Source organism: Carcharodon carcharias, chromosome 17, assembly GCF_017639515.1.
Source record: "Carcharodon carcharias isolate sCarCar2 chromosome 17, sCarCar2.pri, whole genome shotgun sequence".
Taxonomy (NCBI): Eukaryota; Metazoa; Chordata; class Chondrichthyes; order Lamniformes; family Lamnidae; genus Carcharodon; species Carcharodon carcharias.
In genome coordinates this window covers 119348090-119492268 of record NC_054483.1, presented here as the reverse complement: position 1 = coordinate 119492268, position 144179 = coordinate 119348090, and the positions used below count along the sequence as shown (strand labels likewise).

The 144179-nt window shown below is 44.7% G+C and overlaps 1 long non-coding RNA gene across 1 annotated transcript; it reads right to left on the bottom strand.

Annotated features, from left to right (window-relative positions):
• Window positions 1–23607: 23607 nt before the first annotated feature.
• LOC121289751 lies at window positions 23608–117593 on the bottom strand. The gene is made up of 3 exons (XR_005945638.1): window positions 117582–117593; window positions 113794–113874; window positions 23608–23659 (listed from the first exon to the last, which is right to left on the bottom strand). It is a non-coding gene; the product is annotated as an uncharacterized LOC121289751 (long non-coding RNA).
• Window positions 117594–144179: the final 26586 nt, after the last annotated feature.

The following is a 144179-nucleotide window of genomic DNA, read 5'->3' as shown; positions in this document are numbered from 1 at the left end:
GATTTAGAGTCAGTCTGGGTAGAAATAAGAAATAACAAGGGAAAGAAGTCCCTGGTGGGAGTAGTCTATAGGTCCCCAAACAATAGTTCAGCAGCAAGGCACAGTATAAACCAGGAAATACTGGGAGCATGTAAGAAAGGCACGGCAATAATCATGGGTGATTTTAATGTGCATATAGACTGGGCTAAACAAATTGATAAGGGTAGCCTCAAGGGATAGTTCATAGAGTGTTTTAGAGATCATTTCTTGCAGCAATATGTTGTGGAACCAACCAGCGAACAGGCTATTCTGGGTTTGGTTTTGTGTAATGAGATGGGATTAATTAATGATCTCATAGTAAAGGATCCTCTAGGGAAGTGTGGTCAAAGCATGCTAGAATTTCAAGCTCTTTTTGAGAGCGAGAAACTTGAGTCCCACACTAGTATTCTGGAGTTAAAATGAAGGTAACTACATAGGTGTGAGGGCAGATTTGGCCCTAGTGGACTGGGCAGGAAGACTTCAAGGTAGGGCAGTTGATGAACAGTGGCAAATATCTAAGGAGATATTCAATTCCTCCCAAGTAAAATATATTCCAAAGAGGAAGAAAGATGGTAAGAGAGGGAAAAAGCAACCATGGCTAAGCAAGGTAGTTAAAGATAACATAAAGGCAAAAACTAGGGCACACCAAATTGCAAAGGTCAATGGCAGGCTGGAAGATTGGGAAACTTCTAAAGATCAACAAAGGATTACTAAAAAATAAAAGGTGCAAAGGTAAATTATGAAAGAAAACTGGCACAAAATGTAAAAACTGATAGCAAAAGCTTCTACAGGTATATAAAAGGAAAGAGAATAGCTAAAGTGAATAAACAAAACAAAAACAGAATTACCTGGAAAAACTCAGCAGGTCTGGCAGCATCGGCGGAGAAGAAAAGAGTTGACGTTTTGAGTCCTCATGACCCTTCAACAGAACTAGGTGAATCCAAGGAAGGGGTGAAATATAAGCTTATTTAAGGTGTGTGTGTGTGAGGGGGAGGGGGGGGTGTGGTTTGGGTGGGGGGAGAGAAGTGGAGGTGGGTGGTGTGGTTGTAGGGACAAACAAGCAGTGATAGAAGCAGATCATCAAAAGATGTCACAGACAACAGAACAAAAGAACACATAGGTGTTGAAGTTGGTGATATTATCTAAATGAATGTGCTAATTAAGAATGGATGATAGGGCATTCAAGGTATAGCTCTAGTGGGGGTGGGGAGAGCATAAAAGATTTAAAAATATTTAAAAATAATGGAAATAGGTGGGAAAAGAAAAATCTATATAATTTATTGGAAAAAACAAAAGGAAGGGGGAAGAAACAGAAAGGGGGTGGGGATGGAGGAGGGAGATCAAGACCTAAAGTTGTTAAATTCAATATTCAGTCCGGAAGGCTGTAAAGTGCCTAGTCGGAAGATGAGGTGCTGTTCCTCCAGTTTGCGTTGGGCTTCACTGGAACAATGCAGCAAGCCAAGGACAGACATGTGGGCAAGAGAGCAGGGTGGAATGTTAAAATGGCAAGCGACAGGGAGGTTTGGGTCATTCTTGCGGACAGACCGCAGGTGTTCAGCAAAGCGGTCGCCCAGTTTACGTTTGGTCTCTCCAATGTAGAGGAGACCACATTGGGAGCAACGAATGCAGTAGACTAAGTTGGGGGAAATGCAAGTGAAATGCTGCTTCACTTGAAAGGAGTGTTTGGCCCCTTGGACGGTGAGGAGAGAGGAAGTGAAGGGGCAGGTGTTACATCTTTTGCATGGGCATGGGGTGGTGCCATAGGAGGGGGTTGAGGAATAGGGGGTGATGGAGGAGTGGACCAGGGTGTCCCGGAGGGAACGATCCCTACGGAATGCCGCCAGAGGGGGTGAAGGGAAGATGTGTTTGGTGGTGGCATCATGCTGGAGTTGACGGAAATGGCGGAGGATGATCCTTTGAATGCAGAGGCTGGTGGGGTGATAGGTGAGGACAAGGGGGACCCTATCATGTTTCTGGGAGGGAGGAGAAGGCGTGAGGGTGGATGCGCGGGAGATGGGCCGGACACGGTTGAGGGCCCTGTCAACGACCATGGGTGGAAAACCTCGGTTAAGGAAGAAGGAGGACATGTCAGAGGAACTGTCTTTGAAGGTAACATCATGGGAACAGATGCGACGGAGGCGAAGGAACTGAGAGAGTGGGATGGAGTCCTTACAGGAAGCGGGATGTGAGGAGCTGTAGTCGAGGTAGCTGTGGGAGGTTTGTAATGGATATTGGTGGACAGTCTATCACCAGAGATTGAGACAGAGAGGTCAAGGAAGGGAAGGGAAGTGTCAGAGATGGACCAAGTGAAAATGATGGAAGGGTGGAGATTGGATGTTCATCCCTTGGGGGATTAGACTGGGGAGTTAATAGTGGGGAACGCAGAAATGTCATAAACGCTTAATCAATATTTTGCCTCAGTTTTCACAGTGGAGGACATTAGTACCATCCCAATAGTAGCAGGTAGTGCAGAGGGTGTAGAGAAGGAGGAACTTAGAACAATCACCATCACTAGAGAAAAAGTATTGAGCAAACTACTGGGGTTAAAGGGTGACAAGTCCCCAGGACCTGATGGCCTACATCCCAGGGTCTTAAAGGAAGTGGCAGTGGAGATAGTGGATGCATTGGCTATAATATTCCAAAATTCCCTGGATTCTGGAAAGGTTCCGGTGGGTTGGAAAAATGCTAATATAATGCCCTTATTCAAAAAAAGGGGGAGACAGAAAGTTGGAAACTATAGACCAGTTAGTTTAATGTCTGTCATTGGGAAATTGTTGGAATCCATTATTAAGGAAGTAGCAATGGGGCATTTGGAAAATCAAAATGCAATCCATCAGCATCAGCATGGTTTTATGAAGAGTAAATCGTGTTTGACTAATTTGCTAGAGTTCATTGAAGATGTGACAAGCAAAGTGGATAATGAGGATCCTGTAGATGTAGTATATCTGGACTTCCAGAAGGCCTTTGATAAGGTGCCACACAAAAGATTAATACACAAGATAAGATCACACGGAGTTAAGGGTAATATATTAGCTTGGATAGAGGATTGGCTAACCAACAGAAAGCAGAGAGTCGGGATAAATGGGTCTTTTTCTGGATGGCAAGCTGTAACTAGTGGGGTGTCACAGGGTTCGGTCCTTGGGCCCCAACTATTTACAATCTATATTAATGACTGGGATTCAGGGATAGAAGGGAGTATAGCTAAATTTGCAGATGACACCAAAATAGGTGGGAAAGTAAGTTGCAATGAAGAAAAAAGAAATTTACAAATGGATATGGACAGGTTAGGTGAATGGGCCAAAATTTGGCAGATGGAGTTTAACGTGGGTAAGTGTGAGGTTATCCATTTCGGTCAGAAGAATAAAAAGGCGACTTATTACTTAAATGGAGAGAAACTTCAGAATGTTTCAGTGCAGAGGGATCTGTGTGTCCTCGTGCATGAATCGCTGAAAGCTAGTATGCAGGTCCAGCAGGTAATAAGGAAGGCAAATGGAATTTTGGCATTTATTGCTAAAGGAATAGAGTATAAAAATAGGGAAGTGTTGTTGCAACTGTACAAGGCATTGGTGAGACCGCACCTGGAGCACTGTGCACAGTTTTGGTCCCCTTATTTGAGGAAGGATGTAGTTGTATTGAAGGCGGTTCAGAGGAGGTTCACTAGATTGATTCCAGAGGTGCAGGGCTTGTCTTATGAGGAGAGATTGAGCAGTTTAGGCCTATACTCACTAGAGTTTAGAAGGATGAGAGGAGATCTAATTGAGGTATATAAGATGCTAAAGGGGAGAGACAAAGTAGACGTGGAGCGGATGTTTCCCCTTGTGAGGCATTCTAGAATGGGAGACCATAGTTTTAGGCTAAGGGGTGGTAGATTTAAATCAGAGATGAGGAGGAATTACTTTTCTCAAAGGGTTGTGAATCTTGTGGAATTCACTACCTCAGAGTGTAGTGGATGCCGGGACGCTGAATAAATTTAAGGAGGAGATAGACAGATTTTTAATTAGTTACGGGTTGAAAGGTTATGGGTAGAGGGTGGGAAACTGGAGTTGAGGCCGAAACGAGATCAGCCATGATCATATTGAATGGCGGGGCAGGATCAAGGGGCTGAATTGCCGACTCCTGTTTCTAGTTCTTATATTCACTCATGGGCAGTGAATTCCAGACCCTAACCACTCGCTGTACAAAAAAACTTATTCTCATGTCGACATTGCTTCTTCTGCCAATTACCTTAGATCTGTGCCCTCTGCTTCGCAATCCTTCCACCAGTGTGAACAGTTTCTCCCTATCTACTCTGTCCAGACCGCTCAAGATTTTGAATAATTCTATCAAATCTGCTCTCAACCTTCTGTTCTCCAAGGAGAACGGTCCCAACTTCTCCAATCTCTCTAAATAACTGAAGTTCCTCATCCCTGGAACCATTCTTGTGAACCTTTTCTGCATGGTCTCTAATGCCTTCACATCCTTCCTAAAGTCATGCCCGGAACTGGACACAATACTCCAGCTGAGGCTGAACCAGTGTTGTATAAAGGTGTAACATATTACTTCCTTGCTTTTGTACTCTATACCCCTGAGTGCTGTATGTTTTATTAACTGCTCTCAACCTGTTGTGCCACCTTCAATGATTTATGCACATATACACGCAGATCCCTTTGTTCCTGCAACCCCATTAGAATAGTATCCTTTATTTTATATTGTCTATCTGTGTTCTTCTAAACCAAATGAACCACTTCACATTTCTCGGCACTAAATTTAACCCACCACTTGTCAACCCATTCCACCAACCTCTCTATGTCCTTATGAAGTTCCACACCATACTCCTCATGGTTCCGAATACTTCCAAGTTTCATATCGTCCACAAATTTTGAAAATGTGCCCTGTACGCATAGGTCTAGGTCATTGACATATATATCAAGAAGAACAGGGATCCTAACACCGACTCCACTACAAACCTTCCTCCAGTCCAGAAAACAACCATTCACACTACTCCTTGTTTCCTGTCACTGGCCAAAATTATGGCCAGTGCCTCTGCAATGCCACTCTCACTTATTTTGGTATCTTTGGATGTTTCTCATCTGGTCCTGGTACCTTATCAATTTTAAGTTCAGACCACCTATCGAATACCTCCTCCTTAGCAATTTTCAAGTGCCTGAAATACTTCCACTTTCACCATGACCTTTAATACCTCAGCTATGCCCACTGCCTCCTCCATGCTCCAATTCCCCTTTTAAGTCCCTAATTTTGCCACGCTTTTACTATTTATATTCCTATAGAAAACTTATTGAATTCTCTTTTATGTTAGCTGCTCATCTCTTCTACTACAGTACTCTGTCTTTGCTTCTCTTATTTGCTTTTTCAGTTCGCCTAGCTCTGAACCTACTACATTTGGCCTGGTTCCCAATTGTATTATCCATCTGACACCTGTCATAAGCACAATTTTTCTGTTTCATCTTAATTCCTATCTCTTTCATCATCCAAGGAGTTCTAGGTTTGTTTGCCCAATCTTTCCCCTTCATGGAAATATACCTTCACTGCTCAAACTATCTCTTCTTTAAAAGCAGCCTGTTGTTCATCACAGTTTTGCCTGCTAATCTTTGATTCCAATTTATCTTGGCCAAGTACATTCTTATCAGATTGAATTTGACTTTCCCCCTGTTAATTATTCTTATTCTGGATTGTTCCTTGTCCTTCCCATAGACAACCTAAACCTTACGATACAATAATCACTGTCCCCCAAATCCTCCCCTACTGACACTTGACCCACCTCGTTTCCAAAAGGCAGGTCCAGCAATGCTTCATTTCTCATTGGGCTGGAAATATACCACTGTAGAACATTCTCTTGAACATACGCTAGGAACTCTTTTCCCTCTCTGCCCTTTACACTACTCCTCTCCCAGTCTATATTCAGATAATTAAAGTCATGAGCCAGCTCCATGATATTTGAATCCTCAAGCAGCTCGACAGGTTTGTAGTAGTCTTCCCTTAGCAGCCACAGCCTCCAAAATCTACCCTTTACACAACCATGGGGAATGGCTTAACCTGTGGTTTTGTTCCTCTAAGTCAATGAACCTCCTCCTGAATACACGTTTATTGTACCCACTTCAATTAGTGATAATTATGGTGGGACCTGCTGCTGAGAGGTGCTACCACCTATGGTTCTGGCATATCTATTACAAGAGGAGAAGATACACGTACACCTTTGGTATGTCACTAGCTCCTTCAATTCTACCAGAAATGCTGCACTTAGTTCACAGCTCCATCGGCCCACAGAACATTATTTATACAGTTTTGGCAGAAGGTCCTCGATCTGAAATAATAACTCTGCTTCTCCTGCAATGATGATGCCTGACCTGCTGAGCAGTTCCAGAATTTTCTGGTTCCATCTCAGATTTCCAGCATGTGCAACATTTTGTTTTTGTATTATGTAGGGACCGCTTAATTTGGTCAGCAACATTCCTGCAAGAACTCTTGAAAAGCCACTCAGTAATGTGTCACTTTTACAGCTTCCAGAAAGCACACAATGTATAATTACACAATCCTGCAAGCGAAGTAAAATATAAAGACAATTGGTGATAATTTTTTAAAATTCATTTCAGGATGTGGGCGTTGCTGGCTGGGCCAGCATTTATTGCCCATCCCTAATTGCCCTTGAGAAGGTGGTGGTGAGCTGCCTTCTTGAACCGCTGCAGTCCATGTGGTGTAGTTACACCCACAGTGCTGTTAGGGAGGGAGTGCCAGGATTTTGACCCAGCGACAGTGAAGGAATAGCAATGTATTTCCAGGATGGTGGTGAGTGGCTTGGAGGGGAACTTACAGGTGGTGGTGTTCCCATGTAACTGCTGCTCTTGGCCTTCTAGACGGTAGAGGTCATGAGTTTGGAAGCCTGTACTCTCCCAATTGTCTGTCAGTTTGTCAGAAGAACCACAGAAATCCGGCAAAACAGGTGAGCGGTATTTGTACCATCCAAGAGTTTCTGCGGCTCTTCTGTCAAAGGATGTGATAGACAAACAGGCAAAGGCGAAAGGTTAAAAGCTAATGTTATGTGATTCAATAACAGAAGAAAAAAGCTTTATTTTTGATCATTCATCTTCATGATTTTAGGAAGGCTTGCCTCACATCTGCTGCTAAATTAACACAAAACTTCACAAGGCAGTGGTGTGGGTTCATGACAGCAATTGTTCACATCTTGTCAACAACTTGATGGCAAAGGTGTAAGGTTGTCTCAGTTGGACTCTCCCTTTGAGTCAGATAAACGTTCAGCTAAGCCCCACTGCACCCTCAAACGCACAAAGTACCAGTCATATTTGCCTACAAAGCAACAGTTACCAGCCTTTAGAAGTAATCCATTAGCAGCAAACTGCTACTGAACATCCTGAGGATGTGAAAGGACCTTTATAAATGCAGCTTTCTACTTAGACTAACCAATCCTCTACCCGTGATAATATGTCAATAAGTTAATAAATTCCTGATGTCAACAGTCTTCATGTTTGTCACTTACACACTAGATTCCAATTGAGAGATTTACTAGTTTCTTCTAACAGTTTAAACTGCATCAGGCTATCCAGGATATCTCAAGGATTGCTGTCAGCAAGTGACTGCATTTATACCATACCTTTCTTAAATCAGAAGTCTAGAGCTAAATACCTACCATCTCTAGCAACACTGTAAGGTAGAGTTGCCTGAGATTAATTTTCTATTTTATGGGCGTAATTTGTATACAGTACAACAACTGATCTGTTACTGAATTAACAGGTGTAAATAACTTAAACAAAGTCAATGTTCAGAGTATGATTTGAGAGTGGATACAATGATCCTTAGTGGCAAGTGCTGAATGATTAGGTTTTTCATTAACAGATGGAGTGCCACCAGCACAGCTGTTTGCATAAGTTTTGTAGAACTGTCTGTTGTTGCCATATAATTGATCTTGTCCTCATGAGCTTAGTAGGGGAGGTTATGTTCTCTTATCATTTCTTGGCAATCTCCTGTTAGAGATAAGATAATATTATTACAATATTACCATTCCCTTCTGAAAATTCCCATCTTCACGCTCTCAAAAATCCATCTCTTGAATTCTGGACCGTCTCTAACAAACCATCACTCTCCAATTTTGTTATGTTCATTCATGTTATGTGGGCATCACTGGCAAAGCCAGCATTTATTGCACACCCCAATTGACCTTGAAAAGGTGTTGGTGAACTGTCTTTTTGGATACAACTGAGTGGATTTCAGGCTATTTTAGAGGACAGTTAAGAGTTAACCATATTGCTCTGTGTCCGGAGTCACACATATGACAGACTGGGTAAGGATGAGAGATCTCCATCCCTAAGTAGCATTAGTGAACCAGATGCTTCTTTTTAAACAACCATCCAGCAGTAGCATGATCATCATGACTAATTTTAGCTTTTTACTCCAGATTTATTGAATTGAATTTAAATTCCCCAGCTACCAAGGTGAGATTTGAACTCATGTCCCTAGATCATTAGTCCAAGCTATTGAAATAGTAGTCTAGTAACATAACCACTAGGCTACAACTCCCTCAAATATGTTGCGACTACTTACTTCCACATTCACCTTTCCTATCATTCTCTGTTTAGATACATTTAGTCTTACCCACAGAGAGAGTTGCCAATAACATCTCTGAGTCTGGGTGTGCAGCAGACTATTGTCCCTTATCCTCTTTGATTTTCCCATGGTATTTGATGTGGTCAGTCTCTCCATCCATCTCCACCATCTCACTTCCATTGTCCCCCTTCGTGCAGACTTTTTGCTCGTTTCCACTCCTCACTGCCCCAATGCAGCCAACATATACCCTGCAGTGATGTTTCCTCTTCCCTCTGAATGGTTCCCTCCACGGTACTTACATTCTTTCCCTACCTTACAATAGTGAGTACACTTCATTGGCTGGATTTACATGTTGCACCTCAGTGACAAATCTGTAAACAAGTGGTCAACTTTTATATGTGATGCTGGTGAGGTTGTGGGCAGGGGAGGGGTAGGTCAAGGGGGAGTGGCTGATGATGTCTAGCTCAGCTTTCCACCGCCACCTTTGTTTGCATGACTACCAAGGTGCTGTTTGAAGCTGCCCATCCATTCAGTGCATTGAAATTCACATTTGTAAAGGCTAGCAACAGCCCCACTCCATTCTACATGCCGTTTGTCCTCTGCTCTATCCACATCTGATTCTCCCCTCCTTCTGATCCAGAGCCCTGAGCTGTCCTGCAGTCTGGGTCTCTTTTCCGAATCTCACTTTTTGAATTAATAAATCTAATGTCAAAGACCCATTTGAATCTGTACCACAGGTTGTACTGTGTAAAATAAATAGCTGATATGGACCTGTTTGCAGATGTATATATTTGTGACCTTGTAAAACATTGTTGTGATAAATATACCATGCAAGAAAGGCAATCTGTTTGAATGGCTAACAGTACAGTATGCAACAAGTACTGCAACCAAGGGAAGCATGTTTCCTTTGTGTTTTATGGTATCCTACCACATGACAATGGAAAAGTAACTCATCTCTTTTTCACATTTTATTCTTCAATTCACACCATCACAATCTCTCAAGCTTTAATTGTGACCCGTAAGCCTCTTCATTTGAAAACAGACTGTAGAGGAGGCCCAAATATGTTTGCGTAAAATAAAAGATCGTCCCTTCTTCAGAAAGCTGTTGAGGTGAGGACAATTGAAGAGTTAAAAACTGAGATTATAGACTTTTGTTGGGCAAGGCCATTGAGGCATAGGGAACCAAGGATGAAGTTAAGTTACAGATCAGCCATGATCCAGTTGAATGATGGAGTAGGGGTGAGGGGCTGGATGGCTTGTTTCTATGTTCCACCTATAATGCAGCCTTTGAGGTGGGTTGTTAATGCACTTCTTTCATTTTTACTGTAACCTTCAACTCACTCATTTTGCCAACTCCACACAGCACCACATTACTGACTCTACTCCATTTGATTACAATTTTTCACAGCTGCTCCTTATTTTATTCTAATGCAACTTTTTAAGCTTCCCGGCATTTAGTATTTATGGGGCAGGATTTTTCACTCGGTGGGTGTGCGCCTGACCCGCTCGAGCGTGAAATGACACGCTATGACATCAGCCGAGCGTGCCGACATCAATGTGCACCCGTGTGATAATTCGCTAGGCTTGCGCACGAGGGAGACAGAGGCCTGCCCACCCTTAATTAATAGGCCAGTTAAGGCCCTTGACACACCAATTGCCTCTGGTTTACGTAGCCTGTGTGAATTTTCAGCTACCGCACAGGCAAGACAGGCAGCTGGACAGGCCACAGTTTGCTTAAGCTCATCCATGGGCAGGATAAGAAGGGTCAGAGGCATTGTCAATATGAGTCGTGAGGAGTTTCAGAGATCATGTGCTGCTAGTTGATTTTGTGAACTGGACAGAGCTGCATTCTGAGTATTTCTAGGCTTCACTTCAGGACTCATTGTTGTCTCCCAGGCCCCCGGAGGATTCAGACCGTGTGGACCCTTCCAGGTATCAGACAGCCTTCCCTTACCCTGGTAATGGGGATTGTGGTCTCCGCTGGAGGCACCTCCTCTGAGGAGGAAGAGAGGGGCAGAAGGGAGAGGAGGCCAGGTGTCCCTATTCAGCCTCCAGGGGAGGGACCCGTGTGAGGAGAGACGCAGGCACAAGGGGCGCAGGGTCAGCTGGCAGTCCAAGGCGGACGATGCCACTATCCTGCTACCAGGGTTCACAGGCGGCGATGCAACTACCTCAATATGTCTGAGGTGCAATGCCAAAGGAGGCTCCGCCTCTCAAGGGAGACTGTGACCTCCATTTATCTGAGAATTGGGCCTGAGATCAGCTCTGACTGTGTGAGTGGACACCCCATGCCAGAGGCTCTGAAGGTCAATGTGACCCTCAACTTCTATGCCTCTGGCTCTTTCCAAGGCTCATTGTGTAAAGTCTCCCAATCAGCTGTCCATAGTTGCGCCAAGCTGGTGACAGAAGCTCTGTTCAGGCGGGTACTGACCTTTATTCTTTACCATATGGACAAGACCAGACACAGTGAGCCAGAGGCTTCACGGCCATTGCTGGCTTCCCCCGTGTCCAGGGTGCTATAGACTGTACACATGTGGCCATCAAGATGCCAGCAGGTGAGCCCGGTTCCTTCGTCAACAGGAAGGGCTTCCATTCCATGAACGTGCAGATAGTGTGTGACCACAGGATGCTGATTCTACAAGTCTGTGCAAGGTACCCAGGCAGCTCCCACAACACCTACACCCTCAGACACTCCCAGGTGCCAGGGCTCTTCAGTGCTCCAGCCCGGCTGGATGGATGGCTGCTGGGTGACAAGGGCTATCCCCTCAGAAGGTGGCTCATGACGCCTCTCCACCATCCAAGAACAGAAGCTGAGCAGTGGTACAATAGGAGCCTCCACAAGGGCAGCAGTGGAGAGAACCATAGCTCTTCTCAAGATGTGCTTCCGATGCCTGGACCATTCAGGGGGAACACTACAATACCCTCAGAGCAGGTGTCACTGATGGTGGTTGCATGCTGCACCCTCCACAATCTGGCACTGGCAAGGGGGGACCCACTGGAGGAAGAGGATGTTGATGCAGCTGCACAGGCCACAGATGATGAGTCCAGTAGTGAGTCCGAGGAGGAGGACAGTGAGGAGAACGCTGAGGGCATAAACGCCGACCTGGGTAACCTCCAGGGAGGCAGCGACACCTGGGACGCTTTGATCCAATTTTCATTCAGCTAGGCTACTAAATAACAACCACTACCACCGGCGAGGGCTACAGGCTCCATACTCGATCCCAGAGAGGATCATTTCCTTGGCCACCAACATACACTCTGTGTCTGTGCAATAAAGTTTCAGGAGACACTTGTCCAACATTACATAAGGCCTACTCTCAAATACAGAACAAATGAAGCATTCAGAGACCAATAGCACAAAATAACATCTCATTTAATTGTGAATATGAAATATAGATGAAATGAACATTAACCAGTGTTTTTAATCACACGATAAAAACACTTAAAACAAAATGGGGGAACAAAATATCAACCATGATAAGTCCATGTTGTGCTTAAGGTTTACATTTGTAACTCTTTCGAATACAAACACGTTTCCATCTGTTTCAGATGAAGTTACATTGTTTCATAGTTTGCCATTGTGAGATTTGAACTCTTGATCTTGGGGTTACAAACCCAGTACCATAACCACTTGGCTATTTAGGCCAAGCCTATGTTTACATTTGTAGATGCTCCCCTGTCGCTGGCAGCAGCATTGGAGACAGCTGCTCACTCTGCTGTCTTGTTGGCCTTGATGACCTCGGTGGTCGTCCTCTGGCCAGTGGAACCTGTGATGGCCCCTGGGAGGGAGTGGCCAGTGCCAGGGCTGGCATCTCCCCAGTCGCTGCAGCCTCATCAGATGCCACGGTCACTGGCAGAGGGGCAGAGGAGCTGCTGCCCCCATCTGGAGTGCCCTTAGAGGAGCCCGCAGAGGTGACAGGTAGCTTGTGCACCAACATGAGGTTGCTTTGAATCTCCCTGCAACCCCATTGATGGACAGGCACCTAGGTGGGACACTGGGAGCCCAATCCATCTGCTACACTGACACTGACCAGCTGAGGTCATTGCCAATATATAAGGCTTGCAGGGTCGAGTGCAGCCCCAGGTACCCCTGATTGTGTCCCTGGAGCAGCCTCTCCATGAGAGAGAGTCACCACGCTCTCCATGGAGGAGGCATTGCGCTCAGCCATAAGGGTGAGCGCAGTGGTCATGCTCCACAGGGACTCCTGCCAAATGGACACCATGGCACGCATTCCCTCATGGATCTCCGCCAGATCCTCCAACACATTCCACTGGACATCCAGCATCTGCTGCCTAATGGACAACTCCAGAGGCTCATCATCATTCCTCTGACTGAGCATCGTCCTGATCTCCAGCCGTCCTCTGACTGCCGGCGCCCTGGGCACTCTCTGCCTCCTCCTGCACCTCAAGCGAGTGTGAAGTGCCCTCACCAATGTGCACTGAGATATTAGATGGCAATGTTATGCCCACCGAGGTGCTGGTATCTGCGCTGGTGCCTGCTTGACGTGCATGCTGAGCATGGTGGTCCTCTTCAGTCAGGGGTGGGCCTTCAGGATCCTCATAGCAACCGCCTGCTGATGAGCCTAAAAGGGAGAAGAAGGACATGTCATTAGTTTAAGTCACAGCACTGTCACTGTGTATGCCAGGCACCCTGGTAAGATGACAGAGCTCTGCATCATGGTGTATTCATCTTTCGATTATCAGTGGGGACTCCAGTTTCAAGGCTCACATCAATATGGAGACACCATTGCAATGTTTGCAATAGCCAACATTCTCATCTCAGTGCAGCGCACTCTTACCTTCATTTGGCATCCCAACCTCACCGCGGCCAGTTGGCCAAGGTATATGCCACTTCTGGAGTTCCAATACCTTTTGCTCATAGCGCATCAGGATTAAAGGCTGTGGGGGGGTCCCCTCCCTGTCTGCAACCTCTCAATATTGTTATGGGACGTCTTTTCCTGAAAGGACAGAGGAGGATTGATTAGTCCCCTCTCTACCTGCAGCACCATTGCAGCCTGGCCAAACCCACCTGAGGAACACCTCCCGGGGCTCAGCCGATTCGTGACCCTGGAGCCGCAAGGCACTCAGTCCAAGCAGCCAGGGCTCACCCTCTTGGCCAGCTCCAGCGTCACTGACAGTTGCCACTCACACTCATCAGAGAAAAACTTTTGAATTGGCCATGGGGTTGCCATTGAACCCGGTGGACATCATGCTCCAGCTCCCACCCGCCCCTTCTCAGAACTTCCCCAGCCACCTCAACTGGCCCACCAGTGTGAAATCGCGGTGCCCTGCCAATCGCAGGTGCCGATCGGCTTCCCAACCACACCCACCCACCCCCGCAAGGGCAAAATTCTACCCATGGTTTTATTTAGCGTGTAATGTACCTTTAAGAATAATACTTGTTAGGGAAGATCTGTAGTAATCAATAGGCGAGTAGCGCGGGCTACTTCAGCAGTCAGTTTAGAGACAGAGTCGGAATTGAAAGCACACGCGTAGTTGCTGGTGAGTATATTGTAAATAAACTTAATTCACCCAAAAAGTGTTGGCAATTCAACTCTATCACTGATAGTACAACTCAGCCACCCTACAATAAACTGGGAACAGTTAGAAAGAAACTGGCACTGTACCTCACCCAGTGATTGTAAGTAGCAAGCTCTGTTAGAATTGAAGAAGTTAACCTCTCTCAAAATGCTACAATTTGGGAGAATTAATCCTTCTGAATCAGCCATAGACGATTGGTCTCGATACATAGAACACCTTACATTCTTTTTTCAAGCAATTGCGATTACAGGGGAAGAGAAGAGGCGAACAATCCTCTTGAGTACTTGTGGGAGAAAAACCTACGGTTTGATTTGAAGTTTGATGGCATCCAGTGCCCCAGATTCAAAAAATTTTGATGAATTGGTAGACCCCATGAAGGGTCGTTTTCAACCCAAGCCCTCAGACCCGATGCAGAGGTTCATGGTTAATTTGCAAAATAGGGCCCCAGGTGAGACAACTACATGCTATGTGGCAAATTTGAAGCAGCTAACGGAACACTGAGAGTTCGGTACGACTCTAAATGACATGCTCAGGAGATCATTTAATGTGTGGTGTGAAAGAAGACACTATTCAGAAAAGATTATTGCCTGGATTGAATCTGGATTTCAAGAAGGTGCTGGAGATAGTTCTGGCCATGGAAAGCACAGTAAGAGATTCACAAGCAACACAGGGTGTGCAAAATGGCACCTTCTTCCACAATGGGTGGGAAACCTCAGCTGAAAGTGGAGTGAGAAAGTAAGACTCTGCCAAGAAGCTGGAAATAGTCCCCACTAGCCAAAAAATAAAGAAAAATAACTTAGCAGCAAAATCAAAGAATAAATTCAATAGAGGTAGAATCAATGCAGAAGGGGCTGAAACAACAAATTCTGACATTTACACATTGTTTAATCTGAAGGTTGGAAAGACAGGAGCAATATTTGTTACAGTGAAAGTAAATGGTAAACCTGTTAGTATGGGAGTGAACACAAGAGCTTCCACTACAGTAACTGGGGAACATACTTTCAGATATTTGAATAATGGTGAACATCAATTAAGTTTAGAACAAACAGCTGCCAAGCTAAAAACATATATGGGTGAAGATATTCAAGAAAAAGGCATAAGCAGAGTAACTGTACATTATGGAAGCCAATCGACACAGCTACCCAAGATGGTGGTAGCAGGTAAAGAGCCAAGTCTCCTGGGGTGAAATCGGTTAAAGGAGATTAAGTTAGAATGGGTTGAAATTTTCCAGTTGAGAGCAAGTGGCCTACCAGAGCTATTTAGAAAGCACGCCACTGCCTTCAAGGACAAACTGGGGAAACCCCAGGGCCTGCAGGCCAAGATTTATCTGGATCCTGAAGCAACCCCTCGCTTCATGAAGGCGATTCCGGTGCCACACACACAGAGAAAAAGTCAATGCTGAGCTGAACAGGCTAGAGAACCTGGGTGTTATACAAGCTGTTCAGTTCTCAGGATGGGCAGCGCCCATAGTCCCCATCCTTAAATCTGACCAAAGCGTTCAAATTTCTGGGGACTACAAACTTACGGTTAACATCAAGTAGCTAAAATAGACAGGTACCCCATTCCAAAATTTGAAGACCTGTATACCAAGCTGGCAGAAGGGACAACGTATACAAAGCTTGACATGAGTTACACTCATCAACAACTAGAATTAGATAATGCCTCCTGGGAATTTGTCACAATTAATACCCACAAAGAGTTGTATCAATATACACAATTCCTTTTCAGTGTCTCCTCAGCTTGTGCTATCTTTCAGAGAACAATGGAAAGCTTACTGCAGGGACTGCCCCAGGTTGCAGTCTATTTAGAAGATGTATTGGTGACAGGATTCACAGAAAAAGAGCATTTGGCAAACTTAGAACAAGTCTTAAAACATTTCATGCAAGCTGGAGTGCATCTAGAGAAAAGTGCACATTCCAAGCGAGGGAGATAATCTTTTTGGGTCACCAGGTAAATTCACAGGGCCTCCACCTGGTCGAGAAGAAAGTGAGAGCCATAGGAGAGGCACCTGCACCAAAGAACGCCTCAGAGCTCAGATCATTCCTAGGAATTATCAAATATTATGGACAGTTCTTACCCGATTTGCCTACAGTGCTGGGCGCTTGGCCTAAGTAGCCAAGTGGTTATGGTACTGGGTTTGTAACCCTAAGATCAAGAGTTCAAATCTTACAACGGCAAACTATGAAACAATGTAACTTCATCTGAAACAGATGGAAACGTGTTTGTACTCAAAAGACTTACAGTGCTGGGCCCCTTGCATTCTCTACTCAAAAAGAACCAACGTTGGTCTTGGAAGGCGCCCTAGAAAGAAGCTTTCCTAAAGGTGAAGCAACTGTTGCACTTGTCCAATCTATTAGTGCACTATGACCAGACGAAAGAATTGGTACTGACATGTGATGTGATGTGATGCATCTCCCTATGGGTTGGAGCAGTGCACTCCCATCGGATGGACAACGGCACGGAGCGGTCAGCAAGTTATGTATCAAGGACGCTCACCACAGCGGAAAAAGGATACTTGCAGATGGACAAAGGCCTGTCCATCATCTTTGGTGTCAAGAAATTTCACCAGTATGTACACGGCCACCATTTTACAATTGTTTCAGACCACAAGCCATTGTTAGGTTTGTTTAGTGAGGAGAAGGTTATGCCACCTATAACCTCAGCAAGAATGCAATGATGGGCCTTAATTTTGGCAGCATACGAATACACTTTCGTACGTAGGCCTGGTAATCAAATCGCAAACGCCAACACCCTTAGTTGTTTGCCTTTACAATAAAATGATGAGTATGTCCCAATTCCCCAGGAACTTGTTTTATTATTAAATTTCCTGGATTCCTTGCCAATATGTGCTCGACAGATCAGAGACTGGACTATTCGGGACTCAGTCCTATCTCAAGTATGAAAACAAGTGCTACATAGTTGGTTTCAGGAGCCCATATCTGATTAAATGAAACCGCACTTCAACAGAAGATATGAAATAACCAACCAGGATGGCATCTTATTGTGGGGTGCATGAGTAATTGTTCCTCCAAAGGGAAGGGAGCCACTTTTAATTGGACTACACAGTGCCCATCCAGGAATTTCCCAAATGAAGACCATAACCTGCAGCTATCTATGGTGACCTGGGGTGGAAGGTGAAATAGAGAGCTTAGTAAAGCGCTGTGTGCAATGTCAGCAACTGAAAATGTTGCCAGTGACAGCTCCTTTACGCCCATAGGAGTGGCCAGGTAGACCCCGCGTGCAGTTACACATTGACCAAGTTGGACCTTTCCTGGGAACAATGTTTCTGCTCATTGTTGATACCCATTCAAAAAGGTCAAAGACACAATGAGGTGAAATCACCAATGTTGGGCGTTACAATGGAGAAACTACATCAGAGTTTTGTCATTCACGGACTATCAGAAGTAGTCATTTCTGATAACAGCATGGCATTTACGAGTGTTGAGTTTCAACGGTTTATCAGCCCCGACGGCATCACTCACATGAAAACGTCTTCAAATGGACTGGCCGAAAGGCGGTTGAAACGTTCAGGACAGGCCTGAAAAAGCCAACTGATGATTCCTTGGCAACCAAGCTAGCCCTGCCTTCTCTTTTATTACGGAACTACCCCTCACACAACAACAGGTGTCACACCTGCAGAGTTATTGATGAAACATCGTCTCAGGACGAGATTGAGCTTAATAATGCCGAATTTAGAGGGGAAGGTGGAAAGGAGTCAGGGAAGCCAGAAAACTAGACATTTCTGGCATTGTCGCAAGAGGAAATTTACTGTGGGAGAGCCAGTATACCTGTAGAAATTCAGGGAAGGACCAAAGTAGTTACCAAGTGACTGGACCTCTATCTTACCACGTGGAGGTAGGAAGCCAGATCATATGGAAACACGTGGACCATTTAAGGAAGAAAGAGACAAATCACCAAGATTTGGTTCCACCAATGATCATGACCAGGTCTCCGTTTCCTGTTGAGGATACTCAACCCAGGACTGACATGTCTGACGTTCCTGTAAGAGTTGAGGATACAGAACTGCGAGTGCCCACCGAAGCACCTGATGTTCAGGCTCCTCTGGAAAAGGAGGTTCCTGACAAAGAGTCTAAAGTTGTGGAGCTGAGACATTCCGTACCAGGACCACCTGAAAGACTGAACTTGTAAATTCCTTACCCAGTGTAAATATTATGTTGTCTTAAAAATATGTAATTGTAAATATATGTATAGCCCAGTTAAAGGAGGAGGAATGTAATAATTATGGTTTTATTTAGTGTGTACTGTACCTTTAAGAATAATACATGTTAGGGAAGATCACAATCTGCAGTAACCATCAGGAGAATAGTGCGGGCTACCTCAGCAGTCAGTGTAGGGAGTTGAAAGCAGATATGTAGCTGCTGCTGGGTATATTGTAATTAAACTTAATGTTTCCACCCAAGAAGTGTCTGCACTTCAACTCCATCACTCAGTAGAACAACTTGGCCACCCTATAACACAGCATGTTTCCTTTCTGCTTTAATGCAGCTCTCCTCTGTTGCACAATCTAATGATACCTTGTGATCTGTCTGAACTTGGTAAAGGGACAAAAGGCTGAAGCAAGAATAAAGGCAGTCCATACAAATATTGTGAGGCAGCGAGCTAAAGTGAAAAAGATAAGTCAATTCTACATCATACACTTGAAAGGATGTTATAAATCACCTCACAAAAACAATGTAGCCTTTCCTTGGATTTAAGCTTAGTCATCATTGTGCTGATTAATAGGATTTTAAAGGATGAGACACTTCAGGCTCCTGTGATAACTGTTTGTGAAACAAAGGACTATATTCTCAAGATCAAATATCATTTATACTCCTCCTTCTACTTTCATACTTGATTTCCTTTCCATTGCAATCTTTCTCTTTTCCCCTTTTCTTTCAGGCAGTGCATTCCAGATCAAAATAACTCGCTGCATAAAACAATCTCCTCTTCCCTCTCGTTCCTTTGCCAATTATCCTCTGTCAGTGGAATCACTTTCTCCCTCTGTGCTCCATCAAAACCCCTCACCAGTTCAAACCCCTCTGTCAGATCTCCCCTTAACCTTCTCTGCTCTAATAACCAATCCCAGTTTCTCTCATCTCTCCTTGTTGTATTGTTTATTCGATTTTTCATTTTCTGTCTTCGTTCCTGATGCAGATGAATGCAGCAGGACTTTAATGCACTGTGATAAAACTCAAACCAGCTTTTGTTTCGATTTATGTCACAGTGATACCCCATCATCAGCTCATATAAAAAAGCTCTATTTATTTCTATTCTTCATATTAACTTTTTGGGTTATTATAATTCCAGAAGTTGTATTTAAAAACAAATGCTGTGGACTAACCGGTGGTTTATTAAGATTAAGAAGGGACAAAAAGGGCCTTCAGCTCTGAAATATCCTCAATAAATCTTGACCTCCCAATCTTTTACTCCTCCTTTAGCCTTACCTTTTTGACTGAGCATTTGATTATCTGTCCGAATATCTCTGTGCGACAAGGTGTCAAATTTTGTTTGATAAAGTTCCTATGAAATGCCTACGATCATTTTACTGCGTTAAAAGTGCTATATAAATGAAAGGTTTTTGTTGTTAGAACAAGTGATACAGATAGGGATGGATTTGAACATAAGTGCAAGAATTTTGATATCTAAGGGTTCGGGGACCGGAGGCCAGTGTAGGTTAGTGAGCACTGGGGAGTGGGCTGAATAGAATTGATATGTGTTAGGATGGGTGAGTTATTTTGAGGTTTGGATGAGTTAAAGTTTACATGGGGAGGAAGGTGGAAGGCCGACCATGAGAGCATTAAAATAGTCACATTGGAAGGTAACTAAAGCGTGGATGAGGGTCTCCATCAGATTAACTTCACCAAAGCAGCTATTTTAAAATTGGACCTTCATGTCATTAACTGGGGCACCAGAGTGGCTACAGATATATACCAATATTCTACATTAAATCACAATCACACCTTCTAGACACTCATTACACATTACCTGTAACTACAGGGCTGACAGCATTTTCTATTTTGGATCTGTTTTACACTGACCAATAAATGATTGAAACCAATAGTTCAATCAATTGATTGAGACCCAATAGTTACCAGAACAACCTTAAGCATCCTCCTAAACAAGGCGACCACATTCATGCACTTTCTGACCACACAAATGCTGAAGACTTGTCTGTGCCATTTCCAGAGCTGCCTGCGGCACATTCCTCCCACTGGTATAAAAATTTGCATTGGGTTCCTAGATAATTCAAGGGATGGTAATTTGAAAGCCTTAATACTTCAACTGACCACCCTGGCTGTCCGCTTCCAGGACTGGTTGTGAGGGGGAAGAGCGAGGCAAGTTCAGGGCTGCATTTTCAGAGCCCTGCTCAAGTCTTAACAAAGGCAGTGAAATCAGTCCCATTGATACATACATGAAGTTGTTGGCCCACAATGAAAGTGCATTAGAACGGGTGGTAGAAGCGGGTTCAGTAGTAACTTTCAAAAGCTAGAGAATGAGAGACCTGAGAAGAAGGAAATCTCAAGAAGAAAAAAGTCACAGAGAAAAGACACGGGGCAAGATCAGAGCAATAGAACTAACTGGATAATTTTGAGATTCTAATTGTCATCACTGACATAAATGATAGGTAAATGTATGTTTTATCCAGCTTGCTGAGGGCCTCTATAAAAATGATTGTTTCTTTATAAAAATTCTTCATGAAATCCAGTTATAGCCTTTAAACTTGTACCACTTACGAAAACTCTCTTCACAAACTGAACATCCGAATTAGAAAAATACTCAATAGAAAAGGCAGTTTAATTCCACTAAGGAACTGGACTAACAGAAACATTAATGACAAATATTCTTGCATTGGATCATTGCTGCCTCATCCCTCTTCCATTAGCCTAAGTTTCAGTTTCAAGTTAGTTTCATGAATAAATCCATCAACCTTTCTTCCATGACAGTGATTGAGGAGCTCAACCCTGCCACTTTATTCATTATTATGATTAAATACAAATCACTTGTACTAAAAAGCTGGCTGAATAGAAGAACTAGATATGTAGAATAATAGAACCCATCAATATGCAGCAAGCCAGAAACACACAAGGGGGATCAGTTAATGTCACAAATTTCAAGATTGAAGCTTGGAATTTTTATGACTGCAGTCTGAAGTAGTTTCTATGTAACTCCCTACAACATAGACAATAATACAAAATGACCCAAAGAGGATGTTGTTTATCAGAAAAGCTGGGAGAAGAATGGATATAAATAATTTAATATCCCAATGCTGTCAATTAAGTATTGTCTACACCTGTATACAGATTTGGTTGTTCTAAGAAGGAACGAAGGAACAGGAGGAGGTCATTCTACCTCCTGAGCCTGATCCACCGTTCAGTTAGAACATGACTGATGTACCTTAAATCCATCTACCTGCCTTTGGTCTCTGACCTTTTAATGGATAAAGCTGAATAGCAGAGTAACAAAAGATACAGCAAAGGATAACCTCTCCTTAAAGGTATTAAAGATTGGCAGACTTTCCAATGATGACTGACTAACAACTGATTGACTGCATATATATTGGAGAATGCAACTGATGTGACTTTGGGACTGATTTTCTTCCCTCCCCACCCATTTGTGAGAACAAGTCAGGTGGGTGTTGTGTTTTTATAATGATTTAAAGACACGATTCACTCATAAGGGATGGTGTAAACCTGCTTTGGGTTCATTTACTGAGACACGGCATGTAAGAACATATATACATGGATAGAAAGCTTGCAGACATCAGCAGCAGAGCTGTTAGGTCTTGACCTCCCTCCTCCATCCCCCCACCCCCCCCACCCACCCCCCCCCCCCCCAACCCGTGTTTCTTCCTCCTTCCTTTTGATTTTTTCCAATGAATTATATAGATTTTTCTTTTTCCCTCCTATTTCCATTATTTTTAAATATTTTTAAATCTTTTATGCTCCCCCCACCCCCACTAGAGCTGTACCTTGAGTGCCCTACCATCCATTCTTAATTAGCACATTCATTTAGATAATATCACCAACTTCGACACTTAGGTGTTCTTTTGTTCTGCCGTCTGTGACATCTTTTGATGATCTGCTTCTATCACTGCTTTTGCCTACAACCACACCCCCCCTCCACTTCTCTCCCCCCACCCAACCACCCGCACCCCCCCCCCCCCCCCCCACCCCCCCCCCACCCCAACCACCTTAAACCAGCTTATATTTCAACCCTTCCTGGGATTCATCTAGTTCTGTCGAAGGGTCATGAGGACTCGAAATGTCAACTCTTTTCTTCTCCGCCGATGCTGCCAGACCTGCTGAGTTTTTCCAGGTAATTCTGTTTTTGTTCTGAGCAGCAGAGCTGTGTCTGCTGTGCTCTGCTCACAAGCCACAGTGAAACTGAGACTGGATCACATGACACACTTCCCTTCTTGTGATGGCATGCTGCCATCCTTAAAGGCATATTGCAGCAGGCATTTTCTACCTGATGTTTTCTAAGTCTGCTTGTTCATTTCATTACTTTTTGCCCAATATTCCCCAGACCCTGGTCTAGAGTACGTCTTTCAGGACTTCCCAAAGCATGTTACAGCAATTGTATTACTTTTGAAGTGTAGTCGCTATTATAAGTTAGGAAACATGAAAACATGACAACTTATTTTCACACAGCAAGTTCCAGCAAACAGCTATGTGATAAAGACCAATTAATCTGTTTTTGTGATGTTGGTTGAGGAATAAAATATTTGCAAGGACACCAGGGATAACTCCCATGCTCTTCTTCAAATAATGCATTTTGGGCCTTTTGCATCCACCTGGGAGGTCAGACAAACATCTTTTAATATCTCATCCAAAAGGTGGCACCTTCAACAGTGCAGCATTCCCTCAGTGCTGCACTGAGGTGTCATTCTGGATCATGCACTCAAGTTTCTGGAGTGGAATTTGAACCCACAAAATTTTCTCTCAAAGGAGAGAGTTTTGTAATAACTGTAAAGCACTTTTTATTCTTACTGAAAGGAAAAAGAATCACAGCTAGAATAATCAGTGCCATCGCTCAGTGCAGAGAAAGCACACAATAAAAACACACTAGAGGTTAGCCAACTTATTATTTTCAATTGTATTGCTAGTGATTTTTGTTTTGTGCTTATCAGAATGGCGTCTGCATTGTTGGAGAATGGAAAATATCTTTAGTATTTTTTAATAGTATATCTAGTAAGTGCTGTGTGGAGCCATGAAGGTGGAAGTAAATGACACTAAGTATTTGTTTACTAATATGTAGAATTGAATACATAAGAGGACACAATATATACAAGTAATTTGATTCCAGCAATCATCATTCTTAAAGAAGATGAACAGATATACAAACTGGCAGATATTGGTTGGATAAAAGATTGATATCCCATTAAACAGGCAGATAGAGGAGAAAAAAAGCTTTCTCTAGTGATTTACATTCCCTTGGCTATAATTTCTCTGTCGTGCTTCTGCATCTCCATATTCAGTCAATGCAATTACCTCTCATATCGGGAACTGAAAATGCGTGAAACACAAAGCAGATCTGTCAGCATCTGAAAGCAAAACCAGATTAACATTTTGAGTGGGTGCCTTCCTGAGAGCTCGGATCATACAATCATACTGCACAGAAGGAGGCCATTCAGCCAATTCGTGCCTGTGCTGACTCTTTGAAAGAGTTATCCAGTGAATCCCACTCCAGCAGCTTTTTCCCCCTACAGCCCCGCAAACTTTGAGTTGAGAAACCCACACAGAAGTTTAATCCATCTTGCTTTTTCTGATGTTGACTGACCAGTCTTTTCTATTTCAGATTCCCAACACTTGCGATTTTTCTCTCTTTGTTTTTGGCTCAGTGTTCCTTTTGCTTGTTTCCTTCAATGAAACTCACTTCTGAGGTAACAGCTTCTAATTTATTGAAGTGAATGTTGTTTACATTCATTTACAATCTGCACTGCATAAGTGTTGTAATCCATCAACACCTGGCACTGGAGGATATGTACCCTTCCCCACAACTGTCAACTCCTCTACATTTTTAAGGCCATTGGCAAAAGAATCAAAGGCAACATGAGGAAAACATTTTTTTACAATGCAATTTGTCGTGATAAGACCATAAGACATAGAAGCAGAAATTAGGCCATTCGGCCCATCGGGTCTGCTCCGCCATTCAATCATGGCTGATAAGTTTCTCAACCCCATTCTCCCACCTTCTCCCCGTAACCTTTGATCCCCTTATCAATCAAGAACCTATCTATCTTGGTCTTAAATACACTCAATGACCTGGCCTCCACAGCCTTCTGTGGCAATGAATTCCATAGATTCACCACTCTCTGGCTAAAGAAGTTTCTCCTCATCTCTGTTCTAAAAGGTCTTCCCTTTACTCTGAGGCTGTGCCCTTGGTTCCTAGTCTCTCCTACTAATGGAAACACCTTCCCCACTTCCACTCTATCCAGGCCTTTCAGTATTCTGTAAGTCTCAATCAGATCCCCCTCATCCTTCTAAACTCCATCAAGTATAGACGTTCCTCATAAGTTAAGCCTTTCATTCTTGGGATCATTTTCGTGAACCTCCTCTGGACCCTCTCCAGGGCCAGCACATCCTTCCTGAGATACAGGGTCCAAAATTGCTCACAATATTCTAAATGTGGTCTGACCAGAGCCTTATAAAGCTTCAGCAGCACATCCCTGCTTTTATATTCTAGTCCTCTCGAAATAAATGCCCTCCTAACTACCAACTCAACCTGCAAGGTTAACCTTAAGAGAATCCTGGACTAGGACTCCCAAGTCCCTTTGCACTCCAGATTTCTGAATTCTCTCCCCATTTAGAAAATAGTCTATGCCTCTATTCTTCCAAGCAAAGTGCATGACCTCACATTTCCCCACATTGAATTCCATCTGCCACTTCTTTGCCCATTCTCCTAACCTGTTCAAATCCTTCTGCAGCCTCCCCGCCTCCTCAATACTACCTGTCCCTCCATCTATCTTTGTATCATCTGCAAACTTAGCCAGGATGCCCTCAGTTCCTTCATCTGGATCATTTATGTATAAAGTGAAAAGTTGTGGTCCCAACACTGACCCCTGCGAAACTCCACTAGTCACCGGCCGCCATCCTTATCCCCACTCTCTGCCTCCTGCCAGACAGCCAATCTTCTATCCATGCTAGTACCTTGCCTCTAACACCATGGGCTCTTATCTTACTGAGCAGCATCCTGTGCGGCACCTTGTCAAAGGCCTTCTGGAAGTCCAAGTAGATAACATCCATTGGCTCTCCTTTGTTTAACCTACTCGTTACCTCCTCAAAGGATTCTAACAGATTTGTCAGGCATGACCTCCCCTTGATGAAATCATGCTGACTTTGCCCGATTTTATCATGCACTTCCAAGTATTCTGAAATTTCATCCTTAATAATGGACTCTAAAATCTTACCAACGACCGAGGTCAGGCTATTCGGCCTGTAATTTCCCGTCTTTTGCCTCACTCCCTTCTTAAACAGGGGGGTTACATTAGTGATTTTCCAGTCCTCTGGGACCCTCCCTGATTCCAGTGATTCCTGAAAGATCACCACTAACTCCTCCACTATCTCTTCAGCTATTTCCTTCAGAACTCTGGGGTCTAATCCATCTGGTCCAGGTGATTTATCCACCTTCAGACCTTTCCGTTTTCCTAGCACCTTCTCCTTGGTAATGGCCACCATACTCACCTCTGCCCCCCGAATCTCTTGAACTTTGGGGGTGTCACTCGTGTCTTCCACTGTGAAGACTGACGCAAAGTACCTATTCAGTTCCTCCGCCATTTCTTTGTTCCCCACTACTACTTCTCCAGCGTTATTTTCCAGCGGCTCAATGTCCACTTTTGCCTCTCTCTTACCTTTTATATATCTAAAAAATCTCTTGCAATCTTATTTTATATTACTGGCTAGTTTACCCTCATATTTAATCTTCTCCCTCCTTATTTCTTTTTTAGTTGTCCTCTGTTGGTCTTTGTAGGCTTCCCAATCCCCTGGTTGCCCACTGCTCTTCGCCGCATTGTATGCTTTCTCTTTAGCTTTTATGCTGTCCCTGACTTCCCTTGTCAGCCATGGTTGCCTTGTCCTCCCTTTAGTATGCTTCTTCTTCCTAGGGATGAATTTTTGCTGTGTCTCCCAAGTTACTACCAGAAACTCCTGCCATTGCTGTTCCACTGTCTTTCCTGCTAGGCTCATCTCCCAGTCAATTCTGGCCAGCTCCTCCCTCAGGCCTCTGTAGTTGCCTTTATTCAACTGTAATACTGATACATCTGATTCCAGCTTTTTCCTCTCAAATTGCAGGGTGAATTCTATCATATTATGGTCCCTTCCTCCTAAGGGTTCCTTCACCTTAAGCTCCCTTATCAAATCTGCCTCATTACACATCACTAACTCTAGAATTGCCTGTGATCTGGAACGCACTGCCTGAACGGGTAGCAGCAGCAGATTCTGTAATAACTTTCAAAAAGGAATTGCACAAACAATTGAAGTGAAAATGTATGCAGGACTCTGCAGAAGGAGCAGGGGAGTTACACTTTTTGGACAAAAGCAAAATACTGCAAATGCTGGAAATCTGAAACAAAAACAGAAAATGCTGGAAAACCTGAGCAGGTCTGACAGTATCTGTGGAAAGAGAAACAGAGTTAACATTTTGAGTCCATATGACCCTTTTTCAGACGCTAATTGAACAGCTCTTTCAAAGAACTAATATAGGCACAATGGGCTGAATGATTTCCCTTTGAGCAGTACCATTCTCATGATTCTATGATTATACTGTGAAGTGAGATAATAAGACAAACCAAGCTCGTGACAGAGGAGTGCAATGCAAATGGTATAGCACTCCTTTAAAATCAATGGTTTGATTTGCTATGGAACATTCCAGAAACAGCGCAGTTGTCATAGAAACATAGAAAATAGGAGGGTTAGGTCATTCGGCCCTTCGAGCCTGCTCCGGCATTCAGTATGATCATGGCTGATCCTCTACCTCAACGCCAAGTGAGATTCTATGTGCCCTTGCGCTCGCTATCCTGGAGGATTACAGTGTGGAAATGTGATGTGGCAGCTCATCTGTGACCTTATGGCAGAGCTGCAGGAACTACACATTAATACACAAACCATAAAGTTAATTAATTAAACTATCCACTGGGGAGCTGGTGAGATCTGATTGGTCACCCATTTTACATCCCACCATATTGAAATGTACTTAAACTGGGCAGGGTGTCAAACAGGCTGGCAATCCAATCATGTCAGTTTCCCGTCCTTGTGGAATGTGCAGGGTTAAGTTGAAATTTACCCCAACGAGTGTGGTACACATGACATAATTTGGTGCATAGCAAATACATAGTAGCAAATATTAGCAATAGTAAGGTAACTTCAGAGCTCTCCCAATACAGATGAGATAGATAGTTCAGAAATCTCAGCTAGGACAACAGTCAAACTGCTTCCATTAACCACGATATCTCTGCAAGGAAGATGGCAGTAAATCAGGCAGAGTTTATTATTCCTGACCGCTACCCAATGGGCTTGTGCTGAAAATTGCATATCTATCGATAGAAGCAAGATTGTCTCTGATATTCCCTACTCGGTAGATGTTCTCTGTTAAGCCTCACACAGGGGGAATGGGCAGGTTTTGAAGGGTATCTACAAACTGTGACCCAGCATGAGGAAGGAATGAAACTGGGAAGAAACAGAGAGAGAAATAGAATCAAAGAATGATACATCATGGAGAGAAGCCACTTAGCATATCATGTCGATGCACCAGAAATGCCAAATGGACATGAGAATGAATAATACTCCTGAAACCCACCCAGTTTTCCATTGCTGCTGCTTTCATGATGATAAAAATAGTCCCTGGCAGTGGTCTGGTTGACCCGACCATTCTTCCTGTGTGAGCCTTGACAGAGAACATCTACCAAGTAGGGAATATGGGATCGAATCTTGCCCCTGTTGATATGCAATTTCCAGCACAAGTCCATTGGATAGTAAACCCTGCCTGATTTATTGCCGTCTTCCTAATGCAGAGGTATCGTGGTTAATGGAAGCAGCGTGACCGTTGTCCTGGCTGAGATGTCAGAACAGACTGTGGATCAATCTATCTAGCATTTTGATAAAAGCAAAATACTGTGGATGCTGGAAATCTGAAACAAAAACAGAAAATGCTGGAAAAACTCAGCAGGTCTAGCAGTACCTGTGGAGAGAGAAACAGAGTTAACGTTTCGAGTCCTTGTGACTCTTCTTCATACAGACTCGAAACGTTAAATCTGTTTCTCTCCACAGATGCTAGTAGACCTGTTGAGTTTTTCCAGCATTTTCTGTTTTTGTATGTAGCATTTTGTCCTTACTCCCCACACTGAACCCGGAGAAAGAAATTTCACACAACTGAACCGCAGCCCCAAAATGGCATCAGCTCTGAACACCTGAACTTATAGTGTGATTCATCACAATGCCTTGCTGGTACTGAACCAAAAGTTAACTGCAACGTTGATGTAGATCAATGTATGTTAGAGTGAAAATAGGCACAGGGCTGCACAGTTGATTGTATTGTATTACTTAAAATTGATCTTATTGGGACACATTTTCTGTTTCTAATATAGAAACTGGCCCAGGTCTCTGAAATTTTGAAGGCCAATTTTAAAAATGGTTCCACAATTGTCCTAAAATCATCTGCTTACGACATCAATCATTGACGAATATTTCAATTTAACTGATATTATGATTGCAATAAGCCACATCGATATTCATATGAAGCAAAAAGGCATCTACTGCTCTTAGTCAAGCTCGCCAATATTCTTCTACTGTGGTAGAACTGTCACGTCTATGGTGTCATGCAAGTTCCACTTGCCACACAAATATGCCTGTAACAGCAGCCAATTATCCAGCCTCAGAGTCATTAACACATGTTTGCAACAAGTTCCCCAGCCTCTGTTCGAGAGTTCTGGCCAGAGGAAGGTAATGGGGTTAGCTCCAGCAGGCCTCAGAGATACTAGCAAAGGATTGGCATCTTTAAAAAGTTCTCTCTTTTGTTTTGACCTTTCAGCTTATGCAAGTTTTCACTATCTGATCGACTCTGCAGCTTTCTAAATTTAAAAAATGAAAATGCCCTCACCATTACCGTACACTATATGGGCAGAATTCTTTGTCCCACTGGCACACGCCCATCCTGATCGGGAGTAATATAATGCGCGATGATGTCTGGCGAGCATCCCGACGGCATCGCGCACTCGCACGATGTTTCAGTTGGCAGCCACGCGCGAGAGTCAGCAGTGCGCCCGCCGACAATTAAGAGGCCTATTAAGGCCCTTAAGCAAGCAATTAAGTAGAGTTTTTCACTGCCTGTGCAACCTTATAGTTGGTGGGTGGGCAAATAGGTCAGCGGGTCTTCGCATTTTTTGTGAAACCTCATCCGTGGGAAAGATGAGGTTTCCAATAGTAAATGAAAAAGCAATAAAAATAATTTTAAATCATTTTGAACATGTCCCCTCTTCATGTGACTGAGTCACATGTGGGGACATGTTCATATTATTTGTAGAATCTTTAATTTTCATTTTAAAACTCTTCAGTTCCTTGAGGCAACTCTGTGCCTTCAAGAAGCTTTCAGTGAGCGCACCCCTGCGCATGCGCAAACTTTAATGCTTGCTCTCCTCCCGCCCAACAGCACTGAGGCTCCCAGCACACGTTTCACGCCGGCTGGCCGTTAATTGGCTAGCCAGCGTGAAATCGCAGTCGGAGCCCGATCACGGGTAGCGGTCCATTTCACAGCCGTTCCCAGGCACACCCAAGGAAGGGAAAACCCTGCCCTATGCCTCAAGGAAAAATAGGCTTCACCATCATGAAATGGTGCTCCAATGCAACAGAATGATCAATCGAAAGATGATCATTAACAGGTGAATCCATTGAGCAGGAGAAAGACATTTTCCCAAATTGACCTTGGGTATTTCTAAATATTTTGCCTCTGCCGCAGTAGGCCACATAGAGTTGGGGGGGGAGGGGGGTGGTGAGAAGTCAAAGCGCAAGGTCACAGAGTTAGCAGGTTGAGCAAGCCTGATGAACCTAAAGGAGTTCCCTCTTTCCATACGCCAAATCCTTCCACTTAAACCAAAAGCAATAGCTTCAGACCAAAGAGAAAAAAATTTTATGAAAGCTAAGGCAACTAATTTCTTCCATGTAACCACAATGAATTACCATAATTATGTTGTGAAACAATTCATATATTCAAGTTGTAATAACACTGCTGTTTTTCATTTCTCATTTCCCTTCAAGCAAGTGACCTAGGTGATTCCTGAAGCTTGTTTTAATTTGTAGCTGCTAAATTGATCCAACATATACTATTAAACATTATGATTGGAGCGCTTTTTCCAGTGAATTAAGATGGTAATCTGAATATAATAGCATTTTTGAGTGCAAGGGCATATTAGAATTTTTCTGTTATTTAATTTTCTACAACCGTAATTATATTAGTTGCCAATTCAACACCAAACTGTTAATTATTTATTGAGATTAAAAAAATGAACTTAGATTTTCTCTTTGAGTTATGCAGGCTCCCTGGCATGATTCGGGTGAACTGGGAAAAGTTTGGGAGCCACACTGCCAGTCGGCCCTTGTACATCCTCACTACTTGTAGAGCATCTCACCAGAAGTATGACCACTGTGCATCTACGTATCATTGTAACCTACGTAATGGGTCGTTATTTGAAATGATGTGGTAGCAAGACAATCACAATGAATTGCCTCACTATGTTCAAACAGCGTGGGCATTATTTTAGCAAATAAGTTTAGGTGGAAGTCATTTCAGCCATTTGGGTGCCTTAAAACTCTTCTCCAGTTCCATAAACTATCGAGTTTCTGATCCACTGCCACCCCCTCACTACAATAAATAATCTGCCCTTAAACTCAGTAACCTCTGTAAACAACATTTGATAGGTCCCAAATCTTGGCTCTCTATCTTAGGAGCAGAGAATTTGGCAAGGAGCAGCATTCTTGCCTCACATAGCATGTCTCCTGATATGTCTTACATAACAGCATTAAAAGCTGCACTGCAGTCTAGCAATATTTTCCTAATGGATGACCTTTAATTAATTGCTTCTTCACTACTGTACTTCACCTGTACTATTTCTCCTCTTGACTTGTACTGCGCCAAAAGTACATCAGTAAACTGGACAAGAACTTGTGATCCCATAAGCTTCCTTTTTTACTCACTGGCTCTGAGAACCTCACTGTCAGTCCCCAAAGCTGATCCAGTGTAAGGGTCTGTGCTATTCATTCCCCTCCCAGTGTAAGGGTCTGTGCTACTCATTCCCTTCCCTCTCAACAACTGAGAACTGACTGGTGTCAAACTGCAGTATTTAGGGGAACAGTCCCTGAAAAACAGAATAAAACTTGCTTAATCTTTCTTCATCACAAATATTTTTGGTGTTTTCTATTCTATTTGCCCTTTGAATGTTTCTCTTTTGCTCCATCGAGATGCTGTATGTGCCAACTGGAAGAGCTTTCTCCTCACTACACCCTCAATGTGTTCAAGTCAAGGTTCATCACCGCCCGCACTGCCATGGCACTCTATTGTGGGCACAACCACAGGGGAGATGGTGATGCAGTGGTAATATCACTGGACTAGTAATTCAGAGGCCTAGGCCTAGGGTTCAGGGGTACAAAACCCACTGCACCAAATTCCATTAATAAATCTGGAACGATAAAGCTAGTAATGGCAACTATCACTGATAGTTGTAAAAACCTTTCTGGTTCACTATTGTCCTTCTGCCATCCTTACTGGCTTGGCCTAGGTGTGACAACAATATGTTTGAGTTTTAACTGCACCTTGAAATGATAAGCTACCCAGTTCAAGGACAATTAGGGGTGGACAACATCCCATGAAAGAGTAAAAAAAAGCTCTGTTACCATGGTGGGGATACATAAATATACAACAAAGTAAACTGCAATTAACACTAGAAATATTCCAGACAAATTCATAACAGATGATCCCTCTTATCCTTAACTCAGAAAATATAGGCATTTTTAACAAGCTTTTTTTCTTGCACTGCACCATTGAAAGGAAGCTGGCAAGTGACACCAGAACATTGCAATTGTCCTAATGGAATTTGGGGAGTTGTCAACATCGCACACACGTCAGTTTGGCTTTAGTTAGTCAAGATTATCTCTGGTCAGAAGGCTATGCCTTGAAACCTCACCTGAAGTATAAAAATCGAGGCTGCTACTTTAGTACAATCAGTTCATACTTTGATAAGACCTGGTGGCTTACAAGGTTCAATGTCCCTAAACCTTACTGAGTGTTAGATTAAGTTGCTCCTGATTTAGCTCGGAGAGAAGGGCTCAGGGTTATCACTGCCAGAACTTCAGTTGGAAAATGGCTCAGGGTAAGATTGGACTAGCTCCAATCCTCTCACCTCCTCTTCACCCAGTGATTCAATAACCCGTAAATACTTCCTATGTCTCTCGTATACTGGAAGGTAACAGATACCCTCAGGACTGTACTGATGCATTATTAATAATACCTTCAGGAGGGAAGGTGGAAAAGCAGGCAAGCCAAAATAAAAGAAACCTCATTACCTATTGCCCATCATCACCATTAAACTCCCCTGTTAGTCAGCACCTGTAACTGTTTTTCTGTTGCTAATGCTCCACATTTGTTCTGGAATTCAATTCAGGAATTCAAGAATACTTTGTTTTATAATGTTCCTGTGACATGTCTTGGGACATTGGTGGCGGCTGTTCCTCAATTCGGAGGATGATGTCTACTCAGGGCCATGAGCTTCTGCCACGAGTGACTGAAAAGCCGATTCTTGACCCAGAGATCCTTGGGTACAGGGGCAGGACTTCCCATGGTGTACTGGGACTCGGAGCGCAGGATTTGCTTCCTCTTCTTTCCTTCTCTGCCTCATCATTAAGATGTTTGGACTCAAAGCATAATGCAGCTTGATGGACAAATTGTCACCATTTTGAACAATTGGTAGTGAGTTCCTCCTAGTCATTAATGTCAATGCTGCTGTGCTTCAAGGAGAGCTTCAGAGTGTCATTGAAACGTTTTCTTTGTCCCTCCCTGGAACGCTGGCCATTTAAGGGTTGAGAAACTAGGACTTGGTGGGGGAGATAGTTTTTGGCCATTCAGACACAGTGTCCAGTCCATCGTAGTTGAATTTGCAGGTGTTTTGCCCGAATGCTCGTGGAGCTGGCTTCGACAAGGACTTTAGTGTTTGTTTGTTGGTCCTCCCATTGAATGCAGAGGAGGTGGCAGAGATGTTGCTGATGGAATTTCTCTAGCACTCTTGTGTGTCACTGATGCGGAGTTCAGGTCTCGCTGCAGTACAGGAGTGTGTCAACAGCAGCTGCTCTGTACACTAGGACTCTTGTTGGCTTGTGAAGGTCTTTGTTGTCAAACACTCGCAGCCGTAGTTTGTAGAAGGCTGAGCTGGCGCAACTGATCCGGTGTTGGATCTTCTCATCAATGGTGGCCTTTTGAGAGAGGTGGCTGCCAAGGTATGGGAAGTGCTCAACATATTCCAGAGTCTCTCCTTCACCATAAATGGGAGGTGGAATATTTGCCTGACCAGCTCTGGCTTGATGTGTAAGTTTTGTTTCGGCAACATTCAAAGACAGGCCGAGTCTCTTGTATGCAGAATTGAAGCGATCGAGAGTGACTTGCAAATCTGGTACAGAGTGGGCAATTACATTAAAGGTGCTATATAAATATAAATTGTTGTTGGTATTAATTTCTTGTACACAACTGTAAGCAACACTGGAGATAAGTAATGGAGGCATTAAAAGTTGCAGAACAACACATTCATGTGGTAGAACTACAAAAATCATATGAAACAATATTTGCAATCTTTCAGAATGCAAGTATAACAGGCAGCTCTCCTTTGTCCAACTTGTAATTTGTGGGATTCCTTACATTTGTTATTTGACAATGTTGTGTGATACTTTCTCTGCAATCAAATGTACAGGAGCTATAAAATTATCCAAAGAGTTGCTATGACAAGGTGAGATTTGTGCTTCATTAATGCAAAATACTGCTTTCAACCATTTTGTTAAGGTTGGGTATTATCTGTTAGAAAAAATATAAATAAATGAGGATTCCATAAGGAAGAGTATTGCATAACTTCAGAAAATATTTTCCAGAAAGGGGATATTTTCAATTCACAATGAGACAGAGACTCATATTTGTCACAGTCCAAATTGCAGCACATAGAACTACTTTGAATTGCAGTGCTCGTTGTTAGATTGGAAAATGAAGGAGATATTTTGTGCTAATTATCTGTGGAGAAAAAAATTGCACAGCAAAAGGGAAAAGGTCAGGAGGAGGGTGGTGGGACTAGCTGAGAAGCTCTTACAGAGATAAAAACAAAAAAAAACTGCGGATGCTGGGAATCCAAAACAAAAACAAAAACAGAATTACCTGGAAAAACTCAGCAGGTCTGGCAGCATCGGCGGAGAAGAAAAGAGTTGACGTTTCGAGTCCTCATGACCCTTTGACAGAAGAGAGCTGGCATGGACTCGATGAGCTGAAAAGCCTCCTTCTGTGCTGTAACCATCCTATGACTATTCTCATTTTTAAATACTTTTGTTTATTTAACTATTTTTTTAATTTGCAGATACGAAAAACACTGTTTGACTGTGGGTAGGACAACTGGAGGCCAGAGGTCAGAGGTCATGTGCAGAAACTTCAAGGTATACATACAACCATGTTTGTCAGCCCTAGTTCATTCAGATCTTTCTGTACACCCTGGATATAAACAGTAAGGAGTTTAGCTCTGCACAATGGTTCATTGGAAAAGCAGAATTAAAAAGGGTACCTAAAGTTCAGAATAACAAGGCAAAATTGACCAGCTAAACCAGCATGCCAAATGCAACAACTGCCAAATAAAGAAGAGGGTTACTCAGAAAACAAGTCACCCTCTACCATCAAGAAAAGCCATCTCAGAAATCTATGGAGTGAGGTGCAAAATGTCTATGCTTTTAACCTGTCTCAGGCGATGGCATCACTTCTCTGAGCCCAACCATTACTTGACACATCGTGTTTGCTACAGTCCAGTATGGTTGTTCCAAGAGTTTTCTGATCAGCTGCTCTTCCAATAGGTTAGGTTTGAACCGTTCTGGCCTGTGGGGCTAATACTGATCTCGGGCAAAAGTGTAAAACAGATGATGCCAACTCAGCCACACATTGTACATCTTTCCTGATTTTCATTAATATTGATATCAAATTTAGTCAGACTGGAATCAATTTGTCCCCTTTATTGGGCATAAAGCCATTAAGCAAATCGATAAAATGTTAAACAGTTTTCAACATGTCTTCTATAAAACGCCATGATTTTATAATAAAAATGGCTAACAGAATAGATTGTACAGGGGCACCTGGCCAGACTGAATCATTACCAGAGGGAAGCAAAGGCATAAAGCATCAACCAGTCCTGGAATCAAACTGGGCTTTGAATTTCCCTGGCCCTGGTCCAGGAAGAGACAGAGAATTATATTTTATAAATAAGCTATTTGTAAAAGAACTCCTCTCTTAAAAAAAAACATATTTTGTGTGTATCATAATGAGAATGATCCCGTGGTGTAGTGCTGCCAGTGCGTCACTCCAGCACTTCCTATTTAAAGGAAAGTTGTCCAACTCAATGCAACCCACCAAACTTGGTCGAGATCAGGCACGAGGTGGAAAGGGAGAGAGAGAGAGAATTTGTGGAGGAGAGAGAGGGAGAAAGTGTGTGGGGGAGATAGAGAGAGAGAGAGAGAGAGAGAGTGTGTGGGTGAGATAGAGAAAGAGAGAGAGAGAGAGTGTGGGGGAGAAAGAGAGAGAATGTGTGGGGGAGAAAGAGAGAGAGTGTGTGGGGGAGAAAGAGAGAGAGAGTGTGTGGGGGAGAAAGAGAGAGAGAGTGTGTGGGGGAGAAAGAGAGAGAGAGTGTGTGGGGGAGAAAGAGAGAGAGAGTGTGTGGGGGAGAAAGAGAGAGAAAGTGTGTAGGGGAGAAAGAGAGAGTGTGTGTGGGAGAGAAAGAGAGAGAGTGTGTGGGGGAGAAAGAGAGAGAGTGTGTGGGAGAGAAAGAGGGAGAGAGTGTGTGGGGGAGAAAGAGAGAGAGAGTGTGTGGGGGAGAAAGAGAGAGTGTGTGGGGGAGAAAGAGAGAGAGTGTTTGGGGGAGAAAGAGAGAGAGAGTGTGGGGGAGAAAGAGAGAGAGAGTGTATGGGGGAGAAAGAGAGAGAGAGTGTGTGGGGGAGACAGAGTGTGTGGCGGGGAGAGAGAGGGTGTGTGGGGGGGGGGGAGAATGTGTGTGTGGGGGAGAATGTTTGTTGGGGGGGAGAATGTGTGTGGGGGGGGAAAATGTGGGTGGGGGGGGAATGCGTGTTTTATAATGCTGTTGTGAAGCACCATGGGGCATTTTATTATGTTAAAGGCGCTATATAACTCTTTGTTTTTGTTATTAAACAGTACCTACACTTCATTAGTATTGTTTGTGAAGGGCTTTGAGACATCCTGAGAACTCGTGTGCACTTATATGAGTACAAACCTCTCTCTTTTTGACAGATCCAGCTTGGGTAACAACCACTGGACAGGGTCTTCGATTGCTTGCCCGTGTTTAGATATCTGGCGCATGCCAGGCACCCATATGGTGTCCATCGATTTGCCAGGAATTTTCAGTGAATCTATGGTCGGTGCAGGACATCTCTTACCAATTGCGTAAAATTTAAAAGTTGCCATTTAAAAACTTCGGTAGCATTAAATTTTGAGCAGGCTCTCTACTATTTGATAGTGGATGTTGATGGTAACAATTCTCCTTAGGATGGAACTGGGCTTGTGACAAGTGTATGAAATGGAACATTCCAGTGGTGTAGTGCCAAATTTTGAGCTGCAGGTGCTCTAAGAAAATGCGTTCGCTACATCATTTCCAAATCTACTATTACATTGTTTTCCTATGTATTAATTATTTGAGTCCCCAGCGTCCATAAAACCATGCCTTTTAAGTGAAAAATATTAGTGTCAATAGGCATTTTATTTCGAACCATGTGGCAATTTGAATTATTGGTTTTTTGCATAGCTAGAATTATATTGTACAACAGTTTGATTATTTAATTAAAACCTATTAAAAACATGAATTACAGAAAACTTGACTTACTTCTTTAGCACCACTAAAAATGATTAACCGGCCAATAATGTTTCTGGGAACTTATTGGGCACAAATTGGCTGCTGCACTTTTGCTTTCCTATCTCCCTGCCTCCTTATCTCTGTATTCTCCTCCAGACCAACAACACTCCCAAGAAATCTCCTCTAATCCTGGCTTCTTGATCATCCCCCAATTTTAATCACTCCATCTTTGAAGCCTTTAGTTGCCTTAGCCTGAAGCTTTGTAATTACTCTCCCTGCACCTCTTCTTCCTCCTTTAAAATGCCCCTGTTTGACCAAACCTTTGGCCACCTGACCTAATTCTCACCGTGTGGCTGGGTATAATACGTTGTTTTATAATGCTGTTGTGAAGCTCCATGGGGCATTTTATTATGTTAAAGGCACTATATAAATCTTTGTTTTTGTTATTAAACAGTACCTACACTTCATTAGTATTGTTTGTGAAGGGCTTTGAGACATCCTGAGAACTCGTGTGCACTTATATGAGTACAAACCTCTCTCTTTTTGACAGATCCAGCTTGGGTAACTGGCCAGGCAGAATAAAAAGGCCTGAGAATCAGTTCTTGTCCGTGATTTCAGCTGGTGTGTTTCATTTGACTTTGGCTACTGGGGAAGGGAAGTGAGTTCCCAGCAAATACCGGGGTGGAAAATATCAGCCAGAGTCCTACTGCTGATCACCATCCTGTTTGTCACTGTCATGAAGCTATTAATGTATCTAACATTTTGGAAAATATTTTTCTTTTAAAATAGAGGTTTAGTCTGTGGGTGTGTAAAGCCAGCTAGTCTGGATGCTTTGATGTGAACTAGGTTTGATATGTAAAGAGAGATAGCTGCATTTGCATGTTTTGAATAGAGCATTCAAGAAGTGGGGTGAAAACTGATGCCTTTCTAGCAGATACCAAGCAATATATTTATATTACTAATAAAATTGTTACTGTGAATGGGGTTTCATTGTTAAAAAGGTGAATTTCAAAGAGATTGGTGAGACAATGAGAATTGAATTCAATCAGTGATGGTAGGTATAACTTCAGTAGTTTTCGGGTGTACAGAGCAGAGGCAATGTGAGATCAAAAGGCAGCTGTAAGCCTCCAACTAGCTCCACAGGAACCGAAGTGAAAAGAAACTCATTTTGAATGTGTAAGGGGAAAATGCTTTGCCTGGTGTTTGGTTAAGTCTATGGGTTTCTGTTGTCTTAATGGAGCTTAGTTTGGAAATTTGTTAAAAGTTATGATAGTAGTAACTTGTAGCCATGTGTAGCCATTTTTAACCTATGTAAATTAATAAAATGTTTCATTTAGTTTAATGTAAAACCTCAAGAACTGATGGTCTGATTCCTGAATTTACAGTTGTATCTCAAACATAACACTTAAAATTCTAGGTTATGATAGTTGTTCAAGGTTTCCCTCTGGGATGTTTAAATAACTCTTTTACCAACTGCATTGGTCATAACAGCCACATCTTTACACACACTTTTGTTCCCTTTGGGGAACAGTGGGGAAGTGGTGGAAGGATAAGCAGGCTGATTATCAACCTGTTAAACCACATCATGAGCATTCCTTCAGTGGCCAACAAGTCCTGGAGTGAGACTTGAACCTGGAGTTTATGGGTAAGAGGCCAGGGCATAAATTCCTGAGCTATAAGATCACTACCATCCAGTGAGTCTTGCTGGGAAGTGGGTGAAAGGACATTTCAGCTGGCCTCCACAATAGCTAAATGCTTGCTGACAGAATGGATGGAATCTCCAGGACTTAGAAAATTCAAGGGTGTTGGGACCATTTCCAGGGTCCCGACCATGCCCATATAAGCAGTCTGCCTGCCAACATGATCTTGCAGGAGAATTAACAATTAACAATCTCCCTCCACACAGGCTGAATAGTGCATGGGTACAGCAAGGCCAGTGAGCTCAAAGGGAAAGCTGGGCAGAAGCCCAATTGGGAGCGCACTGCTCAGGCAGAGGGAGAGAGAGAAAGAGAGAGAGAGAGAGAGAAAAAGTATGACTCAAAATGGGGGCGCTCCCACGAGAGTCCAAACATCATACAAAAAACAATGGCCCAGAATTGTCAGGACATTAGTCTAGAGGGGGTGCACCTCCACATGAGTGCATTTGGCTGCTGATGCACTGCATATAGCCTTTTGGTTCTTTTCTTTTACAGGCATGTGCAGCATATGCTGGCCCTCTGACTGATCCCACTATGAAGCTGCCTCTGAAGCGTTGCCGGGCTCTGTATACAGCGAGGGCCCCACGCAACAACAGCAAACCTCCTTCCCTTTCCGTCAATTAAGTATCTTCATCTTACCTGCTATCAGCCTCGGGCAGAAGGGTTTTCGATTCTGATGACACTGCCGGCCCCTGGGAAACCTACCTGGCAGTGGGACCACATTGGGGAACTGTTTGGGAAAGGCTTTCCTCTATGTTTCCGGTGCCCTCTGCCTCTGAACCTGCCTTCAAGGAACCAGCAAATTCAATGAGTGGAGTAGGCTTGGATGAGGTGCTGAGGGTAAACATTACTAATGGAACTGTGTCACAACTTTATTCAGCATCTGTGACAACTGAAATGGTTCATAAATGATATTGTTTGAAATTGTGAGCACAGTAGAATTTCTTCCATGAAGCAACCATTTTCCATGTTAATTAATTCATTTCAGTTTTAATTCCATATGCATTGGGGTTTTTTTTAATTCTTTCACACTTTCACAGGGTATGGGCTTGGCTGACTGGGCCAGCATTTATTGCCCATCCCCAATATATTTTGCCAAGATTATTCATTTTGCCAGGTTTATAGCCTAAATTACATACATATCCACCTGCGTTAATAAACCTGTTCTTTCAAAGGATCATAAATTAAAAATCAATAACACTGTAAACTTTTTAAAATTGCAAACTTCAAATGCCCTCATCAACCCAACCTTAGGTTTACAGCCTTGAAATAGCTCCCATGTAACTAATATTTTTTCCTAATATGAAATTCATGAGAATAGTTTTGCTCTATGCCAGTACATGACTCTTTTGTTGGTATTTTTTTTAAACAAACTATACTGTACTGCAAAAATCAATGAATACAGGAAGAAAGAATTTGCCTTTATATAGCACCTTTCACAATCTCTGTCCTAAAGTGTTTTACAGACAATGAAGTATTTTTGAAGTGTAATCACTGTTGTAATGTAGGGAACACAGCAACTAGTTTGTGCACTGCAAGCTTCCGCAAACAGCAATGTTATAATGACTGATTTTGTTGATCGGGTGATCAATATTGGTCAGGACACCAGGGCTAACTCCCCTATTCTTCTTCAACAAAGTGCTTTGAGATTTTTTTACATTCACCTGGGCAGGCAGATGTGGTTTCAGTTTGATGTTTCATCTGAAAGGCAGCACCCCCTTAATACTGCACTGGAGGGTCAGTCTAGATTTTTATGCTCAAGAACTGGAGTGGCATTTGAACCCAGAACCTTCTGACTCAGAGGCAAGAATGCTATTGAGCCACAGCTAACACAACAAGGTTCCACTCGCAACAACGAAACAAATGAAAGATAATTGCAGGAGAAATTCTTCATGGGCGGAACTCAGAACGGACGATAATAAATCGGCAACTTAGATGCCCAACTTCTTTATGGAAAAGAAATTTGGGTGGAGAGTTTAAGGGCCTGGTAATTCACTAGCACCTGTTTAACAATGTTACTCAAAAAAAATTTTACCTCCAATCTGTTATAGTGATCTTGGTTGGGGGATAAATATGCCGAGTTCACCAGGGATAACTCTTCTGTTGTTACTTACAGTGGGCTCTGTACAACTGATGATACATCTGCACTGAAGGTGCAATGTTTACAACATGATCAGTGCAAACTCAAAGTTGATAACTGAGATATGATTCAGTCCTTGGAACACCTGTGGCTGGAACAGACGGTATAAATGTTGACCTTTCAAACCTCTCTGATTGATCTGTGCCAGCAGTAAAAAAAAATCAGTGTTTGCACTCTTTAATAATTGTCACTATTGTGGCAGTTCAATCAAGATGCTAATGTTGGCAACCTCTATTCCCTTAACTCCAGCCTCTCATTGATCCTGTGTAGTAACAGGATTTATGTCACTTTCAGACTTGTACCTCACAGCTAATACGGGTAATATTAATTAGCAATCTTAGTGCAGATAGTCTCTATTCACCAGAGGAGAAAAACAAAAACTAAAATTGGGTTGTCATAATTTGTGCTGCAGCACAGGGGCTCCTGTGATTAACACGTTGCATTGGTCAACAGGATGGCAAAGTTTGTAAGCACTACCATTCATCCTTAAAACCTCCAGTGAAGCACTAATCCCTTCTCTCTTTAATATCATTTTGTAAATTTGGTGCTAAACAAAAGTAGGGATGTTTGGGGGTGAAATTCATGTTGTGCAGAAGAACAAAACGGCGAAAGCATATTAAAATCAGGCTGAATTTCATCCTCTGCCGTCCTTACCAGGGGATAGAACACAGGCCAGATACAGATTAGAGCTGATTTGTTTCTTGGCCCAGTACTAGAATTTCAGCTCCAGTTTCAGAAATGAATCTGCTATCATTTCCCACATTAGCCACTCTACCCCTGCACCCACACTGCCCCCTCCAGCCCCATGCCTTCTCTGAATGCCAATTTGGCATCAAATGGTGATGAGTTATAGTCTGTATTCACTTGGAACTCAGCTAAGATTTTTCCAAACTCATTTGATGAGTTTGTTAGAGCCAGCAGTGAGTGGAAACCCTGCCAACCCTGGCCCCAGAGACAATGTTTTAACCTAGTACTGGAGCCAATGCCCTGTGATAATGCACCTTTAGCATTTTAACTTTTATACCCAAATATAGAAAGTCAAAACTAAAACTGGGAAACTCACTTGTGGGTGTGTTTTTTTTCACAAATCATGCATTGACAACTCTGGGATATAAAATCTATGCATTTACATCGCTCAGTTACAGAGTTCCACCTAAAAGAAATGAGGAAATATCTTCTATCTATGATCCTAGGATCTTGTATAATTTGGATACATGAGGTCAGTGAACACTTTGCCAGGAACATTTTGATGGTTAGGTTAATCACCTCAGGTATTTCTTTCCCATTTTCTTTTCAACCTAAAAAAATTTCTAAAATAAAGTTTATATTATTTAGTGCAGTAAGTACAACAGGAACAGAATCAACCTTAAAATAAAATTCTAAAACTCCTCAAGTTAAGAGTTCAATGTTGATTAAGTTCGAGGGGCAGCAGCACCGCATTCGGGAGTTACGAAATATAAGATTAACAGATCTGTAACATTAAACACAAAATGGACACTGCATGGATAAACATATCATTGCTCAATGCCAAGACTCAGTAAAGCATCTTATCAAGTACCGCACGTTGATGTATGGCCACTTTAAGATTCCCAGGTCTCTCCTTGCTGCATCTATAGATAGAAGGTGCTGAATACATAGTGAAATAATTGTCTTCCAGATTATTCATGGCTGCAGTTTAAAACCCTAAGGAAAAATACATATATTATGAAAATGGATTGTTTGGGTCTTCAGGGAAATGAAGCAATTCAAGCTTACAAGAAGCAGGGGGATTAGCAAGGTGTCCTGGGATTGGTATTTCAGCCGTGGGAACTAGACTTCCACAAGTAATAGAACAAGCTTCACATGTTCGATGTCACAACTATAAAAAGTGACTACATTTAATCTTCAATCTGACGAAGAAAGGTCATGTCTTTACTAAATGGCCTTTTGTATATTTGTAGTAAAAGTAAATGTTCCTGTCAATGCTAAACCCTTCACTCTGAGTATTATAGGAGTTAGTCAATAATTAATCTGAGCTTTTTTGGACACCGCACTGAATTGAAACATATGGCAGAACAGAACCTTAACACTAAAATCAACTCAAATGAAAATGTTCATAATTCTCAGAAAGTTGACGCATTGGGACCAGAAATTAGTCTGGACTTTTGACGACCAGCATGCTCCTGAAGCTAGAGGCCCAAGAATTGGTGGACAAAGAAATCATTGTCAGAACATCTGCCTTAACAGTATTGGCCCTCAGCTAAGTCTAGAGAGATGGGGTCAAATCAGGCCCCCTGTTGAGTTACGGGAGCTCTCTTGCTTCTCTTGATACTATAGCACGGTTTTTCTAAATAAATATTTTTCTCACGGTTTACCCTTCTTGGCGGCTGCTGAGTCCACTGAAGACTCTTCAGCGAATTATGCCCCGATACCAGTGGGATTCTCCTCAAGCATCAAGCGCCTCAATTACTTTTCAAGGGGCTTAATGCCTGTTGGATGGAGGCCTAAGGAGACAGGCCCCACAAATTTAGCAGTGGGACCAATGTTTGTGCTGATTGGGCTCAAATCACCCCTCTGCTAAATAAGCTTGCTTTATGTTCAATTTACACTCTAAAAATGAGCACAATTTGTACCCCTGTATTTTAACACAATAAACAAAACCCAAGTTGAGATTTTCAGCAGCCAACAATATTACTGTTTGAATTTCAGAAGACTGCAATGTTTCTCAATGCACCAATTTTTCCACTGAGTAATTGTGCCCTATTCTTTTGCACAGCTAGAGACTGAATTCCCGAGGCAGGCAGTTTTGTACAGGTTACTAATATAATTACAAAGACATAAGCTTTGATATTTCCCCTGGTAAAAGTTCTCATACATGAGCAATGTGCATGCATTGTGTAGATAATCTTGAGCTCCTCAGCTTGTCTGCTTTCCATCTAAATTTCCATTTAAATTCTGACCTGGTTGCCTGTTTGCAGTGCACATTCTCTCTCTTGTAGGAGCATTGCATGAGTTCAGCACCTTGGCTCTGACTCAACATATAATGTCCCAGTTAACAGGACTAGCCTTTTAACCCAGAGTTAGCCCAGTTAACCCTGTGATCTTTCTGGTCACTGCCCTTACAGTGCAATGGCCTGCCCAATTCAAATGGATGGTAAATTTTAATTGGATTCTCACATAGTCATAGAGTCATAGAGGTCTACAGCACAGAAAAAGACCCTTTGGCCCATCAAGTCAGCGCCAGTCAAACAAGTACCTAACTATTCTAATCCCATTTTCCAGCACTAGGCCCATAGCCTTGTTGCCATGGCATCGCAAGTGCACACCCAAATACTTCTTAAATGTTATGAGGGTTTCTGCCTCTACCACCCTTTCAGGCAGTGAGTTCCAGATTCCCACCACCCTCTGGGTGAAAAAATTCTTCCTCACATCCCCTTTAAACTTCCTGCTCCTTACCTTAAATCTATACCCCTTGGTTATTGATCCCTCCACCAAGGGGAAAAGTTCCTTCCTGTCTACCCTATCTATGCCCCTCATAATTTTACACACCTCAATCATGTTCCCCCTCAACCTCCTCTGCTCAAGGGAAAATAACCCCAGTCTATCCAATCTCTCCTCATAACTAAAACTCTCCAGTCCAGGCAACATCCTGGTAAATCTCCTCTGCACTCTCTCTAGTGCAATCACATCACGTGTTGAAGACAGATCACTCACTCAGTTTCTCTCGCCACAGATGTTGGCGGACATGTTATTTCCAATGCTGTCTACTTTTTATTTCAGATTTTCAGCATCTGCAGTGTTTTATTTTCTTTTAGGGCTTGGAGATGCACAATTTATTTCATTTTGCTGCCACATACGGGAAGCTATAGGAGTTGCTCTCTTTTCTTTCATCCCCCGGGATTTGATTGAAAGGGGCAAAGAACAACAAGGAACAGAAGCCATTGATTCAGCCACTACCAGAGTCGCACTGGTCATTGCCATCAATAGGCCCCCAGCAATATCTACAGGCCCTAAAACAGCCAACTGACAATAACAACAAAGATTCTGCGTCTGACAACTCTTGTTCAGCAAGAACTGTGCCATTTTCTTCAAAGATACTTGCAGTCAGCCTCTACTGCCAGTGAAAGTCACTCTTATAACTTTTAATTCTCCAATTTGTTCCAGACTAGCTCACAAGATAACTTTGGAGAGGCTGTGGCACAGTGGTATTTTCACAGAAAGTCAAGGTAATGATCTGGGGACTGGGATTCGAATCCCACCATGACAGAGTGAAATTTGGCACAGTGGTATTTTCACAGAAAGTCAAGGTAATGATCTGGGGACTGGGATTCGAATCCCACCATGACAGAGTGAAATTTGAATTCAATAAGAATCTGGAATTAAACGGACAATAAATGCTGGCCTAGGCAGCGATGCCCACATCCCATGAATGATTATAGTGCTCTCAGCTCGGAGATAGAAAGCTTGGAGTTCAAGTCACATTCGCAGACCTGGGCACATAATCTAGACAGGCAATTCAGAGTAATACTGAAGGAATGCTACACTGTCGTAGGTGCTAATAAATCAAGACCCTGTCTTCCCTCTCTGGTGTAAAAGAAAAACAGAGGAGAATTCCTGGTGAACATTTACTCTTCAGCTAACCCCTACAAAATGATTGTATGCTTATTATTTCGCTGTTGCTCCGAGACCTTGCTGTGCATTTATTGATTTCTGCATCTGCTACATTTCGATAGCGACAGCCGTTCTAAAAGTACTTCATTGGCTTTAAAGCCCTTTGAAATGTCTTGAGGTCATGAAAGGTACTATATAAATGCAGTTTCTTTCTTAAATAAGCAATCAGCAGATCAGGAGTGCTATTTCCCTTTCCAATGATCAACAGCAGCAGCACAATGGCAGTGTCCAATTTTACTGCACTGCTAGAATTTCTGAAATGCAGGAGGGTAATCGACAGCACTGATAAAGCCATCCATCCCCCAGGTACAGTTCTGTGGCCTTTATGGGCAGAAAGATAGTTATTATCCTCCAAAGCCTCGTCATGCGTGTCAACTTCCACTTACCAGGCGGCAATCACATGTTTTCATTCTAAGTCAATCGGTGCTAAACTTATTTGAAGATGAAGGCAGACCCTGGAAGGATAGTCCCTTCAAGAACAGGGTTATCCTCTTCAGTCCTGACCCATGCAGTAGCCAGGCAAAAGCATAAACGCAAAACATACCATTGGCAGCTTAAACCAGCAATGCAAATGAAACATACCTTATACTCAGCCTTCCAAGTTTCTCCAAGGTCATCGTCTTCTGCCACAGACTTCACAATGTTGCAATTAAGAGGTTTACATGTGGAGTGAGAGAATGAGGAGGGACTAATGTGGAAACATGGTGTGAACAGTCTACAGCCACTGATCATAAACCTCCAGGGCACTTGTGCATCAGCAATATCCAAGGGATATTTAACTACATGGTTAAGGAACTCGTCTGTCCACATGACTCAGAGTTAGAGCAGACACCACCTCCATCACTATTCCATGGACTTCTTCAATATCAACGTCCATGATTTACTCGACTGCTACCATCTTCTCATCTGAGAAGCTCTCATCTCAATATCATTCACAATTGCTATCACACCAATTTCCTGTGATACCATTTTGTTCTGAAGGCTGGATGTTTTGTATTTTTTCCTGTATTGGTTCCCATTGTCAATTACTAACAACTCACTCTTTAAAAAAAAATCTATTTTCAATTCATACATCCAGTTCCTTTTCTGGTTTCCCTCATCAGTGGGAATTCACTCATTGCACAATTCCAGTAATTCCAGCTGAATCAATGCCAGAAACATGAGTGAGAATCAGACTGGCTGTATTCTTCCCTTCAGAGACCCCCAGAGACCAAAGCATCTGTGTTCATTTATTTCTATTCCTGCTCCTTCTATTTGACAATGTTAACCTTTTTGTTAGTATTAACCTGGGCCTAAACGTTAACATTCTCTGAGCAAAGTGGAAGATGTGTGTTCCTGTTACTGGCAGACAAACATTTAACATGTCTTCATGATAGTCTTCTGCTCCTTTAAAGGAGGCAACAAACTTAAAATGAAAAGATGGAACCATATGTTAAATCAAAGTAAATATGTAGCCATCATCAATTATCAGTAACTTCTATCCACATAGAGGACCCGAAATAAATATGGTTCAGAGAAGGCTAAGGGACCACTGCAAGTCACCATCAAAAGGTAGGTTTGTAAAAAAAAGACTTCAATGTGGAGTTGAGAGGGAGCACATTAGTATCAAGGGCCTGGCCACAACTTGTACTGTCTCCCAATCTCCTCTCCCAATGGCCCAATCTCCTGTCCCCTCTGTCCTGAAGCTCCAGTTGCCCTCACTCTCCTGGTCATCTCCCTCCCAATCATCCAACTGCTCCCAGCCGTGTACCCATCCCCCACCCACTCACTATCCCCATTTGCCTTCCCCTTTTAAGCACTTACTTGAACTCAAATGTCTTTGCCAATGAGCTAAGCGCCAGAAGAACCTGTCAGCAGCTCATCGATTCTCACTCAGCTGAGCCTAAAGCCTAATATCAGGTGGACCTACCTGTTCAAGCTCGGGGAATTTCTAGGCCAAGCTCTCTCCAACCTGCTCCTATGTGACTTACTTCCAGCTCCTACAGCTCTGGCATAAAGTTTCCATCATTATGGCGTCACTGAGTGATGCTATCAATTTAATGCTAATTACGTGGAAATGTTGACAGTTTTATACTGTCGACTACCCATTCCGTAGAGAAATCGATGAAGGAAAACCTAATTCATTTCACTTAGAATTGCAAAACTGTCAAAAGAGAGAAGCCATTAGTGTGGGCTGGATTCAAACCCAAGTCCCAGAGGTGAAAGAGCATTTGCTTTGACTCAATCACCCAGTATTCCAAAAAACAATACAGAATTTTTAGGTTTAATCATCAGGTCCGATGATATTGCCAGGGGAACTAGCTGTGAGCAGCTACCATACTTGACATCGTCAGGGAGCTGAACAAACACATACAATTATAACAGCAAGTTTAGTGAAGAAAGCTCGATTGCACCCATTCAATCAGTTCTATCTACGGTCCAGTATACAGTCAACAGGGCTGATCCTGATTAAAATTAAAATATCCAAAAGCAAAAGCGAAAAGACTCTGCCCAGGTGCTACAGTAATTCTTTTTATCATTCTTCCGCAGATCATCTATCATCAACAAAAGCTTGCATTTATATACACCTAAACATAGCAAAACAGCCCATAGTGCATCGCCAGAGCTCCATCAAACATAATTTGATGGGGAAAATAAGATATTAGAAAAGAAAAACTTGCATTTATATAGCAGATTTTCATGACTGCAAGCTACCCCATAGCACTTCACAACCAATTCATTGCTTTAGAAGTGTACTCCCTGTTGTAATGTAGGGAGATGTGGGAGTCAGTTTGCGCTCAGCAAGATCCCACTGTTCTTGCAGTGACTTTTATTGAGGGATAAATATTAGAAAGGACATTGGTGAAAATCTCTCTGCTTTTCCTCTAAAGAGTGCCCGGGGATGTTTTACACAGATGGATAGCTGTGTCTCAATTTAACGTAGCCCCCCAAAGACATCACCTCAGAAGGTGCAAAGGACCATGATGCCTCAACACTTAAATCTTTGGAGTGGAGTTCAAACCCACAACTTATAGACTCAGAGGCAAGAGTGTAACTAACTGAGCTGCAGCTAACATATCATACAACTACACTGACATCAGCCATGGTGACAGCAGTGGAAAACCGTTGGCACATGTGAAAACACACCAGCAATGCCTTCGCAAGATTTTCCAAATTTAGTGGCAAGGAAGGCAGTCCAACAGCAGCATCCCCTACCTAGCCAACATGTCCATCATTGAGGTGGTATTCAATGAAAATCAGCTCGTCTGGGTGGGGCATCGTTCATATGCCTGACACCAGACTCCTGAAGCAACTACTGTACTCAGAACTTAGTCACAGCAGGAGGCCCCCAGGAGAACAGCGGAAACACTTTAGGGGTGTCCTCACAGCTGAAGAGGTCAAACATACCCATCCACTCATGGGAGCCCCTGGCTTGTGACCCACCAAAACGAAGATGATTTATTCAGGAAGGCACTGAACACATCGAGAGAATTCACTGGGAATGTGTAGAGGTGAAGTTGAGGCAACAGATGGAATGCACAAACCTCCAAACAACCCATCTACCCAACCCTTCAAACGCTACCTGCCCCACATGCAGCAGAATCTGCAGGTCATGCATTGGACTTATCAGCCATTTGAGAATCCATTAAACCGGAGGAGAAGAAAGTAATTCTCCACCCTGGGGACTGCCTGAGAAGATTATAGTCTCTTGGGCCACAGTAATGGAAGATTTTTGGCACATGTGAAAATGCACCTCAGTATGCAAGGCTTTTTTTTTGTATGCATCCTCTAGGCATGGAGCCTCACCCATCAAGAGCACATACCAACTTGAAATTATGGGAAGAAAATCCTTATTTGTGGCAGCTGAGAGCAGGGAAGCAAGTGCTAAAAAAAACCCTCGTATCACAACCCCATCACCAAATTGAGGCTTCATGGTAGGCCCCATGAAGACAGAAAACTTGGACAATCTGTCTACCGTTGTCTTAAAGCAGTCCAGCTGATGAGGTTCCCTCTGCAAACCAATGTCAACATCATGCCAAGTAAATAACAGGACAAAAGTAAAAAAGCTTTGAATGCAATCTGCTAGGGAGATGTTAAAGCTTCCCTGAACACTCAACATTGTTTGCATATCTTTCAGTTAGGGCGTCATAAAGAAGAAAAATGGGAGAATGTCAATGGTTTGTATTAAAAAAAGGAAAAGGTGGTAACTTAATTAAGAGATGAGGGAAAGAGACAGGGAGGACGTGTGTGTAATCATACAGCATTGTTTACATAAGTCTGTGCTCTGACAGCTTTGTACTTCGTCTCCTGACAAATGTACTACATTTGTGCTCCTCCTGTTGAACTACAACACTGGAACATTTTCAGACAGGAGTGAATAGAGACAACTCCACAAGGTCTCAGAATTCAACAACAGAAAATTTGGGAAAGGTGCAATGGGTAAGTCACTGCCTGAAGGAAAGAGACAAGCCTTTTGAAGCAGGGCTGGAATAGTCAGGAGAAAGCGCCGGTCATCACATAGCGAGCTGGAAACCAACTAACTTGGATTTATATAGCACCCGCACCATGTCAGAAGATCCCAGAGTACTTCATAGGCAATGAGTGCTTTTGAAGTGTGGTCACTATGGTAATGTTGGGAACATGCCAATTTGCACACTTCCAGCTCTTACAAACAGCAACGTGATAATGATCAGACAATTGGCCAGGAGACCCAGGAGAAATCCCCTGCTCTTAGAAAAAGTTGTAGCAACTTTTACATCAGACAGGTTTAATGTCTCATTTGAAAGATGGGGCAGCATTCTCTCGGTCATGCACTGGAGCGTCAGCCTAGATTATGACTGGCTGTAAAGTACTTCAGGATGTTATGAGGACATGAACAAAGGCAATTTCTTTCTTTCTCAGGCTTACATGACAGAAAATATCAGAGTGTACAGCAGACCTGTCAGCTTCTGCTAAAATTAGTTAATGCTCTGAATGTTGACCCCTTTTCTACAACAGTGTCCAGAGTATCTCTTTAGCTATACCACCTCTGGTGTGGTTCAGATGGAATTTCTTTGACCCTTTTTCTATGCCACTTGATGAGGTATGAGGATGGATCTTCTATTGAAAAAACGTTATGGGGAAAGGTCACTGTCTAAGGCCTTTCAGCCATAATCCACCAAGGGGCTGGAAACTGTGTCGAACCCCTTGGCTGTATGCTGGGCATGGAATGTATATTGTAAATATCAGGACTATTGTACTAAGGCACCTCAGAGTGAAACATGGGGCAGAATTTTCCCCCCATCAGATGGGGGAGCGGGATTCCCTGAGCCAAGAGTGCATCTTTCACGCATGCGCATGAAAGAGCGACTCAACTCCCTGAGGCTAAGTGCAGCCTCAGGGAGGTCGGCTCTACATTTAAAGATAGGGAAAAAAATTCCCTGACATGTCCCCTCATGTGACACTGTCACATGAGTTGAGACATGTCCATAATTTTTTAAAAACACTTTAAATTTTTAAAAACCTACATGAAGCCTTATCCTGCCCGTGGACGAGGTTTGATGCTTTTTCTAATGCCCACCAGGGCTCCCAGCCTGCCCACTGATCTTAAGGTTGGACGGGCAGCTCCATTAATTACTTTAATGACTCTATCAATGGCCTCAATTGGCCATTGACAGGTCAGCGGCCGCACAGCTGATTTCGCTGCGCTCCCACCTTCCTGAAAGTTTAAGTGGGGCACGGTGACGTCGGGAGTTCTGCCCAACATCATCTCGCGTCATTTAACTTGTCAGCAAGTGGGCCCCGCCACCTGCTCACCGATGGGAAAATCCTGGCCACGATGTGTGGAGAAAATTGTACTTTGCAATTTTCAATTTGAAACGTGTGATGTATTTTTGTAAATTTAACGAATAAAGTATATTTTTTTGGAAAAAAATGAAAAAACTGCACATCCATCTGCTTAATACATTCAAGCTACTTAGCTCTGTACATTATATTTTCATAGCTCCAAGCCAGGAATGGAATATGAATAGGTTAAGTAATCAGACGTGAACTTTGGGCTGATTGTAGAATTCACAATGTGTGGTGCTTCATTAAATCAATTAATTCCACTAATGAGCCCCATAACTAGCCCATACCTGGAGGAGTGCTTGATATTGGCATTAAGGTCACAAAAAACAGCCCAATGTCTCATTTCCATATATTGGGTAGAATTTAATTACAGGAACTCGCCTGCCACCTGGAGAATCAGCGAGAGCCCTGTATTACCTCTGTTGAGGAAGGCCAATTATATTAGGCACTTAATAGGCCAGAGTTGGGCCTTCCGTGGGATTAAGGACCCCGGGGATATAAATCCTGCCTCCCAACCCCCTGAAAGCTGCCAACCAGAGGCTGGCTGTTCTCCATTGCCATCAGCATCACCGAGAGAAGTGGCGGCTGCCTGCAAGCACCCATCAGAGGCCCAGGATCGACCAAGGACCCAGGCCACAGGTGAGTGAGGACTGGATGGGGGTCACGGGGAAGGGCAGCTGGCTGTGAGGGGAGGGGAGGGAAAGCAGGGTTCAGAGGCTTTTATTCTCTGTTGTCTACTTGATGGACATCTCTGGGCCCTGGTGCTGGCTTTACATTTGACAGTCTTTTCTCAGCTCAGTACCTGTTCTGGAGCCATTGTGGATAGAGGGCAGGCCAAAGTCAGTAGGTCAATCTGCTGCTCAGTGCCAGTTGTGCACATTGTCTTGGACAGGGCCTGCATGTCCAGTCCAGCTTACAATGACTACTAGCACAGGAAATGTACCTTAATTTTCTATTTCCAGTTTCCCTAGGACAACGTGCACTATAAATCTACTATAATTCATTAATCTGTTTACTGTTCAATAAATCTAGTAGTTTATCTCACAAGCTATGCTCTGCAAACAGATTTATTCTTCTGCCTTTCTAAAGATGAAGCAATCACACTGTAGCACACTAAATATCCAGTAAACTAGTTACAGTGACAAGAGTTTCCTCTCCTGTTCCTGGGCTCACTGCATTTATCAAAACTGGGCACTTAAAGGCACATTCCAATTTACAGGTGGGCTTACCTATCTACTTAAGGCCCAGAGAAATATCTAGCGGTAAAATATCGAAAATGTTAACACTTGCACATGACGGTGGAAATAGGTCTACCTAATATGAAGGAAACAGAACAGACCGTGTGTAATTCGGTGGGGAGACAAAAGAATTAAACAGGTGATGCAAATCGCAGTCACCTGACCTCCAAGAAACAGCGGTGGGGTTGAAAAGAAAGCATTTTAGAATGGGCACCTCTCCCTTCAAACTGTTACACCAAATGAAGCGTAAAAATAAGTTCTTCAAACACCCTCACATGTGGTGTTTCTGTCCACTCAGCCACTCAAATTACAGTAGGACGTCGGCAAATAGTCTGAGGAAACTCAGGGTCAAAGTTTTCCAGATGGCCTACAGCACCTTTTCACAGCCCAATGCCAGCACTCATTCCCCCACCCCCCTCCACACCCCCACCCCCCTCCAGAAAATAAATCTTGCTCTTTCAGTTCCCCTTATATCCTTTTAAGTGTGCCATGCTGACCACTTCATTTTAAAGTCAAACAGACAAGCCACCTTGTCTCAATATCCCTTCTTCTTCTGCCGTTTTTCTTTGCTTATACTGGCCTCCCAACCCAGCCCAACCCAGCCCAGCCAAAAAAAGATTGCACCTCACCCGATTCCAAGCTCCCTGATTATGAGCTTCTCAAAAGTCTCCGTTTGTGTGCAATTATTTTTGACTCTTCTCTTTGTTATTCTGGCTGATGCCAGGCTGACCTCATTGTTTTAACCATCTAGAATAACGCACAGTTTCCATGTCAGTAAAAGCCGACCAGAGGAAAATAAGTTAGGAAAATTGTATTTTTCAGCCACTATTTTCCTGAAGTCCATTTCCCCGAGGGATGGGACGGGGTTTGAGCAAGTAGTTCACTCGTGTTTTACAGTGCTGTTCCCAGGGCATAAGAAATGTGAGTAGGAGTTCACATGGCCCCTCAATCCAGATCAGCCAGTCAATCAGATGATAGCTGATCTACCTCAACTCCAGGGGACTGCGCTATCCCCAAAATTTCATTTGGCTTTTTGCTCACACCTGCTTTTTCATCAATGTTGGCAAATTCAGAAGTCGTATCCCTTTGACTTATACAATATAAAATGTCTTCTATAGTTACAGGCGTATGGTAAAGTTGGACAAGATATCAAAGTTTCTAGTATTTTGATCAGTTGTCTTCACTTCTTTAGTTCTAAATTTCCCCTCCAGTCTTCTCTCATTGTGCTGACTTGTGGGTGTGATGCCACAGGAACTGTCTGTAAGTCCTGAATCTTGCCAGCAAATAGTGTGAACCTAAAATGTCAGAAGGTTATTTAGCTGTGGAGGCATCATAAACAAGCCCCATACGGCCCTCACTCTGCATCCACACAAGCTCACCATGCAGCTGGGATCACTGGATAGGAAACAGGGCTGAAATTCCTCCCTCCTCTGGTACGAGGATTCTGAGCCCAATTCACAGCACCATGTCACCAAACATGGCATAGGCCAAGAATCGAATTACTGATCACAGAATAGTACAGCACAGGAGGTTATTCGGCTCAACGTTCCTGAGGGATAGCCAATTAGTCCCTCTCCACCATTTTTTGCCCATAAACCTGTAAATTTTGCCACTTCAAGTGTTTAACTTATTCCCTTTGGCAAGTTATTACTGAATCTGCTTCCACTGCCCTTTCAGGCAATGCATCCCAGATCACAACAACTTACTGTATTAAAAAAAATTATCCTCATCTCACCTCTGTTCCTTTTGCCAATTCCCTTAAATCTGTGTCCTCTTGTTACCAACATTCCTGCACAGGGATCTATTTCTCCTTATTTACTGCTTCAAAACACTTTACAATTTCAAACACCTCTTATTAAATATTCTACCATTCTATTAAATCTTCTCTGTAACCCCTGGTGCCTCGATATCCTTTCTAAAGTGTAATGTTCAAAATTGGATACAGCACTTCAGCTGAGGTCTAACCAAGGAGCTATAAAGGTCTGGTATAACTTTCTGGCTTTTGCACACCGTGCGCAATTTATAAAATCTTGGATCTGGAATGCCTTTTTAGCAGCCTGATCAACGTGCCCTGCCATCGTCAAAGGTGTGTGTACATAAACCCCAGGGGGGCTGAATTTTTGTGCCCAGGTCGGCAGCTCAAAGTCAAAATAATTCCTGGCTGCGCAAATCGACCTGGGATAAAGCCCCCTGGATGGTCAGATTTTCATCCCAGGGGGAGTGGGGTGAAATATGTGTCAGGCCCACTACCCCCTGAAATGGTTCAGAGGCGGCACAGGGGCTGCAGCTGCAGAGGAGGGCTGGGCAAAAAGGCCTGGCCTTGGCGCTCCGGCACTATGCAAAAATAAAAACAAAAAGCAGCACTCCAACCCTCACCGTTCACTCCCCCACCCACTTCCCACACCTTCCCCACCGAGTTCAGGAGCGGAACTGCCGGATTCAGTCTTCTGGCACCATTTTTTGCTACTGTCCCTATTTGTCCTTGAGAAGGTGGTGGTGAGCCGCCTTCTTGAACCGCTGCAGTCCATGTGGTGTAGGCACACCCACAGTGCTGTTAGGGAGGAAGTTCCAGGATTTTGACCCAGCGACAGTGAAGGCACGGCGATATATTTCCAAGTTAGGATGGTGATTGGCTTGGAGGGAACTTGCAGGTGGTGGTGTTCCCACGTGTCTGCTGCCCATGTCCTTCCAGGTGGCAGAGGTCATGGGTTTGGAAGGTGCTGTCTAAGGAGCCTTGGTAAGCTTCTGCAGTGCATCTTGTAGATGGTACACACTGCTGCTACCACAGCGCATTGGTGGTGGAGAGATTGAATGTTTGTGGATGTGATGCCAATCAAGCAGGCTGCTTTGTCCTGGATGTTGTCGAGCTTCTTGATTGTTGTTGGAGCTGCACTCATCCAGGCAAGTGGGGAGTATTCCATCACACTCCTGACTGGTGCCTTGTAGATGGTGGAACGGCTTTGGGGAGTCGGGAGGTTAATTATTCACCACAGAATTCCCAGCCTCTGACCTGCTCTTGTAGCTGTTGTATTTTTATGGCTAGTCCAGTTCAGTTTCTGGTCAATGGTGAGGCTCCCAGGATGTTGACAGCGGGGGATTCAGTGATGGTAATGTCATTGAATGTCAAGGGGTGATGGTTGAATTCTCTCTTGGTGGAGATGCACATTGCCTGGCACTTGTGCGGCGCAATTGTTACTTGCCATTTGTCAGCCCAAGCTTGAATATTGTCCAGGTCTTGCTACACATGGACACGGACTGCTTCAATATCTGAGGAGTTGTGAATGGTGCCAAACAATCATCAGCGAACATCCCCACTTCTGACCTTATGATGGAGGGAAAGTCATTGATGAAGCAGCTGAAGATGGTTGGGCCGAGGACACTATCCTGAGGAACTCCTATAATGATGTCCTGGGATTGAGATGATTGATCGCCGATGAGGTGAGGAGTTGAGTGGCCCCTTCGCAACCCAAACGGAGCATCAGTGCATAGGTTATTGCTGAGTAAGTGCCGCTTGATAACACGTTGAGGACACCTTCCATCAATTTGCTGATGAATGAGAGTAGACTGATGGTGTGGGAATTGGCCAGGTTGGATTTGTCCTACTATAATACATCAACTCACACTACTCCGAGTGAAATTGCTTCTATTGTGTGTTGACCCATTCCACCAGTCTGTCTAGGTCCTCTTGCTCAATGCACACTATATTTTGATATTTCATGTTGTCTGCAGACTTTGAAATTATGTCCTGTATACCCAACTCCAGGCTACTAATATATATCAAACAAATCTTCCTGCTTTGTATGAATTAGCTTTACCCAGGGCTATGCAGTTGCAAACTGTGCCTCTTGAGGTAGCCAACATTTAAATAAAATCTTCTGTAACATAACTTATATCGGGACAGTTTCCTCTGGATGAACAGTTAGGATGTTTGATGGCAAGTTCACTGAAGATCAGCCCTAACATGGCATTTTCCAGGTTTGTTGTGAAAAACAGTTTGTCAATCATTTGCAAGTTTAAATTACAGTGATGAATCAACCTAGATATTATCTCTGTGACTCAACTAAATGCTCGCAGTAAATTTTGAGAATTAGCTGGTAATCAACACATCAAAGTTGCTCTTCTTTCAGTGTTTTTGTTTTGCTCATTGGACGTGGGCACTGCTGGCTGGGCCAGCATTTATTGCCCTAATTATCCCTAATTGCCCTTGAGAAGGTGGTTGAGCTGCCTTCCTGAACCACTGCAGTCCCTGTGATATTGGTACACCCACAGTGCTGTTAGGGAGGGAGTTCCAGGATTTTAATGTGGCAATATAGTTCCAAGTCAGGATGGTGTGTGGCTTGGAGGGAAGTTTTCAGGTGAAGGTGTTCCCATGTGTCTGCTGCCCTTGTTTTTTTTCAGGTCTAGAGGTTGTGTGTTTGGAAGGTGCTGTCAAAAGAGCCTTGGCGAGTTGTGGCAGTGAATCTTGTAGATGGTACACACTGCTGCCACTGTGCACGGTGGTGGGGGGAGTGAATGTTTCAGCCAATGGGGTGCTGATCAAGTGGGCTGCCTTATCCTAGATGTTGGTGAGCTTCTTGCCTGTTGTTGGAGCTGCAGCCACAAAGGCAATTGGCAAGCATCCTATCACACTTCTGATTTGGGTCTTGTAGATGTTGGACAGATTTTGGGGAGTCGGGAGGCGAGTTGCTCACCAGTATTTATGTGACTGATCAAGTTGTGTTCCTGATCAGTGGTAACCCATATGATGTTGATGGGTTAAGGGATTCAGCAATTCTAATGCCATTGAATGTCAAGGGCAGATGGTTAGTTTCTCTCTTGTTGGAGCGTTATTGCTTTGCACTTGAGCGGTGCAAATGCTATTTTACTTTCTGTCTAAAAGGAAGATAACATTGATGTATTCCAGTGTAGGAAAATATACAATGCTCCATTGCGTAGGATATAACTAAGGACAAAAGCAATCCAAAATAATATGATGCTAAGCAACCATCCGAATGATGAATTGGCATGAGGTAAGCAATTATCCTGCGGAGCACAGATTGGGCACTGGCAACACCAGCCAGATGTAATGCCCCAGAGGCCGGAACCATTCTCATGGTTGGGCTTTATTTAAATGAATGTGGCTAGCCTGCCAGTGCTAAATACAAAATGGTAGGAAGGATTTTTATGGAAATCAGTAAGAGTAATTGTGCTATTCCTGCTCTGAAAAATCTTCCATTGTCTTTGCTCGACTCCCTTTAAAGATGCTTGGTTTGGACGCTTACTGCTTGCAGTCAGAGGGCATTGCACTATAGTTCATAAGTGACATCAAATGCCTGTCTATATCAAAGGAATCTCAAACAACGAGTCTCTGAACAGGCCACCTATTTCCAGACCTGCTCAAAAATGGCAGTGGAAAGATAGCAATGAATAGCAACTTTTATCTAACCACAATCCTAATCCCACAGAGAAAACAAAATCACATGGTAGAGGGGCCAAAATCACACATCTTGTGTTCATATTAATCCTCCCATAGTAAAGCATTTGAAGACAGAGACAATGGTTTAACATCCAGACCACATCCAATCAAATCCACCGAACCTCCAAATGCCTGTCCAGTACAAAGAACGTTCCTCAAAGTAAAGGAAGATCAGCCAAGCAGCTTTTCCAATTCTTATATCAACTTGCCCCTGCATGCCAGTGGGTGTAACATCAACTGCTCCCCACACCCCCACCCCCACCCCCACCCCCACCCCCCTCCCCCCACCCCCAACCGAAACATTGGAACATCATCCAAACCAGAGGAAGCAGAGTAACGAGGGAGGGAAGGAGAGGAAACACTCAATTTTAAAAGTCTCATCCCTGTGTTCAAACCCTCCATGGTAATGCCCCTAGGGCAGCCAGCTCCGGCTGGACATATTCCAGGAGACGTTGATGGAAGTGACATCATGGAAAGGAAACAGCCCAGGGTGAGTGGGTTCAAAGGAAGCACGAGAGGGGAAAACAAATCAACTTTAATTAGGCAAATGGGATGAATTAGCAGCGAGGGTGAATAATGATTAAAGTTTAGAGGGAAAAAAAACCTTTATTCAGTTTTAAGGGGCTTGATGCAAGATCCTATGCCATAGTTTACAGAGATATTAAAAGCTGCTAAAACTGAGGAGAAAGTAATTCTTTTTCTCTCACTTTTCAAATCTGTATTGTTAATGCAATGAAGAGATCAGAACCCCCACTCACATCCATCGCACTCGGACTAATGTTTGCTGCTCAAGCCTCATCCCTCAATAAGATTCAAAGCCCAGCCATTGTAGCTTGCTGAAATCCCAGCCACACACCTCCTGGCTTGCCTTTCAGTTTAGGGTTTGAATTCGATTGGATGGTTCTGTGTTGATGTAATGTCACTGCGTAACAGTGCCTCATGGGAGTTGCAGTTCCCTGGTGGTTGCTGATGAATTATGGGACTGACCTGTATAAAACATCATTTTAAAATCTCCCAGAATGCTTTCTTTGGCCACCGGTAGGTTGGTGTCGATTCCAATAGACTCCTGGCCAATTCCAGGCAGGTTGACAACCCCGATTGCCTCTCCCTGTGACCTCCTACAAACCCAGCTCCAAAAACAGTACATTGCTACAACTCTGACCTCGGCCAGAACGTTTAGCTCGGCGGGCAGACGAGCGTCCGACCTCACCGAGCGCAAAGTGACCCCTGATGATGTCAGCCGAGCGCGCTGACGTCAATGCTCAGTAGCGCGATGGTCCGGTCGGCAGGTAGCTGGCAATGAACCTGCTGACAATGGAAAGGCCTATTAAGGCCATTAAGTTATCAGCTGATGTTAATTTTTCGCTGCCCATTCAACCTAACAGCCGGTGGGGCAGGCGAAAAGGTCAAGCGGCCTTTGCAATTTTTGGAAACCTCATTCATGGACGGGATGAGGTTTCCAAAAGCAAATACAAATAAAATAAAAACTTTACTTTTTATTTAATTAAAAACATGTCCCTGCTCACGTGACATTTTTCTGTTGTTTATTAATCTTGTTCAATATCTTCCTCCTCTGCCTGAGGCAGCCCCGTGCCTCGGGGGATTATTCGGTGCTCTCTTGCACGTATGTGTGAGGCTCACCCTCCTTCCCCCCGCCCACACAGGCAGCGCTCAGCCCACCAGCGTGAAATCGCAGTGCGCTGTCGATCGCGGACGGCACTCGGCTTCCCACCCACCCACCCCGCCAATCCCACACGCCAAGGGCAAAATTCTGACCCTTTTGTGCATCCCTCAGTAATATTCCCGTATTCTGGGCCAGAATTTTACATTGGGCGTGTCGGGGGCGGGGCCTGACACGCCAGAATGTAAAATGACCCGCGATGGCGTCGGGCGTGTGTCCCGATGTCACCGGGCACCATCGCGATATAGAGGTAGGCGGGCGCTATGAGGACAGAGGTGCAGCCGCCATTAATTAACAGGCAAGTTAAGGCCCTTGTGCAGCCCGTGCAATTTTCAGGGCACCACATGGGCGCAACAGGTGGACCACATTTTCAAACACCTCATCCATGGGCACAATAAGACAGGTGAGTGGGCACACTAATGTGAGTTGTTAGTACTTTAGATTATACCTTACTGCTCCTTGCTTGTGTGAACAGGACAACTTCATTTCGCTTCAGAGCTACTTTGACAGAAATAACAAGCTTCAGTTCAGGACTCCAAAGGATTGTGGTCTCCGCTGGAGGCACCTCCTCTGAGGAGGAAGAGAGGGGCAGAAGGGAGAGGGGGTCAGGTGTCCCAATGCAGCCTCCAGGGGGGGTGACCTGTGGGAGGAAAGGCGCAGACACAAGGGGCGCAGGGTCAGCAGATAGTCCCAAGGTGGAAGGGGCTGCAGAAGATGCCACTATCCTGCTGCCAGGGTTTACAGACGGTGATGCAGCTACCTCAATATGTCTGAGGTGCAATGCTGAAGGAGGCTCCACCTCTCAAGGGAGACAGTGACCTCCATTTGTCAGATGATCGGCCCTGAGATCAGCTCCAACTGTGAGAGTGGACACCCCATGCCAGCGGCTCTGAAGATCACAGTAACCCTCAACCTCTATGCCTCCGGCTCTTTCCAAGGGAAGCCCTTCCTGTTGACAAAGGCACCCGGCTGACCCGCTGGCATCTTGATGGCCACATGTGTGCAGTCGATGGCACCCTGGATGCGGGGGAACCCAGCAATCGCTGAAAAGCTTCTGGCTCAGTCAGCCTGGCTGGCCTCGTCCATACGATACTGAATGAAAGTCAAAGCATGTCTGAACAGAGCATCTGTCACCAGATCTTTGTAGAGTCTCCCAATCAGCTGTCCACAGTTGCTTCAAGCTGGTGACAGACGCTCTGCTCAGGCATGCATTGACTTTCATTCACTATCACACGGACGAGGCCAGCCAGACACAGTGAGTCAGAGGCTTCGCGGCCATTGCTGGCTTCCCCCATGTCCAGGGTGCTATAGACTGTACACATGTGGCCATCAAGGCACCAGCAGGTCAGCCCAGAGCCTTCGTCAACAGGAAGGGCTTCCATTCCATGAACGTGCAGATAGTGTGTGATCACAGGATGCTGATTCTACAAGTCTGTGCAAGGTACCCAGGCAGCTCCCACGACACCTACATCCTCAGAAATTCCCAGGTGCCGGGGCTCTTCAGTGCTCCAGCCCGGCTGGATGGATGGCTGCTGGGTGACAAGGGCTATCCCCTCAGAAGGTGGCTCATGACGCCTCTCCACCATCCAAGAACAGAGGCTGAGCAGCGGTACAATAGGAGCCTCCACAAGGGCTGTGGTAGAGAGAACCATCGGTCTTCTCAAGATGTGCTTCCGATGCCTGCATTGTTCAGGGGGCGCACTCCAGTACCCCCTAGATCGTACGTCGCTGATAGTGGTTGCATGCAGTGCTCTCCACAATCTGGCATTGGAAAAGGGGGAAGCAGTGAAGGAAGAAGACATAGACACAGATGCTCCGGCTGCACATGATGAGTCCAATTGTGAGCCCGAGGATGAGCTCGCTCAGGAGAACACTGAGGGGAATAGACGCTGACCTGGACAACCTCCAGGGAGGCAGGGACACCCGGGAGGCTTTGGTGCAACTATCCTTCAGCTAGCTTACCACAGATGGACCTACAACACACGCCAGGGCTGCAGGCTCCATACTCGATACCTGAGAGCAACATCTGCCTGGTTAGGGACATTAACTATGTACCTTGTCAATAAAGCTCAAGACAAACAAGTCACTCATAACATCATGGGTTCCCCTTCACCTGCAGAAGTAATGATGAACCCCGAGGCTTGTTGAACACAAACGCATTTAATGGTGGGGAGCCTGGTATTCATAAAACAAATCCAATGGAAAGGTGTTCGCCTTCACACCAACTAATAACTAACTTAGATGTGGGGGAAAAAATATCACCAGTGATAAGCCCATGTTGTGCCCAAGGTGATTTACGTTTGCATTTACAGGTGCTACGTCTTGGTGCTCCCTCGTCGCTGGCACTGGCATTGGAGACAGCCCGCTCACTCTGCTCTCCCATTGGCCTTAGTGACCTTGGCGGGTGTCCTCTGGCCCATGGAGCCTGTGCTGGCTCCTGGGAGGGAGTGGCCAGTGCCACAGCTGGCATCTCCCCAGTCGCTGCAGCCTCATCGGATGCCACGGTCACTGGCAGAGGGGCAGAGGAGCTGCTGCCTCATCCAGAGAACCCTGAGAGGAGCCCACAGAGACAACAGGCAGCTCGGGCAACTTCAGGTCACTTTGAACCTCCCTGCCCACCACTGATGGATGGTCACCAAGCTGGGATACTGGGTGCCCAATCCATCTCCCACACTGACAGTCACCACCTGAGGTCATTGCTGGTGTGAGGGCTTGCAGGTCCGAGCAGCCTCTCCATGAGAATTGCCACTCTCTCCATGGAGGAGGCAGTGCGCTCGGCCATGAGGGTCATTGCATTGCTCATGCTCCACACAGACTCCTCCACAACGGGCACCAGGGCACGAATTCCCTCGTGTATCTCTGCCAGATCCTCCTGCACACCCTGCTGGACCTCCAGCATCTGCTGCCTCAGGGACAACTCCAGAGGCCCATCATCAGCCTCCGACTGAGCGTGTTCCTGGTCTCCCTCTGTCCTCTGACTGCTGGTGCCCTGGGCATTCTCTGCCTCCGCCTGCACCTCAAGCGAGTATGAAGTGCCCTCACTGCTGTGCCCTGAGATACTATCCACCAATCTAATGCCCACTGAGGTGCTGGTATCTGCGCTGGTGCCTGCCTGGCCAAGAGGCTGTGAAACTGTTGCGTTTATATTGTCTGTGTCCCCTGAGGTGAGCGGCAGTCCTTCAGGCTCCTGACCCCGACAGGCTTCTGGTGAGCCTGAAAGGAAGAACAAGGACATGGCACTAGCTGAAGTCATTACACTGTTAGTGTGCATGTCTAGCTCCCAGATCAGGGTGTCCTCGTCTTTCCATTATCAACGGAGATTCCACGTTTGAGGCTCACATCAATATAGAGACAACAGTGGAATGGTCGCTATGACAGACATTCTGACCTCAGTGCACTGCACTCTTACCTCCCTGTGGCACCCCAACCTCACCGTGACCGGTTGACCTCGGTGAATGGCGTCTCTCCAGCTCCAGTGCCACCTGCTCGTGTCTGGACAGGACCAGAAGGTGGGGAGCTCCTCCGCCAGTCCACAACCTCTCAGCATTGTTGTGGGCTGCGTCCTCCTGAAAGGACAGAGGAACATTGATTAGTCCACCCTGTCCCTGCATTGCTATTGCAGCCTGGCCAATCCCACCTGAGGGAAACCTCGCAGGCCTCAGCCAATTCGTGACCCTGGAGCTGCAAAACACTCGGTCCAAGCAGCCCGGCCTCAGCCCCTTCCCCAGAAGCTGCCTCATTGACATTTGCCCCTCACACTCTAAGAACCCTGAGCTCCAGGGAGTGGGGGGGCGCTCCTACCTGCTAAGTGACCCATGCCAACACGGTACTCACCCCTCCCGATCGCAGGAGGACAGTGAAGCGCTTGCGGCGCTGCCCCCATGTGCGCCTCAACACATCGTGGGAGCTGAGCCGTGACGCCACCTCCTCCCAGGCATTTTTGGTGAGGTGGGGAGGCCTCCTCCTCCTGTCCCTTGGGACAAGGATATCCCGGCGATGCTGTCCCCCTCCTCCAGGGGGGCAGCGAGACACTGGTCGGAAAACCCCGAGCCTGCCGTGTTCAGCGCTGACGTTCTCCATGCTGAGGGTCCTCCCAGCCAATGGCAGCCTTGGCATGGCCGACTGCTCCGTTTTCAGACAGGCTGCCGGATTGCCATTGGACCCGGCCGACATTGAAGCTTCCGCTCAACCCGCCCCTTCTCGCTGATGTAGGAGACGGGCATTACGCCGGACGGGCCTTAATTGGTCCATCCCTGTAACATGGCGGCGTGGACCCGATCGCAGGCAGCAGTCAGATTCCTGACCGCTCCCACCGAGCCCACCCAACAAGGGCAAAATTCTGCCCCTCTTGTGCATCCCCCACTTTAGTTACCCCACCATTGAAGGGCATATCTTCACCTGTCTATGCCCTAAACTCTGAAATTCCCTCTCTAAACCCCTCCAACTATCTCCCCTCCAAGAAGTTCCTTAAAGTCTGCCTTTGACCAAGTATTTATTCAACCTTCTTAACGTCTCCTTTTTTGCTTCAGTGGCAATTTTCTGTCTCATAACATTCCTGTGACAAGCCTTGGGACTGTTTGCATAATAAAAGTGCTATGCAAATGCAAATTCCACCAATACTCTCCCTCCTAGAGCAGTATTTGTTTATCAAATTCATCAAACCTACCGCAGTCTATAAAAACACCTAGACTGAGCAACATTAACATGTTGAGCTATAAAAGGAAGAAAAAAAGGCAGTAATATTCCAAAACATGTTTACCAACCACCCCCAGCTGCCCCAAGGGCAGACTTACTCATCCTATGTCCATGTGATCCAAGGGTCAGATATGAGTTTCAAAAAAACTATCACCCTGTTCGGTCCCATGGAAGGGAAACTGTTGGTTTGAACAAACATAAATCACGAGAAGGACCACAATACTCAGAACAGCCAGACAGCTACCAGTACTTTCAGCTACAAGTCAATCCCTCTGGTACTATGAACAATATCCCATTCATTTATACTGAAATTCCTTGAGTTTACAAGCCAAGGTATTAAGTATTTAATTATTGCAGTTTAATAATGCATTGGGTGTAGAAGAATAGCCAATGGAATAATAACATCTCCTTATAAGGGCAGCCATCAGGATCGTTCAGAAGCATGATGGATGGCTCCTCTGTTTGATCCTGGAAAAAGTTAATAATGCTGCAAAATGCTTATGCATGTTGTACTTTTGCCCCCTCCACCCAGCTTATGGCCTTGCCAAGAAATAGTTGTAAAATTATGAAGTTCTCCCGTTGCTCCTTTGGCTGCACAGCTCTGAATCTTACTGCACTGAAAGTCCCTTTCAGTCCCTTATCTCACTTCGCTCCTGCCTCATAAGCCTTCATGTTTTTTTCTGCTTCTGGCATGTTCCTGGCTCTCCAACTCTGCCACCGCTCCTTTTGCCCCAACCCCACCATCCCCCTCCCGGCTAAGACCCACACTGCAAGCTGCATGACCAATGTGACACCCATTGCTGCTATTTCCATGGGCAAGGGTATTAAGAATTACTGAGCCATGATAAGATTGCAAATACTGTGACAATTGAGCGTATGCTCTAGCCATGGTTAAGAGCAGCTGACACTAACTGGGGAAGGTTAGGGCACATATAGCGGAACCAGTTTCTATCTCGGGGAAGAGAAAAGTAGTCTGCCTTTATGTTATACTGGGCAGAGCTTTTCACTCAGCGGGTGTGATCGAACCTGCTTCCACCATACTCCCAGGCAACACTTTCACATCCCAACAACTCACTGACTAAACAAGTTTCACCTCATGTCATGTCTCCATTGCTTCTTCTGACATTTACCTTAAATCTGAGCACGCTTGTTCTCAACCCTTCCACCAATAGGAACAGTTTTTTCCCTTTCTACTCTACTCAGACCCCTCATGATTTTGAATACCTGTATCAAATCTCTCAACCTTCTCTTCTCTGAGGGGTAAACAGTCCCTTCTCTAATCTTTCTACATAACTAAAGTTCCTCATCCCTGGAATCATTCTTGTGAATCTTTTCTGCAATCTCTCCAATGCCTTCACATTCTTCCTAAAGTTTGGTACCCAGAACTGAGGCCAAACCAGTGTTCTATACAGGTTTAGCATATGTTCCTTGCTTTTGTACTCTATGCTGCTATTGATAAAGCCTAGGATACTGTATGCTTCATTAACCACACATTCAACCTGTCCTACCACCTTCAATGACTTATCCACATATATATTCAGGTTCCCTCTGCTCCTGCACCCACTTTAGAATTGTACCTTTTATTTAACATTATCTCTCCACGTTCTTCCTACCAAAATGAATCACCTCACACTTCTCTGCATTGAATTTCATCTGCCACTTGTCCACCCATTCCACCAACCTATGTTCTTTTGAAGTTCTTCATTATCCTCCTCACAGTTCACAATGCTTCCAAGTTTTGTATCACCCACAAATTTTGAAATCGTGCCCTGTACATCAAGGTCTAGGTTATTAATCTATATCGGGAAGAGCAAGAGTCATAATGCTGGCCCCTGGGAACTTTACTACAAGCCTTCCTCCAGTGAAAAGCTTCCATTAACCACTACTCTCGGTTTCCTGTCACTCAGTCAATTTTGTATCCATGTTGCCCCTGTCCCTTTTATTCCATGAGCTCTAACTTTGTTCATATGTCTGTTGTGTGGCACTTTGTCAGATGCATTTTGGAAATCCTTGTACATCACATCAGCAGCATTGTCCTCATCAACCTTCTCTGTTAGATCATCAAAAGGTTCCAGCGGGTTAGTTAACACATTTTTCCCCTAACAAATCCATGCTGGCTTTCCTTAATTTGCCGAAGTGACTATTAATTTTGTCCTGAATTATTGTTTCTAGAATGATCCCACCACTGAAGTTAAATTGACTGGCTTGTAGTTGCTGAGTTTATCTTTACAACCTTTTTTGAACAAGAGTGGAACATTGGAAGTTTGAGTCAGATTTCTCCATGACTGTTTCACATCAGTTTTATGGGCTGTTCCCTAACAAAACATCAGGTCACTTACCAGTTAGGCAACAGGTTAAAATCTGGATTGAACAAGTCACCCACTGTCAGGCTTGTAAGCTAATGCAAAGTTGTTTTAAAACTTAATTAACTCTTTTGAGTAAAAATTAAGTTTTAAGCCTGTTCTCTTATCACTGATCATTGGATTTTAATGAGCCCTTAAATAAGTTTACCAATAAGAATCATGCACATTTGCCATATAAACCTACATAAATAGCATGAAAGTCTGCATAGGTTCAGCTACTCAGCTGAATGTGTTACTCATCCTTTCTTGTATTATCCAGAATATTGTTCAAAACTGTCAAAAAGGATTGGAGAAAGTTGAATTATAGACTAGATTTTATGAATGTTGTGCTTCAGCTTTGAACACAACTGCTGGATTTTCATTAAAGTAAACGGATGGAAAATCTTGTGTTTTCTGCCATTTTTTATGAAAGTCACACTTACCTCATCGGACAGCGAGGTCAGGAACTCCACGTTCCTCTGAGTTTCTGTATGTGCACATACCGGGGGTGGGCTGTACATGCGCAGTTCTGTACACAAAAAGCAGGACAAATCAAACCCGTCCAATTACCGCCCCATCAGTCTACTCTCCATCATCAGTAAAGTAATGGAAGGGGTCATCAACAGTGCTATCAAGCGGCAACTTGCTTAGCAATAGCTGCTCACTGATGCCCAGTTTTGATTCCACCAGGACCACTCAGTTCCTGACCTCATTACAGCCTTGGTTCAAACATGGACAAAACAGATGAACTCCCGAGGTGAGGTGAGTGTGACTGCCCTTGACATCAAGGCAGCATTTGACTGAGTGTGGCATCAAGGAGCCCCAGCAAAACTGGAGTCAATGGGAATCAGGTGGAAAACGCTCCCTGGTTGGAGTCACACCTAGCACAAAGGAAAATGGTTGTGGTTGTTGGAAGTCAGTAGTCTCAGTTCCAGGACATTACTGCAGGAGTTCCTCAGGGTAGTGTCCTCGGCCCAACCATCTTCAACTGCTTCATCAATGACCTTCCTTCCATCATAAGGTCAGAAATGGGGATGTTTGCTGATGATTGCACAATGTTCAGCACCATTCGTGACTCTTCAGATACTGAAACAGTCTATGTCCAAATGCAGCAAGACCTGGACAATATCCAGGCTTGGGCTGACAAGTAGCAAGTAACATTCGTGCCATACAAGTGCCAGGCAATGACAAGAGAGAATCCAACCATCGCCCCTTGACGTTCAGTGGCATTACCATCACTGAATCCTCCACTGTCAACATCCTTGGGGGTTACCGTTGATCAGAAATTGAACTGGACTAGCCATATAAGTACTGTGGCTACAAGAGTAGGTCATAGGCTAGGAATCATGCGACGAGTAACCCACCTCCTGACTCCCCAAAGCCTGTCCACCATCCACAAGGCACAAATCAGGAGTGTGATGGAATATTCCACTCTTGCCTGGATGAGTGCAGCGCCCAAAACACTCAAGAAGTTTGACATTGTCCAGGACAGAGCAACCCCCTTGATTGGCACCACATCCACAAACATTCACACCCTCCACCACTTATGCACAATAGCAGCAGTGTGGCTTTATTCTCTGAGCAAGTGTATTGAATCTCAAACTTTGTCTACTTTAAACAAAATGTTATTTTAAACAAAATGGTCACTAACCAGATCTTAACAAAAACTTGGTCTAGGATCATAACACACTAAATTCTAGATAGGTATCCTGTGAGTAAAGCTGCATGTTTTAGAATCCAAGTTCAGAAAATTTATTCTTAAACTGCTTTAATGCAAATACAAAAGCAATCTATTGGATAAACAGAATATTTACTCTTTTCGTATGGAATATGCCATTCACTCCACAAGAAAGGGCTCTACAACTGCTGACTCATGCCTGCAACTTAAATGAGTAATAGCAAAAAACTGCAGATGCTGGAAATCCAAGTGGGGGTGGGGTGGGGTGAAGGAATTAAAAAAGGCTAAAAGGTAGAGATAAAACAATGGATGGAAATACATTTAAAAATAATGGAAATAGGTGGGAAAAGAAAAATCTATATAAATTATTGGGGGAAAAAAGGGGGAGGATCGGAAAGGGGATGAGGATGGAGGAGAGAGTTCATGATCTTAAATTGTTGGAGTGTTGAAATTGCAAGCGACAGAAAGGTCTGGGTAATGCTTCCGGACAGACCGAAGGTGTTCTGCAAAGCAGTCACCCAGTCTATGTTTGGTCTCTCCAATGTAGAGGAGACCGCATTGGGAGCAACGAATGCAGTAGAATAAGTTGAGGGAAGTGCAAGTGAAATGCCGCTTCACTTGAAAGGAGTGTTTGGGCCCTTGGACGGTGAGGAGAGGGGAAGTAAAGGGGCAGGTGTTGCACCTTCTGCGGTTGCATGGGAAGGTGCTGTGGGAGGGGGTTGAGGCGTAGGGGGTGATGGAGGAGTGGACGAGGGTGTCCCGGAGGGAACAATCCCTGCGGAATGCTGCCGGGGGGGTGAAGTGAAGGTGTGTTCAGTGGTGGCATCATGCTGGAGTTGGCGGAAATGGCGGAGGATGATCCTTTGAATGCGGAGGCTGGTGGGGTGATAAGTGAGGACAAGGGAGACCCTATCCTATTTCTGGCAGGGAGAGGAAGGTGTGAGGGCAGATGCACGGGAGATGGGCCGGACACGGTTGAGGGCCCTGTCAACCACTATGGGGATTCCTTCACCCCACCCCACCCCCACTAGGGCTATCTGTACCTTGCTTGTCCTGCTTGCTACCCTTAATTAGCACGTTCCATAGACCTTCAACATCTCTTTGTCCTTTTGTCTGTGACATCTTTTGGCTATCTCCACCTATCATTGGCCCTCTATCCAGCTTTACCCCCCCACTTAAACCAGCTTATATTTCACCCCTTTTCTATTCTTACTTAGTTCAGTTGAAGAGTCATGCGGACTCGAAACGTTAACTGTGTTCCTCTCTGCAGATGCTGCCAGACCTGCTGAGCTTTTCCAGGTATTTTTATTTTTATTTTTGTTTTTGACCTAAATGAGCAGTTTGGTTGTCAGCCCAATATATACAATGGCATTTGCTGGTCATTCACAACTGTTTTGTCTACAAATTCATGTTGTGAGGTAAAACATGTGTTATTTGATCTTCTTCATATCTGAGGTAAATCCCATACTCCACAACTCAGCAGTGAAAATTCTACTAGAAAGATAGAGATACAGAGCATCATATATTGCTGCTTGCTTATTATGCTGCTGAGGTGAAGAAAATGTGGAATAAAATAAATGCCAGGGTTATCTTCATCTCTCTACTGAGAGGTAAAGTATACACAGAATGTGAGAGATGTTCTGACCTTTGAAATCTCATCACTGATCAACTGCAGGATTCTGTGTTCTCATCATCTTCCTGCAATTGAGCACAAAACATACAAATGGAACTCCTACCTAAGTGTTAGCAGACTCCCGCACTGAGCTGTTTGCACAAACCTGTCATCGGATTGTAGGAGAAGGCTAAGCAGGTTTTATGACATCAACCTAAGCTGCTCCTGCTGGACAGGAATTATCTAAAGCAGACATCAGTAAATGTTAATAATGAATGCTGTTGATAGCATCTTAAAGGTATTTCTTTTGTATGATGAAGCTTCACTCATATCATTTGTTATGAGTTGGAATGCACTGCCTGAAAAGGATGGTGGAAGCAGATTCAATTATTATTTTCAAAAGGAAATTGGATATATACTGGAAGAGGAAAATTTTGCAGGGATAAGAGGAAAAAGCTGGGCAGTGGGACTAACTAAGCAGCACTTTCAAAGGGCCAAATGGTCCCCTTCTGATCAATAAGAATCTATCATTGACCTCTCCATTTTCATACATATCTCAATATCATCCTGGCTACTTTAGAAACTTATTACTTTTTAAACAAACTGACATATGGCTGGACTGATAAAATGGAACCTTCTGAGCAGTTTAAACATGAACAAAAGGCAAACACATCAAACCCCCTGGAATGTAACATGCCTTGCATCATGTAAACATTCCAGCCAAGCCAACACAAAGGATTTGTACATGATAAGTCTGCATCAGCCAGCTATGGGCAAAGGTAGAGCTATTTGTGACTCTTAATGTCCAATGTTGTGCTAATGGCTCCACCGTTACCTGCTCCAATACACAATGGATTTCAACCAGGCACCTTGTTAGCTGAATAGCTCAACCCGAAACCATCCTGTCACATGACTGAGACTTGAGCTGTTTGAATTCCTTTAATTATACAGCTCTTGAATTTTATCTTTAGTCCCTGTTTGATTTCAGAAGAGAAGCAGGACTCCAGGAAGCCCGTGTGCTTCTGTCTACCATTTTACCATCCAACAGGTAGCAGCAGAAAGAGCTCTGTCAAGGCCAATGTTCTGGCCCTCATCCACCTTGAACTACTGGAACCTTGGAACGCCTGTATCTGTGTCTTCAAGACTAATCCATCTCTATGTGCTTTCTCCCACCATCCTCGCTTCTGGAAAGTCAGAACACCCTGCAACAGTTTCAGCTTGCTAACCTCTGAAGGAATACATCACTGGACTTTTGATTCTGGGCTCTGGACTCAGGTGAAACCATAACTCATTTTTATCATGGTTTTGCCCTGTACCTCCTCTTTTATTGTATGAGTGAAAAAAGGGATGGACATTGCAAAACCCCTTTCCCACATATTTTATGTGTGTTAAATAAACCAACCCTCTTATTTTATCTTATCTTGAGTTTGTTGTGGCATTATTAATAGCGGATTGGATAACTCCAAAATTGAAGGGCTGGGGAAAATACACCACCACTTATGGACGGGTAGTGAGAGGAGAAATCAGGGCTGTTTAAATGAATCCCCCTCCGGTGCGTAACACATGGCTGCGTCACTGAGAGATAATAGGAAATAAGGATGAAATGGAGAATAGGGCAGAAGAGCAGACAGACAAAACCAAGACAGCTAATGTTAGAATTATGTTGAGGGTGGCTTAAAAACACATTTTAATATTGTTTTATGAATATCACAGTTATAAAGATGATTCGGGTTCTGAAATTAGGTGATTCTTCAATCTGCCAGTGTGAAAGTTGGAATCTTAAAAGTGGGCCACTGGAGAGAGCAAAAATTCTTTGGACAGGTCAGTGCACGCCTTGAGTGTCAAAATGTAGCTTTAAAATTCAATCACTATTAATATTTAATGCATTTTTATTATAATCTTCACCTTCCAGCATGTGGTAAGTAAAAGCCCACTCCTACCCCCAAAAAATGTTAGTTTGCTTTCTTTAAACCTATGACATATTTGCTAAGTATTATATGAATCTCTTATTTCCATAACGTAATTAATTAATACCTCCTCTTTTCGATCAAAGAGTATATCACTCTTTGCTACTCTCCTGTTGAAATTGTTAAGCTATAATTCTTCAAGCCTGGCATTGCTGAATTTGAGTCTCACTTGTGAACTGCATATTAAACGGAAGGAATATTAAAATCTCTTCCCTTCAGGTATTCATTGGAAGAGCTAACATTGATGCAGCATTTTTCTATTTTTCTGAATCCTTCAAATATCAGGAAATGTTTACGTAGCTACTTGATTCAGTAAGTTAACACAATATTCAAATATTGCAAGGGCATATGTATTAAAATTGGGTTTGGCCAGACAAGCACGTATTGTTTTACCAATTCATGGCCTGCTCTCCAGAGCTGTATTCAGTGATTGGAGGCGAGGAGAAAATTGGGAGCCACTTTCATGCACAATTTCACTTCCCTGGTTTGTGCATAAGTTTTCAAATACTTGGGAAGAGATGTTTAATGTTGGTGGGACAGACTGACTAAAAGGAGGACCAAAAATCACTGACCACCCTATATTCACACACATCTATCTGATCGCCAGGGGATCTGCAGGAAGATGTTCATGAGCGGCAACTGCCTTGAATTCTCTCAGTCTCTATGCTCCATTCCCATTGCACCAAATAAATAATGACAAAAATCCATGGAGGAGCCCCTGTATTTGAAGATAATTGAAAGATGGCAACAGAAAAATAAGCCAAGTATTTTTGCAGCGCACTCTCAAACATCTAAAAGCACATTGTGTAACAAGTTATTTTGGAGTAATAGACATCTAAAAAGCGCTTAGTAACGACACACAGGAAGAACTTAGTGGCAAGTAATTGTTTTATCTGTGGTTGTGTGAAAAATAGTGCTGACATCATGTGTTTACTCAAAATGGTTTCCTTTTCAGTTCTTATCTTTGCCATTAGCCAAGACTTAAATACGCTATCATAAATATTCACATACTAAGTGTTTCAACAGACAAATTAGCTACCAGAAAAACAGCCCTAGTTGCAGTCTAAATCTGAATCCACTAATGCTGTAACTGTTTACTGATATTTCTTCCTTTCCCTCCCTGTGGGTAGCAGATGTTCTTCACTTTCCCCAGACCATGATGTGTGAAGTAAATCTGCTGCTCATTTTTATTAACATTCTTGTTTTAATAGTCATTTCAAATTTTGATACCCAAGGGTGGATTTTCACTACCAAGCGGGAAGCCCGAGTCAGGAAATTTTCCGATTTGGCAGACCCACCTTGGCTTAAAGGGCCCGGTTAGTCATAATTTTTGCTCCGGGGAGGTGGGGGCATGATAGCATCAGGCCCGCTGACCCCAGAAGCAGATCCTAGGCAGCCACGGGGGCAGGCGAGTACCAAGGTTAGAAGGTCTGCCTCAGTTCTCTCAAACTTTGCCCCAGTTGTTTTAGATACTGTTAGGCCCTCTAGCCCTCAACCCTCATACCCCGTCAACCACTTCCCATGCCTGCTCATACTCCCATGCCAACTCATGCTTACCACCCAACCCCATACCCCTGTATATACAATGCCACCCTAATGTCAACACATGCCCCTGCCAAGCCCCATGCCCCCTCATACCCCCATGCCAATTCATACCCCCATGCCCCTTCATTCTCCATTCCATCTCCATAGGCCGTTCACTGTATCCACCAAGGGCAGGCCTCAGGAGCCATATGGAGATGAACAAAATACCTAACAATCTAATAGTGTACGCACTCATACACGCTTGATGCTTGATAGTGAAAAATGCCCTTTCAGGAAGCGTACTTGAAGCTTTTAAATCTCCCCAAGTCTTTAATCAGTTATAAAAATGAACAAAAAATATTCTGACCTCACATCAAAGACACATCCTTCAATTGCCTCTTCAAGCTGTCAATCCAACTGTGATCTAAGGACCCACTGCTGAGATAATTGTAACTTTTGAAACTCAGCCAAACATTTATAATGACAGAACAATAGCCACTGGGGAAATGTTAACAAAGACCTCTATTGAAACTGCATAACCAAATGGTAATGTTTTTTTCTAACCTACACCAGATAGCCTGTCAATCAAAGCAGTCCATCAGTGGGGATAGGGGAAAGTGGGAAAAATGGTATAAGAGATAGACAGATGATCAACCAAGATCTGTTTGAAAGGCAAAACAGGCTCAATGGGCCACATGGCATGTTCCTGCTCCTATTCCCGATGTACCTAGAGAGGTTTTTGTTTAACTCTCGCTGACAGCTGCACCTTGCTTTTTTAATGTTATAAAGTTTGGGATTCAAATAATTTCAGGTGACGGCACTTAAACAGATCTTATCTACCCTTCGAGAGCATTTACATATTCTCCATGTGATTCGTACATTGTGGGTTAAGGCCCTTGGTATGGTCAAAGTGGTCTCTGTTTGAACTCAGCATTAAGTTCAAATGGCCCTGCTAAGTTTGGATTTCCCTCCTGTGTGAGTCATGTCCTGCCCTCTTCCTCCTACCGGCAAAATTCGGATCTGTCAGAAATGGGGCTGAGACTTCCACATCCTGGTCCTGCCCACCATTTTCAAAGGTCCGTGGAGTTAAGAAGATTATCATCCATTTTACACCATCCCACAAAGTCAAGATTTACATGAAAGAGTTCACTGATGTCACTCAGTTGCCACCCCAAAAAAGGTTAACTGTGATTATTCATATCAGCTGTTTGTGGGAGTTTGATGTGCACACTTGCCTACACAAATTTAACATGCGCTTCAAACTAATTCATTGTATGAGAAGCTCTATGGATGTTTCTGAGGGACATGATATTATTTAAATTCAAACATTTCTTTCAATTATTACAACCTTTCATGATTTGAATGTAAAATACAATCTATCATTATATAACAGTAGCAAAATATTGCAAAATACTGAGAATCTGAAATAAAAACAGAAAATAATGCAAACACACAGCAGATTTAATCTATGAGCCATCAACTAATGGGAAGGATGAATAGGAACAAATTTGCAAGGAAATTACAGAGAGGTGCAAACATTATAGCGTACTTATAATGGGAGACTTTCATTATCCAAATATAAACTGGGATAGTATTAGTGTAAACGACAGAGAGGGTCAAGAGTTCCTTGGGTGTGTTCAGGAGAACTTTCTACAACAGAATGTTTCCAGTCCAATCAGGAAGGAGGCATGGCTGGACCTCGTTTTTGGGAATGAGGTGGACCAAGTAGATCAAGTGTCGGTAGGAGAACATTTAGGGGACAGTGATCATTAGGTTTCATAAGGTTTAGGCTGACTATGGAAAAGGACAAAGAACAGTCCAGAGTGAGAAAAATTAACAAGAGAAAAGCCAACTTCAATGGGATAAGAACAGACCTGGGCTGAAAAAATTGGAGTCAAACGCTGGCAGGAAAAATGGTAGCTGAACAATGGGCTATCTTCAAAGAAGAGATAATTCAGGCACAGTCAAGATATATTCCCTCAAAAGGGAAAGGCAGGGCAAACAAATCCAGAGCTCCCTAGATGACAAAGGAGATCGAAATTAAGATAAAGAAGAAAAAGTGTGCTTATGACAAGTGTCAGCTTGAAACTACAATTGAGAACTAGGCTGAATAGAAAAGGTTCATGGAGGAGGTGCAGAAGCAAATAAGTGAAGCAAAGAGGGAGTATGAAAAGACACTGGCAGCTAAACTAAAAGGGAATCCCAAAGTCTTCTATAGGCATATAAATATTAAAAGGGTGGTAAAAAGAGGAGTAGGGATGATGAGGGACAAGAAAGGGGGTTTACACATGGAGGCAGAGGGTGTAGCTGAGGTATTAAATGAATACTTTGTATCTGTCTTTACTAAGGAAGAAGATGCTACTCAGGCCATGGTAAAAGAAGAGGAAATTCAGACACTAGACAAGTTTAAAATTCAAAAGGAGGTGGTATTGGATAGGTTATCTGTACTTAAAATTGTTAAAGCACCTGGACCAGATGAGATGCATCCAAGGACACAGCAAGGAGTGAGAGTGTAAATTGCGAAGGTACGGGCCATAATTTTTCAGTCTTCCTTAGATTCAGGGCTGGTACCAGAGGACTGGAAGATTGCAAATGCTACACCTTTTTCGAAAAAGGGTGCAAAGATAAGCCCAGTAATTACAGGCCAGTCAGTTTAACTTCAGTGCTGGGGAAACTGCTAGAAACAATAATTTAGGACCAAGTTAAGAATCACATGGACAAATGTGGGTTAATTAAGAAAAGCCAGCATGGATTTCTTAAGGGAAATCATGTTTAATTAACTTGCTGGAGTATTTTGAAGAGGTAACATATAGGTTTAATGAGGGCAACGCTGTTTATGTGGTGTCCATAGATTTTCAAAAGGCGTTTGATACTGTTGCTGCACAATAGACTTGTGCACAGTTATAGCCATGGAATGAAAGGGGCAGTGGCAACGTGGATACGGAATTGGCTGAGTAGCGGGAAAGGGAGAGTAATGGTTAATGGATGTTTTTCAAGCTGGAGGAAGGTTCATAGCAGAGTTCCCCAGGGGTCAGTGCTGCGACCGCGGCTTTTCCTGATATATATTAATGACCTAGAACCTTGTTGCGCTGGGCACAATTTCAAAGCTTGCGGATGATACAAAACTCAGGAGCTTTGTGAACTGTGAAGGACGTAGGCAAGTTGACAGATGGGGTGGCAGGTAAAGTTCAATGCAAAGAAATGTGAGGTAATTCATTTTGATAAAAAGAACACAGAGAGAGACAGTGTAAAATAGGGGGTGCAATTCTAAAGGGGGTACAGGAGCAGGGGGACATGAGCGTGTATGTACATAAGTCATTGAAGGTGGCAGGGCAGGTTAAGAGCACGGTTAATAAAGTATACAGTATCCTGGGCTATATTATTAGGGACATAGAGTACAAGAGCAAGGAGGTTAGGTTGAACTAGTATAAGTCACTAGTTCAGCCTCAGCTGGAATATTGTATCCAGTACTGGGTGCCGCACTTTAGGAAGGATGTGAAGGCATTAATAAGGGTGCAGAAAAGATTCACAAGAATGGTCCCTGAGATGAGGAGCTTTAGTGATGAAGATGGATTGGAAAAGTTAGGACTGTTTTCTTTCGAGAAGAGGAGATTTGATAGAGGTATTCAAAATTATGAGGGGTCAGAGAGTAGATCGGGAGAAGCTGTTTAGTAAAAGAAGCAATAGTGATACAAGGAAAATCTTTTTAACACAGTGAGTGTTCAGGGTCTGGAAAACTCTACCCCTGAGAGTGTGGTGGAGGCAGATTCAACAGAAGCATTCAAAAGACAATTAGGCTGTTATTTGAAAAGGAAGAATGTCCAGGGTTATGGGGAGAAGGTGGGAGAATGGAACTAGGTGAGGTGCTCATTCGAATAGCCAGTGTAGACGATGAGCCGAATGGCCTCCTTCTGCACTGTAACAATTCTGTGATTCTCAGGTCAGGCAGCATTTGTGGACAGAGAGACATTTCAGGTCAGTTCTAATGGAATATGATTGACCTGTTTCTGTTTTTTATTTATTATTTATTGTCTCTTTCGTTTCCATTTTAATGGGGCTGCTGAATGTGTTACAAAGACTTGCCTGTTTGCTGTTTTTATCTGCAATCAATGGTTATCCTACAAAATGTATCACCTTTCCTGGCAAAGTATTTATGTGTGCTCATTTTGAATTGACTGCATCACATGGCCCCCAAAGGGTAAATAAATAGTGTGGCTTTAATGTGATTAGATCTGCAACCTTTCAGGAATAATACAAAACTTGTGTTTAGTGCCAATTCTAACCTGTGATATTAAAGTAATGCCTTAAGGCTTTAAACTCCAGTTTAAATACAGGAAAATGGCAATGTGCCCTTCATGTAGATATAACTAGATCGATCAATCAATGTCCAATTATTACTGTGTTGGTTCTCAGAATGTTGAAACCAATGAGTTATTGAGGGACTGGGGTAGTCAGCCACAAATGTCTATTGGTTCAAAATACTAATCATCCATCCAAGTTTTCTTCATTGACTTTTTCAGACTTTTCATTTTTTACTTTTGTTTTAAATGAGAATGGAGGGCTGCCGACCATGTAATGGGGAACTGAGTAAAGGCAGGCTGGCCTGAAGAACTAGGTGCTTCAACCAGCCTGCTATAATACGACTGAAGTCCACTGTTCCATTCAGTCAATGTTTCAACTAATGTGCCAAGTAAAGTTCTGAGTTATTGTGAACTTGCTCATAGCTCATTTCTCTATAACATACGGTGAGGTTTTGTGGTGCAATGGATAATGTCACTGCATCTGAGCCAGAGGCTCCAGGTTCAAGTCCCACTCCAGGACTTGATGGCCAAGGAAGGTGCATTTGTAATGCAGCCAAACAGGTTGAGGTATCAACTTGTAAATCCTTCCAACATACACCAATGGCAGGTGGTAGGAGCAGGGGAGATTCCTAGTCAACATTTGGTGGAAATAAATTGGAGCCTCTACCATCACTATCCATATCTCCAAACTACAACATCCATGTAAAACTATGTGTTGCCACAACAACTCTAGGGGGGTAGGGAGGCGCCAGTTGATCGGTAAGCTGACCTGGATCAGATTGATGCTAACAGCATGGGGTTCGATCCCCATTCTGGCTGGTGTGGATTCAGACGCGTCTTCTTGCGGTACCCGTGGTGGAGGTTGTGGCACTGTGGGTCGGACCTACCTTCGGGCAGAGAATTGAAGAAGGAAATATTAGAGTTCTTCTTTGCTGCAGAGACAACCCAGAGGGCAATTGCTTATGAGTTCAAATGGGTTTGAGTGTTCTCCTGGACTCAACTGTCCTCTAAAGTTGTGGGTGTTCAGCACTTAGCCAATGCAATAAGCCAACTGTAATGTTAGAACTAGGCAATAGGTTAGTTGATACCTTAATATTTGCTTTGGAAATATGTCAGAACAATGAATTTGAACAAAATTAGCATTAATCTAAATTTAATGGTCAGTTCGATACCTGGCCAATTCTGAGTAATCTGACCTCAGCCAAGGAGACGATAGAATTGACCCCAATGCCTCTGTACAGTAGAGTGATAATTGAGCCATGATTCCCATGGCTAATCACTATCCAGTGACCCCCTGCTGAAATTGGATGAGTGTGAAGAGAGGATTAGGCTTTGCTGCTGTGCTGTTCAGAGTTGAATAGTCTGATGGAAAATTCACTAAAAATGAAGATTGGTCACTTATTTGAAAATACAATGTTTTGATTAGCTGAATGAACACCCAAACCTCATTGGACTACTTAGATCCAAATTACAGATACTACCACAAAACAATCTAACACTTGTCAAGCTGACAACTAATTGTCCTTTTCAGAGTCTCAGCAACAATCAACAGCACCTTACATGACCTCAGGGAGTCCCAAAGCGTTTTAGAACTAATGTATCATATGAAGCAAAATGTCAGAATCCATCACTCATTAAATTATACCCTATCACAGAATCACAGAATTGTTACAATGCAGGAGGAGGCCATTCGGCCCAGCGTGTCTGCACCAGCTCTCCAAATGGGCATTATGACTTAGTGCCATTCTCCTGCCTTTTCCCCGTAACCTTGCACATTGTTTTTATTTAAATAATCATCTAATGGCCTCTTGAATGCTTCAAATGAACCTGCCTCGACCACACATCCAGGCAGTGCACTCCAGACTTAAACCACTCGCTGTAAAAAAGTTTTTTCTCAGTTTCTCCATATCCATTCTGTCCAGCCCCCTCATGATTTTGAACGCCTTTATCAAATATCCTCTTAGCCTTCTCCTCTCCAAGGAGAACGGTCCCAACCTCTCCAATCTATCTTCATAACTGAAGTTTCTCATCCCTGGGACCATTCTTGTAAACCTCCTCTGCATTCTCTCCAATGTGTTCACATCCTTCCTATAATGTGGCGCCCAGAACTGTACACAATACTCCAGCTGAGGTCCAACTAATGTCTTCTACAAGGTCAGCATAACCCTCCCTGCTCTTGTACTCGATGCCCCAATTAATAAAGCCCGGGATACTGTATGTTTTATTAACTGCTCTCTCCACCTGTCCTGCCACCTTCAATGATCTATGCGCACATACACCCAGGTCCCTCTGCTCCTGCACCTCTTAAGAATTGTACCTCTTATTTTATATTGTTTCTCCATGTTCTTCCTACCAAAATGCATCACCTCACATTCCTCCACATTGAACTTCATCTGCCACCTATCTGCCCACTCCACCAACTTGTCTATGTCCTTTTGAAGTTCCATACCGTCCTCCTCACAGTTCACAACACTCCCAAGCTTTATATCATCCACAAACTTTGATATTGTTCCCTGCACACCAAGATCTAGGTCATTAATATATATCAGGAAAAGCAAGGGTTGCAAAACTGACCCCTGGGGAACTCCACTAGAAACCTTCCTACAGACTGAAAATTATCTGTTTCCTATTACTCAGCCATTATTTTTTATCCATGTTGCTACTGTCCCTTTTATTCCATGAGCTATAACTTTTCTAACAAGTCTGTTGTGTGGCCCTGTATTGAATGACTTTTGAAATTCCATGCGGCAGAACTTCCCCCCCACCATTGGGGGTGGGGTGGGGGGGTGGAGGTTTAAGAGTGGGCGTGTGGAGGCACGCCTCTGATCTGTGCCCATGTTCGGGGGCACGCTGCCATTTTACGTGGGTGGGCCAATTAAGGCCTGCCCAGTGTGATGTCCACAAGGAAGTGCTTTGCGCTCCCTGTGTGGGCGGGGGGATTCCCTGAGCCGAGAGTGCATCTTTCACGCCTGCACATGAAAAAGCGACTCATCTCCCTGAGGCTAAGTGCAGCCTCAGGGAGATCGGCTCTACAATAAAAAATCTGAAAAATAGCAAAAAAAATTTCCCTGACATGTCCCCTCATGTGACACTTCCACATGAGTTGGGACATGTCCATCACTTTTAAATACACTTTAATTGCATTTTTTAAAACTTACATGAAGCCTCATCCAACCTGTGGATGAGGTTTGATGCTTTTTCTATTGCCCGCCAGGGTTCCCAGCCTGCCCACTGACCTTAAGGTCGGACGGGCAGGTTCACTAATTACTTTAGTGAGTTTGTCAAGGGCCTCAGTTGGCCATTGACAGGTTGGGGGCCGCACAGCTGATTCTACTGAGCCCACACCTACCTGATAATTTAGATGGGCGGGGTGACATTGGGAGTACCACCCGACATCACCCCGTATCATTTTATGCATCAGTGAGCGCCCCCCCACTCGCCGACTGGGAAAATCCTGGGCCATGTACACCACATCAACAGCATTACCCTCATCAACCCTCTCTGTTATCTCTTCAAAAAACTCCAATTAAATATGATTTCCCCTTTAGAAATCCAAGCTGGCTCTTCCTAATCAACCCACATTTTTCCATGTGACTACTAATTCTATCCCAAATAATTGTTTCTAGAATTTTTCCCACCACTGAAGTTAAACTGGCAGGTCTGTAATTGCTGGGCTTATCCTTGCAGCCTTTTTTGAAGAACGGTGTACTGTTTGCAATTCTCCAGTCCCCTGGCACCTCTCCTGAGTCCAGGGAAGACTGAAAGATTATGGCCAATGACCCTGCAATTTTTACTCTTACTTCCTTCCGTATCCTTGGATGCATCTCATTCGGTCCCAGTGCCTTGTCAACTTTAAGTGCCAACAATTTATCCAACCCTTCCTCCTTATCAATTTTGAACCCTTCCAATGGCAGAGTTTCCTCCTCTGTCACCGTGGCCTTGGTAGCATCTGCTTCCTTGGTAAAGACAGATGCAAAGTATTCATTTAATACCCCAGCCATGCTGCTGTCTCCATGTGTAAATCCCCTTTCTGGTCCCTAATCGGCCCCACTCCTCCTTTTACCACCCTCTTACTATTTGTGTGCCAACAAAAGACTTTGGGATTCCCCTTTATGTTGGCTGCCAGTCTTTTCTCAATCTCTCTTTGCTTCTCTTATTTGCTTTTTCACCCTCCCTCTGGACCTTCTGTATTCCACTTGGTTTTCAATTATATTTTCTACCTGACACCTGTTGTAAGTGCACTTTTTCTTTTTTATCTTAATTATATCTCCTTTTTCATCCAGGGAGCTCTGGATTTGTTTGCTCTACCTTTCCCTTTTGAGGGAATATACCTTGACTGTGCCCAAACCATTTCTTCTTTGAAGGTAGCCCATTGTTCAACTACAGTTTTTCCCACCAGCCTTTGGTTTCAGTCTATCTGTCCAGCTCCATTCTTGCCCCATTGAAGTCGGCTCTCCCCTAGTTAAGTATTCTTGCTCTAGATTGCACATTGTCCTTTTCTACTGTCATCCTAAAACTTAGGATACAATGTTCACTGTCTCCTAACTATTCACCCATTGATACCTGATCTATTTGGCCCATCTCATTTCCAAGAACCATGTCTAACAGTGCATCCTTTCTTATTGGACCAGACACATACTGCTGTGGAAAATTCTCCTGAACACAATCCAGAAACTCTTGCCCCTTTCCACCACCACTGTCCCAGTCTATGTTCGGGTAATTAAAGTCCCCCATTATAACTGCTCGATAACGTTTGCATCTCTCTCTAATTTCCCTGCAGATTTGTTCCTCTATGTCCTTCTCACTATTTGGCAGTCTATAGACTACACAGAGCAATGTAATTACACCCTTTTTGTTCCTTAGCTCTAGCCAAATTGATTCTTTCCTCGAACCCTCTGAGATATCCTCTTTCTCCAGCATTGTGATGCTCTCCTTAACCAATACCATCATCCTTCTCCTTTTCTTCCTTTCCTACCTTTTTCTGAACACTTCGTACTCAGGAATATTTACCACCCAGTTCTGCCCTTCCTTGAGTCAGGTCTCTGTTATTGCCACAACAACGTATTTCCACATGACAATATGTGCCTGTAACTCCCTAGTCTTATTTACTATACCCCGTGCATTCACATCCATGCACAGTAACCCTGACTCAGACTTCATGACTTTCTCCCTTATTCCAACTCCACCTATTAACTTACTATTCTCTATACTAATGCTATCTGTCTCTCCCAGTATTTTGTGCACCCAGGTATTCCTCTCTAATATTTTCTCCAGGTTCCCGTAACCCTGCCAAGTTAGTTTAAAGCCCTCCCAACAGCACTAGCAAAACACCCGCAAGGAACTCAGTCCCAATTCTGTTCAGGTGCAACCCGTCCAGGTTGTACAGGTGCCATATCCCCCAGAGCCAGTCCCAGTGTCCCAGGAATCCATTAAAAAGCCCATGGGGATTCAGGTGAGGAGAGTAGAAGATGGTATAAAATAGGGAGGAAAGGGTGGGTAAGGCAAAAGGACATTTTGCACAACAGGTCTATTTCTAATTTTAAGAACTGGTATCAGTAAAAGTGACTATGAAGCCATCACATTTTTGTAAAAGCCCAACTTGTTCACTAATGTCGTTTAGTGAAAGAAAGCCTATTGTCCTTAGCAGGTTCGGTCTGTATACAATTCAAGCTGCACACCAATGTGATTGACTTTTAACTGCCTTCTGAAGATCTCTATGGCAAGCCATTTGATGAAGCAACAAGCAGCAAGGAACAGGCAATAAATGCCGACTTCCACTGGGCAAGAATGTTTATCTGAAAAAAAAATTCTGCTTAACTGAGTTGTGGCATTTATGGGAAAAGTTTATTGTAACTATTCAATTTTTTGAAGATTAGAATGCATGTGTTGCTGCTTATCAAAGAATAAAGAGACAGAAGGAAGGCTGCTGTAAACCAGCAAGGGACTTTGAATGCAAGAACCTCTCAATTTTCTTGGCTGATGACGTGTCTGGAAAAGTTAATTTGCATTGTAACAGACCCTCCTCTTCTGCATCACACAATTTCTCATTTTTCGGTGATATGGTAATGTTAGATAATAGACTAACTATATTTTTACGGTCAGTACTGACCACAAAACAACACTGGCCTGGCAGTATTGAGTAGCAGCGCAAAAGCAGATGTTTTAACGCGTGGCTACAAATTTATCACTGTACTCACACCACAGTCAGTCCAAATTATGGAACATTTTGCTTCTCAAACCCCTTCAGATCTCAGCCTTCTCTAGAAAGGTCTCCACATGGAATGTTAAACAATTACTTCACTTTCTGGCTGCCGACAGACCTGTTGGGGGTGATTTCCAAGTGTGTGCTCTGAGCAGGGAGCCTCACCTGTCAACTGCATATTAGGAAATCACAGGCGCGCTGCTCGCTACTGTTTCTGGATTCAGTTTAATAGGCGGACATCATCAGCAGTGCAGTCACGATCTCCTGACCAGTCAGGCGGCAAATTCAGGGTCCGGGGTGTTTTTCTATCATATTCGGATTTTTGCCTTCTCTCCTGGCACTAAACTCACATGATGCGTTACCTAACCAGCACTTTTCACCAGACCACATCGCCTGCCCTATGCAGCTAGGGTGTCCTGTGGAGATATTTTTGTTACAGTTAGTATGCATTCGAACGTACAATGGCAGAATATTGCAGCCCACTTGCTGGATCAAATGGTTAACCTGAGTCATTGCTGAGAACACAGAGTCCTGAACAACTCGAGCAATTAGAGGAACGATTATCTACATATAGCTGTCCTGTGCAAACAATTAATACGAGCTTAGATTATTCAATGAGCTCCATCTCATTAGTCATAAAGGGGCCACAAAGAACTTTGCTGAACTTTCCAGTGCAACATTTCAATTTCCCAAGAAGTGACGGGGAGCAATATGATAATTAAATAGTTCATTGTGAGCATTTGCAGACACAACTTAGCAATGAGTCGGAGTTCTGGTATGATAGCCAAGTAGTTATGGTACTGGGCTTGTAACCCTAAGATCAAGAGTTCAAATCTCACAATGGTAAACTATGGAACAATGTAACTTCATTTGAAATAGATGGAAACATGTTTGTAGTGGAAGAGAGTTACCAGTGAGCTGGTTGTCATTTGTGGGGATAATTTTACATTTTGCCATCCAGTAGGTAACCGGGCAGAGTGCGTTGGTTTCTCATTGTGGTATCCAGCTGACTATCATCACATTGATTCAATGGGGCATGTTCAACAGGCGAGCAATCCTATCGGGCAGGTTACTGCCCGTGCGACAAAATGGAAAGCTATCATCTCTAGCAGGTGATTTACGAATCAATCTTGAAAACTAATCCTGGAATTTGAAGATGTTTGCGCTTATGGGATTCATTTGTTTTCCACTTAAAAACTTACATATTTTTTGGCATGTACATGGTTTTTACCTATTTCTAACCTGCTGTGGTGCTGGACATGCAACCCAGGAGAGTCATGAGTTCAAATCGCACCATCGGATTACAAAATTGAATTCAACAAATCTGGTTGCTTGTAAATTGGCACCAGAAAAAATGACCATGAAATCACCAAAGTTTTCAATAATAACCCACTAGTTCACTCATGTCCTTCAGGGATTGGAACCTGAGACACCTATTTGGCCTAGTTTAACTTTTGACTCCAGAGCCATGCTATATGTTTGACCTTAATGCTATCAGAATAACCAGGGGCGGACAATAAATGTTGCTTTGCCAGTATTGACCATATCTCAAGAATGAATAAAATGCAATCTAACATCTGCATTGCAGTGGCTAGCAATTGGAAAATGGAATCTCCCCTGTGTCCCAACATCTCAATATTTTGATTCTTGTGAGCCTGCCCAGCCTCACAATTCCACAGGCATTGGCAGAGTGGCATCTGTATGACTTTACCAGCAGAAAGAACAACATTCAAGCCTGGATCCAGTTCAATATTTGGACTTTCCTCTGTGAACAGAATTACAATACTGCTCACCAAAGCAAGGAGTACTGGAAACTCCTGGTTATCACCATTTTTCACATGTGTTTTTGTTCAGGTTAATGAACGCAAATTTTATTCCAGCATGTTAAAATTTAACAAATATTGTTTAAAAAAAGAAATACAATGATCTAAGGATGCAAAATTGCCTGAAAACATCAGAGCAAATAAACGAAACCATAAAATGCCAGGAGAAAAAGCTGGCACAGATATGACGAGCTGAATGACTTACTGCACTGTAAGTTTAAATGGTTTTAAAAGGTCCCAGTTCTCAATATTTGATTACAATAGTAAGTGGGGCTTATTTTATCCATTCATGTCTGGGGAGGCACTGCTGTGCAGGATACAAGAGAAAGCTGCCATCCAATAGGTGACCTTTCTTTCATCTCTAACTGCCAACTTTATTTCTCAATTCCAACCCCTTCCTAGTTCTGTTGATAACCACTCTTGCTCCCTCCTATTTTCCCAGTGTTCTGAAAAAAGGTTCCTCACCATTTTCAACTCAACCCATTCCTTCCAATGACCTCAAAACTGTGGAAATTTGACGTTTTTCTTTTCCTTGTGCAGGCTTTTTAAAACCAACACCTTGACTTTGTTTAAGCACAAATTATTATTGATTTAATTTTCATGACCTGCTCTTTTCAGCTTTGCTGGTGCCTTGCTCTTGGAAGGAGCTGGCATAGACACAATGGAGTTTTTCACCCCTCTCCCTGGTATCTCAATAAAATTTCTAACTCTTTCTATCAACTCACATTGATGTTCCCTTCCCCTCCCAGTGAAATATTCACTGCAATCACCTCAGTTCCCAAATATAACCTTTCAAAGAGTAGAAAATGTGTATTATTAATTTATCTGCAAAAGCTATCTAACCCCATTAGATCCCAACACAATAATGGATCCTGTCAGTTTGAGCAATGGATAACATTGATATGCATTATTAGCTTCTTCTCATGTGTGAAAAATTCAAAGAGATGAGCTCCAGCTACTTCATTGATAATGACATCCTTTTTTAAAACCAACAGTGCTGATCAAATAACTAATAGAAAATCAGTCCCAGCAGGGTTAGTCAAACATATGACAACAGTCTGGGTTCTCATTTTCATATACGCTCAACTATCAACAACTTTTGATATCTCAACAGCAAGAGGTTTGACAGACGAAGGAAAATTTTTAAATAACAGCAGAGGGGAAGTATAATGTATAGCAGGATATTAAAGATGCTGGTAGTATTTACCACGTAAAAGGGTGGCAGAAGCAGATTCAGTAACTTTCAAAAGGGAATTGAATAAATACTTGAAGGGTAAAAAAAATAACTTCCAAGGCTATAGGGAAAGGGTAGCTAGGGGAATGAGACTAATTGGATAGCACTTTCAGAGAGCCAGCACAAGCATGATGGCCTGAATTGTCTGCTTCCGAACTGTATCATTCTATGATGAAAAGGCTCAGTTAAACTGTTTTATATGCCAGTTTAGGGGCCATTAATTGTAAAGCAAAAGATGTAGAAAAAAAGTGATGAAACACTCAAAAAAGCTTCAGACAAGATATAGTTAAAGTATTTATAAGAAAAATTGATGTGTTAGAAAACTTAATGACCACATATAAGATGACAGGAGCTTTTGCCTATGGGGTAGGTTCAGTAACCACAAATGATATAATTTCCAAAGAAAGGTAGGAGCTGCTAGCTATGTTAGCAGCTTCCAGCAACAGGCTCGATTCAACTAGTAGCTCATCACTTTCTATGCACAAAGAATTCAATTAAAAATATGCCTTTTGGACACCAATGGGAAAAGCAGTTTCAGAATATCATGTAAAATTATGTATCATTACTCTGTTAAAAGTCTCAACGGGCAGTGTCACATACAAAGCTGCAAGGTGAACTAAATGGACTCTGTTACTTACCTTCCAGAATTCAAAGAATGCATTTGTAAACAGAACCAGATGGAGCTGGTCCAATCCAGACTTCTCAGCTATGCAGCTACATAGCTCCCTGAAATGCCAGCCATGTGTCAGTCAGCTTTCTACACATTTATTATTGAGCCAGTCATTCACTGGACTAAGTGACAGGTTGATGGACCAGGATGTGGCATCTTACTGAGGACATTCATGCGTAGAGTTCTTGTTTGCAGATTTGTTTAAATTGGCTTTATAAACACAAAAATCCTACTCCCTACTCCAGACCCCAAGCTTCTGATGAGTAACACTGTGGGAGTTCAGCAATATTCATTAAACTGGCAATTCAGAAACTACTCAATGTCTCAACAACATTCAAATTGATCAATACTCAACATTTTCATGTTACGAGGCCATATTTTTGAGATTTTTTATTTACAGTTAGTCCTCACATAAAGCTCTGGTTGCGTTCCTGAAAATCGTGACTTTAAGTGAAATGACTTTAAGTGGATCGTGGGTTTCCATAGAAATCAATGTTAAAAGCAGAGTCAGGTTCCTTCAGACATTACTTGCCCAGAAAAAACAATGTACAAGTTGAAATACTGTACCATACACATGCGGCATTGTGTATTCCTAGCTGGAATAACTTATAATATTAATATGAATATTATGACACAGCCGATGGTAAAGGCTGTTCAAATCCCAGAAGGAAACTTGAAACAACTGTCATAACTAATTTTTGCAATTTGTATGTTTCAAAATGCAGGTTTTGAATTCAATAGTAGTAAGGCCACTGAATCTCAAGAGATTTTTATAAAACTAAATTAAACATTTATTAATACAAGAAAGATTGTAAGGACGTACTTGTATTTACAAAATTACTACAATAATAACTACAAAAATCCCTGATTTAATCTGACTGTCAGTTACACATCGTTAATGCATCAGTAAAACACACAGGGCAGAACCTTGCCCTTGTCAGGTGGGTTCAGTGGGGATGGGCAGGGACAGTTGGCAAGCCAACCTCCACCTGCGATTGGAACCGGAAGGCGATTTCACGTTGGCGGGCCAATTAAGGCTCACCCAGCGTGAAACTCGAGCAGCAGCGCTCAGCACTGCCTGTGCAGGCGGGGGAAGGGAGGACAAGAGGGGCAAGTGCGAACTTCACGTATGCGCGTGAGTGTGCGCTTCAGAATCTCCATGAGGCACAGAGTTGCCTCAGGGAGATGAAGAGTTTTTTTAAAATAAAGGCATTTAAAATGTTATAAAACATGTCCACTCATGCAGGGATGTGTTATTAATTAAGTTTTAAACTTTTTATTTTATTTTTATTTGCTTTAGGAAACCTCATCCTGCCCGTGGTTGAGTTTTCCTTATAAGTGCAAAGGCCACTTGGCCTTTTTGCCTGCCCACCAACCATAAGGTTGGACAGGTGGCAAAAAATTTTGTTCAATCACCTTTTTTGTGGCCTTAACAGGCCTTTTAATTGTCAGTGGGCACGCTGCCAACTCCGGCGCGCACCTGCAGAATGAAATATCACGTGACCACACATTGACGTTGGAACTCTCATCATTTTACACTCAAGCCCACCCACTGAGCTAAAATTTTGCCCATAGGTTTAAACAGACCCGTGGCAAAACACACTCTGGACAGTCAAATTCAAAATGATTTTCTTTCAGCTCTAGGTCCTTGCAGATAGACTTGAGGCTTACAGACTGGAGACTTTAGATCTTAGAATCCCTCTTCCTTTCAACAACAGCCCTCTCTTCCTCGATAAGTATTTTCCTCTTTGAATGCAAATTCTCATTATATCACTGGGGTTTTTTTAACTTAAAATCTTCTAACAATAAAACCCTTTCATAACACCCACTTCACTAGTAAGCTTTTAAAAAAACACATTGGGTGGAATTTTACAGCCCCTCCCACCAGTGGGATTTTCCAGTCCCACCAAAGTAAATGGACCTTTGAATGGCTCATCGCATCTTACAGTGCCAGCCCATTGCCCACTGTTTCTGAGCTTCACCTGGTCAGGTGTAAAATTTCACCTGCTGCTTCGAATGGTCTATTTAAAAATTCAAATTGCCTCTTTATACCTCACCTATTTCCCCATGTTTATCTAATTACCATTTCAAACCTACTTCTCTTCTACACAGCAAAGCCTCCAGCCCAGCTGGCTTTAATCCAATTAAGACACACACACACACACACACACACACACACACACACAAACACACACAAAGACACAGACACAACCAAACTCTATTTTAAAATAATTTCCAATAACGTTATAGACATTATTATGGGGAGAATTTTCTCCCCATTGGTAGGTTTGGGTGGGAGTGGGCGTGGGCGGGCGCACAGCCGATTGCCGCATGCGATTGGCTGGGCGCCACCATTTTACGAGGGCGGGGCCAACTAAGGCCCGCCCAGCGTGACGCACACCCAGAAGCGCTGAGCGCTCCCTGTGCGGGCTGGGGGAGGAGGCTGAGTCAGGGCCTGTATGTGAAAGAACACCGAAATCTCCCTGAGGCACGGAGCTGCCTCAGGGAGGTTAGTATGATTATTATTATTTGAAATAAAGAAAAAAAATTATTCAGACATGCCCCCTCATGTGACAGTGTCACACAAGCGGGGACATGTCACTGATTTTTAATATAAATTTTCATCTGATTTATAAACGGTTCGTGAAGCCTCATCCCGCCCGTAGATGAGGTTTCATGATAAATGTGAAGGATGCCTGGGCTCTTCTCCTGCCCCCCCGCCAATCATAAGGTTGGACGGGCAGCTTAGTTATTTCTTTTCGTTTGTACTTAAATGACCTTAATAGGTCTTGGACAGTTCACCGGGCGCTCAGCGGACTCCGGTGTGCACCCACTGAACTGAAGATCTGAATGATGCATCGGGACACACACCCGATGTCACCGCGTGTCCTAGTATGCCAACCAGAAGATTCAGGCCTATATAAGACCAAAGACCAAAAGACCATAAGACATAGCAGCAGAAATTAGGCCATTCGGCCCATCAAGTCTGCTCCACCATTCAATCACGGCTGATAAGTTTCTCAACCCCATTCTCCCGCCTTCTCCTAGTAACCTTTGATCCCTTTACCAATCAAGAACCAATCTATCTCGGTCTTAAATAGACTCAATGACCTGGCCTCCACAGCCTTCTGTGGCAATGAATTCCATAGATTCACCACTCTCTGGCTAAAGAAGTTTTTCCTCATCTCTGTTCTAAAAGGTCTTCCCTTTACTCTGAGGCTGTGCCCTTGGGTCCTAGTCTCTCCTACTAATGGAAACATCTTCCCCACGTCCACTCTATCCAGGCCTTTCAGTATTCTGTATGTTTCAATCAGATCCTCCCTCATCCTTCTAAACTCCATCGAGTATAGACCCAGAGTCCTCAAACGTTCCTCATATGTTAAGCCTTTCATTCCTGGGATCATTTTCGTGAACCTCCTCTGGACGCTCTCCAGGGCCAACACATCCTTCCTGAGATACAGGGCCCAAAATTGCTCACAATATTCTAAATGTGGTCTGACCAGAGTCTTATAAAGCCTCAGCAGCACATCCCTGCTTTTATATTCTAGTCCTCTCGAAATGAATGCCAACATAACATTTGCCTTCCTAACTACTGACTCAACCTGCAAGTTAATCTTGAGAGAATCCTGGACTAGGACTCCCAAGTCCCTTTGCACTCCAGATTTCTGAATTCTCTCCCCATTTAGAAAATAGTCTATGCCTCTATTCTTCCTACCAAAGAGCATGACCTCACACTTCCCCACGTTGTATTCCGTCTGCCACTTCTTTGCCCATTCTCCTAACCTGTCCAAATCCTTCTGCAGCCTCCCCGCCTCCTCAATACTACCTGTCCCTCCATCTATCTTTGTATTATCTGCAAACTTAGCCAGGATGCCCTCAGTTCCTTCACCTAGATCATTAATGTATAAAGTGAAAAGTTGTGGTCCCAACACTGACCCCTGCGGAACTCCACTAGTCACCAGCCGCTATCCTGAGAAGGACCCCCTTATCCCCACTCTCTGCCTCCTGCCAGACAGCCAATCTTCTCTCCATGCTAGTACCTTGCCTCTAACGCCATGGGCTCTTATCTTACTGAGCAGCCTCCTGTGCGGCACCTTGTCAAAGGCCTTCTGGAAGTCCAAGTAGATAACATCCATTGGCTCTTCTTTGTCTAACCTGCTCGTTACCTCATCAAAGAATTCTAACAGATTTGTCAGGCATGACCTCCCCTTGATGAAATCATGCTGACTTTGCCCGATTTTACCATGCACTTCCAAGTATTCTGAAATTTCATCCTTAATAATGGACTCTAAAATCTTACCAACGACCGAGGTCAGGCTATTCGGCCTGTAATTTCCCGTCTTTTGCCTCATTCCCTTCTTAAACAGGGGGGTTACATTAGTGATTTTCCAGTCCTCTGGGACCCTCCTGACTCCAGTGATTCCTGAAAGATCACCACTAACGCCTCCACTATCTCTTCAGCTATCTCCTTCAGAACTCTGGGTGTAATCCATCTGGTCCAGATGATTTATCCACCTTCAGACCTTTCCGTTTTCCTAGCACCTTCTCCTTGGTAATGGTCACCATACTCACCTCTGCCCCCTGAATCTCTTGAACTTTGGGGGTGTCACTCGTGTCTTCCACTGTGAAGACTGACACAAAGTACTTATTCAGTTCCTCCGCCATTTCTTTGTTCCCCACTACTACTTCTCCAGCATCATTTTCCAGCGGTCCAATGTCCACTTTTGCCTCTCTCTTACACTTTATATATCTAAAAAATCTCTTGCAATCTTCTTTTATATTACTGGCTAGTTTACCCTCATATTTAATCTTCTCCCTCCTTATTTCTTTCTTAGTTGTCCTCTGTTGGTCTTTGTAGGCTTCCCAATGCCCTGGTTTCCCCTGCTCTTCGCCACATTGTATGCTTTCTCTTTAGCTTTTATGCTGTCCCTGACTTCCCTTGTCAGCCGTGGTTGCCTCGTCCTCCCTTTAGTATGCTTCTTCTTCCTAGGGATGAATTTTTGCTGTGTCTCCCAAATTACTCCCAGAAACTCCTGCCATTGCTGTTCCACTGTCTTTCCTGCTAGGCTCATCTCCCAGTCAATTCTGGCCAGCTCCTCCCTCATGCCTCTGTAGTTGCCTTTATTCAACTATAATACCGTTACATCTAATTCCAGCTTTTTCCTCTCAAATTGCAGGGTAAATTCTATCATATTATGGTCACTTCCTCCTAAGGGTTCCTTCACCTTAAGCTCCCTTATCAAATCTGCCTCATTACACATCACTAAATCTAGAATTGCCTGTTCCCTAGTGGGCTCCACCACAAGCTGCTCCAAAAAGCCATCTCGTAGACATTCCACAAATTCCTTTTCTTGGGATCCACTACCAACCTGATTTTCCCAGTCTACCTGCATATTGAAATCCCCCATGATCACTGTAACCTTGCCTTTCTTACACACCTTTTCTATCTCCTGGTGTATCTTGTGCCCCACATCCTGACTACTGTTCAGAGGCCTGTACGTAACTCCCATTATGGATTTTTTACCTTTGCGGTTCCTCAACTCTACCCACACAGATTCTACATCATCTGACCCTACATCATTTCTTGCTATTGATTTATTTCATTTCTTACTAACAAAGCAACCCCACCCCCTCTGCCAACCTGCCTATCTTTTCGATAGGATGTATATCCTTGGATATTTATCTCCCAGTCCTGATCCCCTTGCAGCCATGTCTCTGTGATGCCCACCACATCATACCTGCCAATTTCAATCTGCGCCACAAGCTCATTTACCTTATTTCGTAAACTGCGTGCATTCAGATACAACACCTTCAGTCCTGTATTTCCCATTCCCTTTCTCATTGTCCTCCCTTTAACTGATGTGCTTGAAGGTAGATTCCTAGCCCTTTCCAAACACTCTGTCCTATTTTGTGTTCTGGGGGCTTTAATAGCCTCTCCTGGGCTCTCGTTTCTTTTCAGTTTTTCATAATTTTCCATGAAGTTGAATCCACCCCCCCACACGCTAACCTACTGCTTTGTTTCCCATTAGTCATACTTCTTGACACTGAATACAACAGAAATAATGCTGAAATTCAAGTTAAATAACACTAATCACCCAAACAAGCCCTGAGTAGCACAGCTTCTGTGTCACCCACAGCACTCTTGAAACTCAGCTCAACTTTTTTACCGGCTTTCCTTTCCCTCTCTGTCTCTCCCCTTTCCCACTCTCTTTCTCCTTTCCCACTCTGCCTCTATCTCTATCCTTTCACACTCTTTCCTTCTTCCTGTCTCGGTCTCTTTCCTTCTCTGTCTGTCCCTCTCTCTGCTTTTCCACTCTGTCTCACCCAACCCCCTCCACCTCATCCTCACCCCCACCCCAGTCCAGGGCAGTGACCCAACAACCTGAGCCTCTGGGTCAGGCTCCCTACCCTGTGCTCATGCTCCCAAATCTTGGGTCCTGCTCTCTCCCCAAAGCGATGGCCTCTGGTGACAGAGGAGGGGGAGGGCCCAGGGTGCAGTGCGGAGGGGGAGGGGGAGGGCCCAGGGTGCAGTGCGGAGGGGGAGGGGGAGGGCCCAGGGTGCAGTGCGGAGGGGGAGGGGGAGGGCCCAGGGTGCAGTGCGGAGGGGGAGGGGGAGGGCCCAGGGTGCAGTGCGGAGGGGGAGGGGGAGGGGGAGGGCCCAGGGTGCAGAGGGGGAGGGGGAGGGGGAGGGGGAGGGCCCAGGGTGCAGAGGGGGAGGGGGAGGGCCCAGGGTGCAGAGGGGGAGGGGGAGGGCCCAGGGTGCAGAGGGGGAGGGGGGAGGGGGAGGGGGAGGGCCCAGGGTGCAGTGCGGAGGGGGAGGGAGCTGGCCTACGGTGCAGTGCGGAGGGGGAGGGGGAGGGGGAGGGCCCAGGGTGCAGAGGGGGAGGGGGAGGGCCCAGGGTGCAGAGGGGGAGGGGGAGGGGGAGGGGGAGGGCCCAGGGTGCAGTGCGGAGGGGGAGGGAGCTGGCCTAGAGTGCAGTGCGGAGGGGGAGGGGGAGGGCCCAGGGTGCAGAGGGGGAGGGGGAGGGGGAGGGCCCAGGGTGCAGTGCGGAGGGGGAGGGGGAGGGCCCAGGGTGCAGAGGGGGAGGGGGAGGGGGAGGGCCCAGGGTGCAGTGCGGAGGGGGAGGGGGCTAGGCCCAGAGTGCAGTGCGGAGGGGGAGGGGGAGGGGGAGGGCCCAGGGTGCAGTGCGGAGGGGGAGGGGGAGGGCCCAGGGTGCAGTGCGGAGGGGGAGGGGGAGGGGGAGGGCCCAGGGTGCAGTGCGGAGGGGGAGGGGGAAGGCCCAGGGTGCAGAGGGGGAGGGGGAGGGGGAGGGCCTAGGATGCAGTGCGGAGGGGGAGGGGGAGGGCCCAGGGTGCAGTGCGGAGGGGGAGGGGGAGGGGGAGGGGGAGGGGGAGGGCCCAGGGTGCAGTGCGGAGGGGGAGGGGGAGGGCCCAGGGTGCAGTGCGGAGGGGGAGGGGGAGGGCCCAGGGTGCAGTGCGGAGGGGGGAGGGGGAGGGGGAGGGGGAGGGCCCAGGGTGCAGTGCGGAGGGGGAGGGGGAGGGGGAGGGGGAGGGCCCAGGGTGCAGTGCGGAGGGGGAGGGGGAGGGGGAGGGGGAGGGCCCAGGGTGCAGTGCGGAGGGGGAGGGAGCTGGCCTACGGTGCAGTGCGGAGGGGGAGGGGGAGGGGGAGGGCCCAGGGTGCAGTGCGGAGGGGGAGGGAGAGGGCCCAGGGTGCAGTGCGGAGGGGGAGGGAGAGGGCCCAGGGTGCAGTGTGGAGGGGGAGGGGGAGGGGGAGGGCCCAGGGTGCAGTGCGGAGGGGGAGGGAGAGGGCCCAGGGTGCAGTGCGGAGGGGGAGGGAGCTGGCCTACGGTGCAGTGCGGAGGGGGAGGGGGAGGGGGAGGGCCCAGGGTGCAGTGCGGAGGGGGAGGGGGAGGGGGAGGGAGCTGGCCTACGGTGCAGTGCAGAGGGGACTGGGTGCAGAGTCACACTGAGCTCCACATGATCCATTGCCCAGTCTCCCTCTAGTATGTTGTCCAATTGTCTACTCTTCAGTTTTAAGTCAAATAGCAGGCGACCAAAACTAACAGCAATGAACCTCATCTAGTCACGAGGCAACATGTCTATCAGCACTTTACAGCAGGAGCTACTGGGTGGTGATGTGGTGGAGGAAGCTTGGTTGTTATTTTGCTCCCCCCCACTACCCCCAGCCCAGAGGTGGCTGAGGCTCCACACCCAGTGGAGGTAAATCAGCACAGACCAGCGATTAGCCATGGCATTCTCCTTTATCTTTATCAATCAGGACCACAGCAGAGCAGTGTTATGGCAGGTGGATGGTAAATCCCAGAGGGAAACTTGAAGCAGCTGCCACAACTATTTGCAATCTGTACTTATTTCAAGATACGGGCTTTGAATTCCATAAAAAGAAGGCCACCAAGTCTTATCAGTTTCTTACAAAACTAAATTAAACATTTATTAATAGAAGAAATGATTTTAAGCATATACATAGATCTACAAATTACTACTATGGTAACTTCTAAATCACGAACTAATCTAAACCCCAGTTATACCTCCGTTAAGGCAACAGTGAGACAAATAGATTTCAAAAGACCCAGGCAAAGTAACACGATCCCCTGGACAGTCGAATTCAAACTGAGTTTCTCTTGGCTTCAAATAAAAACAAAAAAATTGCGGATGCTGGAAATCCAAAACAAAAACAAAAACAGAATTACCTGGAAAAACTCAGCAGGCCTGGCAGCATCAGCGGAGAAGAAAAGAGTTGACGTTTCGAGTCCTCATGACCCTTCGACAGAACTTGAGTTCGAGTCCAAGAAAGAGTTGAAATATAAGCTGGTTTAAGGTGTGTGTTTGGGGGGCGGAGAGAGAGACAGAGAGGTGGAGGTTGGGGGGGGATGTGGTTGTCGGGACAAGCAAGCAGTGATAGAAGCAGATCATCAAAAGATGTCAACAACAATAGTACAAAAGAACACATAGGTGTTAAAGTTAAAGTTGGTGATATTATCTAAACGAATGTGCTAATTAAGAATGGATGGTAGGGCACTCAAGGTATAGCTCTAATGGGGGTGTTTTTTTAAAAATAATGGAAATAGGTGGGAAAAGGAAAATCTTTATAATTTATTGGGGAAAAAAGGAAGGGGGAAACAGAAAGGGGGTGGGGATGGGGGAGGGAACTCACGACCTAAAGTTGTTGAATTCAATATTCAGTCCAGATGGCTGTAAAGTGCCTAGTCGGAAGATGAGGTGTTGTTCCTCCAGTTTGCGTTGGGGTTCACTGGAACAATGCAGCAAGCCAAGGACTGACATGTGGGCAAGAGAGCAGGGTGGAGTGTTAAAATGGCAAGCGACAGGGAGGTTTGAGTCATTCTTGCGGACTGCAAAGCGGTCACCCAGTTTACGTTTGGTCTCTCCAATGTAGAGGAGACCACTTTGGGAGCAACGAATGCAGTAGACTAAGTTGGGGGAAATGCAAGTGAAATGCTGCTTCACTTGAAAGGAGTGTTTTGGTCCTTGGACGGTGAGGAGAGAGGAAGTGAAGGGGCAGGTGTTGCATCTTTTGCGTGGGCATGGGGTGGTGCCATAGGAGGGGGTTGAGGAGTAGGGGGTGATGGAAGAGTGGACCAGGGTGTCCTGGAGGGAACGATCCCTACGGAATGCCGATAGGGGGGGGTGAAGGGAAGATGTGTTTGGTGGTGGCATCATGCTGGAGTTGCGGAAATGGCGGAGGATGATCCTTTGAATGCGGAGGCTGGTAGGGTGATAAGTGAGGACAAGGGGGACCCTATCATGTTTCTGGGAGGGAAGAGAAGGCGTGAGGGCGGATGCGCGGGAGATGGGCCGGACAAGGTTGAGGGCCCTGTCAACGACCGTGGGTGGAAAACCTCGGTTAATGAAGAAGGAGGACATGTCAGAGGAACTGTTTTTGAAGGTAGCATCATCGGAACAGATGCAACGGAGGCGAAGGAACTGAGAGAATGGGATGGAGTCCTTACAGGAAGCGGGGTGTGAGAAGCTGTAGTCGAGATAGCTGTGGGTGTCGGTGGGTTTGTAATGGATATTGGTGGACAGTCTATCACCAGAGATTGAGACAGAGAGGTCAAGGAAGGGAAGGGAAGTGTCAGAGATGGACCACGTGAAAATGATGGAGGGGTGGAGATTGGAAGCAAAATTAATAAATTTTTCCAAGTCCCGACGAGAGCATGAAGCGGCACCGAAGTAATCATCGATGTACCGGAGAAAGAGTTGTGGAAAGGGGCCGGAGTAGGACTGCAACAAAGAATTTTCCACATGCCCCATAAAGAGACAGGCATAGCTGGGGCCCATGTGGGTACCCATAGCCACACCTTTTATTTGGAGGAAGTGAGAGGAGTTGAAGGAGAAATTGTTCACGTGAGAACAAGTTCAGCCAGACGGAGGAGAGTAGTGGTGGATGGGGATTGTTCGGGCCTCTGTTCGAGGAAGAAGCTAAGGGCCCTCAGACCATCCTGCTGGGGGATGGAGGTGTAGAGGGATTGGACGTCCATGGTGAAGAGGAAGCGGTTGGGGCCAGGGAACTGGAAATTGTTGATGTGACGTAAGGTGTCAGAGGAATCACGGATGTAGGTGGGAAGGGACTGGACAAGGGGAGAGAGAAGGGAGTCAAGATAACGAGAAGTGAGTTCTGTGGGGCAGGAGAAAGCTGAGACGATCGGTCTACCGGGGCAGTTCTGTTTGTGGATTTTGGGTAGGAGATAGAAGCGGGCTGTCCAAGGTTGTGCTACTATCAGGTTGGAAGCTGTGGGAGGGAGATCCCCAGAGGAGATGAGGTCAGTGACAGTCCTGGAAACAATGGCTTGATGTTCAGTGGTGGGGTCATGGTTCAGGGAGAGGTAGGAGGAAGTGTCTGCGAGTTGACACTCAGCCTCCGCGAGGTAGAGGTCAGTGCGCCAGACAACAACAGCACCACCCATGTCAGCGGGTTTGATGACAATGTCAATGACTTGTCTTCCAGGTCTCATTATGTCATGTTTGGGGAAATGGTATTCTCGGTTGCTTTGGGTCACTTTGTTGATTTGGCATTGAAATTATAGTGCTCTGTCTTTCTGGCACTTGACTGTCTCTATCTGACCTGCTTTCTGCGTCCCTTTGAGTTGCATTTCTCTTTATTGACAAACCCATCTGCTTTGTTTGGATACCGAGGATTTGTCCCATTCCTTCCAAAGGGAATATTCATTCCGTTCATTCCTAGATTGGTCTCAGATTTTCTTTATCCGTGGGATCCACCATGTTCTTGCTGGACATTGGCATTTCAAAAATGGAACCTTCATTTCCACTTGTTTCACAATTTCAGCCATTTCATTTCTCAACAACTCAATGGTTCTCAATGTGATTGAGGCATCCTGTGCTTTTTATTCTAGTTCCTTGAGCTTCAGTGTTGGGTTTACATTTTTCAATATTATTTGCCTTTTCTTTCTTTTTCTACAGCAGAGCCTTGTCCTTGTCCTTTATTTTGGTTTCTCTCTGGCAAAGTCTTAGCTTGCTTCAGTTCTGGAATTGTGCTGTTCATGGTTTCATTATCTGCCCACAGCTTGGTTAGTTCTGAGACTTTTCCTTTCAATGTCTCTTTTTTCCATTCAGCTGGTTTTTCAGCTGTTCAGTCACTGTCTTGTATCTCTTGGCTTCCTCCTGGATTTTTGATCATTGCTGAGTCGTCTCTGTCAATTGGTTCTTCGGTTCGTTCAGAGTGGCACTAAATTCATTTTGCTTCTCTTCATAACTTTCCAGAGAAACAAATTTTGACCTGAGGGATCCTTGTAGTGTGTGGCAGTCCTTCACCAGGTCTTCCTTTGCCTTGCAAAGCTCAATTGCTTTGTCTTGAGTTTTCAACAGTTTCCTTGAGTTTCTTCAGCTGTTCTCCCATTCAGCTGTTCAAGACAGTCTTCATTTCTTTATGCTGCTGAAGAGTTATGTGCTCCTTTAGCATTTGATTTTGAGGGACAATCAGCTGTTCTTTCAACAGTTTATTTTCTTGTTGATCTCTTGCTAACTCACTCTGGGCTTCAGGGCATTGCTTTGTCAATACTGATAGTTTTAATATTGCTTTTGCTGAAGTAGTATTCAACATCGTTTTTAGCTCCTCATGTTCTTCCATGGCTATGCATTGATTCTTCAAAGAGTTTTCAGGGCAGTTACTTCTTTGAGAGCCTGTTCTGCCTGTTGTTGTGTCTGGTTGTACTTCTGGTCAAGTTCCTTCAACTCAGCTTTGGTACACACATTCTCCTGTGGAATAGCTTCATTTTCTTCTTGCAGCTTTTGTTTCTTTTAGGTTATCTCAGATAGCTTTCCTCCATTCACAGCCAGCTGTCCATTCTGCACTGCCACCTGCTATCGCAGTTTGGGTAAAGTGTCAGCATTTTGAAAAGGCTCATTTTTTTAGCCTTTTGGCTACTCCTGAGCCTTTTCTTTCTTCTGCACTAAACTCTTTGGCTCATGCACTTCATTGCACTGACATGGTGTGCAACCATCTTGTGGTTTGCTTGAGTATTGTCTCCCTCAGCCTGGGGTCTCCTGTCTCCCTCAGCCTGGGGTCTCCTGCCTCCCTTACTCTGGGGTCTTCTGTTTCCCTTGCTTATTCTCTCCACAGGAACTCTTCAAACTAGTAGTTTTGGCCCTCTGTTTAGGCTTGTAATTAGGGAAACTTACTAGAAAGCAACCCTTTTTACTCTGCGTTCTATATTTTAAAAACATTTTTTTTTCGATTAAGCTCAGCCACCTCATGTTATGGTGCTGGCTGGGACCCATGCTTCCTTCTGGCTGCTCTCTGGATGTGCTGACCCTGAATGCTGCCTACTTTAAAAGGTAAGTTCAGCTTTTTCACTGTATTTTTTTGCTCACCCTTCTTATGATTTGGCTAGGTCTTTTGACTCTGGGTTCACTCAGGCCTGGATTTTATTCTGCACAGTGGATTAATCTTTTTTTTCAGCCTTGTTCCTTTTCTTTGAATTTTGCTCAGCCCTATTGTGATTTGGCCAGGTCCTTTGACTTTGCCTCTACGTCCGATCAGGTCTGGCTTTTCATCTGCATCGTGGATTCTTTTGCTGCCTTTCAGTCTTTTTTTGTTCCTTTTTGAATTTTGCTCAGCCTTTTAGGGTCTAGCTGGGTTCCCTGACTCTGCGTTCGATCAGGTCTGCCAATGGACCTCCTCATGCCCTGGTGGAGTCCTTCAGCCTCCATGTCCGCAATGCAGCTTTTTATTTAGGTGCTTCCCAACTGTGTCTTCAATTTCTTTTTAGGCAATCTCCAACTGTATCTTCAATGTAGGCGCTCTTTGCTCAGGACAAGTTTCAGCTTCTTTACCTCTTCATGCTTTGAGAATCTGGGTTCCTTCTCCAGCTTCTCTGTGGTTTTGGGGTCCAACCCACACTGCCACCATGTTGTAAACATTGTTTGGTGTCTCACTGAGAGGTCTGGAGGCTTGTGTGGTTGAACATAAATCATTTATTGTTAACAGATAACTATGTACTAATCCAAGGTACTGCCATGCATAGGTGCTATCCCTATGCTGCCTCCCTCCAAACTCTTCTCTATAGTCTACCACCATGTGACTCTCTGCATCATACTATAGGCGGTACTATTCTCCAGCCCAGCGTTAACCCTTGCTTTGCCAAACACCTTTATACTACAGACAACATTCAGTATCTCCAGAATCATAGAAAGGCTATGTTGTGACTCTGCAATTTGCAATAAAAATTTACCATTTACTTCTTGGCTCAGTGCAGTGCAGACAGTGGCCTTAAATTGATTACTTATTCCATGGAAGCACCTCTACAATCTGTACAGAAACACTTCCTCAAAGCAGGCTAATTGTAACATGGATTAGCTGGTATGTGGCGATCTGCAATTAATTCCTTGGCACCTCAAATACAACTGTTAGCCGGTATATAATCCCAGCACCGACTGCATGTCTGCATTCATTAGAGCTGCAGCCTGTTCTTATGTCAACCCACATAAATATGAAAAAGGCACATTTCTACTCCAACCCACTTGCTTCTCCTCCACGCTGTTGTAAGTTTGCTGATTATTGAGGTTTGTGCATAGCAACATTAGCGTTATGTGGAGTTTGAGGCTGATTAGACTGTAATCAGTATACAGAAGTTCAGTGCTGCTGAAAGTGTCATAATACCCAAATTTATACGTTTATTCAAATTTGCATTGGTTTGTTGGTCAGATTTGCAAACTGGTGCTGCAGAAACTGAACCCCAAGAATCAGTGGGCGGTGCTGCATTTGAGCTGCCTCGATCAAAAGAAGCACATACCATGGCATGGGCCAGTGCCGGAGGGATATGGAACTCTCCCAGGAAGGAAAACCTATCACTTCACCCAGCCTCCACCAAACCACCTTCACAGCCCATGGTAATTTTCTCCAATTTGTAATGCCTTTGTCATTTTAAAAATCCTCAAACAATTCTGCCTCAGTTTTAAAATTCAAGGGTACATTCAATTGCTCTTTGAGAGTTCCTGATGAATCTACTTCCTGCTCCATTTCAAACAAGGTGTCCCAGGACACAACAGTTCACTGCGTGTGAAAAAGCTCTCCTCACCTCCGTTTGGGTTCATTTGCCAGTTACCTCTGTCCACTGGTTACTGACCCTTCTCCCACTGGAAGTAATTTCTCCTTCCTCACTCTACCGGAGACTTAATAACTTCATGGGCAGGATTTTGAGTTTGGCAGGCGGGCGTGGTCGGTGGGCCTGGGAGTGTCTGGGAAACAGGTCATCACCCGCGATCGGTCCCTAACTGCGATTTCATGCTAGCTGGCCAATGAAGGCCCAGCCAGCATGAAACCCGGCTCCTCACTGGTCGGGAAGGGCCGAGCGAGGATGGGGGCTGGTCAGCCGCTGGGACGAATGGTGACCCGGCGGCCAGATTAGAAACAGCCCAGGCAGCCCCTGGAAGCTGCCATGGAAGAACGTCTGTTCTGTGTTAGCAACATGATGGAGTCGAGTGCGGCTGGAGACGGCAGGCAGGAGGACAGGTCCTGTGGGCTCTCCGTCCCCACTTTTCAGACGAGTGCCTCGTGGACCTGCGGGAGGAGGCGGCTGCCAGGAGGGACACCCTTGTCCCCAGAGATGGGAGAAGGAGGCCACCGCACCCTGAGGGTATGGGAGGAGGTGGCAGTGCTGGTTAGCAGCCCCGATGTGGTGCGGCGCCCATGGGTGCAGTACCAGAAGAGCTTCAATGACCTGCTGCACCCAGGAAGGGTGAGTACCATGTTGGCACGGGTTAGTGTGCAGAAGTGTTAAGGTGTGGCTGCCCCCTGTGGACCTCAGGGGTGTTATAGTCTGAGTACCAACTGTCAGTGACACCGGAGCTGGCCAAGGGGGTGAGCCCTGGCTGCTTGGACTGAGTGCCTTGCGGCCCGAGGGCCACGACTCGGATGTGCCCTGTGAGGGGTTCCTCGGCTGGAGTTGGCCAGGCTACAATGGTGCTGCAGGTAGACCTGCGGGAGAAACACAGAGCGGGGAGAGAATAAAAACAGCCTGGGGAATGCAGCCTACATCACTCACCTTCGGGAAGAGCAGTCCAGAGGAGAACCTGTCAGCTGCTCGGAACCGGCCTGCGCTGAGATCGATAGGAGGGTGAAAAAAAAACAAATTGTGACATCACAAGAAGGAAGCAATTTGATTTGTTGGAAGGCACCGAGCTCACCTGCTGGTGCCTTGATGGCCACATGTGTACAGTCTATAGCACCCTGGACACGGGCGAAGCCAGCAATGGCCACGAAGCCTCTGGCTCGATCATCTTGGCTGGCCTCGTCCGCTTGTAAAGATAAAAGGTCAGTACCAACCTGAACAGAGCTTCTGTGACCAGCTTGACACAACTATGGACTGCTGATTGGGAGATTCTACACAAATCGTCCATTAACACCTGGAAAGAGCCGAAGGCATAGAGGTTGAGGGCCACTGTGACCTTCAGAGCCACTGGCATGAGGTGTCCACCCACACAGTCGGAGCTGATCTCAGGCCTAATCACCTGACAAATGGAGGTCACTGTCTCCATTGAGAGGCGGAGCATCCTTCGGCATTGTACCTCAGACATATTGAAGTAGATACATCACCGCCTGTAAACCCTGGCAGCAGGATAATGGCGTCTTCTGCAGCCCTTTCTGCCTTGGACTTCCTGTTGGCCCTGCTCCCCTTGTGCCTGCGCCTCTCCTCCCACAGGTCCCTCCCCTGGAGGCTGCACTGGGACACCTGGCCTCCTCTCCCTTCTGCCCCTCTCTACCTCCTCAGAGGATTTGCCACCATTGGAGACCATGATCCCCATTACCAGGGTAACAGAAGATTCTCTAATAACTGGAAAGTCCACACAGTCTGAATCCTCCGGGGGCTTTGGAGACACCTGAGATGGAGCCTGGAAATGCTAAGAATGAAGCCCCGAACAGAGATGAAGCTGCCAAGTACCAATAAGCAACCAGCTGCAAACTATCTCCAAAACTCCTCACTCCTCACACTGGCCATGCTGCTGACCCTTTTTATCCCGCCCTTGGATGAGGTTTAGCAAATTGTCGGCTGCCTGCCCGTCTGTTTTGCCCGTGTGACGAGCGCAAAATCAGACGGGCAATGTAAGATCCTTCTTAACTGCCTTTTTAATGGCCGTAACTGACCTTGTAATTGATGGCGGGCGTGGATCCAACTCCTGCGCACGCCCGCTTACCGAAATATCGCACCAGTGCGCAATGACATCGGGACGCTCACCCGACATCATCACACGCTATTTCACTCTCCAGCGGGTCGGGTGTGTGCCCACCCACTCAGTGAGAAATTCTGCCCCATGATTCTGATGGACTTGGGGTGAACTTGTTATTAGAGGCTTTATGACATGGCCTACAAATTTGAAGGTGAACATCTACCTGGAACTGATGCTCTTTTCTTTACACAGCTGCCCCTGGGTAATTATCAAAAAGCATTTGGAAAGAGCAGGTATTCTGAAAGCAGTAGCATCACTTTGAACAATTCTGCACCATGTACTTTAAAAGAGATGAAGGAATGGTATGCATCACTGATTGCTGGTAATTCTTTTTGGAAATAGGCTTGTTTGAACATTGCTGAGGAACTCTTCAAGTTTGGTTGTCAAGTTCACTAGTTCAAATAGCTGCCAGTCACCAGCAAGACTCACAATGAAGAAAAGCCACTTGCATGAGAAACACGACTAGAACCAGAGACAGAAGGATTCACCATAATAACAACCCTCTGTATAAAACAAATTTTTCTCATCTCCTCCCACTTGCCAATTATCTTCGAAATGTTGTCCCCTGGTCACTGACCTCCTGCCAGTGGAAACAGTACCCCCCCCCCCACCGTCCAGTCTATCAAAGCCCCTCTTCATTTTGAACACCTCTATTAAGTGCACTATTTTTGTTACTAAGCTCAGATGTAACTCATGGAGAGTTAGATGCTAACAAGATGCATTCTATACTTCTCTATCCAATTGGCCCAATCAATGTTTTTCCAGGCAGCCCATGTCAAATGAACATTCCCCTTGCAATGGAAATTATGGCGGAGGAGGTTTCATTCCAAGAAGCAATAAACAGGACAGCGTGATGCCAACAAAAACAATAAGCCTGTTGGCTGTCCCCATTGTGTGCTTCTAGCCCCTTAGTCTTTACTCCTTCTTACTTCCTCATCGGTTCATTAGACAATCAGATTCATTAGCAATCTTCCGGGAAGCTGACACTCAGAGAGAATAAATGCAAACGCTCTGTGTTATTAATATTTTACAAATATCTTCCCCTCTTATCTGTGACATAGATGAACATGGAGCTTAGTTGCTTTCTCAAGTGATTTCTTGAATTGGACGCATCTTGTAAAAATCATCACAATCGCAAAGCAGTGCCCAAAACACACAGTAAGATCTGTTATCAAACTGAATCTGGCAATGCCTTGATATTAAAATATTTACCCTTGCTTTCCTCCAAGTCCTCTGTGCTCCTCCAGTGCTGGCCTCTTGCATGTCCCTGATCTTAATCAGTCCACCACCTGTGCACATGCCATCAGCTACCGAAGCCCTAAGTTCTTGAATTCCCTCCCTAAGCCTCTCCATCTCTTTCTCCTCCTTTAAGATGCTCCTTGAAATCTATCTCCTTGACCAAGCTTTTAGTCACCTGGCCTGATATCATCTTATGTGACTCGGTGTCCAGTATAATTTGTTAATCGCTCCTGTGACGTGTTGAAGGTGCTACATAAACGCAAGTTGCTGATTTTGTAAATATCCTTCTAAACTAAAGTCTGGTAATATTTTTATTGAAGGCACGATGTATGATAGATTAGAAACTCACACAGAACCATTGAATGATTGTAATACACTAGACTGACAGAATTATTTAGAAGCCATGTCATCTTACTTCAATATCTCGCAAGCTTGAAATATCCTTTCCAATTAGGAATCCTCCAGTTGAGGTAGTTGAAAAAATTTATTCAGCATCAATCAGCAGATCCTTGAACTGACCGATTCTTTTAGAAGAAGATTCTTTAGTGTGAATGTAACATGGAGACTTCTAAAATGGTGTAAAACAAATCTTTGCTAGAAAAAGAGATTGATTGTAGAGCACATTCAGTACATGCAATAGGTTGTAAACAAACTATCACACTAACCCAAAATTTATAAGCCAAAGACCTCACTTGTACCTTTTTTTTGCAAACAGTCCATTTCTGTCATAAATTCCACCTAGTGGATAACCTTTAAATCTTTAACCCTGCGTTCACCGCAGATGAACAGATTAATCATATTGATTATTGTGACAGCTTCACTGCCCCCAAGTATATTATGATTTCCTGGTCTTCGGGGAAGTCCACAAATTCCTGTATATCCTCATAATTCAAAAAGATTAAAATGGCTGCAAATCAAGTAATCATTAAACAATCAGGCAGCTATTTTTTTAAGACTCCAGAGGACTAATTGATTAATTGACTCAGGAGTTCATCCGGATGTTGGAACAATTATGTGATTCCTTTAAAGCAAATTATCAAAAGCATGAGCCATCATGAGGAAAAGACAGGAGCAATTGAGCGAGGCTTCCTATTAGCAGAGATGTTCATGCAAAAGCATCTTTGCAAGTAGAACTGCATGCTAAAGTGAACAGGCTACCACTAGTAGAAGAACAATCTTTTGAAGATGAATGCAGTAATTATGGTTTTATTTAGTGTTTAATGTACCTTTAAGAATAATACTTGTTAAGGAAAATCACATGATCTGTAGTAACCAATAAAAGAGTAGCGCGGGCTACTTCCACAGTCAGTGTAGAGATAGGGCAAGATTTTACCGTCGGCGAGTTGGGGGGGGGGTGGGCCCGCTCGCCGACACGTAAAATGACGCTGGATGATGTCAGGCGCAACTCCCGACATCATCCCGCCCCATTTAAATTTTCAGGAAGGCGGGGGCCACAGCAAAATCAGCTGCGGGCCCACCAACCTGTCAATGGCCAACTGAGGCCCCTGACAGGATCAGTTAAGCCAATTAAAGGACCTGCCCGTCCAGCCTTAAGGTTAGCGGGTCAGCCAGGAACCCCAGCGGGAACTAGAAAAAACGTGAAACCTCATCCACTGGCAGGCTGAGGTTTCATGTCGGGTTTTAAAGATTTTAATAACGTTTTTTTGGAAATTATGAACATGTCCCAACTCATGTGACATTGTCACATGAGGGGACATGTAAGGGAATTTTTTTTCTCTATTTCTAATATATTTGAAAGTAGAGCCGAACTCCCTGAGGCATGATTTAGCCTCAGGGAGATGAGTGAGATCTTTCGTGCGTGAAAGAGCGCACTCTCGATTATAGGAATTCCACCCCACCCCCCCATCCCCCCCACCACCCATACAGGGAGTGCATAGCGCTTCCCGGCGGACATCATGCTGGGTGGGCCTTAATTGGCCCGCCCGGTCAAAATGGCAGCACAGCCCCGATCGCCAGCAGTGACCAGCTCCACATCCGCCCGCGATTGGGTCAACTCCACCCACCTGACGAACGGAAAATTCAGCCCATAGAGTTGGAGTTGAAGGCACATGTGAGTTGCTGCTGAGTATATTATAAATAAACTTAATGTTTCCACCCAAGAAGTATCTGCAGATCACCTCTATCATTAATAGCACAACTCGGCCACCCTACAACAATGAGACAACACCCCCTTTCCAGGTAATGTAGCAGGTATGCTATGCTGTCAGCCTTGATGTAAAAGACCCAGGAGCATTGGAGTTAAGATGTTGTGTGAAAGTAAATAGCTATTGGAACAGATTGTGATTAGCGGCAAAGGAAGACCACTCGGCACTGACCTCAACAAAAGCATCACTGAGAGATCAAGCAGCCTTTATGGCGAGAACATTAAATTTATCGGTGTGAAATTGACTGTAGCTTCATATAATGGGGGTTTCAAGCATGAAGCTGCAGCAGTACCATCAAGCTGTCCAAAAAGCCAATCACATTTAAAAACTCTCACAGACAGCCAAGCAGGAAATGCAAAGCACTAATAATCAAATCACTTATAAAAATTTTGATGAAAGCAAAATAGAGATTGGGACATTGACATAGGGTTAAGGTAGAAACTGAAATGTTATAAATAATTTTTTTTAAATTAAAGATCTAGAAATTAATCATAATGGAAGTATTTAACAATATTCCACAAATGTAAAATTATTTTTCAGGACCCGATCGATTATTCAACATTCAGTGTTACTGTAAATTTCAAAGTATACATGCAGAAGAACATTGAAAAACTTGCATGTAATTAATGGCAGGAAAATCACTGCAGAACATCAATGGTTTCCCAGTATTGTGCAGACAGTGCACAAGGCTGCGTGTCAATAATGCAAACTTGGAAAATCTGTCCTCAGGGGTGATCTTAAACACAAAGGCTCCAAAGTTCTGAGTCCTGAAATCCACCTCCAGGGTCATCCGTAAAACATGGCCACAACCTGACCAGCAATTGGCCAGATTTAGCTATGGGGGCCCAAAGTCATGGGGAGTGGGTGATGACTGGGTGGAAATGGAGGAATGCTGTGTGTTAGATACTTTAAAGGCCATCTGCATTAAGGTCCTCAATCTTGAACTGGAAATGGCAGAATCACATGAGAGGAAGATAAAAAATAATTTTATTGGGCAGAATGTTACGAGTCGGCGAGCGGGGGCGGGGCCCACTTGCCGATGTGTAAAATGATGCGTGGTGACATCACTGTGCCCGATTTAAATTTTCAGGAAGGCGGGGGCGCAGCGAAATCAGCTGCTCGCCTGCCGACCTGTCAACGGCCAATTGAGGCCATTGACAGGGTCAATTATGTAATTAAAGGACCTGCCCGTCCGACCTTAAGGTCAGTGGGTCAGCCAGGAGCCCCAGGGTGAACTAGAGAAAAGATGAAATCCCATCCACCGGCGGGATGAGATTTCATGTAGGCTTTAAAAATTTTTATTAAAGATTTAATAAAAATTATGGACATGTCCCAACTCATATGACATTGTCACATGAGGGAACATGTGAGGGAAATTTTATTTTTCTATTTTTATCTTTTTTACATTTAGACCCGATCTCCCCGAGGCTGCACTTAGCCTCAGGGAGATGAGTGCGCTCTTTTGTGTACGTGCATGAAAGAGCGCACCATGGATTTTGGGATTTCCACCCCCCCGTCCCCACCCCCCCACCCACCGGACCATAGAGGGACAGCATAACGCTTCCCGCTCGACGTCACATGCTGGGCGGGCCTTAATTGGCCTGCCACATAAAATGGTGGCGCCGATCGGTAGTGCGCCCATATGCGCCCACCCATCAACTTCACACCCCCCCTGACGAGGGGAAAATTCTGCCCATAGACTGTGGGTAGGGGGTATCTGTTAAACGAAATAAGGCTGAGAAGTGATGCACTTTCAGCAGTTGAAAGGAAAATGCCTGGAAACTGTGCATCTATTTTCTTGTCATTCTCTCACTTCAGAAGGTGGAAGATTGTATAAATGGAAAATGAAGGATAGGAGAGTGCAGTGCAGCACATAAACAGGCAGGAGAAGCAAAATGAAGGGATCCAGGAGAGAACAATTGCACTACATCAGTCACAATTCAAGGTTTCGAGGTTTAAAAAAAGGTTATTTTTGAAGAGACAAGCAAGGAATTGTGTCGCAGGGATTCTGTGATCTGTGCCAGGTTTTACCACTGGTTCACCATGCCCAGGAATCTTTGAGGGTCTGGAATAGATGACCGGGCTGGGAAGTCGCTGATTACCTTCATTTTGTGTAGTTCCACCATGATGCCTTTGCTGCTCACTATATGTTCTAAGAACCGAATAGAGGTCTTCGAGAACTCACATTTCTTTTTGGTGTCAGCCCTCATTCCTGCAAGCATTCTAAGACAGCCATGAGCCTCCCGCCATGCTCTTCAACAGTTGTGCCGTAGACCAAAACATCATCCATGCAGAAGGTGACACTCTCCAGGCCCTGTAAGGTGGACGACATTGTGCACTGAAAAATCTCAGGTGCCAAGATAAGGTCAAAGTGCAGGCGGTTGAAACAGAATCTGCCAGTCAAGAATCAGGACTTCTTGTCTAGTCAAAGTTGCTAGAAGCCACTGTTAGTGCCGAGCTTTAACAACACTATGCTTTCGGAGAGCTGTCAGGCTGTCATCCACTGAGTACATTGGATGGGGCTTTGATGGGACTTCTCTCCACACTGCCTTGTTGAGTTGTGTCAGGTTGACACAGATACAAATGGATCCATTTGGCTTTGGAATTGGGACCATCCTGGAACACTGTCCCGTCGGCCGTGTGACAGGGAAGACCACCCGCATTTTTGTCACCTCGCCCAGTTGTTGATGCATTTGATTCATAAGCAGGTGCAGTACCTTCCTTGGTTTGAATAGGCACACAAGCTTGGCATCCTCTCTCAATGTAATACTGTAGGCAGTCTTCAGTCACCCCAATCCAGTGAAAGATTTTGGAAACTCTCTCTTAAAATTGGAATCAGACCCTTGCTGGTTAACCTCGTCAATTTTCTGAAGGAGTTGGAGGTTAAAACAGACAGACAGCTCAAGACAGAAAACTCTTGATTGTGGAGTGAGTACAAATAACGTCTCCGGTATTCATGTGTTTTTGTGTTGGGACTCTGCCTTGCAACATGCCTTGAACTGGGAACCTGATGCTGTCTTTTCCATACAGCTGTGTTGTAGGTGGCATCAGGCATTGCTTATCAAGCCATGGTTCCATTTCCAAGAGGACTATAACACTGGCTCCCCTGCCTAATTTGAAATTGGTGAGGTGATCGTTTACAGAGTCGTCAGCATTCCAAAGGGAGAGTCCAGGATCCTTGACCTCACCCAAGAAGCACAGTTGGACCTCTTCCTGGTGTGGTACCTCAATCCTGTGGACTGTTTTGGGATCCTCCGTATGCCTAGAGGTCTGAGATTTACACATATAAACAAGGAGCAGGAGTAGGCCATTCGGCCCCTTGAGCCTGCTCTGCCATTCAATAAGATCATTACTGATCTGATAGTTACCTCAAATCTGCACCCCCGCCTACCCCCTATAATCTATCAAACCCCCCTTGCTTATCAAAAATCTATCCACCTCTGCCTTAAAAATATTCAAAGTCTCTGCTTCCACCACCTTTTCAGGAAGAGGGTTCCAAAGACTCACAACGCTCGGAGTGAAAAAATTTCACATCATCTCCATTTCAAATGGACGACCCCTTATTTTTAAACAGTGACCCCTAGTTCAAGATTCTCCAACAAGAGGAAACATCCTCTCCATATCCACCCTGTCAAGGCCCTTCAGGATCTTAAATGTTTCAATCAAGTCGTCTCTTACTTTTGTAAAGTCCAGTGGATACAAGCCCAGTCTGCCCAACCTTTCCTCATAAGACAACCCATCCATTCCAGGTATTATTCTGGTAAACCTTCTCTGAACTGCTTCCAATGCATTTACATCCTTCCTTAAATAAGATGACCAATACTGTATGCAGTACTCCAGGTGTGGTCTCACTAGTGCTCTGTATAACTGAAGCATAACCTCCCTACTTTTGTATTCATTTCCCCTCGCAATAAATGATAACATTCTATTAGCTTTCCTAATTACTTGCTGTACCTGTACATTAGCCTTCTGTGATTCATGCTCGAAGACACCCAGATCCCTCTGCATCTCAGAGCTCTACAATCTCTCACTATTTAGATAATATGCTTCTCGTTCTCTTTCCATAGTATCCCAGCTGGTTGTAGTTGAAACATTGGGCAGAGATTGCTGGACATTGCTCTCACCTGTGAGGTCTTTTGGCTCCACAGCGTTGACATGGTCTCCCACCATCGTGTGGTCAGTTTGGGTATTGTTTTCATCAGCCTCAAGTCTCCCAACCCTTTTGTTGCTTTAGGAGTTGGACAATTAGAGTTGATCTCTACCATAGCTTAACCTCACCTCATAAAATGGCTCGGTGCTGTTGGCGGATTTCAGGTTACCTGGCTATTCGATGGCCTTTTCTAGAGTCAGATCTTCTTTGGCCTGTGGTGTGTCCAAAAGGGCATCATTAGCTACTCCGGCTATTATTCATTTTCTTATGAGCCCGGACTTAAGGTCACCATAGTCACAACCTTCAGCCAATCTGTATAATTTGTTTATGAAAGAGTCAACACGTTCTCTGGCTGCTGGACTCGCTTGTTCAACTTTTCTCGCTCTAAAATTTTATTACTGGTTGCTTGTGGTATCCTGGGGGTTGGAGGGTGGTGTCCCTCATTCAAAGGCACTCGGTGCCTGAACGAGGGACCCAGTATTGGGAAGGGGGGAGGTCTGCTGAGATCCAACCCCCTGCCCTTGCTGCCACACACCTAAACCTTCCTCCCTCTCACAACCCCCACTCCACAAACCCCGCCTGCCATTGCTAACCTCTGGCTTGGGTCGTCCTGAAGCCCTAGGCCCCCTGTGGGTGTATTTCCCACCGCCCACTGGTGGCGCTGCTGAGCAAAGGAGCTATTGGCCTCTGATTGGCTGGAAACTCTTGAGGTGAGGAACTTCCCACCTCCCAGGGTCCTGATCCAGTGGAAGGCCTGAAAGTGATCTGTTAATTGCCTGTTTGGCTCGTAATTCAGCCAAAGGAGGCAATGCAGGTCTCTTACCGGTTTTCCAGCCAACAGCTGAGACCCCCAACACCTCCATAAAATTCTCCCTGATATCTACACACTGAACATCCACAAATCACAAGTTAACGGCCGACCAGGGCCCTTATTGATAACCTCCTCCTGCATTCCTTTTTCCAACATATGGCCCTAGCAGAAGGCAGTACATAAATTTAAACAGCCTGATCGGTCTCATCTGCAGTTTACAATTCATGATTTAACAACCTTGTGTCTATTCTCCAGGATGAAAACAAAAGTTTGGTATCTTACTGATGATCCATTTAAGCTGCTGGGCAACACATCTTAGTTGTTCATTAATGCTGTTCTGCAGAACCTTAAACAGCTGAATAGCAATCTACTGAGAGCGCTCACTGGGGACTGAATCAAGACAGATCTTTCAATCACTAAACTTAAAAGGAGAGACTGAGAAGTAAGGTTGTATATCTGATTAAACAGCCTATCTAAGGTACCACTGTGACAGCACACACAGGATACTGGCTATCCCCATTGCTTGGTTATCTCCCACTTTTTAATTAGGAACAACAGATTTTATTCCTCACATGGAGAAGTGGCGCTCACATATAATTGGGTTGCTGTTTCAAGTCTTCACACGCAGTGGGACAGCAGACATGCCAGGTGTGTGACTGTGGGTCAGGAATTTGTAGATGCTCTCTCTTGTGATTTTCTGTGCACTGATTTCAATGCAGAAAGCCTAACCACACAGCATATCCTCATTCCTGCATTAAAGCGTCTGCTTAAAATATAGAACAAAGAAGAAAAGAACTTACATTGCTCCAGAGAAGCCTTTCACCGCTCCAGAGTGTCCCAAAGTGCTTCCAAGTCAATGAAGTTCTTTTGAAGTACAGTCACTGTGGTAATATAGGAAAAATTTCACTCAGTTCTGCCTCACTAGCAGCATGAGATAAATGACCAGGTAATCTGTTGCTTTGTGATGTTGGTTGGGATATAAATATTGACCAGGATAACAGGAGAATTTCACTGCTCTTCTTCAAATAACATCACAGAATCTTTTACATCCACCAGAGCGAGTGGACAGAGACGAAGTTTAGTGTCTTGTTAAAAATGCAGCACTTTCTCCGTACTACACAGATGTGTCAGCCTAAATTATATATGAAAATCTCTGGAGTAATGCTTGAATTCACAGATCTCTATTCCGAGTAACTGCCACTGAGCCAAGGCTTACACTTCATTATTCTGCTCTATAGTCATTTTCTACAGACAGTGGAAATTTGTTAAAGCAATGTCTCCTGCTGGGGTTCCATACCTACAGTATTTTCTCCTGACTGTGCACTGGGGCTAAAGTATAGTCTCCAGCTGGCTTGCTAACATTGGCTCCAGCTATTCTGTTCTCCTCAAGCAATGGCTCCTGAAGCAGCAGCTCCTGCTATTCTTCTGGACCCAAACACTGATTGCTGCTGCTCAGCAAGACTGAGCGGCTGGCAGGTGGTTGGGCAGAATAGTCGACAGGCGGAATTTAATGCAGCCCATGGCAGTGGCAAACCTGGCAGCTGGGCCCACTTAACCACGAGAGAGGCCGTGTGTCAGTCTCACACCGGCGGGTAAACCTCCTGTGTTTTTGCTGGAGGTGAGAACAGGCCCATGGGGGAAGCAGGCCTCCTCTCACAGCAGCTGGTCAATTAGGCTTCATTATTGAGCAAATGAACACCAATTATTCCTGAGCCCACAGGAAATGTAATGGTGGCTCAGGGATTAATTTTTTTTTTATTCATTGATGGGACGTGGGCTTCACTGGCTGGGTCAGCATTTATGGCCCATCCCTAATTGTCCTTGAGAAGGTGGTGGTGGGCTGCTTTCTTGAACTGTTGCAGTCCCTGTGGTGTAGGTACACCCACAGTGCTGTTAGGGAGGGAGTTCCAAGGACCCAGCGACAGTGAAGGAACGGTGATATATTTCCAAGTCAGGATGGTGATTGACTTGGAGGGGAACTTCCAGGTGCTGGTGTTCCTGTGAGTTTGCTGCCCTTGTCTTTCTAGACGGTAGTGGTCATGGGTTTGGAAGGTCCTGTCTAAGGAGCCTTGGTGAGTCCCTACAGTGCATTTTGTAAATGGTACACACACTGCTGCTACTGTGCGGTGATGGAGGGAGTGAATGTTAGTGGATGGGGTGCCAATCAAGTGGCTGCTTTGTCCTGGACAGTGTCAAGCTTCTTGAGTGTTGTAGGAGCTGCACTCATCCAGGCAAGGGGAGAGTATTCCATTACACTCCTGACTTGTATCTTGTAGGTGGTGGACAGGCTTTGGGGTGTCAGGGAGTGAGTAACTTGCCATGGGATTCCTAGCCCTTGACCTGTTCTTGTAGCCACTGTATTTATATGGTACCCAGCACTAATGTGAGTGGCACAGCTTTCCCAAGCCACAAGAAAACTGTCGGGTTTGCCTGTGGCCTTCTAGGGAGGGGTCCTTCTTTCAAAAGGCATTTAGTTCCCACTCAAGTGACCCAGCGTTGGATAGGGGATGACCACCAAAAGCAAACCCTTTGCCCTTGGCTGTGACCCACGACCTGCCCTCATTCACCTGCAACCTGAGTCCCTCGGCGATTCCAGGTCTCTCCATGTACTGTCTGCAATGGACAGCTGCCAGCCTCTGATTGGCCATCAGTTCTCAGCAGCCCCTTGGCGGAACTGAGAGCAACACAATCCCATTGGGCACCCCCCCACCGCCAATTCAGAAGTTGGCTCTCCAACCAGTGGGCTGAACCCACATCAGCTCCATTAAATTCCGCTCTATGACTGCAGCCTGCAGCTGGGGATCTGGCATTGGGAGGGGAGCAGACAGCGAGGAGGGGTGTGGGCAATGGGAGGGGAGCTGACGGAGGGAGGGAAGCAGACAAGGGGGAGGGGAGCAGACAGTGGCGGGGGAGCTAATTAGGGGTACAGGAGGAGATGGGGGTTCAGGACCAGGTGGGGGGAGGGGTGCAGATGGGGGTTGGGAAGCAGATGGAGGGAGGTCTGCAGTTGGGGGAGGGGAGTAGACAGGGCTGGAGAGCAAGCAAGGCAAGGAGGGTTGTCATCATGAGAGGAGCTGATTTTGGATGGGAGCAGAAATGCTGGAGGGGTGTCAGATTGGGGGTGCAGGGGGTGGGAATTCTCTGTTCACAGGGGGCCAAACACTGTGGATAAACTTAATGGCTTAGGTGGGGAGAAACTCCTCCTTCTGGCCCACAAGCTGTGCTGGGCAGGCACTTACCTGTTCTATCAGGCCTTTTGCCTCCCTTCAGATGGACAAGGTAAAATTTAAAATGGAGGCTGTGAGAGACACAATCCCATTGCAATATTTAATTTAGGACCCATCCCTGGAGAACAGATTAACCACTCACCCCCATCAGCCTACCTTCTTTAATGAAAGTTGGGTTATTGGAGGCCCGTTGGAATCGAACTTCTGAGTTTTTTTATTTATAATCCCCACCATTCTCTACCTGTCACTGGGAGTTAAAATTACCACAATTTGTCAGAGTCTTAACTGATCCACGAGCAGCTTATAATGAGGCTGTACAATTGATAAGATAACAAAATGCATTGTACAGTGTTATACAATAAACTGATATTATCAAAGGCCCATCTCTCTATAAACCTAATAATACCACCATTGCTTCCTCTTGCACTGTTCCAGTTCATTGCTACAATGGGCTGAATATCAATACCACTGTTAATTAAGTGACAACACATTACATTTACCCTATACAACTTACGGTGAGGACAAACTGCTTCATTTAAAGGATGAAACTGCTGTGCTGAGTAGCAATAACTTAAGAACTATAGGAGCAAGATCGGGCCATATAGTCCCTCGAGCCTGCTCAGCCATTCAGCAAGATCATGGCTGGTCTGATCTTAGCCTCATTTCCACTTTCCTGCCTGCTCCCCATAACCCTTGACTCCACTCTTCCTCTCCTTCAGTCCCCTGGCCAAAGGCGGGTCTGACCCACTGCACACGATCTCCACCACAGGTAGGGCTAGGAGGCCCACCCCAGCCAAACTGGGGATTGAGTCCCATTGGCTGCTGGCAACAATCTGATCCACACTGGCCATCCAGCTGACTGAGCCAACTGGACCCCCCAAGGAGTCTGAGTTGCTGCGGCAACGTACACTTTTACATGGGTGTTTTAGACAGAGCCGTAGTGATGGCAGAGGGTCCAATTTCTTTCCATCACATGGCTGACCAAGGATCTCTCCCACTCCCACTGCCTGCCATTGGTGTGTGTTGGAAAGATTTACCAGTTGGTATTCAACCTGTTTGGCCATGTTATAAAAGCACCTTCCGTGGCCATCAAGTCCTGGAGAGGGACTCGAACCCAGGGCTTCAGGCTCAGAGGCAGAAACGCCACCCATTGCACCAAAAGACCTTGACTCCACTATAAAAGTCTTGAATATATTGAATCAGCCTCACTGCTCTCTGGGGTAGAGAATTCCAAAGATAATGACCCTTTGAGAAAACAAATTCCTTGTCATATCCATCTTAAATGAGCAACCCTTTATTTTTAAACTGTGCCCTCTAGTTTTCAATTCTCCCACAAGAGGAAACATCCTTTCAGCACTTACCCTTTCCAGCCCCCTCAGAATCTTTGATATTTCAACAAGATCACCTCTCATCCTTCTGAACTCCAATGAGTATGGACACAACCTGCTCAATTTTTCCTCAGGAGACAATCCTTTCATCCCAGAAATCAGCCTAATGAACCTCCTCTGAATTGCTTCCAATGCAAGTATATTGCTCCTTGAGTACAACACTGTACATAGTCTCACTAATGCCTTGTATGGTTTAGAATAATTTCCCTATGTTTATCCTCCATCCTTCTTGCAATAAAGGCCAACATTCCATTTGTCTTCCTAATTACTTTCTGTACCCTCATGCTAATTTTTTTATGATTCATGTATGAGTACACCGAGATCCCTCTGTACCACAGCATTCTGCAGTCTCTCTCCATTTCAATAATATTCTACATTTCTATTCCCCCGCCAAACTTTTATGTTTTCCCAGATTATACTCCATCTGCCAAATGTTTCCCCTTGCACAACTTTCATAAACTTGGCAGTGTCCCCTGGTGTTTAGAAGGTTAAGGGTGAGTCTAAGTGAGCTTTAAAATGATAAAGGGATTTGATAGGATACCTACAGAAAAAATAATTTCCTCTGATGGGAGAGAGCTTGCTTTTGTTGTGTAAGCTTTTGACACTTTGAAGCATGACAGATGTGTGTTTGTCTCACAAGACTTCTCTGTTCAGATGGAGGACATTGCACTTTTAATTACTGTCAGTCTCTTTCCTGTTTTTGTAAAGAACATGTTTTACTATTTGCCTTCAACAGCTTTCCAACTTGTTGTTTTCTACAGATTCCTTTGTTTATTGAATTAACAATCCCCAAAGCAGCTACTCCCTGTCCTTCCACACAGTTAGATTGTGCTTTATCAAATCTCTTTTTCCCTTTGTCGATTTACACTATCTTCTTGTTTCGTCTGTGTGAATTGTAAACCTTGGCCCTTTGAAGGAGCTCCGTTCTGCCTTTCTCAGCCTTATCTTTCTCTCTTTTATGATTTGAATTCAATGCAGTCTCTGGGTTTCAATTTTTTTAATGCCTCTCATCAGCAGTTTCAGTAAAAGCAGCCGGCTAAACCTCCACCCAGCACTTTTGTTCAGCTTTTGATCTTGGCAATTACAGATTTTTTTTTTAACCTCATTATAAGACTAGTGAATAGATGCAGTGTAACACTTATCATAAAATTTGTCCTCATTATTTCTGCTGAAGCTTGTCACTGCCTCAAGCCTTTCTCACTTGCACAACAGTTCATTTCCAAGATGAAACTGAGATGCAAACCCACAGTATGATATAAGAACTAGAAACAGGAGTAGGCAATCCATCCCCTCGAGCCTGCCCCAACGTTCATTATGATCATGGCTGATCTCATTTCGGCCTCAACTCCAACTTCCTGTCTGACTTCTAGCCAGATCTTGCAGGCTACTTTCGAGACGCTTGCCTCGTGTTCACAATCCTGGGCAAGCAATGTTCCCTTTGCAAGCAAAGCCCCATCAGGTCTCAAATTCTTGGGGCTCTTCAGCTCAGGAGAAAACGCAAGCTAGGCCTTAGCAGCAGGTGGCTGCTTCTCCACTGTCCACGCCAATTGGTCCTCTTTCAGGGTGGTACTGGACGATGAGCTGTTAAACCGAGGCCATTATCTGCCCTCTCAGGTGGATGTAGGAAATCCCATGACAACATGATCTCTGTACGCCAAAAATATGGGGTGGAATTTGTGGAGGCAACAGAGGTCTCAGCCGCTGACTGGAGAGTTGGCAAGGCCCCGGCTTCACCTTTTTTCAAGAAGGCCCGCCACATCTTGTGCCATTCAGGCACTTAGCCAGTGATGGGCTTTCTCCCAGGGTCAAGCACCCCGGGGGGCAGAAGTCCCAGCCACCAACAGCTGTCAGCCAATCAGAGGACAGAAGATCTTCTTTACTCAGCAGTGCCGCAAGAGAGGCAGTGGTTGCTGCTGGTACTTTACCAACCCAAGGCCTTGGATCAAGGAGGGACCCAGGCACCGGCGAGTGATGGTGGGAAAAGAGTCCTGAATTGGGGGTCGTGGGGGAGGGAGATTGGCAACAAGAGCAGCAGGTGGCTTTCAGCAGCCCCACTCCTCCTGGATGTCAGGTCCCTCGATCAGGCACTGAGTGCATTTGAATGAGGGAACCTCACCCAGGGAGGCAGATTTGCTTGTCATGTTCCCTACCCACCACCCCTACCCACCACCCTCCACCACCCCCCCCACCCCCAACACCTGCACCTGCCTTTGGGTTAATATCATCGACGGTGGCATTTCCACTTTAGGGCCTCACTTGGCAGTGGGGCAAGAAGGCCGTCCACGGGTCTTCCCACCATGGACTTAATCGGCGAGGAGGCAGGAAAGTGGCAGAGTCATCACCTGTCACCCTCTGAATAAATCCACCCCCGCCACTAAACTCGCCAAGGAGCATAAGAGATTCTGCCCATGAGGAGCAGACCAGCATTTAGGATGGAATTACTGAACAAAATTGTCTCTTTAACCCTGTTTTCTAACAACACTAATCTCATATATGTTAGGCTTTTAAATTTTTGATGTGGTTTCTGGACTCAGATTTACATTTTTCTTGTGATCTTCCAATTCTTTCCATTTTGATTTAATTCACTGGTCTGTAGATTCTGCGTTCAGCCTTTCAGTTTGCAGCATCATTCTTTCTGTCTGTGTTCCTTGAATCAGATCCACTCTCTCTTTGGGCCTCTTTTAGGTTTGATGTTAAAGTCTGAACAAATCCTCATTTTTTTGTCTCTCAGCTTTCGCAGCACACAATTACATTGGTTTCTCTGGGATCTGGAATTGAATCCCTTTCACCAGCCCTGTTATTGGCCACATCTTCTCTGTTGTACACCGTTGTAACTGGATCATAACTCTATACATCCACTTGGATTGATTTATGGAAGCACAGAACTCAGTTCACACACATTCCCTCCATCATAAAGACAGAAGTGATGACTGTTCACAGCTCCTCAGATACTGAAGTAGACCACGTCCATACGCAGAAAGACCTGGACAATATTCAAGCTTGAGTTGATAAGTAGCAAGTAAGATTGACACCACACAAGTGCCAAGCAAAGGCCATCTCCAACAAGAGGGACTCTGTCTCCCCTTAACTCCCCTTAAACACACTACCATCGCTGAATCCCCCACTGTCAACACCCTGGGAGTTACCATTGACCAGAACCTTAACTGGACCAGCCACCTTAATACTGTGGCTACAAAAGTAGGTTAGAGACTGGGAACTCTGTGGCGAGTAACTCACCTCCTGACTCCCCAAAACTTGGCTGGCCATCACCTACAAGGCATATGTCAAGAGTGTGATGGAACACTCTCCACTTGCCTGGATGAGTGCATCTCCAACAACAATCAAGAAGTTCAACACCATCCAGGACAAAGCAGCCCACTTGATTGGCACCCCATCCACCATGTTAACCATTCAATCCCTCCACCATCGCTGCACAGTGGCAACAGTGTGTATGTATCATTCACAAGATGCGCTGCAGAAACTCACCAAGGCACCTTCGGCAGCACCTTCCAAACCCACGACCTTTGTCAATGTCTTAGCAATTACACTGTTAAGGTTGGTTGATGTCAATTACATTGTTAAGGAAAACAAGTGATGGGTATTTGAACACATATTACCGGGCATAGCTGGGACACTGGGTGTGGGTAAGGAGTGTGGACACTGAACAACGTTAATAAACTCTCTCAGCAAGGAATGGCTTTGTGTCTTAGTTTTGACTTCACCAACCAACTTGAATCCTGTTAAACAATCTCTACCATCTAGAAGGACAAAGGCAGAATATGCACAGGAACACCATCCATTCTTCTCCAGCCACTCACCATCCTGACTTGGAAATACATCACCGTTCCTTCACTGTGGCTGGGTTAAAATCCTGGAACTCCTTCCCTAACAGCACTGTGGGTGGACCTACACCATATGGACTGCAGCGGTTCAAGAAGACAGCTCATAACCGCCTTCTCAAGGGCAGCTAGGGATGGGCAATAAATGCTGGCCCAGCCAGCGAAGCCCACATCCTGTGAATGAATTTTTAAAAAATGATCATGCCCGAGGAAATAAGGAAACAATTACCATATGAGAAACGCAGGCAAGAGAGGAGACTGCACTGGGTATATTGAATATGCAATTGTAAAGATATCCAGTATGAAAGTGGAATTAACCTTCACACCTGCAAAATAAACTGAGAACCATTGAAGGTCTGAGTGAATATATGATTAACTTGTCATAGTCGATTATAAATCCTTAAAATAATTAGGATTGGTGAACAATTGACAATATGTGGAGCAGTCATAGCTTCACATTATTTTGTTGTGTTCTGAACTGCTGTTAAATGGATAACTGCTTTCACATATTTGTTACATACGTCTCTCAGATTTATGCTTAAAATGAGCAAATGTGCATCCTGGAGCAGGATGAAAATAATGTGAAGATAAAAAGCAAAACAAGCTAGCAGCTAAAATAAGCACGATCATTGTGGTCTCCTGGATTGGTTTCATTCAGCTGAAGGGACAAAGGGGAATTTTCTGGATTTTGTTTTCTTCGTCTTCCCCATTTTTTTTTTTGCCTCTCCGAGCAGATTACTTGGCAACTGGAGGGTTAGGAAGTGTCTAGCTATAGTACTCCAGGCATAATGATTGTGGGTCAAGTTTGATGGAGCATTTGTCCTTTCCAGCCATCGTTCTGTATTAATGTAAAAGGATTTTACAGCGCGGGTGACTTAGGAGAACGCATGGGTGATGTTGTTATTATTTTGATCCTGGATTATCTCATAAAGAGATGTTAAACACGAGAATACCTTGGGATCTCAAAGAAGGTCATACTCTCTAAAAGACAATAGAGCATATGACAGCGATGGCCCTGTATTATTTCAGCATCAGTCCCTATTTAACCACTGGGCTGAACTTCAATAAAGATTCAAAAACAAAAATACCAGTTAACGTTTCAAATCCGCATGACTCTTCAACAGAACTAAGGAAAAATAGAAAAGAGGTGAAATATAAGCTGGTTTGGGTGGGGGGGTTGGGACAAGAGAGCTGGATAGAGGGCCAGTGATAGGTGGAGATTGCCAAAAGATGGCACAGACAGAAGGTTAAAGAGGTGTTGAAGTTGGTGATATTATCTAAAGGAATGTGTTAATTAAGGGTAGAAAGCAGGACAAACAAGATACAGATAGCCCTAGTGGAGGTGGGGTGGGGTGAAGGAATTGAAAAAGTCTAAAAGGTAGAGATAAAACAATGGATGGAAATACATTTAAAAATAATGGAAATAGGTGGGAAAAGAAAAATCTGTATAAATTATTGGAAAAAATAAAAAGGAGGGGGAAAAATCAGAAAGGGGGTGGGGATGGAGGAGAGAGTTCCTGATCTAAAATTGTTGAACTCAATATTCAGTCCAGAAGGCTTTAAAGTGCCTAGTCGGAAGATGAGGTGCTGTTCCTCCAGTTTGCGTTGGGCTTCACTGGAACAATGCAGCAAGCCAAGGACAGACATGTGGGCAAGAGAGCAGGGTGGAGTGTTGAAATGCCAGCGACAGGAGGTTTTTGCTTTTATTTCAATAGATTCTCCCACTTGCCACCCATACTTTCAGTATAAGAGCTACAAAAATCACAGAAAAATAGCATAGCCTCTGTTCATCTTCAGAAATATAGTAGACATCTGGGGAAATCCTCTCGAAACATTGCTGTCTCTATTTTTTAACCTAGTCAGAATAACTTCATCAATCTAGTAATGTAGACAGTGCATGGACCAAGGTATCATCAGACACATTCAAGACTTCACAGGGAGCCTGTTTATGTTCATCAGGTAAATTCAACCACAGATGTGATCCCAAAGACTAATCTTTTGTATCGTTTTGGACGGGTAGAAGTGAAAAATATTGGGTGGAATCTTCTGGTCCCAACAGGGGGAAACATGCCAGGCAGAGGAATTTAATTTGGCATGAGGCCAAAAGTCAGTTTGCCGATGTAGGAATTCTGTTCTCAGGATTTTAAAGGTGGGTTAAAGGCTGGTCAAGCTTCCGAACAAACAATGTCAGAAGCCCTTTTGCATGCATTAGCTCATAAAGGCCACCTCGCTGGAATTCAGCTCCCCCTCCAAATTAAGTTCCCCCCAAGTGGGAAATTAGAACATTCTCTTTTACAACTGCATATAAGTGACATGCACCTGGTGAGCTTTACTTCTTCCATGACTTTGAAGACCTTCTTAGAGATGGTTCTTAGGGAACCATTCAGAACTTGACCCATATTGGGGGCTGGTACCACAAGCTGTGTGAAGGTTGGAAGGGGGGGGTTGATATGTGGGGAGGTATGGTGGAGCGGAAGCTGGACCCGGGAGGCAGGCTAACAGTGGAAGGGAAGAAGGCTGCCCAGATGCCCTTTAAATATAGTGCCCAACCTTCAAGCCCGTGAGGTAACGGCAGGAAGGCAATTTCCTGCTCACCCTCACCAGGAGATTCGCAATGCTCCACATGGATGCTTAAGTAATGAGATGAACAGCACAAAATCTCACGTGTTCAGCCATCCTGCACCCCACCCCACACTCCCCCCCTCCCCCCCCCACCCTGCTATCCAGTGGGAATCACTTCCACTTCCATTTCCATACCTGCCACTGAACTTAGGCTTCAGAACGGAAGAATCTGCTCATTGTGTAACAACACTTTCCTGGCCTGAATGCAAATTGCTGCTATGTGGATGCAATTCTAAATTACCACTTGCCGCTGAGACAGAAGCTTGTAGGCTTTAGTACTTCAATGGTTTCAGTGCAGCCATATGACATTGGTATCTACCCAACAAGAACACCCTATGCACAGAAATAGAACAAATTCATGCCAATTACCAATGACCACTTTCCACCCTATTGTGTTTCTCCCAATCATCAGCAGATGGAAGGAGACATCAAACATGTCATCAAGTGACGCCAATATCCTGCTCAGGTTCCACAAGAATTGCTTGGCTTCAGACCTCTCCATAACATCATTCCAGGCATGGGCACAGGGTCTGAATGCCAGAGGAGAGGCCAGGATAAACGTACATATATATTGTCACGTCATCTGACCAAGGGATGGCTGGAGTCAAAACTGACAAAAAGGTTGATTGCCTGATCGAGGTTAATGACTGTGCCCTCAGTTCAGAGCCATCCCAGATATGCACAAAGTGTGGGAGCGGGTGGGAAAAAAGTCATTTTACTTAACCAGTCGCAGTGGTGGGTTTTGGGGCCGGATCATCCCATTCCCACCTCATTAATTATCCAGCCACAGGAAACACGCTGTCTCACTGGTGGGTGGCCTCCAATCTGCCTCCATGCTGTTACCCCGCCGCTTCCTCATGCGGGACACCATATTTAAACTGCAGCCGCACACACACTTCTTAATGCTTGCAGCCCAGGAGGGCACCAGTGAGGAATTGGCCCCAAAAGCCAGAGAAATGCAGAGTCCCCAATTCAGTGACACATCCCTGGGATGCTTTCTGGATGCCTTGGAGACCCGCCATGATGCCCTCTAGCCCTGCCCTGGCTGCAGGAGGCCCATCAGTCTCACCACTCCAGCTTGGGAGGCGGTGGCAGAGGTGATCAGTGCCAACCCTGCACACAAGAGGTCAGACACCCACTGCAGAAAACGGATGAATGCTCTCATCCATGCAGCCAGGGTAAGGCAACCACCTCATCACTCTAAACTCACACTCTCACAAGCCCGTCACACATTCACTGGCATCTCACTCACTGCCAGCTCAAGGGACATCAGCACTCACTCACCCACACATCCCCTCACATCTCCGTCTGGCCTCATCTCCTCTGGAGACTGACACCTCACCCCTCACCATCTCGAGGCCACTTGCACAGGTCAACATGTGTCCCAGCAATCCGTCGTGTTTCCCGGGAATGAATTTTTAATGGGGCAGAACGCGCCAGGAATGGGACGATACAGCATGAAAATCTGCCATTGTGGCTGGAGGGTAAAACAACCTTTTTCCCGGCCACCAGCACAATCTGTGCAAATGTGGGAGGATTCCACCCGAAGACACTCTACAGTATAAAGTGGACAGCAGCAGGATTTGGGCAAACAAACAATAAGTAGCATCCCTATCAAATACTTGGTAGACAATAACCATATCCAAAAAGAAAAGGTCCAATCAGCCTCCCCTGATCTTCAACATCATGATCGTCATCACTGATCCTGCCTTAATACCATACGATTCACAATTGTCCACGAGTTTAAAAGGATTAGCTATATTAACAGTATGGTTACAAGACCAATACAGCTACTGAGTACTCTGTCATGAGTGGCTCGCACATTCAATGTCTCCTTGCCATCTACCTAAGTTAAAATTAGGAGTGTGATTGAATACTTACCCTGCCTGTACAGGTGTAGCTGCAACAATACACAAAAAGACAAATCACTTGATTGAAATTCCTGACAGGGGGCAAATTATAAATCCTCTCCATGACTGTCACAGAATGGCTGCCGGATAGAAGACCTACAAAATGCATTGAAACAACCCACCAGGGCTTCCTCAATCGCATCTCCAGGCCATCTCCATGACTTCAATCACCAATAAAGAGAAAAATGAGGAGATTGTAGAAACACCATCATTCCTAGTTTCCCTCTAAGTTAAACACTATCCTAACTTGGAGATACAGTACCATATTTCCATTGCCACTTAGTCAATATCCTGGAATTCCCTACCTAATGCCATAGTGGAAGTGCCATCATATAAGGACAGCAGTGGTCCCGACAGAAGACTCCCCAACAACTTCTCAGGGCAACTAGGGATGGGCAATCAGCGCAGCCAAAGCAGATTTGTCCACATACTAGGAACAAGCTAGTAAAAAGTAATACATAAAATAGCTGGATCCCCTTATGCCAAGGAACCACAGATGCAACTTACACAACATTATGCATTCTCTTCAGCAACACTGTTGTTTTCAAGAGAAGGAAAAGCTACCACCATATCCATAAGAAATTTGTCTGTACCATCAGTGAGACAGTGTACTGGTGAATAATTCTTTTCCTGGCAACTGCCTTGATTCTGCATCTAAAGGCAGTCAACAATGCCATCACTCTGACCCGAAGAAACATTCCTTGCTTATACAATTTCCAATGTTGCTATGTAGTCATGCTCCCTACACAAGGCACTAATGGAATAAGGTGCTCATTAATCTGCAAAACGAGGACTAGGCTGATGATACCCAGCATGGCCAGCCCTCTGCAATGGTCCCCAAAATGTGTCCTGGTAGCTTTTTAGGCATAATCACAAAATCAGTGTGAATACATGTTGGTAAAGATAGTTAAAGCAACTTACAGGATCAAAAAAAAATCAATACAACCAAAGTGAAAGACAAGGAGATAGGAAGACAATGTCTTCCATGTCTGTTGGAAGAGTAGGGGGTGTAGCAAATAGAAAATCAAATGAGAAGCTTTACTTTAGCTAAGTGACTCTTACAGTGAGTTGGCACAGACATGATGGGCAAAAGGGCCCCCTTCTGTGCTGCAGTTGTTCTATGATACTATGATTCTATGAACAAACACAGAATTAGAAATTTGATTGATACTTCTGATACATAGCCTCTTCATTCTTTTTGATATCCAAAATCCACTTTCATTTATTTATCCTACATGAGCGAGAATACATTTCAAGGCTAACACTCTGTGGAATACAAACTCCAAACTCTCCCAAAGAATGGAAATTTCACAATCAATCTTTCCTTATTATAGGTCTGTCTGATTATTTTACACGCAGGCTCTGACTCCTTTATTGAATATGTTCATTTAAGTTGTCGCTTTTCTCATCCAGTTTCATAAGGACATAAGAAATAGGAACAGGAGTGGAACATTCAGCCCCTCGAGCCTGCTCTACCATTCAATAAGATCATGACTGATCTTCTTGTGTTTCGATTTCCACATTCCCATCTAACCCCAATAGCCTTTGATTCCCTTGCCTAACAAAAATCTATCTACCACAAAAATAAAAATACCTGGTAAAACTCAGCAGGTCTGACAGCATCTGCGGAGAGGAACACAGTTAACATTTCGAGTCCGTATGACTCTTCAACAGAACTAAGGAAAAATAGAAGAGAGGTGAAATATAAACTGGTTTAAGGGAGGGTGAGACAAGCAGAGCTGGATAAAGGGCCACTGATAGGTGGAGATAGCCAAAAGATGTCATAGACAAAAAGGACAAAGAACCTATCTACCTTTGCCTTAAAAATATTCAAAATATATTCAATGACCCGCCTTCACCACCTTCTGAGGCAGAGAATTCCAAAATCACACAACCCTCTGAGAGAAAAAAATTTCTCCTCATCTCTGTCCTAAAAGGGCGACCCCTAATTTTAAAACAGTGGCCCCTAGTCTGGACTCACCCACAAGAGGAAACATCCTTTCGACATCCACTTTGTCAAGGCCGTTCAGGATCTTGTTACTTCAATCAAGTCATCCCTCACTCATCTAAACTCCAGTGGAAACAACCTTTCCTCATACAACAACCCACTCATTCCAGGTATCAATCTAGGAAACCTCCATTGAACCATCTCCAATGCATTTACATCCTTCTTTAAATAAGGAGACCAAAACTGCACATAGTGTTCGAGATGTGGTCTCACCAATGCCCTGTATGACTGAAGCATAACATCCTTACTTTTATATTCAATCCCTCTGGTAGTAAAGGATATCATTCCATTAGCCTTCTAATTACTTGCTGCACCTGCATACTAACATTGTGACTCATGTACTAGAACACCTATATCCCTCTACACCTTAGAATTATACAGCCATTCTCCATTTAAGTAATACTCTGATTTTTTGTTCTTTCTGCCAAAATGAACAACTTCACATTTTCCCACATTAAACTCCATTTGCCAGATCTTTGCCAACTCACTCAACATATCTATATCCATCTGCAACCTCCTCATGTCCTCTTCACAACATACTTTGCTACCTATCTTTGTGTCATCTGCAAATTCTTCATGCCTTTGCTCCCCTCATCTAAATCATTGATGTAAATCACAAAAAGTTGAGGCCCCAGCACAGGCCCATTTATGCATACTCTCTCCTTTCAGCTAGCCAGCCAATCTTCTGTCCAGGCTAATATGTTACCCCCTACACCATGTGTTTTTATTTTCCATAATAACCTTTGATGTGGCACCTTATCAAATGCCTTCTGGAAATCCAATTACGCTACATCTACAGGCTCCCCTTTATCCACCGTGTATGCTTCTCCTTCAAAAAATGGCAATAAATTGGTTAAACATGATTTTCCTTTCACAAAACCATGCTGACACTTCCCTATTGCCTTGAGCTCTTCTAAATGCCCAGCTATAACCTCCTTAATGATCAATTCTAACAACTTCCCCATGGCAGATGTCAAGCTAACTGGCCTATATTTTTCTGTTTTCTGCCTCCTGTGAGAATTTGTTGTTACACTAAACACTGTAATTGAGGACTGAAGATATTCATCAAATACCAGAATGGATTAGAACTCAGTCAGTAACTACCACTGATGGGGCATGGGTGGTAACGCTGCTGTTCTTGATGGCAATCTTTGTGCCCTTTATAAGCCTTTTTCAAATTAATTGCTTCTATTTTTAGCCCTTTACGATGCCCGAGATATTATCTGGCAGTGACATGTTTCCAAGCCTCCTCCCATGTTTCTTTTCAACCAGCCCCTCTGAGGTTTCCTGAGGTTGGCCTGAGTGCATGGATCACGTTTTGGGTTTCCCACCATCTGGGCTACTTTCTGCTCAGCATCGCCTCAATGGTACAGCTGAGGTGCTCAGGGACTTGCAAACTGCTATTGCTGTAAAAAGGCAAGATGACTTTATTTGACAGATATGCTGTTGCACAGTACAACAATTAAAAGGATCCTGTCAAGTTATTTTATCCAAGTTAACCCTGATAATTTAAGGCACTTGAAGGCAGTATGTCATATTTGCACCTTAGAAACCAGCCTTTTGGCCCAGCAGATTCACTGAACAGCAAATAAATGCAACGGTGCCCTCATGGAAAGCAACCTAATTCATATAATTTTCACCACATTTGCTTAAATGAAACACGTACTGCACTGGCTCAAGGAGATGAAAGAGTGAAGGCTGAATATTTCTGTTCGTCTGAACTCTGTATCACCATACCACCTGATTGAAGTTCTTTCATCTATAGATAGGAGTTAAACATACATAAATATGAACACCGAGTTATCAGATTTGCTTTGGCAGCTCTTTCCAATGCTTTCCATAAGCATTTTTACATTATGGCCTTGACTTTTTATCCCTTCTATGGAAATGGTGAGGCCAACCTCATCCCTTCCTCAGCTCATCTGCTGCTGAAACTCTTATTTATGCCTTTGTTGGTTCTAGACTTGGCTATTCCAATCACTCTAGGATGGTCTCAGGTATCCTACCCGCCCTAAACTTGAGGTCATCCAAATCTCTGTTGCCCGTGTCCCAACTCACACCAGGCTCCATTCATCTATCACACCTGTGCCCGCTGACCTGCATTGGCTCCCAATCCAGCGACATCTTGATATTAAAATTCTCATCCTGGTTTTCAAATCACTCAAGGCCTTACTTATCCTTATCTCTGTAATCTCCTCCAACCCCACAACCCTCAGAGGTATCTACGTTACTCTGGGTGAAATTTTCTGTGCCCACTGGCGTCAGGCGTGCTTGGTGCATGAGCATATGGTGAATATGGTGAGAAGGCCAGAAATCAGTTTTACAACATTGTGAAACCAGTTTACGATCGTCCGCTCAGCCCATCGATGGCGGGTCACATTTCCCACCACCGGACATCAGGAACCTCAATGTAATACTTCTGCATATCATTATAAGGCCAGCCCGCCAGAATCATTGCCCTCCCCCAAGCCGCTGGATCGTCCGCCCACAGCAGCATATATAAGGCATGTACTTGGCAGGCTGCACTTTGAGGGGAGCTTGGAGGTGAGTGCACAGTAACACTGCACAGCACTCGTGAGGGTTGCCTGTTGGACTTCAAGGTTGAGGCGCGTTGGAGAAGGGTAAGGCTTTCCCTGTGGTTGAGGCATGTTGGGGGGCGGAATGGGGACAAGGGCTGACCAGCAGCTGAGACAGTTCAGATGCAGCTACATTGACATGCGTGGAGTAGGGCCTCTAGCTTATCTACCCACTCAAGCAATGCAGAGACATGAAAGTGTCACCAAGTGCTCCAGAGCTTTTCACCCCCTTGGGCACAAACTGCAAACTAATGAGCATTTTAGTGGACTGCAGAACAGTCTGATGACTGGGCACGTTGTACAATCTCCTCGCTAAAGCCGGTCATGGAGCAGTCACTGCTGGAGGCAATGTCATCTTCCCGGTTTGGACCGGTCTTCCCCATGGTTCAAGCTAACAGTGCAGCCTTGCAGTGCGGGTTAGGAGAATGCCTGTGCCTGAGCTGAGAGCATAGCCTGCAGTCCAATGGGCAAAGCTGCTGCCAATTGGTCAGGTAGAGTGGGGTGGAGGTGGGTGGGGTTTTGGGCAGCCATGCAGAGCACTAATCTCTGGCCCTCCAAATGGGGACCAGCACTCTCCGGGATGTGTTAAGGGGCCTTAAGAGTTAATCAAGAGAGGTTCTTAGACAACATAAGCTGACTCATGTGTCTCTCTCTTTCACCCTGCAGGAGGAGTACATCAGGAGGATGGAGCCTGGTAAACTAACTGTATCCCTCATGGTGTACAGAGAATGAAGACGAAGGAGAAGAGAGTGACTGAGGTGCCTGGCTGTGCAGGGGGAGGAGCAGCACTGCCTGGAAGAAGGGGTGGGTGGGGCTCCTGCACACACTGCTGAAGAGCCACAACAAGTGGTCATTGGTCAGTGCCTAGCGACACCCGGGGTCTATAGACACCGCCTTTCGTTCCTGCAGACAACTGAGAACCAGTATCACAGAAAGCTGCACATGTCTAGGAAACTGGTCAGTCACATCTGCCACTGCAGGATTTGGCACCACGGGGACATGGAGGGCATCCACTGCCAGTGGCTGTTAAAGGGACTGCTGCACTCAATTTTTATGCCAGTGGCTAATTTCAGGGCTCCACAGGTGACCTCTGTGGGATTTCACAAGCCTCCACCCACAAATGCATCCATGAGGTCACGTGTGCCATCTCTGTGTGGGCACACAACTTTGTGCATTTTGCCCAGGACCAGGGCAGACAGGATGGAAGAATGATTGGATTTGCCCAGATCCTGGGTTTCCCACAGGTTCAGGGCACCATCAACTGCACTCATATGGTGCTCAGTTCTCCATTGCAATAAAGGGTCAACTATGTCAACCGCAAGGGATTCCATTCGCTGAATGTGCAGCTGGTGTGTGACCACCACAAACCCATCCTGCAGGTCTGTGCATGGTTTCCAGGGAGTGTGCACGACTCCTACATCCTCAGTCAGTCACAGATCCCTGAAGTCTTCCAGGGTCCACAGAAGCTGCAGGGTTGGCCCCTCAGGGACAAGGACCACCCACAGAGGCCGTGGCTGATGACACCCGTGAGGCAGCCTCAGATTGCAGCAGAGCGACGCTATAATGAGGCTCATGCTGCAGCTCACAACTTGGTGGAGCAGACCATCGGGATGCTGGAGATGAGGTTCCGGTGCCTGGACCCGTCTGGTGGAACCTGCAATACAGTCCACAGAGGGTGTCACACATCGTCATCGTCTGCTGTACCCTTTACAACCTGGTGCTGCAATGGGGAGAGGAGCTGGCTGAGGAGGAGATGGAGGAGCTGGAGGTCTCCTCCGATGAGGAGGACATTGATGGTGATGAGGTTGAGGAGATCTTCAAAAGTGAAGGTGATGGGGATTTTGGCCAGATGAGGCAGGCACCCTCAGGAGGCCCTCATAGCTGCTGGATTTGTGGAGGATGATGACGACATACAGTGAGGAGACACCATGGATCTTCACATTGTATCTGTGAATGTTTGACTCCAGTCTGGCTTATGGCAGCTCACATACCCTCTGTGAGAATGCTCTTGTCATGGAGACGCAGTGGAGGCTCTAATAATCGCTCGATTCCAGGAGAATGATGACCACATGCAGTGAGGACACTCTCTAGACCTTCACATACCCTCTGAGAATGTCTGACTTCTGTCTGGCTGAGGGCATCTCGCTTGTGCTCTGTGATCAGGGTCATATACAGAAACAGCCATGAAACTTTAAAAGCACCTGATCCTTTGTAAACCTTCAGCACCTGAGCCCTTCAGGAGCACTGGTCACAGATGCTGAAGAGTTGGGGGCCAGCCCCACCTTAAAGATGCTGAGAGCACACAGAGAGAATGATGGAACTCTGTGACGCCTGCCCAATACATTCTGGCAGCAATGACCAGCACCAACGAGGTGCAGGTATCAGTAATGTGTCCAGGGAGTGTGAGGCTGGACCATCACTTTGGTCTGAAGGCTGCACAGACACAGGGAAGAGGCCCTGGACGGAGACACCTGCCTTTATCTTGTGCAGAAAGGTTTCACATCTGAGTGACAAGAACACTGCTCATCAGAACAAGGAGCCATAGGCAGGGAAACATTCTTGGGAGTTAATTTACTGTTATGACCGATGCAGTTAGTAAAGTGGAGTTTTTTAAAAATCCCAGAGGGAAACTATAACCTATAATTTTAAGTGTTATTTTTGAGATACAACTGTAAATTCAGGAATCAGACCATCAGTTCTTGAGGTTTTACATTAAACTAAATGAAACATTTTATTAATTTACACAGGTAAGATATATATACACATGGCTACAAATTACCACTATCATAACTTTTAACAAATTTCCAAACTAATCTCCACTAAGACAACAGAAACCCATAGAATTAACCAAACACCAGGCAAAGCATTTTCACCTTACACATTCAAAATGAGGTTCTCTTCACTGTGGAGCCAGTTGGAGGCTTACAGCTGCTTTTTGATCTTACATTGCCTCTGCTCTGCACACCCGAAAACTACTGAAGTTATACCTGCCACCACTGATTGAATTCAAATTCTCATTGTATCAACAACCTCTTTGAACTTTATACCTTATACCAATTTTATTAGTAATATAAACATATTGCTTAGTGTCTGCTAGAAAGGCATCAGTTTTCACCCCACTTCTTGAATGCTCTATTCAGAAAATGCAAATGCAGCTATCTCTCTTCCGTACCAAAACTAGTTCACACCAAAACACCCAGACTAGCTGGCTTTAATCAGATTAAGACACACCCTCAGACTAAACCTCTACTTTAAAAGAAAAACATTTAATAGCTTCATGACATTTATCATAATGAACATTATGTACAGCTGTGCCCAGGCTGTACAACTACATCTTCTTAATCTTCCTAACCCTGCCGCTGTGTTTTGGTGCTCCCTGGACATCCACAGTGGAGGCGGAGGCTGCCTGCTGACCTCTACACCCTGTCTGTGGTGACCTTGATGGGCGTCCTCTGGAAGGCCGAGACCTGGAGGGCACGGCCTGTTTTTGAAGTCCTGCCGTGTGGCAGTGGCTCCCTCCTCAAGCTGTGGAGCTGGAGCCGCTGATGTCACAGGAAATTGGCATTGGATAGGCTGGACATTCCCAGAGTCTCCTGGGTGAATGTTCCCTGGGTGTGTACCTGCTGATCCTCCTCCCTATGGATGCCCAAGGGCCCCTGACTGACTCCTTGAGGAGGAGAAGCTGGAGTGAGATTGAGCTGCCCAGTATCCCTCTCATGTACACACTGTTGGAGGCCAACTATGGCATCAGCGATAGATGCCAGCCTGCGCAGCAGTGCAGGAGCGACATCCTGGGCCAAGGTCTCCATGGCGGCCGCCATCCTACCAATGTTGACCTTGGCGCATTGGCATGCTGGCGCTATCACCTCAGAGTGAAGACAGACAGACTCCTCCGTCGGCTTTGCAATCTGAGGAGTGCAGTGGACATCCCTTCCTAATGTTCCCGAGTTGCCTTTGCAGCTCCAGCAACTGAGACATGACCGAGTCCAGAGGCTCCTCATCTGACTCAGACTCAGCAGATTTCTGACCTCCAGCAGCCCTCCGAGTGCCGGATACCTGGGAAGTCCCTGCCTCTGCCTGCTGTGGATCAGACAGTGCGATGTGCTCACCAGATTGTGATCCCGAGGCTGCTGTAAAGCTAGGGCCCACTGAGGTGTGTGACTCTGCGCTGGTGGAGGGTGTGGGTGACGCTGTGATGGGACTTGAGGGAGGGTGCCTCCAGATTCCTCTTCCGAGTTTCTTCAGGGCTTGACTGGAGGCCCTGGGCTCCATTGGCTGTTTCTCAGATGTGCCTATGGAACAAAGGAGTGATAATTAGTGCATGGACCCTAACTTGGGAGAGCACCACCGACTTCACCATCAGCACAGGACCCGTCTAGATCATCGCCGGCCAGCTGGATGGCTCTGTTTTCTTCCGTACCTCTCTGAGGACCTTGATTTCAGGCATTCCTCCAATGGTCTGCAAACTCTCCCTCTTAATTTTTGTGTGCCAGCTTGTCCTGCATGAATACAGTCGGAGAGAGTGTAAGCAGGATGCCTGCCGGGCCAGATGATAAGTATTCCTGGCCTGTGTGGGTGATGAGTGGTCCCATGGACAGGTTGAGGTGTGTGTGAGAGAGTGAATGGTGATGTCCCTTGCACTGGCAGTGAGGGCCCTGTGGGTGTGTGATGGGTTTGTGAGTGTGTGAGTTGAGAGTGTGAGAAGAGTAACTTACCCTGGCGGAACAGCGGAGATCATTCATCCTCTGGCAGTGCTGGGTGGCTGTCCTTCTTTGCAGGGCGTTGGCGCTGACCAGCTCTGCCACTGCCCCCAAGCCAGATTAGTGAGGTTGCTGCCCCTCCTGTGGCCAGAGCGGGGGATAGAGGACATCACAGCGGGTCTCCACAGCATCCAAAATGCCCTCAAGGGACGTGTCATTAAACCTGGGGGCTGCAGCCTTTTTGGCCTTTTGGGGCCAAGTCTCCCGTGCACTAGTGCTGGGCTGGAAACACTGAGAGGTGTGCGCGGGGCTCAGCAGGATGAAGCGGTGAGGTGATGGTGTGGCGGGCGAATGGGAGCCCGCCCGCCCACCCCCCCTGGAAACAGTGGGAATACACAATTAATGCAGCGGGTTTACATACACCGTGAGAAGCCGCCATTGTGGTCGGCGGGTAAAAATGTCATTTCTCCTGCCCACAATCACACTTAGTGCAAATCTGAAATGATTCCGCCTCTAATTCTTTAGTATCCCCAATTTAAAACACTTCACCATTGGTGGATCTGATTTCGGTTACCTTAGGCACTAAGCTCTAAAATTCCCTCCTTGTACCTCTCCATCTCTTTATCTCACTCTCCTCCTGAAAGACAATGTTTAATTCCAACCTGCTTGACCGAGCTTGTGGTTCATCTGCCCTAATATCTCCTTATGTGGCTCGGTGCCATACATTGATTTATCATGCTCCTGAAGCATCTTGGGACATTTCATTATGTTAAAACTGCTATATAAATATAAGTTGTTGTTGTTATTGTTGTTGAAGTCCACCAATATAGATACTCGGAGAATATATTTAACAATGATGCTTCATCTTAAGATCAGGTGAACTGATACTGAAATGGTATATTTTTTTCCTGCTAACATTAGAATCATCTATTTCCAACCAAAATATTTTAAGATAACACATGTGGTTTAACTGATTACCTGCTGCTGCTTGTAGCTACTCCTATCAGGAGATCTACCGTCATAGTCTGTCACACTCATCTGTTTTGCGCCATCCTCACATCCACTATAGCTCCTCTGTAACCGCTCTGACAACCATCATTTAACTATACTTAGATTGACCCCTCTTCCTGCCCCCCTCCACTTGCTCTCTGGTAGGGATCTTTGTACCTTTTCAGTTCTGATCAAATGGCTAAAATGTGGACATTTTCTTTCCTGGATGTCACTTTTTAAGAGTTCTCTTCATTCTTGCAATTTTTTGTACCTCTTCTTATGTCTTATGTCTGCATATGGAATTTTAAACAAATGTCTTAGAATCCACATTTCAAAGGCCTCTATTTCCTTCCACAGGTCTTTATTTATTGTCCACGTTTCTGAGGCAGACGGAAAGTGGATAGAATGTAACCTCCTATGAATTTTTTCCTTGTTTCAAGCTTGAGTTTTCTTCTTGTTAGCACATCCTTCATCTTCATAAAATTGGATTTGGCTATCTCCATCCTAACTAGTTATCACTACCAACAACAGAATAGTATGGATCAGTATCATTTAAATGCAACGGCAGTTTGAAGGAACATTATCAGAAATAAAGAGCAATGCATAATCCTTATTTTGTTGAAAAAGCTCCTGACATTTCCTTGTGGACTTCTGGCCTGTGTTACTTTTAGATGTGTTAACCCTTAGCGTGTCATCTATACCTTTATCTGTTTTGAAGCTCTCTCTCTGCTGCCTGAAGCCGCTGTTGAGTTTACAAAGCTATCTGGAAACTTTCTCTCTTTGTTGTGGAAACCACAATCATGTCAGTCTTTGGACCTTCACCTTCCAATTGGCTGTAAAAACAGCCTTTGGATTAGCTTTGAGTGAATGTGTTTATTCATGGGATCAGCCATGGCTCAGTTGGTTGCACTCTTGCCTCTAAGTCAAGAGGTTGTGGAGTCAACAAAAAAATTCTACACTGATAGTTCGATGAAGTACTGAGGGACTGCTGCACTATAGCAGGCACTGTTTTTTAGATGAGGTGTAAAACCCTCTTGAGGTTAACAAAAAGATACGATAGTATTATGTTAAAGAGCAAGGCAGTTACCCCAGATATCCTGGCCAAGGTTCATCTCCCAATTAGTATCACAAGAACAGATTACCTGGTCGTTGTCACATTGCTGTTTATGGGGGCTTTCTATATGCAAATTGGTTGCCTCATTTGCTACATTTCAATAGCGACAGCACTTTAAATGTACTTCGTTGGCTGTAAAGCGCTTTGAGACAACCGGTAGTTGTGAAAAATGCTCTATGAATGTAAATCTTTCTTCTTTGTTTCAATTAACCTTTTTTTTCCTTTCCCATGCATCCAAAAATGGGCAATGGAAGAGTGTGAGAGGAGGAAAAATGAGATGAATACAGGATTTTAAGTTTTGGTTAAGAGGGTGGAACAGGTGAATGGAGCATACTAGTTAGGGAAAGAAAAAGACTAATGCGCAAATTCACTGATCAACTCACTTTCAGCTTTACCCTGGCAACAGTCTCACTTTATTCCACACACACACAATTAAAAAGCATATTTCTCTTGGGTCTCGTGCAAATGTTTTGTGAATGCCTATTGATGGTTTAAGTGCAAAACAAAGGCACATCTCCAAGGAGACATAACAGATTGCAAAAGTGGTACAAGGTGGAATGAAGTTTCATGTGATTAGGGTAAGGATTATTTTATATTATAATGAGAAATGGCCTAAATGCTGTGATGTGTAAAAATTTCATTCAATACCAGTGTTTCAAAATTATTTCAGTACAGTCAAAAACACACAACAATGAGGCACTTACATAACAACACAACACCTGACATGTTTGTGACAGGAATATATATGGCGCACCAGATTTTAAGAACTGGCAGCTTTTTTGTTGAATTGTTTACAGGGACAGTTGCAATTTCTGGACTGGTGTAGTGGCTACTTTCTTGTGTGGATGTATGGACTATTACTAGAGTATGGCCGGGCTGTATGTTACCTGAGATCACTTGTTACTGACACCAAGTCCCTGGAGTGGAGGAATTTTGAATCTCCCAGTCCTTTCATCTGGAAAAATTCAAAAGGAATTCACTCTGGCCAGTCATTGCCCAAACTATTTTCAAAAGTAAAAGCTCTTAGAACTGCCACCTCAGCCATTTTGCTGATATCAGACTGCCAATCTGACACCAAGTGGTGGATGAGTCACCTCAACTGGATGTTATCAACTCTAAAGTCATCATTTGGGCTCCTGCCATCAACCCTGCTCCCCCACCCACCACACCCCCCCCACGCCCCCCAACCCCCCACCCACCACCCCCCCCAGCCAGTAGATCAGATTGAACCAACATTGCTGTCCTGTTTCTGCCAGCCTCCAGTTTCAAACTCCACATCCTATCTCTCACAAAGACTATATACTTCTGCCTCCACAACATTGTCTGCTTTTGTGATAACATCTGGATTTCTGTTCTCGCAGAGGACTCCAATGGGCCTGAAAGCAGGCGTAACCCTGCTTCCGCATCCTGGAGGCCACATTTTACAGGAGGGAAGCCAAGTAATTGATTACTGTCAGGGCAGCCATCAGTATTGGTGAGGGCAGGCAGCACCATTGCTGTGGGGGTTGGGGGTAGCCATTGACACCGGTGGGTGGGGAGGGGGGTGGGGGTGGGGGGGTTTGCATATTGTGGAGGGGTCCAAAGAATGACCAAAAAGAAGGTACTCCAGCCCCGAGGCCACCAGGATTTACTTGGAATCCCCAAGTGTTGGAGGACTCATCCAGCTGTTGATAAAATGGGAAGAGGCTCTTACTTGGCCACTAACAGCTCAACTGGCCTCTGGGTGGCTGGCCATTCACCACCTTCCCCACTGCTGGCAAGATAACATAGCAGCAGGAAGACGATGGGTACTCCACCCCCACCTAGATTAGTCTGGCTCAGCTACTCACTGAGGCCAACACTTCTAAAGCCATTCAGGGAGCCAAACAGCTTTACTAAGGAGATTGTAATAGGTGATACATTAAACTCACTTGAGAAGTAAACCTTCAAAAATTAGAAGGCTTACATTTATTTAGCTGTCAAACATGTCCCTCAGAAAAGATGTGATTGCACTGGAGGGGGTGCAGAGGAGATTCATCAGGATGTTGCCTGGGATGAAACATTTAAGTTATGAAGAGAGATTGGATAGACTTGGGTTGTTTTCATTGGAGCAGAGAAGACTGAGGGGTGACCTGATCGAGGTGTACAAGATTATGAGGGGCATGGACAGGGTGGTTAGGGAGCAGCTGTTCCCCTTAGTTGAAGGGTCAGACATGAGGGGACATAAGTTCAAGGTGAGGGGCAGGAGGTTTAGGGGGGATGTGAGGAAAAGCTTTTTTACCCAGAGGGTGGTGAGGGTCTGGAATGCGCTGCCTGGGAGGGTGGTGGAGGCGGGTTGCCTCACATCCTTTAAAAAGTACCTGGATGAGCACTTGGCACGTCATAACATTCAAGGCTATGGGCCAAGTGCTGGTAAATGGGATTCGGTAGGTAGGTCAGGTGTTTCTCACGTGTCGGTGCAGACTCGATGGGCCGAAGGACCTCTTCTGCGCTGTGTGATTCTGTGATCCTGTGAAATGTTTCACATGCAATTGATTACTTGACTAATTTTCTTATGTTGGTAGATAAAGCAAGTGCAGTGGAATTTTAGACAAACATAAATAACACACACACCAACAACACTAGTTCATGTACTTTTTCCAGTTCTGTGGAGAGTTCATTGAGCTGAAACGTTAACTCAGTTCCTCTCTCCACAAATGCTGCCTGACCTGCCGACTATTTCCAGCATTTTCTGTTTTTATTTCAGGTATTTTTTTTTTAATCTGCCTAATTAATGTTTATTCCTGCCTCTTGTGGATTGACAAAATCAAATACAACGTCTTGCCGAATCCCTTTTTTTAATGGAGTTTATTTGACAACCTTCCAGCAGTAGCGGTAATTAAAAATGAGAACCTAATGTGAGTTTAAATCAAGTTTACAAGTGTAATATGCAGATGAGCAGAATGTAACTGATGTTAAAATATTATATTTTCTTCATTAACCGGAAAATGGCAGGGGGCAAACATGGCATAAAGCTTGAAAGTGAACTTAGGAATCACGGTTAACTCACACCCGTTCAGAGCAATGCTGCAGCCCAACGCTAAACCCACTGTTGAGGGGCTGCGCACTCCAGCAGGGGGCCCAAGTTCATGTGAGGGTAGCACCACTCAACGCTAGCTGGCACTGCATGAAGGGAGGTACATTCTGGCTGCAGTAGACACCAAAGCTGTTTGTGGAGGAGAGTTTGGTCAGGAAGAAGAGTATAAATAGTGAAACAGGACAGAGAACGTGCTCCAAAGGTCTCGAAGACAGCTCTGGAGGTCTTGGTGCAGTGGGTGGACAGAAGGAAAAAACTCCTCTCCCCACAGGGAGTCAGGTAGCCCTTTAGACACTAAGAAGACAATGGGAACAGAGAGCCATTGCTGTTAGTGCAAATATTGTAGCACTGAGAATCTGACTGCAATGTAGGAAAAAGCTTACTGACCTCAGATGAATAGTCAAGGTTAGTGAATGCACTTACAAATGGCAAATCTGTACAAATCAACTACTAGCCTCAGATGCAGTTCAATTCGCCAACCACCTAAACCCCTGTCCTACACTCACAAGAAGAAAAGAACACAGGAATTAGGAGCAGGAGTAGACTATTCAGCTCCTCGATTCTGCTCTGCCATTCGATAAGATCATGGCTGATCTGATTGTGGCCACAATTCCATTTTCTTCTTTGTCTCCATAACCTTTACATAGAAACATAGAAACTAGGAGTAGGAGTAGGCCATTCGGCCCTTCGAGCCTGCTCTGCCATCATTATGATCATGGCTGATCATCCAACTCAATAGCCCGCTCCCGCTTTCTCCCCATACCTTTTAATCCCTTTCACCCCAAGAGCTATATCTAACTCCTTCTTGAAAACATACAATGTTTTGGCCTCAACTACTTTCTGTGGTAGTAAATTCCACAGGCTCACCACTCTCTGGGTGAAGAAATTTCTCCTCATCTCAGTTCTAAATGGTCTACCCCATATCCTCAGACTGTGACCCCTGGTTCTGGAATCCCCCACCATCGGGAATATCCTTCCTGCATCTACCCTTTGACTCCCTTGTTGATTTGTCTAAGTCAGTCTTGAATATAGTCAATGATCCAGCTTTAGGGAAGAAAATACCACAGACTAACAATCCTCTGAGAGAAACATTTCCCCTTATACCAGTCTTAAATGCGAGACCCCTAATTTTTAAAAGATGGCCCTTAGTCCTAGAATCCCCCACAAGGGGAAACATCCTATCAGCATCCAATCTGACAAGTCCCCTATCTTATGATCCACCTCTCATTCTTCTAAACTCCAATGGGTATAAGCTCAATCTTTCCTCATAAGACATTCCTTTCATCCCAGGAATCAGCTGAGTGAATCAGGACAAGGAGGCACAGGCACAGAAGCTAACTGGAGAGAGTCAGGCAAGGCCGCAAGTCCTCATCCTGATCAGAGACAGTGCTCACCATCATTGGAGTGGTCATGACTGAATCCATGGCCAGCGCTGGGACAGAAACAATCTAAGATGATGGCATGTTCCTATCTAATCCTTCTTCTCACATCCCACACATCTCTTCCCTCTACAAGTTTACAATCTGCAGATGGTGTAAGCATGCACCTCTTTCTTCACCCCTCCCACCCCCACCTTCACTCTCCTCAACCCTACCCTTGTGCCTTTCTCTTCTCAGGTTCCCAAGAGGTGCTGCATGTGCACCAGGCATTACAGGAGCATTAAGGGGGACAAATGAGGCTCATGATGATGAAACGCCATCACTTACAGACACCAGCTCAGAAGCTGCACATACTTTAGAAGGTAGCACGTGAGACAGGGTCTGCAGGTGGTGAGCCACATAGCATGAACAGCCTGTGGTCAGGGCAGGGGGAATGAATCTCACAGGTACCACCTCCCCAGAGGACAAGGCTGCACATGAGTTCTGCTGCTCAAGGATTCAGTTGAGAGTTTAATGTGATGGGGCAGCCAATTTAAAAAAAGGACTGGTGGGCATAGACAATGAAATGTTTGGTGCATTAGGAAGTCTGCCAGCAAGCCTGATTCACAGTCAAGGAGCACGCAGGTGTCCAGCAGTAACTCAGCCCAGGGGCTTTGCACAGAGTGTGGAGATCCCCATCCCTTTACAGTGTGGAAGTGACATCCAACTCCACAAGAAAACGTTTGGATCCAACCGTGATGCTGTGCTGATGGCTGACATCTCAGTTTCCATTGCAGCACAAGGCAGAAGCCATCCAACGTTTGAAAGCCAGTGAAGTGTTCAATTGTTTCATTGATCTGTGTTTTACTATATTGGTCTGTTGACTGATCTATGTTCACTGTGTTTGATTGATTAAGCCCCGGCTGAGCTTCTGAAAGCTAAAGTAAATAGAAGCTTCCAGAAAGACCTGAGAAGCCAAAGCTCTGAGCATGTATAGAAATGTTGTAATTGCTGAGATATTTTAAAGCACTGTAAATAAACCTGTTGTTGATTTAAACTAGTGTCATCTCTGCATTGCTCTGAGGACAATCAAATATATAAAGTACACAACAAACCGGCAAATACACAGCAGCAGGGATATCTGGCATTCACCTGCATGATGCCTTGACCATGGGTCACACACCCATTGTGGAACCCTTTACAGTTGCCATACATCTGCATTTAGATACAGCACCTGTAACATCACGTGCTTGCAGTTACTGGCGCCCTGCACAATGTGGAGGTCTGCTATCCTGGCAAAGCCATGTGCAAACTTCATCTGCTTCTCTGTGATCAGAGAGAATACAATGTACTCCCCTCTCCTGGCAGCCAACTCCCTTATGCAGCAGTGGATGGTGAACTGGACTGTTGACAGGTCTAGGAAGGTTCAATTTTCACTGGGCTGATTAGTTTGGCTTGTTTTCATTTCTCGTCTCTTGAAACAATGACTAAAATTACTGCAATAAAGCTATTGAAATAGTCAGCTTTATAACTGCAATATTAAACCCATTGAACTAAGATATACACATAAAACAATTAAATGTCTCATTATCCCTTCCCTGTTGTCCTTACGTTCTCTCTATTTTCTTTTCTCTCCACTACTTTATCTGTCCAATCATCCACTTCATTTTCTATTTTTCTATCTTAATTAACTAATTCCATCCTCTTAACCTATTTGTCTCTGAAAAATCATAATTATTTACTTCTTTCTGCTGCTTCTTGCTGCTGCTGTCCCCACTTCAGAGGTGACTGCAAGTTTATCGAAACTTCAATTAGTCTTTCAAGGCTAACTTACCGGCCAATGCAATGTGAGGCTTGGACGCCTGATGTTGATCATCACCTTGCTGGCATGTTTTAGAAATTAAGCAGAAAGAGGGCTTCCAAATGAGGGTACAGTCAGAGACTGACAGAACGCAAGTAAATCAAGAAGAAATACACCCAATAGCCAGAACTGTTTACTGACCCATCACTGGGTAATAGTACAAATTGGACCTTTCTGCTATACAGTAGGAACAGTGAGATCAAAGGCGATGATTATCTCTTTAAGTGAAATAAACTCATTACTCCGACCAGTCACCAGACACTCTGTACGCTTTACCATGTCATCTTCCTGGCCTTTGATTTTCTAATTTCTAATGTAAAAAGGGTAAGTCTCTAAAGTTAGGCAATTACAGCCCTCTGTAGTTTTTCTGCTTTTTATATGAGACAGCTGGAGGCATAGTTGTCAATTCCTCAAGCAAAGGGACAAGGCATATGGAAGAAACCAGAGGAAGATTGAGCTCCAGAGGGAGTTGGATGCTGAAGGGAATCAGAAAGATAGGGAGGGATGAGGGGCTGGTTTTGTTTCCTTGTAGAGATGG